The sequence below is a fragment of the Impatiens glandulifera genome, chromosome 7, assembly GCF_907164915.1.
Source record: "Impatiens glandulifera chromosome 7, dImpGla2.1, whole genome shotgun sequence".
In the NCBI taxonomy this organism is placed as follows: domain Eukaryota; kingdom Viridiplantae; phylum Streptophyta; class Magnoliopsida; order Ericales; family Balsaminaceae; genus Impatiens; species Impatiens glandulifera.
In genome coordinates, this window is record NC_061868.1 from 47,099,738 (window position 1) to 47,243,266 (window position 143,529).

The window sequence follows — 143,529 nt, forward strand, 5'->3', positions numbered from 1 at the left end:
TATGAAAACGTGTCAAAACGTGTTAAATATGTGAAAAACTTGTTAAACGTGCCAAAACGTGTTAAACATGTCAAAAATGTGGTAAACGTGTCAAAAACGTAAAAAAATGTGTTAAATGTGTCAAAAACGTAAAAAAAATATGTTAAATGTGTCAAAAACGTGAAAACGTGTTAAACGTGTCAAAAACGTGTTAAATATGTGAAAAAACTTGTTAAACGTGCCAAAACGTGAAAAACGTGTCAAAACGTGTCAAAAATGTGGTAAACGTGTCAAAAACGTAAAAAAAACGTGTTAAATGTGTCAAAAACGTGAAAACGTGTTAAACATGTCAAAAACGTAAAAAAACGTGTTAAATGTGTCAAAAACGTGAAAATGTGTTAAACGCGTCAAAAACGTGTTAAATATGTGAAAAACTTGTTAAACGTGCTAAAACGTGCAAAATGTGCCAAAATATAAAAAAAAAAAACGTGTTAAACGTGTCAAAAACGTGTTAAACGTGTTAAAAACGTGAAAATCATGTTAAACGTGTCAAAGACGTAAAAAACGTGTTAAATGTGTCAAAAACGTGTTATACATGTCAAGGACGTGAAAAACGTGTTAAATGTGTCAAAACGTGTTAAACGTGTTAAACGTGACAAAAACGTGTTAAACGTGCCAAAAACGTGTTAAACGTGTTAAAAACGTGAAAATCATGTTAAACGTATCAAAAATGTGTTAGACGTGTCAAGGACGTGAAAAACGTGTTAAACGTGTCAAGGACGTGAAAAACGTGTTAAATGTGTCAATGACGTGCCAAAAACGTGTTAAACGTGCCAAAAACGTGTTAAACGTGCCAAAATATGAAAATATGTTAAACGTGTAAAAAACGTGTTAAAAACGTGTAAAATGTATTTAATGTGTGAAAAACGTGTTAAAATGTCAAAAACATGAAAAACGTGTTAATTTGGAATTACAATTCCGACCTAAAAAGATAGGAATTGAGAACTATCAAATTACACTGTATTGAATTCCATTGGAATTCTAATTCTAATTCCAATTCTTAATATTAAAGTGTCTAACAAACATAAGAATTGGAATTGGACCCTCTAATTCCAATTCCAATGCCAATTCCAATGTTATCAAACGCACCCTTAACTTTAAACATTTTAGATATAGGAATCCAATTGTGATCCCTTAACGAGTTTATTCACTACTTATTTGTTCCTTATTATTAAGTAAATTCTTAGATAAAGATAAGTTTATACTATTCAACTCCCTTATATTTGATAGACTTAATTCATATAATTCTTATTTTTTTTACCTATTTATTTTATTAATTAAACTCATCTTATTTTAACATAACTTATTTATTAAAACTATAATAGCAAATTCGAGCTCGAATATTCATACAAGGACCATTTATCATAGCAATTTATTACGTAATTTCGACACATTAGTTTATAAGAATAAATTAAAGTAACAACAAAAGATGAATATATGAAACCTTCCTGAGATTCTAAGTTCGAATACTTCAGACAACAAATTCTGAGTTTTTAGTCTCAATAAGTGTGTTAAGTGTGTTTATAGGTTATATGTGGACACTCCATAGAGAAGTGAAACCTAGCATTTAAAAAGAAACATAAATCAAAGCAGCCCTAAGAGCATGTATTGAATCGATGCATCACTAAGTGCCTTTACATATTCTTTTGACCTTTTATTATTATCAGCTCCTCAGATCCGAGGAGTAAAAAAGGATTATGGTGTTGTTGATAAAGGCACACCACCCATCTTCATCTTCATCATCATCAAACTCTTCTTCCTCCTCTGCAACATCTTCTCTCTCTCTCTCCTGTTTACATGCATGCTGATGCAATAATGGCTCTAAAGACACCTAGGGTTCATCTATTCTTTCTTTTCATCATCTCCTTCTTCTTCATCAACCCAACTAACTCCACTCCAAATGAACTTCATCTTCTCTTATCCATCAAAAACTCTCTCCATCTCTCCAATTGGAACCAATCTCTCCCTTACTGTCAATGGAAAGGCGTTTCTTGTTCCAACACTACTACAACTCATGTCACCGCCATTCATCTCTCCGGCCAAAACCTCTCCGGCAATATCCCACAAACTATTTTCCATTTCCCACATATTCAAACCATTGATCTCTCAACCAACAAACTCTCCGGCGACATCCCAACCGACATTCTCTCTTCATGTCTTTCTCTCCGACAGCTCAATCTCAGCGACAACAACTTCACCGGTCAACTTCCCATGAACCCAAATCCTTATCTTCAAATATTGGATCTTTCCAATAATATGTTTTCAGGGAACATACCGGAAAATATCGGATCTTTTTCTGAGCTCAAGTATCTTGATCTTGGCGGAAATGCATTGGTGGGAGGAATTCCGATTTCATTATCGAATATTTCAAGCTTGGAGGTGTTAACATTAGCGTCAAATCAATTGGGTGGAGAAATTCCAAGGCAAATCGGAATCATGAAGAGCTTAAAATGGATCTACTTGGGCTACAACAACTTTTCCGGCGAGATTCCGCCGGAAATCGGACAACTTACTTCACTCTACCATCTTGATCTTGTTAATAACAATCTCACCGGAGAAATCCCACCGTCGATTGGAAATCTTACTGATCTTCAATATCTATTTCTTTATCTAAACAAGCTCACAGGAAAGATTCCTCTGTCTTTATTTGAGCTAAAGAAATTGTCATCGCTCGATTTGAGTGATAATTTCCTTTCCGGCGAAATCCCAGAAGTAATAATCCAATTGCAAAACTTGGAGATTCTTCATCTCTTTTCAAATAACTTTTCCGGCGAAATTCCTAATGCTCTGGTTCATTTACCTCGTCTTCAAGTTCTTCAATTATGGTCTAATCAATTTTCCGGTGAAGTACCGGAAAATCTTGGGAGACAAAATAACCTCACTATTCTCGATCTCTCTACTAATAAACTCACCGGAAGTATCCCGGAGAGTTTATGCAACTCAACCCATCTTTTCAAACTCATCCTCTTCTCCAATTTCTTTTCCGGTGAAATTCCAAAAGGCATTTGTCAATGTAAAAGTCTAAAGCGGATACGCCTACAAAACAATCAACTTTCCGGCGAAATAATGTCATCGGACATCACCAAGCTACCACTAGTCTACTTTCTTGATTTATCCGGCAACCATTTCACCGGCGGTCTAGATGGTAAGTGGGATATGCCAGAGCTTCAAATGCTGAATTTAGCAAAGAATAATTTCAATGGAAGATTACCCAATTCATTTGGGAGTAAGAAGCTTGAGAATCTAGACTTGTCCGGCAACAATCTCTCCGGCGAAATTCCGGCTAGTTTTGGAAATTTAACTGAACTAATGCAGTTGGTATTAAGTGAAAACCATCTCTCCGGCGAAATCCCAAATCAGCTTTCTTCATGTCAAAAGCTTGTAAATTTAGACCTCCGGCATAATCATATGACAGGACAAATCCCTGATTGGTTTACAAACATGCAAGTTCTCAGCCGAATTGACCTGTCGGAAAACGAGTTTTCCGGCGAAATCCCGCCGGATTTAGGGAAAATGGTTTCACTTGTTGAAATCAATATCTCCCATAATCATCTCCACGGCCGTCTTCCTTCAATCGGAGCTTTTCTTGCGATCAATGCAACATCTGTAAATGGAAACAATCTCTGTGGTGACATAACGAATCTTCTTCCGCCATGTAAAAGCGTAAAAAACCCTGTTTGGTGGCTTTTCTTAACATGCATATTGTCTTCTATAGTCTTGATTTTGATAGCCGCCATGCTTATTTCTATTTTAAGAAGAAGACAAAACACAGAGAAAGGAGTGAAAAATGATCATCAAATTGAAGAAGAAGATGATGATGGAGTTTGGGAAGTTCAATTCTTCAATCCCAATGCTTCAAAATCATGGATTACTCTGTCATCGATGAGGGATGAAAATGTAATTTCCACATCAACAACGGCTTCTTCGTTTAAGGTAACTTGTTCAACAAGTAAAGCTGAATTCTTGGTAGAGATTATCAACGAGAATAGTTTGTTCTCGTCGTCGTCGAGTTTTTGGTCGGAGATGAGTCGGCTCCGGCACCGGAATATTGTCAAACTGATCGGAACAAGTAAATCAAAGAAGGGTTCTTATGGGTTTCTTGTTTATGAAAACGTGGAAGGGAAGTTATTGCGTGAGTTAGTTCTTGGAGGGTTAAAATGGGTACATCGTCGTAAGATTGCTTTGGGTATTTCAAGAGCTCTCCTTTACTTGGATGGTTCTTGCCGGAGAGGGCTGGCGGTGATCGCTGATCTCTCGCCGGAGAAAATTATGGTTGACCGGAAAAATGAGGCTAGGCTGAGACTGACTCTTCCGATTGTGACGGCCGGTTGTAAGGATTACATGCGTTCTACGTTCGTTAACAAAGGTTAGTAAATGACTATTATACCCTCACAAAATTTTAGAGTTAATGAACATTTATCGTCGTTAATTATGGGTATAAAACTATTAGTAACAAAGGGTGGAGTTAGGATTTGAAATCTATTCGGACCATTTTTTTCTTACAAAATTTACCCGAACCTTATGAGTAGATAACTCGCCCATGTTAGCAACGGTATTAAAGGATTAAAGGCTATTACAAAAAGAAATGAAATGATTCATTTGAAATTATCTACAAAACAACCATAACTACAAAAACACAAATATTTTAGTTTTCTAGTTTTAGTAGTGATATACAATTTTGCTTTTCATTTTTGTATATGTTCAATCACTAGAGACGAGAGAAGCAAATGAAGAAACATACCGTTTTGGTTTGATTCTCATTGAGCTACTTACGGGGCGGACTCAGATAGCAAACTCTGAATTAGGTGTTTATGGGAGCATAGTCGAGTGGGCAAGATATTGCTATGCAGATTGCCATCTCGACACATGGATTGATCCGAGGATCAAAGACGAAGTGAAGACAATTGATCGTGAGAAGGAAATTGTGGAGACGATGAATTTGGCTCTTCGATGCACGGACAATGATCCTACGGTTAGGCCGTGTGCGGGAGAGTTGGTGAAAGTGTTTGAGTACTATAGTGGGAGGTCATTTTCTTGGCTTTTAGGTTTTAATAAATCTCCTTCCAATGTTCTTGCTTAATTTGGATTTACATTTTGATTTAGAAGCTTGAGGTGTGATTTGTCCAACTTAATTTTATTTTTATTTTTTTTTGGAAATATGTTTAAATAGTCATGATATATATTATTAGCTAGATAGGTACTACAAGAATTCTAGTGTGTGTAAAATGTAATTGGTCTTCAAGTTTGTCCTAGAGAAAGGAGAATTTTGATAGATTGGTTGTAATTGTATATTTGTATTGTTGATAATGTATACAATTGTAACCATTCTCATTTGGTTCTTTTCTTTTGGATTAGCTTGTTTTACCATGAAATATGAAATGTATTAGTATATTCATGTTAGAATGTATGTCATCGCTAGTGTAATATCTTCGTCGATTGTGATTTTTCAAACTTACATAATCATGTATATCTCACAAGTGTGTTCACATTGACATTTTTCCTTAAATTTAAGAACTAGTAGGATCCCAAATTACGACCTTACTTTATGGTGACTCATATTATTATTATTATTATTGTATATAAATATTTAATTTTCATGATAAAAAACAATGAATAAGCAAAAAATTGGAATATTAACTAAAAAAATGTAAACTTTATAAAAATAAATAGTTTAGTATTAATTATAACATTGATTCTATAGTATCAATTAGAATAGGATTATCAAATACAATTTTTTCTTATCTAGTTTTGTAAATTTGTGATCGATTTAACCTTGGTTAAGGAAGACATCTAAGTGCATCCGTGTTTTGATAAATAACACGATAGGTAACTTAATTGACAAAAGTCGATAAAAGAGATTAAAAGTTACGAGGTGGATTCTCGCTTAGAACGTTTTGAGTTTGAGTGAGTTTCATAATTTTAAGGTCATGCTAACTTCCATAAATAAATAAAAAAGTTAAAATCTCAAATGAGAAATATTAGAATTCGATCATAAAGTTTATATTTATGTTTTAGAAACAAAAATATATATATATATATATATATATATATATATATATATATATATATATATATATATATATATATATATAGTTTTATAATTATACAATATGTTAAAATTTGTTTTTTTTTGTTTGATTATTGGTGGACTATTTTATGTTGTGCTTTTCTTTTAAATGTTTTTCTTTCAATTTTGTAATGTTTTTGTCGTTAAGTTTAAACGTCTCTCATTTATATTATTTTGTATAAATTATTTTAAAAAAAATAGAATTTAAGTTAATATAATAGAATCAATTATTCGTGATACTAAGAAACACATAAAATTGAACTTAAAAAATATTACATGCATATATGAACCAATGAGCCTATTTTGAGATTATTCTAACACTTAATTTTATTTTTCTATTAACCACATGTAATGTACATATATAATATGTTATATTTTAGTTTTTTTTTCAAAGTTAACAAGACTTAATTTCTGTGTTGAGATCAACTCATTACTAATATTTTTGTTAAATAATAATAATATTAACAACATTTCATAAATAATATATATATATATGAAGAATTATTGATAGTGCCTATATATTGAGAAAAACAACAAATTAATCAACCTACTAGTAGCCTAGTAAGTGTGTTATGAGTTTAAATATTATGTGACTATGTATATAAAATAATGTTTATTTCAAATCACCAGATATTCACCACACTCTTCCTGATTAGGGATGACAATGGGGTGGTTTGGGGCGGGGAATGCATTTATCATTCCCGTACCGTTTTTATTTTGAAGATTTTTTTAATATCATTCCCGCCCCGTTCGATTTCTTTCGGTTTCGGGGAATCCCCGCGGAGCACCATTAATAAAATATTAATATATATATATATATAATTTTTTAATATAATATATATTGTAATATATTGAAATTTTATATTATTATAAAGAATAAACTTACTACTCTTATAAATTATAATGAATAAATAAATAAATATATTTGTGATTTAATATATTTAATTATATTTATAGTGTTCGAGGCATAATCGGGGTGAGATTGGGGTTTACATATACCATTTCATCCCTTTTCAATTCGATTTTGGGAAAAAATCGTCCCAAACCGAACAATTCAATTCAATTTTCTCGGGACGGTTTCAAATTTGCATAGTTACTTTTTATTTTGTTTTGGGAAATCAGTTAATGGATAAAATTATTAATTCGCACGTTTACCCGCCCATAAAAATGAGCTAGATTGTACTCTTAAAATAGAATAGATAATAATTTATAATTGGGTGCATCCTGCTTGTTGCAGTAAAAGTAAAGAGGCAGGTGCATGCAGGAATTGAGACCATTCATTCATTTCCTTCATTTCATAGCACACGAACTCATCATTATGATCATGAATATATATTCATTAGAGAATCTCAATATTTTCATCATCTATCTATCTATAAATAAATATAATCTTCTGTTTGTTTGTTTCTTATATAATATAAATATATTATATAAATAAGACATATATATGAGGACAATTAATGGGAGGATATATCAGTGGTCCTCGTCAGCAGCAGCCAGAGATGGATCAACTATATATATATATATATTGTCAACATGTTGTAATGCCCACTAACGCATGCTTCTGCAATATTATATATGACCTAACTAAAAATATAACATATAATATCCATTTTCTACTCTTTCTCTTTTAAGGCATGTCATTTTTTATTTTTTATTTTTAATGTTTTATCAAATATTAAACAATAAGAATATGTTAAGTACAACGAAACAAATTATGACATAAAAAGAATTTAAGATACGGAATGACAATAAGAGAAAAAAAAAATTATAGACTAAAGACAAAAAAATAAAAATATAGTTTACCGACACCACTCACTTTTCAGAACAAATCTTAAATAATAACATCACATTTTTTTTAACGTTTATGAATAATATGCATCGGTCAAGTATATTATAACTGGAAGTACTACGATTTCTTGCAAGTTAAATAGTACCTCGCTAAAAGATAATAGGTATACTAACTCAACGATTTAGATCTGTCATATTTGTTGCTTCGATTCAAACTTTCCAACAGCTACTGAGAGACTCATACATCACCCATTGAATTCTAGTCCAGCTTCAAAAAAGACTTCAAATACTTGTCATCTCACGACAATACAAAAGGTTATGAGATGATGATTTAACATTCATAAGTCACATACGACTAATCATAATACAACATTTTTTAACATCTTTAAGACGTTATTAATAATATCTTTAATTTGTTACCCAAGAAGATTATGTAATTAACCCATCCAATCAAGTTAAAACTCGACCTCTTTTATGTAAGATAAAACAACAAAGTCGTTCAGTCCACTACAAAACCAAAGTAGGTAGAGATTTCTCATATAAAACATTCTAGATTTTATAATTTTATGTTTTATAAATAATTATTGTATATATATTAATTGATAAAAGAGAAAGTTAGGGATGGAAGTATGATGGATGTTTGAAGGGGGACCATATTATTCTTTTTATTTATTTGGAGGGAATTAACTACACAGTGATTGGGACAAGAAAGAAAGACAGACAGACAGGACATGCTTTTTGGGCTCCAAAATCTGGTGTTTCATTCCTTACCTTACTTTCCCTTTTCTCTATTCATATAATATAACTATTGTGTCTGTCTTTTTCAACATTACTTACTTCTTCTTTTCTTTTCTTTTCTTTTTTTAATTAGGGTTCCGTTGATTAAGGTTGATGAGCTTGCCTCTCCACAAAGAAGAAGAAGTCCAAAATAACAAAACTCATTAATCTAAACTATAATAATAGAGTGTTGGATGGATCATCTGATCATATGATATATATTTAAGTAAGAATGGCAGAAATGATGAATAAGAGTAAAAAGGAAACTGTGTTTGACTGTAAAGTAACAACTTTCCATTATGATTGAGTTAAGAAATATCAATATCCCATCAGAAGTTACTTTCAATATCTTCTTGGTTAGCTATTCAGCCAGAGAATTACCTTCCACAAAAGAAGGTCAAATTAAGTGTCTTTTTATGACAACTTATCTTTTCCTTTTGTATGTTGTTATATGATCTCAATTAGATAATATCAAATGAAAACTCAAACATAGAAGAAAGATAAATTTAAATAAAAGGGCAATCATTATTATTATTTGGAGGAGAAGGAGGAGGAGGACCAGCTGAGTTTGTGTATCAAAAGGCTCGAGAAATTTGAATTATGAACATTGGAGACCATGCAGAAAATATGGGATATCTTTTTCCACACCAAAAAGCTTCTTTTTCCACACAAAAAGCTTCTTTTTCTCCCCCAATATTTGCCCACTTTAATTTCCTCATCAACATGCCAATTGTCTTACCACTTTTACCATTTCTTTTTTTACTTTCTTGTCTTTTTTGTTTCTTAGAAGAAAAGGTCATTTTCTTTATTGAATGTGCTAGTGTGCTACACAATTAGGTCATCACTACGAAAGCCCTCCCTTGTTTAACTTGAAGTTGGTCTTCCTGTTTACGAGTTTAACTTGAAGTTTGTTTTCCTGTTTACAAATCAAACCGTGACGTTTAATTTCTTAGAAATCACCTATGATAAGTTGAACTACTTAGTGGGTATTTTACAATACAATAAATATTTTTATTTTTACGAATTAAATATATGAGCATAACTATACTATAAATGGGAACTTCTTTTTAAGATTAGAGTGGCCAATGAATGAGATATAATAATAAAAAGTGGTGGTCACACACGTGCATTTTTCTATAATATTTTAAGACATTTGATCATATCTCTCTTGATGTCATAATGCACTCAACTAGTTAATTTAATTTACTAGGAGTGAGTGGAGGAGTGTCAAAAGATTCAACCAGGGGTCCACCTTAGCTAGGTTTGCTTCAATCTTCAAACCATCAAAATTGCAATAAGTGATACCAAGATCCCATGAATTGTCATTTTATGCCATTTCATCTCTTCTTTTTTCTTAATCCGGGTACAAATTCTTCATATTGTAATGATTCCAAATTCAACAAGTCCTTAAAAAGTTAATCGTGTTCAAAACTCTTACCATAAGTTTCCGATGACAAATCATTCAATTTCTAAACTTATGTCTCGGCCGTGAAAAGAGTCTTGCTTAATATACCAAAAGTCTCAAGTCTTTGGGTTACAACAGAAAAAATGCATGAAATTTCTACGGTTTTATATTCACTAAAGTTTGACAACATCATCAATCCCCGATCAACCGACACAAGAAAAATCCATACAATATGTGCTCTTTTACCTATTTACTGTTCACATAACGGATAAGGTGGAGATCAAGTTCAAAATGCCTACAAAGATTTCTCTGCAATTCAAGGCACGCGTTATCAGAAGAAAGAACGATATGAAGATTCATATGAATCAACTAACAGTCACATTATAACTGAAGATAGATTTAATTTTACCTTTGATATCTGAGCTTTAGAGCCTTTTGCTTCAAAGTCCACTTCTGGAAAGCGATTTACCTCTACTCCACTCGCAAACAGTATATATGTTGGCAGATGGTTACCACTTCCTATAAATAAATAAATAAATGCAAACCCACTTATGAGTAATATGAAATGTCTATTATACATGGCATGTCAAACAAGAAAGATTGCAAACCTAAAGAGATGTTAAATTTCTCTGCAGCATTTGGGAAGAGACCAAGATCAACTATCCCAAATGATAAGTTGTTGTTTGAGTATCTGTTAAACAAATCAGTAACATATTATAACTAAACAAAAGTTGGTCCAACATTAATAAAAACAAAAACTCAATATTTCAAACCTAAGCTATAAATAAATTAAGGTATACTCACGTGATTGATAATTCAGGAAAGATCCGGCTGTTATGAACACAAGCAGCTAAAGACATTGAGCGAAACTCCACCTGTTATATTCAAATGCTAGCAGATATGGGAAAAGGCCATATGAAACCAAAGTAATCCATAACTAATGTAAACATTGAGGAATTTGTAATGGATGCATAAGTCATACATTTTTGTTTATGAAATAGTCACAAAATGAAAGCTGGAATTAAAACTATTTGCATTACGTATTAGAATCGGAATTAAGAGATTGTTTGCATGACAGAAGAAAATCTAGAATCCAAAACAAGAGATAAATGGGATAGTATAAAGTGTCATGTTTTCCACAGAATAAACACATTTTGTTCTTCTGCCAGTGTTTATAGTTTATACAGTAAGTTATAAACACGATGCTGATAGAAAGATGTATCCTGCTTCTTATAGCATCTACGCCCATGACCAAGAATGGATTAAGCACGCAAACATATACAAATTAGATAAATTATGGGTCAGCTTATGGGTAAACCTAACCTATACTATCTAATTCATACTCAAACCAAACTCAATTTATCCAACCCATTCATTATGCTCATTAAATAGGTTGGGTTGGGTAAACTATTATAAAAAAAATTAATAATCTTTAACATGTGTCATCTTTACTAAGTAGTAACTAGAGAGTCTCTTGTTTATCATTCCATATGGTCCGAGTCTCTTATTCACCATTCCATCAGTCAGTCTCATTTTCTCATTTCTTTTATAAATCTGAAAGGTATGATTATTAATATAAAATGGTCATTGATCAAATGACAAAGACAATGTAGAAATGTTTGTTTCGTAGTCAACATTGCTCTAGAGTGAAGAGTACCGACTGGCGAACTAGACTTGATCAAATGACAAAGACAATGTAAATGTTTGCTTCGTAGTCAACATTATTCTAGAGTGAAGAGTCCCGACTGGCAAACTAGACTTTGTTCGTATAAGAAAAACTTTTTTCGGATAGTTTAGGTAAGCTAAAAGTAACTCAACCCAAAAATAAGGAAAACATTTTCTGGGTAAATCTTTTTGTTAGTACATGAACCGAACTGAACCCAATAAAAGAAATATTTGTTCGGATAACCCAAACTGAGACAACAAAAAAGGAATTTTGTTGGGGTAACTCGAAGTGGCCCAAACCAAAATGTCCTACCCAAACTACTCAATTTGGGTTTGAGTTGAGTTTTGGGTTGACCAAATATTAACTCACCCTAGATACAAAATTTTACATTTGGATCATTATCCGGAAAAATCATGTTGGTTATATTTGACACAAATTACAAATCATCAAGAAAAAAATTTAGATCAACAATTCATCATGCAAAAAATAATATGGATCATGATCCATTATTAAATCTCAATACCATGAAGCTGTGACAATTACAAATTTTATAGATCATCCAGAAAATAATCTGTATACCATCCAGAAAAGAAATCTTATACCAAGAAAAAATTCACTTTCAATTTGAACTTGGACATTTTTTCAATAAGATCGTGATTGTGAATGAGATTGTGACAGATAGGCTCAATGTAACATATATATTGTTGAACAAAGGAAAAAAAATATTGATAAGCAGAGTAGACTGACCAGCCAAAATCTTGAAGTATTCCCTTCAGTCAACAAGCATTCCAATTGCAAAGGTGTTAACTGATTTGCAAAACCTGATTGTCAATCAGAGACAAAAGTATAAAACACAAACAGTTTACTTCAATTACATGCACCTTAGCATGTAGAGAAGCATACTAGGAAAATGAAATTAGGGAAGAAAAGGGAGTAATATGATGCATGCCTGGTCCTTGGTAAGCGGGTTGTTCCGTTAAAATATATATGACTACAAGGAAGGAAACACACATCAAGAACTCAATAATATAGGACACTTAAAATCAAAATTATTTTTGTAACTTATGATTAATTCAACCTATATTTCTTAAGAACAAAAGTAAGATAGGACATACCTAGAAAAATCAGTACATACCACAAGGCAAAGCGGTAATCCAGTAACATAGAAAGCAGAACCAAGAGAATCTGACAAAGTAGTTTTCAGATCGACAATTAGCCAACTAAGCATGAAACACTCAAGGTAACTAAGCAGTAAGTGTTTTGCTTAAGCAAAACGGATCTAACACAAACAAATGCTTCTAAGCATCAATAAGGTCATGCAACAGTTCAAAGAAGATTCTATCTCTTCACAATATTATGCATGAAGCCTGAATTATACTATGAAATAAGTCTCATTTTCTCATCATGCTGAAATGTGTTCCACATGGATCTGTCATTTGACTTCAAATCTGACTTGTCTATAATCTGCTTCTCCTCAAGATCACTTGTACAAAATAAGGCTTCATTTGTTAGCTGAATCTCAATCTAAAATTTTGAACAAACAAATAAATAAATCAACAGCACCTAAACCTCAAGTGAAAATTGAAGCTCACATATGTGAATGTTAAGATTCAGCTTCAACACAATTTCACCCCCACCATACCAAATGCAGCCTAATACTTTTTTTAACCAGGGTACAATCACTGAAGGAGGCTAGAAAAACATCCCACCGGGCCACCACCATGAACCCCACTTCAATTAAGGGGATTCTAGTGAGATTCAAACTTGAGACCTAGCTCTCAAGTTCAAACCCTATCCACTTGAGCTACCATGGGTGGGCCCAAATGCAGCCAATGTTGTTTTGGCATTTAACTTGATTCATTGTGAAATAATAAAAACACCTATTGCCTGATTACTGATTTTATCTAATATGTCATAATCAAACAACCCCCCAGTTGTTAACTCTTGATTTTGAAACATTATCAATTATACAATCAAGACAATAAGTTAATTGATATGAACTTTACATGGTCCAGTCACTGGACACTTTATTGATATGAGAGCTAGACACTACACTTATCATTTATTGCAATTGTCTTTCAAATCCAAAAAAAATGGATTATATCCAAACATATACTTCTAGTGTGAAACTAAAAAGAGTTAACAACACAAATTTGAGGTTGAAAATAGTTGTTCTAGGATTGATGTAACAGTGGAGAAAACCAAACTCCATAAATTATTAAGATGTCAACTGAATTCCATAAATGAATAGTTTGTCAGCATTATTTCAAGTACACACAATAATCAGAAGATATAGTACGAAATCAAGAAGTACAAATGATGAATAATATTCTACCTTTCCAAAAAATAGAATATGTGAAATGAATCCTTCCCATGTTTCTTCTTTCACCATCTTCAAACACCAGAAACAGTTAGGAGTTTAAAAACAAGCAAACAAAAGAGTATCACATTTTCAAATCAAACAAATAATCTACAGTTAAATATTGTTTCTCAATAAAGATAAATCATGTGATCAAGGAATTGTAGAATATTCTACTTATATATCTTATCAATAATTCCCCTAAGATCAAGGGAAAATATAATAATACTTATGAAGAATTTTCGAATTAGAAACTTAAACTATTTAAACCAGCTATAAATACCTAAATTACTCTTCAGTGTACATGCATTTGCATAGTTTGCATCTCTGTATAGAAGAACAATCAGAAGCAGACATACCTTGATGGATCCCAAACAAAGGAGAGTGATAACGGCTTGCACCTCCTGATGAAGAAGGAATCGATCAGCTAAATATATTGCGAAACAAGAGTAGCAAATACTTATATTTAGTACCGATATATGTAAATTAGATCCGGTTACATAAATTGATGTTATGGAAAGAGAAGACTAACTCGTAGGACAAGGAAATCGGAAGTTTGTGATGAAACGGAAAAGCGAATCGGGATGTAAGAGAAGAATGCGAGGAAGTGGAAGAAGTAGGACGGTTCCGCCACAAACTGGTTCAGCATTGCGATCGGATTGTAGCCATCGCCATTCTTCTCTCTCTTCTCCGCCATTTCTTTTGCTGCGAGCTACTGAAGAAGAACTGCTTTGGAGGTCTCGTCTCAGACCCCGTCAGGCGAGGCCAGAGAAGGTAAATCATCATCAATATTTGTAAAAAAAAAATGTAATAAATGTATTATTAAGACTTAATTTATTATTGTACTAATATAGATAAATTTTATAAATAATTAAAATTAAGTTATTTAATTATAATTATATCACTTTTAAGTTTATATTTTATATAAAAATTATTTGAATAAGCATCAATATTACATTATAAATACAAATTTTAACATTAAAATTTTCAATTTGGGACTTTATATTGAAGGTCAATTAAAATTTATGACATTTTTTTTAGACCGCTCCTAACTTATTAAATTTATGTTTTATTTCTTTATGAACAACATATAAATAATAAGTTAACAATTACAACTATTACAAGCATCAATAATCTGAAATCTCAATTACTCCCTATAAGAATTAGCATTCCTTTATATCATTATACATAGACTATAAATAGCAAACTTTAATAAAACGAGATAAGACTACTAAGTTAATAATCAAGTTTAATTTAAAAATATATATCTATATATATATATATATATATATATATATATATATATATATATATATATATCAGCAACTATCATATTTGACACAGAAAATTGATGGATTTTGTATTAAGAAAATGTTAAAATTCTCTAAAGCATTATGAATAACAAAAAATTTCTTTAAATTCAACAAGACAAGGTGGTTCTTCTAGTAAACAATTTGAACCAAAAATGTATTCTTTAGCTTTAAATTATTGAACTAAAAGTAGGAATCTCAAATTGCATCCAACTTGAAAGTTGCAAAGAACCAAATGAACACAGAAATGGGGCCTGTGAATAATACTCAACTCGTCTTAAGTAATCGATCCATCTTACGCTGTTTTAACAAAACACATGGTATAAAAATAAAAATCCATCTGATTATGCCGATGAGATGACAATTTCCCTATCTTCTTGCTTCAAGACAGTCTTTTATCGTGGCACGCATTGGCCAAGCTCTGAAATCACATCCCCAATAAAAAGAATGTAAGAACCAAAATACTAACAAAAATTCAAACAATTCAAGGGTCAACGAAAGTCTATTCTATTCCACTCCAACGTATATCAACATCAAAAAAAAAAAAAAAATGACAATGTTTAAAGAAAAAGGGAACTTGATCATATATTCTATACAATAAAATGTGCATCTATTACTTGCATTCTTAGAAAGTAGAAACAAGGGCTTATAATCAAGTTCATTAATGAATAATGCTTTACTCATTTAGAAAAACTGATATGGAGCTAGATCATCTATTTGCAACCCTTACAAGATCCATGCCGCAAAACAAAATCAGCCTTATGTTTAAATAGATACTTCATTCCTTATGTATTGATAAAATGATAATACCCAGAATCCTCTTAAGAGTTTAAATAGAATCAATGCACTCTATGTTTTGTTACAAGAAATGTATATATTTCCCTAGCTGCTAAAAGATCATAATATTAACAGCCCAACTAAGTAGAACAATATTATATAAGATGCCCATAGAGTACTATAAATCCAATGAAAAAACTACAAAGAATCACCATCATAGTAAGAACAATCTTCTAATTGTCTCTCATAACATTTTATTATAAATCCAATGAAAAAACTATCTCATAAGTGAATAAATCACCACCATAATTGAAATTCTCCTCTTCCCCTATATAGTAGGAACAACAATCTTCTATACCCATATTAGAACTTCATGCATATGAAGATATTTAATATGAAATAGAACCCACTTCAAATAAAGAAACAATACATCTAGATATCATTAAATTTGTTCTTCCAACTATGATTAACTATCAAGAAATATCTGCCCACAATGAGATTGATGTGTCAATCTAATTTACACAAAGTAGTAGATTCGAATCCAATGTGAGAGATAATAACAACAACAAATAAAGATGCTTACAAAGACAGTAAAAAATATCAAACCCCTGGATTTGCACTGCAGAGCATACCCTGAGACAACGATCTCGAACCTTTGGAATCGATTCCAAGGCACGATGTAAGACGGGCGGATGAAACGGCGGAATAGAGTGGAAGCAGAGATTGAAGACAGCCTAACTGTGATTGAGGTCTGAAATTAACAGATCAATCAATTGTTAAACTTGAAGCTTTCTAATTATTAACTGAACAAGAGAAGGGGGATTGGTTTGCCTCATGGAATTCGGACATGCAAAGGTCGCCGTCCGAGAAGCCGTGGGTCTAATGTTGCTCCGAGCTGTCGTTGCCGCCGCAGATTTTAGAAGGTTCATCGCCGGCCTCGCCATCGAGCGGCATCTAGTAGCCATTTGAATGCAGCAGAGAGAAGAAAAATGAAACTACTTCTTTCTAGGGTTAGGGTTTTGTTGGGTTTTTTACATAGCTAAATTGGACAAATCTTGTTTTCTCAAATATTACAATAGTTTTGTATTAAACAAAGTTTAAAATCTCATTTTAATATAAAAAATTATATAATTAATTAAATAGACATAAAATGTTAAATTAATTAAAATATTAAACTCCAATTTTAAAATAAGATATTACAGTTCTATTTTTTTTTTAAATCATATTAATTCCATAACTTTATATAATAAATTCAAAAAAGTCTCAATTAAAATACAATCAATTTTGTAATGTATGTCTTAGACAAAAAAAAGAATACAAACATTCTGTAAAAGCTTAAGAATTTAGACAATTGTAAATCCATTTAGCATTTCAATAATCTTAAAGAATATACAATACTATCATTAACTGAAGAATGAAGATCGCTAGAAGAAGAACACAGATACAAGTCATGATTTCGCTAGAAGAAGAACACCGATACAAGTCATGATTCCCCGAGATAAAATTATGTCAGTTTGCATAAACTTAATCCGTTTAGCTCTAGCTCAGAGTAATCGCAGTTTTCCTGTCACCGAATCCAAAGATGTCTTACTACCTGTTCAATGAAAAACAACTGAATTTGAGAAACAAACTCCTTCAGTTTTAAAACTTGCAGTAAATAGACTGATAGTTCTTTCTTTATGGGCAATCATATTTCTTCCTCAAAACTAAAATAGTTACCAGGTCCTATAGCAAGAACTGTCTTAGATCCAGCTGAAACCTGCATTTCCTCCAATAATGGTTATGAATCAGAATATAGTCTATGGTGGATCATATATAATACGACAGACATCATACCTCTGTTCGACCTGCATCAGCAACAACGAATGTTGGAAGGCCAATGCTCTCAGCTGCTCCTTTCAATTTATTCCTGATTAAGAACAAAAGAAGAATATGTTTAACAATTATTAATATGCAACCATAACAATATTAGAAAGAAAGCAAGGATAAGACCGCATCCTTATCATACATTTCTTGTTGATTCTTGCATGTGACAACAATTTTGGCCTGTCCGCATATCTCCCATTGTCGAATAAGAGAACGATGACTGAACCAACATATACATATATGGTTAGCAGAATCAAATAGCATCACATCTATAAGAAGACAATTCTGAAAACTGATTTGTACCTGTGCATCAATTCTGAATAAATTCCAGTGGCAGCATCTGCAAAGTTGGAACAAAAATCATTTCTGAATCTTCAATATAAGCAATAGGAAATTATCAAATGAAACAAACCCTAAAAACCCTAGTAGATTATTGATTGATTGCTTACGAGCACACTGAGATGCAATTTTTCCTGCTCCCATCTTCAAATCTTGTCTTACAACCAAAACCTGTCAATTGAAGAAACTGTTTTCACTCAACAAATATAAAGCATGATGATGGATGGTTTCAATTTCTTTCCCCTTATGAAGAAAAGAATAATACCATCTTGAGCTCTTCATCAGGGTCAGAGGACAAATTCTGATATTGTTGATGTTTTCCTAATAAGGGACCCTTCTTTTTAGTTCCAGGTTTATATAAATCTAAGAACAATCCAAGAATGAAACCAATGACCAATCCAGGAACGAAATTCTCAGGCTTGAAACTCACTGTTAGCCATTCTCTCTCCGCTTTATGCTTCTTCCACAGAAATCAAACATATGCAATTTTAGATGTAATGGGAAATCCGATAAACAATAGAGTCGATTACAGAATTAGGAATGTATTGATGATTATGTTTTACCTTTGATGAAGGTTGGGACTGGTTCAGAAACGGACCCGCCATCGTAGATTGAGCTCTCCAAGGAGTGAGTGACAACGGACTAAATCCGATAAACTTGCTGATTGTTCTAGCTAGTCAGGATTTGCTTATATCATATAATCCCTTTTCATAATTTTTTTTAATATTAATTCAACCTTGCTTAATATTAATTTCATAAATGAAAACGTTTTTAGCCCTCATGTTTGAATGAAAATTTCATTTTAAAATTGACTTTTGAAACCATTAAAGATATAATTTAGATAGGGCGATAATTTCTACCCGACAAGAAAACACGATCGACACTTAACACGAAAAAAATTAGGTTATAGTCATGTATTTTTCTATTCGTGTTGAAATCAAATCGAATTTCAAATCGACCCGTTTAACCGGATTAATAAATAAGTCAAATTGGATTGACTCAAAGTTGACCAACCAACACGTTTAAATTTTGTGTTTACCCTTTCCTATTCATTCCATCATTTTTTTAGATAATATTAAATATAATAAGTCAAGATAATATTAATTATAGCATTTTTAAATAAGATTGGATTCAGATTAGTATCGCTCAACCCACTAACCACACCAACCCAAATCTGGATCCCTACTTTTAGGTATATAATGTGTATATAAAATCAAGAATGTCAAAAGAAATCAGATACAAGTCAACCAAAAATGCCCATTTACACAAACAATTTCTGCTTTCTCGAAAACCCGCAATTCAAATAAGAATTATGGAATTAAATTGAATAATTTGCAAAGTTACAGACAGATCTACACAAGTAACTAATTCAACTTCCCACCTAAAATAGTAGAATAGAATATCAATTCCACTCAAAATGCATAGCGATAAATGGCATCAGCAACTCCATCCTCGTCGTTGGTGAGACCAATAATGTTGGCAGCAGCTTTGGCTTTCTCTGATCCATTGTTGAGTGCAATCCCTAGAGAAGCAAGCTCGAGCATCTCCACATCATTTTCGCCATCCCCTATAGCCATTATCTCATTTGCTGTTACACCCAAATGATCGAGCAACAACTTGACTCCATCTCCTTTGGAAGTTCCAGGCGGGACTATTTCAAGCATATCTGGAACCGCCTGAACAACAGTCGCTCTATCTCTTGTTTCCACAGACCAATAAGGACGAAGAGTTTCAGTAACTCCCTCGGCAGTGTCCAAATATATTACTTTCTGTGAACCAAAACAATCAAATTTAAAAATTTAAATGGTTAAGTACTGATTTGAATCAAGTTTATTTGATAATTGTTATTTAAAAGCCCTTAATTATTTAGGTTAAACTCAAATTAAGCTAAAATATCGTCATAGTTGAGTTAACTCAATAATACTGTAAAAACGTTCAAAAGATAACTTTATCTTTTGAAAATTAATCACATTTCGTCAGGGTTAAATACAATGTTAAGTGTTTTTCTAACATTAGTTACCATTTTATCAAATTAATTACTTAAAATTTAGATATTTTCATTTTGTTAGATACTTCATAGTTTTTCAGTTTTATCAAAAGCATAAATCACACCAGGAGTGAAGCCTATAAAAATAAAATAAAAAAGTAACAAGCTTTCTTGTTTATTTATGTGCATTTATAATGAATTGTGAATTGGCTGACTAGTGGACAAAATAATTGTTTGAAAGTCTTCGACACATACCTGTATGTCATTACCAGTCAAAAGGTGATCAATTGATGACATAATTTCAGCCTGTTTCAACAGAAACAATGCATCATGAGAAGAATAAAAAAAATGTATTAATCTATATTGATAAAACAGAATTCTGCCAATGAACCATGCACCTTCGGCTCATGATAGACTGTATGAAGTGAATCAACGAGAGGGTGATCAAATAACGTTAAGCAGCGGTCTCCACTGAACGCAATAAGTGGGATCTTACGATCCAAAGAATAGAGGAATGTCTGCAACATGGTAATTGTTATTGGCAACACATGAAGTAAGGATATATTTCCTGATCAAAGCTGAAAAAACTATAAACTCGTATGAAAAGAATTTGACTGTTAAAAAGACTTGAGGCAATAACTGATAACACAACTTAAGCTTATTTGAATTATGTTCATTTGATAACCTTTTTTTATATAAAAAAGGAAGTTCATTTGATAACGGTTATTTAAAATTACTTAATTATTTAGATTCAACTCAAATTAAGCTATCAACTTTGGTTAATTTGATAAGCTACTTAACTTATTGTAATCTAAGAGCGTCCAAAAGACAACCTTAACTATTGAAGATTGATCAAATCATATCATTCTAAGTGTGAAATATAGTCTTTAAGACATTAGTTCTACATTTTATCAAATTAACATACTAACAGTACTTTTTAGATATTTTCATTTGGTTTATTTAGCATTTATTTTGAGTGACTTAACTCATTCGACACTTAAAATTTAATATTTAGCATTGATCACTTAATTTTCAGATTTTATCAATCACACCCTAAGTAAACGGGAAGCATGCAAACTGTGCATAATACAATCCATAATGCTCAAAAGATGCTGCTAAGATCTGGTTGAAGCAATATAACAGCTTAGTGCAATGCAGAAAGTAGTGGATAGACTTTCAATGGGAGTTATTTTGATGTGCACACAATAAAATGGAAGGATCAATAGATTTTATCTTTTTTCAATAATATGGAAATATATTCTCCAAAACATTCTACACAATACAAGATGACAACAGATGCAAGTTAAAGACACACCTCTCTGCAAATATCTGGATCTAAATTCTTTCTCGAGATTTCTCGACCTTGTCGACCATAAACAATCAATCCCTATACAAAAAGAAAACGGTGATAAAGTCACATCTTCCATGAACAAGCAATCCATATCCTAAAGGAATTTAATATAGGCAGGATTCAACTTTATTTACAGATTACAAAACATTATATGCAGCCTGATGAATCTCGAAGTATGTCGAAATTGTAAACACATTTAAAATAATAGTATGGTATAAAACCTAGTCTGATGACCACCTAGCTAATCATAGACTGTATTTTTAATCCGCTGACTTTTACCTTGTAAGGTGAGTTCAGTTTGTCGATTCTAGTGCATAACAAAATGCAGGAAAAATTGAAGTTTGTTTAGCTTTCTTTTAAATGGACAGGAAAGATAAAGGAAAAACAACCTGTATGAAGACGCCGGGAGAGAACTCTGAAATTATACCATTTTTTCCTGCTAAATCCACCATATCCAAAACACGTATCGCAGCTGGACGAGTCTGCTCCAGGTAAAGAATAAGAATCCGAGTTGTCAAGCAAGAAGTAACAACCATCAGTTAGAGAAAACAACCATCTCCAAATCAAAAAGAAGATAAAATCTCATATTCTTACCTTGCCAGTGGCTATAACAACTTTAACACCCCTAGATGAGGCTTCTCTTAAGGCTTCTGCATTTGCTGATGAAACTAGACTTCTGCTATTTAGCAATGTGCCTTGATTTTAAAAAGAAAAATTAGAAGTATTCAATGCTGGAAAAAATGATCAGCACATAAGATGTGAATATACCATCCATATCACAGAAGATATAGCTGAATTTTGGTTTGGAAAGCCGCGGGTTCCCTTCTTTCTTCCTGTCTTTTTAGCAAATTCACATGTATCATCTCTTTGAAACCTCAAAAAAAAAAGTTGACAGGTTTTGTAGCAACAAAACTAATGTGACTTCCATAGAAAGAAAAACATGTGTAAATATCTCAGAGCAGATAAAAGTGAAAATACCAGCTGACACATCCAAATGAGAACTTGTAGTCTCTTCAGCTATAATTGCACTTTGAATTAGTCCCTTCCCTTTCCATCCAAGATTTGTCAATAAAATTCCCTCCTCTTTCTCCATTTCTGCTTCAGCTTCAACGCTTATTTCATGGTCAAATCCCAATAAATGCAACAGCCCATGAACCTTCATGAATTAAACTAGTTAGAAAGTTCCATTCTGTTAATCGTTAACAGAAAACATTAGGCACAACTTAGATTAATCAGACACAAGACCTGCATAGAAATCTATTCTAATATTGTGATGGTCCAGCCTCTTTCTCTGCCATCAGATTGGCCAGCGAGGAAAAAGTGCTAGTAGAATTTGCTTTCACCATACCATTACAACAGATTAGCTACAACTACCCTAGAGAGATTGTTTGTTGTTTACATACAAAACCATATTTCATACTTGAGAAAATTGATATTGACTACTTTTATTTTGTCATTAACTTTAGAAGAACTACTAGTCTTCCTTTGTTGTGATTTTTACTATTTTGTTTTCAATGTTGAGAAGATGAGAGAAATCAAAATCATAAAACTGTGGAATAATAAATCACAAGGAGACATGTGTTAAGAGAATTAGCATATATCTTAATGGTTGATAGAACCAAATAACCATATTGTTGCACGAACCAATAGAACACGTATCTCATCCAGAAGTGTATGCCCTCTTTCCTCTGCTTGTCGTGCAGCTGTCTCAATGGAAATAACAATATCACCCAACATGAGCTGCAAAAGAAAAAAAGCATGTCATGTCTTTCTACTGCAAAAGGATTACATGAGGGCTGTTTTGGTATCAACTTTTCATATGGATCATTATCCGAATATTTTTACATTTGTTATGTTCACCAAAAATCACATTCATCTAAGAAATCATCCGGATCCTAACCCAAAAAAATATCTTGGATATGCCACATCATAATTTGAATAATGTGGTCCAGGAAACAATCTTATACCAAACGATAGAAAATCACTTTCAATTAGATCCTAAATGTGACAAAATACAAATTTCCAAATAGGCTCGTAGTAAGTTAGGTCTTACAATAGGAAGCTTAAGTTCTGGGATATGCTGGGACATGGAAAGCACATCAGTTGCTTTATCTTCATCTCTCCAGTCTTTATTCAGTTTGCGAATGAAACCATCATTGCAAAGAAGCACTGACAACTCCACAGTTTCGTAACTCCCAATATCATCTACACTAGGATCCCTTGTTTTATACTCTGAGTCATTTAGACCCTTAAGTGCCAACTTCATAGCCATTGGAACATTTACGCGAAGCAACTCTGCAATATCCTACAAAGCTTGCAAACAAACAATTAAAATGTTACACCAATAAGAAGTTACTATTATCTAAACCACAAACTCTAAATACAGCTCCAATTTTTCAATTGACTCCTGCCAAATTAGACCAAATTGATAAGAAAATTTAGAACACAGTAAACAAAAGCATAGGAACTAGAAAAAGTGATTTTAACTGCTTGAGAATCATGTTCACCAGTTATCTAGAACATATCTACTTCACTTCTTCCTAAGGTTGGATTAAGGATATTTGGAACTGGAATTGGTAGATTAAACACCATTTCTCTCTTTATATAGTATAATCAAAGTTTCTATGAGTAACAAAACAATGCTTTATATAAGTGTGAATCTAGTGAAAGTGTGAGTACCAGAATTTTAGGATCATCTGGCAATTCTTCCTCGATGCAAATATTAACACTGAATTCCAGTTCCTTGTCATTCTTCTTTACTGGACGCCGGCGAGTCTTCCTATAATCTCTCTGCGACGCGAAAACTTTACCAAACGACTTCTGTAAAGACAATTCCTCTCGCCGGCGAACATTGAACCTCTGTCCAAACACCGAAGAATCAACACGTGAAACGGGAAGGCGGAAACAAGCGGAGTGAAGGAGACGGCGACTGAAATGTGCAGGCCAAAAGGAGACGGCGGAGGGAATTCCACGGTAGATAACACGCTCGAGCATGACGTCGCCGGGGTATTGCACTGGATACTTTCTTCTGTTTTCAGAATCTGTTGGTTTCGATTCTCGACGACGCCCCTCCCCTAAGGTGTGGTTGATTCCTCGGCGATATCGCGGAATAAGGACGCGCGATTTGCGATTTGCGATTTGCGATGGCTGTTCCTCAATCGACCGCGTGAATTTTCAATCTGATATTTCTTTCTACAGTCTTCTCGATGAGCTAACCTAAATTTGCAATAAAGGTCCCAAGTTAAATTAAAGTTCAATTTGAGTCCTCAAAGTTTATAAAAATACCTCAAAACGAGTTCCTCTAAAAAAATTTCCATTAAATATGTTTTTTATGTTTGTTTTTATTTCATTTTGGAAAAATAAATAGTAATGTTGTGTTTGTTTTCTTATTTTATTGTCTTTCATAAATTTTAATTTGTTTGTTATTCTTGTTCGTTGTAATTTTTTTTGTTTATATATGTTTAGTGTTGTGCAAATAAATTGAGAAATTGAAAATCGAATTGAACTGATAGTTTACCAGTTAACCGAGTTCTATAAGTTCTGTGAACTGGGTCTATCAGTTTAAGTTAATCGATATAATTTACAATTAAACTATTTATTACCTTTTTAAGACGAATTAATTATATATTTGTAATCCATAATAGTTATTTTTGTACAGTTAATAATAATGAGATTATATATATATATATAGACTATATAGTCTCCATTATTCTTAAATTAAAAATAAAAATTTGTGTAAAATTATAATTAAATATATTTATAAAATAATTGCAATTCAACGTACCTTTTTACTTGATTTCAGTTCCCCGTTGATGGTTCGTCTATTAAGAAAAAGGTCGAACATTTCTGCCGACAAAGTCGACGGAATAAATTTCGACCTAATTTGTTGATGGAGTTAAATCTGAATTGTCGTTACCACCCATATATTTTGTCAGCAAATGTTTGAAAATGTTTTTATCAACAAATTAATTGATTTAATTTGAAAACTCTTGACTTACCGAATCTCGGTCATACATAATTCATCGATCGAAAAATATAAATTAATTAGAAACATCGCAAAAAGACTACCGCAAAAACTATACGAAGAACTTACATTCCACACTTATTACTCGACGAAGAGTGAATATTCCGCTAGTCAACTTTACCAACAATAACAATGCAATAAATGAAAAACAATTAAAAAGTAAATTAATTTTTGTTGACTAATTGATTTGGAATGAAAATATAATTTAGGAAAAGATAAAAATCAACTCAATTTATTGATATATATATAAAAGATATATATTTTAATTAAAATCAATTTATGCTAATCATTAATTAAATTTGGTCGACATGCAGTTACCCTCAATTGGCATGATCCGGTTTAGCTAAAAGCCTAAAACCTCTCTCGTCGATGAACTGGACCACCCCTGCACTACATAAAGGGAGGGTGCGTGAGTCTCTCTTTGTTTGTTAGTGTGTGTGTGTGAGAGAGAGAGATAGAGAGAAAGAGAGAGAAAGAGAAGAGATGCTTTGTTAGGTTAAGAAGAGAGTGGTGGGAGTGGATTCCCCGAGTCATTGGAAGTCTCATATCCTGTATCATCACGGTAAATGCTGTTTGATTGACCAAGATTTTCAGCCTTCTCAAGGTCTATATCCTTCGATAAACACTTGTTTTAACTGTATAAGTTCTTCAGATTTGATATATGTTGATACGTTTATTAAACATCTCATCTGTCTAATCGAGCTTTTTAGATTGGAAATGGCGAGTCTAAGAATCGCTCTCTTTGTTAACTTTCTTCGCTCTTGTCTGATTTGACTGAGCTGTGCTTATTTTGTTAATGCTTGTATTGAACTAAGGATCAGATGACAATTGTGTTGTGTATTTTTGTTGTATTAGCTCCTATTTCTGTATTACTCACTAATGCCTTTGTTTCGCGTTAATTTGGATAGTCGGTGCTATTCTTATGCTTTTTCTGATGTATCGATCAATTGGAAATTGTAATTAGTCCAACAATGCCAATCCAGTTCCATAGGAGACTGAGATTAGGTTATTTCTACATGGAAACTGTTAGGTCGAAGGGAAACAGCAAGAAGCAGAGTGTCACTAAGCGCAGTTAGTGAGAGTAATTCCTAGATAGTGGAAATCAATAGGTAGAGTGGATTGATTTTAGTTTAACATCAAAGCTTCTCGATGTTATAGTAATGATGTTATAGTAATGAACACTATACGAATAATGATCTTAGCCAGAAGTATAGCATCGACAATTGAGACACCAAAGTACTATGCCTAATCAGAGAACATTTGTTGGCTACTTAATAGACCTTCTTATTTAAGTGTCAGGCTGTACAATCATTCAATATACTGCTATGCTGATTTTCATATGACTTAGATTGTTTGTGAAAGCTGGACTTGTTGGTTTCTCTTTTATTTCTGATACATTTTCTGTGTTTTGCATTTAGTGTATAGCTTCTGAAAGTTACCACATCACCTAGATGGATCAGGTATAGAGATATGCAGCATTGATATTGTTTTCATCTTAAAGTTATCGTTATTTCACAGTGCTTAATGATGTTTAATTGGATTGCAGTACGAAAAGGTTGAAAAAATTGGTGAAGGAACATATGGCGTGGTTTACAAGGCTCGAGACCGGACAACTAATGAAACTATAGCTTTGAAGAAAATCCGTTTGGAGCAAGAAGATGAAGGTGTACCAAGCACAGCTATTAGAGAAATTTCATTATTGAAAGAGATGCAACATGGAAACATAGTGAGGTATATGTCTCCTGACATATTTTGTTTTTGCACCTATTTGTCTAAGGTTGAACCATGACTAACATTATGCCTTGATCTCTTTTTGTATTGTACTGCTTTATTTATTGTCATGATGAATCTATTTCTGCTTTGACTACATTGTTTTGGGATTAATTGCAAAACTTTTGGAGATCTTATGATGAACGGTTTTTTGGTGCAGGTTGCAGGATGTAGTACACAGTGAGAGGCGTTTGTATCTGGTCTTTGAGTATCTTGATTTGGATTTGAAGAAACACATGGATACATGCCCGGAGTTCTACAAGGATCCATCTCATGTGAAAGTGAGATATATTTTTTTGGAGTTTTTCTGCAAGAGTTTAATTCATAACTTGTGCTCACTTTTCAAAGTTGTAACCAAGTTGACAGGCATAAAGAAATTTATTTGGGATTTTGTAGACCATGTTTGTTGCAGGTTTTTGTATATAATTAATCTTTAACTTGTTTATTTGATATTCACTATCATCTTTAGGAAGTTTGTTATTTATGGTCCCCTTTGTCTTCCATTCTATTTTGAATATTATGATTGAAACACTAAATCCATCTTTCATTAGAAGATCTAACAATAATCATAAGGCCCTCATTTTTTGCATGTCAAGAACTATATCTTGATACAAGATGCCAATAATCTCAACTATTTGGCTTAGGATTAACCATTTTATGAGCATCTAATTTTATTTTGTTTTGATATGCAGAGGTTTCTCTATCAAATTCTCCGTGGAATAACTTATTGTCATTCGCATAGAGTCCTTCATCGAGATTTGAAACCTCAAAATCTGTTGATAGATCGTCGTACAAATGCACTAAAGCTTGCAGACTTTGGTCTTGCCAGAGCATTTGGTATTCCTGTGAAGACATTTACACATGAGGTACTGAATATGTTTCCAACAGATTAGGCTTTCAAGGGGTTTCATTCTTGTTTTTTTATGATATTATGTGTAAGTGTGGAATGGGGATAGCCAAAACATGTTTATATAGCATAACTCCTTGCCAATCCATTCATCTGAATATGGTCATTTCCTGTATACAAACAGGGTAACTTAAGTCTCAAACTAGAATGTGTGAGATGTCAAACAATGGAAATTTAAATATAGTTGATACAATGGCTTACTTTTGTGTCTTGCACAGTTCAATTTGTTTTATATCGTTAATGTTCATTTAGTTTTAGCTGACTAATTTTCTCACATTTGTCTTTCCTTCAGGTTGTGACTCTTTGGTATAGAGCACCAGAAATACTCCTAGGATCGCGTCATTACTCAACTCCAGTTGATGTGTGGTCAGTAGGTTGTATATTTGCTGAGATGGTGAATCGTCAGCCTTTGTTTCCTGGAGACTCTGAAATTGATGAACTGTTCAAAATTTTCAGGTTCAAGTCCTTGAAAACTATCATTAATAATTTCAGATGAAAATTTGTGGAGTATAGGATGGTTCTTCAAGGGAGTAAATGAATAAAAGTGTTAATAGTTTCTATTATTATTACTATTTGATTTTGTGTTTGTGGATGATGATATTAATAATGGTGCATTGGATTTTCATATAATGAAGAGTTATGGGAACTCCAAACGAGGATACCTGGCCTGGAGTGACGTCTTTGCCTGATTTTAAATCGGCCTTCCCCAAGTGGCCTGCCAAGGTAATTCATTATTCTCTAAATCTTCTTATGATGCTGTATTTGGAATTGGGATAGTTTTTACATACGTGTGTTTGTGTATGCAGGACTTGGTAACTGTGGTTCCGAATCTTAATGCACCTGGCATTGATCTACTTTATGTAAGTATTCTGTCTGTCTGTCTGTGTGTTTGGGTTAAGATGTATTTGTTAAATTTAGAAGTTTTTAAATTGCTAATTTGTTTGCTTATTGGGGCTGGTGGGGGGTGGCAGAAAATGCTGCGTTTGGATCCGACAAGAAGAATAACAGCTAGAGCTGCTCTGGAGCATGAATATTTCAAGGATATCGGGTTTGTTCCTTAAATGTGAAGTTGTTGAAGATATTTTCATGGTGGTGAAAGTATATATATATATATATAATATATATATATATTATATGGGTGGATGGATGGAAGGATGAATGGGGATGAATACGCGGGCTGTGCTTAATATGGGATGGTATTTTCTCGAAATGTGTGTTTTCTTATTTGTTTTACGTATTCTTGTTATTGGCAATTGTCATTATTGAAATGATGACCTTTGGAGTCATTGAATTTTCTTGTGGTGTATTGTCTTTATGGGGCAAACTAAACCTTGCAGCAGCAGCAGCAGCTTGCTGTGGTCTTTGTTTTAATGTTTGAGATAATAGAGAGAGTGTGTTTCTTCGTTTCTTTCTTTGTTTGATTTGACTTTGTTGTTGTGAACAGCTAGCTAGCTTCATATTGAGATTGCTCTTTTTATTATTGTGGCAGAAATTCTGTTTGTTTTGGTCTCTCTTTCTTTCTTTCTCTTTTTGAGCCTGGTTACAAACAAGCTCGCTTGCTGGTTTATAGCCAGAATCAAAAGCAAGATATTTAGTTTTGGATCATTTGAAAAGTGGAACATATACTTGGTATGCCCAGTGGGAGAGTGAGATTCTACCAATTTATGAAGAAGAAGAAGACTTCTTTCTAGATCCATCAAACAATATTGTTCCATTCTTCTCAACATCTTTATTCTCAAAGTCTATTATGGCAGAGTGGTCCACTCTAGATTCTATAACAATGGGTATCTTAATATTCAATTATGACTAATAGGAATTTATATTTAGGAAATTTATTACTATATAATAATTTTCAAATTAAATTAAACTATTCATCATCTAAATGTAAAATTATATGAACAATTTATAATAAAAAATAAATTCAGAGCAAGTTGAACAAAATACGGAGAAGGCTCTACATAAAAGAAATTTTATTAAAAATATGAAAATCAACTTTATATCGGATAATTTTGTCAAATTTACTGTTAAGAAATTCAACAAACTCAGAATCGTAACACAATTGGAGAGTAGGAACAACGAACAATCCGTCAACATTTGAAAGTTTATTCATTTGAAAGTTTATTCAAATGGTAAAATTCAGACGAAAATTTTGATTAGGTTAAATAGGATGTTGCATCGAACACAATACAATACCAACTCTTGAAAATAGAAACGAGACTTACTCGTTAAAAAAACCATCGCGACAATAAATAAATAATTTTTGAAATTTTCTATATTTCTTTTAGAGATAAAACTATTAGTAAATATTTTTCTTATACATTTTTTAATTTCAAAAAATATATACACAAGTCCACTAAGATTATAGTTCAACATTCAGTTTGATTATTATTTAAAATACTTTCAAGTTTAATTAAGAATGACTACGATGAATTGTGCCATCTTAAATTTGAAATAAAATAAATTTTATAAGTTTTTTTTTTTCAAATTAAAGGAGAATTAGTCAGACATCCCACATTTATGGCATCCCATATTTATGGCCTTCCGCTTAAATTCAAAGCGCTTTCAGATGACCCGTAATATTTTTATCTCTTAAACCGACTTTTAAAACGGGACGGAACTATCTTGGTGGGTTAAATTTTATAATTTTTTATTTGAGAGTGCAGTATAATAATATTTTTTATTCTTTTAATGATTTAAGAGTTTGAATTTCTTTTTTTATTTAATAAATTTATTTATTATTACATATTATTATTTCATCATAATTTAATATTCTAAATTATTATATTTTAATGATATATTGTAAAATAAATATTTATATTTATTGATTTATTTTATAAACTGATGGGTAATTATATATAAAATAATCAAAGTTCTTAATTAAAAAGTAAGAATTATAAAAAAAATATTATGCACACAGACTAGTTGCCAAATTATATAACTAGTTCAATAATTCAATTGATAAGTCAAAGTTGTCGGTTCAATTCAAGACTTTAAATTAAAGTAGAACCTTGTTACCTACAAATTCAAAATAATAATAATTATAAATTGATTACCTACAAACAAATAACAAAAAAACAAAATTACCATATAAAAGCTAGTAACATCCTTTATAAAATAAAAATAAAATATTGCTCAATATGGGAATATAATTTTAATGATTGATTATAGTAATCTGATTTCTGAAAACAAAACATTACAAAATACATACAAACAAAAGGTAAGTAAAAAGACAAAACAATCAGAAATTAAGCACTTAGGGTTCATATTGCTTCAAATAAAAATATCTATTGCCTTTTAACTCAAAATTAAAAGAAGATGACATCCTACAAATTTGAGCAGTTAAAAGTCAAAATATTATTGTATTGTTTTGATGAATCTCTTCTGACTATACAACTTTCTCTGTTGTCAAATAGCTAGCTTACATACAAATTCTTATCTATTTAGAGATCATCTGCATTCGTTCAATCGAGAACTATATATTATTATTCGAGTAATCCTCCTCCCTTATCCTCCGCATCATCAAAAACAGTTTCCGATTCGGTTCAGTCATGGGGCAGGCAAACCATCTCAAGATCATTCAACAAACAGTTCGTCCATAACAAACCGATGCAATGTACAGATTCTTCGCCCATTTCTCCTGGTAAAGACAACACAATATATTAACAATTAGATTCTCTTAGAATACCCAACAAGAAAAATACAATCATCAAACCTTGACATGCGTGCTGGGGAAAGCTGAAGTCCTTAGAGTCTCTTGAGTTTCATCAGTTGGTTTTCTTTTTGGCACACTAAGTACAAGAGCAGTTTGATCCAAAGTTGCTGCAGTTGATGTTATGCGATAACCTGCATCCCACCTTTTGTGAACTCCTTCACTCGGGTAAAGAAAATCAAGTTCCACAACCTGTTATCAAACCCCCAATCATATCTAATCAATGTCTATTATTATTTAAAGAATAAATCCAACCATCAAGAAAGAAGAAAGAATGACCTGATCAGCGAATCCAGCACCACGCGACATAACAATCGCCCATCTACTTCCGGCAGTGGCCATGGAGGATACATAGAACCCTTCCCTCCATTTCTTATTTATCCATTTAAATGGAAATGATTCACTTACTTTGTAAGACTGCTGCAAATATTGTGTACCTAAACTTACAAAAACATGATACATATTAAGTAACAAAAGAGAGATGATTGTATTTCCAATAAAGCCATTGAATTGTGAATCATACCTTTAGACATTACAACTAAAGAACTTCCATTGTTGGCACCTGCTACTGCAGTAATATAAAAATTCTTCTCCCATTGGTCCATAATCCATTCCTTTATAACAAACATGAAGAAACTAGTTAGTCCTGACCTGTCTTAAACTAAATTATCTTCATAATAATAATATACGCAACCTTGTGAAGAAAATTTGGGGAAAGCTCGTAGACTTGGTCCGTGAAGCCAGTTCCAGCATCCATTATCAATGCCCAAAGGTTTGAACTAGAAGCGACACAGCTTACATATAACCCATCTTCATTTCCTTTATCTATGTGCTGTGCGATTCTCATGTCAGCCACGTTATAGTGATATCTGCGAATTAGAAGAAAGGCAAAGGTATAAATAATTAGCTACAACTTTTTATTTATTTTAATTTAAGAAGCAAACTTCTGCTACTTTTACCTTTGCTTCATAGGTCGCCTACCATTGTACACACTAATCCATTGATTCGCTGGCATTCCCATTCTAACCTTCTTCTTAGGCTGTTCATCGTCATCTTCCTCGATGGTTAGCCGCCCCCTTTTATGACCAACCTGATAAATAAGCTATAATCATGGACAGTAACATGTTAGAGACCAATCTATATTATGAAACAAGACAGTTCGTATGAAAAACTATAGATGAGATTAGTAAATATTGATTTATTTGATTAAACATCCCAAGAGTTGAGGAGTAAAATGAATGTCATTGTAACATTTTGAGTTTCTGGATATGAAGTTTGTTAAAAAAATGGTAGTGTTACGCATCAAGTGTCAATTAAATGGCCCAAAAAGGAAGATTGTAAATGGAAATACCTTTTGAGCTCCATCTGTGTTGATAGGTCTGATATCAGGATTAGGTCCAACTATTCCATCAAAAAGGGATATATATTTTGCATAGTTAGGCTCCTCGTCGAACTTCAGATTAACTACATACTCAACAAACTGTTTAAAAGGAGCAGGGGAGAAGCAACATAAGGTCTCGGGAGAAATTCCCATCTTCTTCTTGCAAACAAGGAAACCTTTGTTGTCACCCTAGATAAATAAAGGGTTGTTAGGACAATACTGCAGGAACAAAATATCATCAAAGAATTCAAAACGCTTAAGAATAATCACCTGGTATCCTTGCCAAGGCAACCTGCCTCTAAGAAGAAATATAAGTGTGTAAGCAAGTGATTCTAGATCATCCCTTCTACTCTCGGTTCTTCCAAGATGTGCATGTGCACTTGCATATCTTACTGTTCCCCTGTACCATCAAAACAACGTACCTTTGTTATAAAAAAGAATGTGGTTAGCAAGATTATTATTGCTTATTATATTTCAGTTCCACATACCTAAAAACATCCGGCCTTTGATCATATTCGACATGTGATCCAGTTGAACTATCTCGCCATCTGGTGGCTGCAAGACAAAAATGACATAATTTGAAGACATCTTCTTAAGTATAATCATTCAACTAGAAAGATTTATGTTCCACATATTTACCTAACCCCAAGTCAACTAGAAATAGCTTCTTTTCATCAGAGGTCCCAGGTAGACCAAGCAAAAAGTTCTCAGGTTTTACATCCCCGTGCACAAACCTAAACAAATTTGCAGTATAGGAAATTTATATATATATATATATATATATATACTAAAATTTTCACAACATATAAAGAAAGTCAAATAACTTACCCTCGGGAATGCATCTTTTCTAGGATGGAGATTGCCTCAATGGCAATACATGCAACCATTTCAGTTGACATCCTGAATAAACAAAGAACATTTTACAAGAATGATCAGCATAAGTAGAAAAAATAGAATGGGGATTAGATCCAGATCAGATGTTATCCACGACACACTTAGTTAGAAATGTAGACGATTAGACTTTATTGACACTTTGTATTCAACTGGTGAATTATGATGTATAATTTTTCTTTTGAAAACGAGAACTGAGCATATTCAGCTTCTCATTTTGGTCCTGTAAATCTTCATTATGAATACAAGGTTTTTTCCTTTACATAAAAAAAGTCAATAAAAGTACAAATTCACAAGAAGCTTACGTGTGGCCGTTGTTATTCCACACATCCCATAAGCTAGGTCCTAGTATATCCATAACCTGCAAAAGTTTTGGGTCATCAGGTGGAACCAGTAGGTTTCTTTTAATTTTTGAAACCAAGATTTTTTCCTATGCATGTATGAAACGTTGCAGAAAAAGGCATACCATAATATAGTAGTCCCCTTGTCTTCCCTTGAAATGGACCCTGGGCACACCATGACTCCCACCAAGAGCACTGCAAAATCAGTAGAATGAAGTTAAATGTATTGAAGAATAGGGATGCACAAAATATGTAACCAAATAACCACATATCTTCTTCACCTGTAAACTTGCCACTCATAGGGCGGCCCATAATTACACCCTTTGCTAGTTCTATGCTCAAGTTTCAAAGCTACCTATTGATATCAAAACAGACAACATAGATGTTAGGCAGAAGAACCTAAGATTATGTGGCGATTAGGATACTACAAGTAATCATTTACCTCTAAAGGCCCTTGATTTTTTTCATTTGGATTTGGAATTGGAATAATTCGACGACCAGAATAAACTTGTCCAAAACCTCCTTTACCCAGTTTTCTTTCAACTCGATATGTAGGGGAATTACCGACCTGGACCTATCATAGAGAAAAATGAAAGTATAAATGTCTCCTTCGTATATAACACTTATACGAATTAAATCCAACACGTGTAAAAGATTTACCAAAATGGCAACCACATAAGTTTCCTACAATAAAAGGATTGCTTTTTAACAATATAAAACACAAATATAGTGAACAGGATGAGAACAGGGTATATTAGCCAAAAACAAAGCATCCTCACCCTGTCAAATTGTCTAAAAAATTCATATAAAATCTAGATTGGCGTGACTACGCTCTATAAACATGGCATATCGTGATGGGTTAGTTCTGAAAGCTTTTTCCAAAGCAAGAATATCCAAGTAATTACCTCCATGAAATCTGAATTTTCTAAGTCTTAATCAAACATTCAAAAGGGTGAAACCTGATGAAGTTGAAGAAAAGTGGAATCTTATACAAACCAAAGTACAAATCAAATAACATGGAAAATGTTCTTATCCCAAAAAAAAACATAAAAAAATATCAAACCTTATCAGGTAGAGGAGCTGTGCTTCCTTCATCTTCAGTAGCCAATCCCTTATCACCGTTACGTCCACCGCTGTTATGATCGCCCATATCTCTCTCACCAACCCCTTCCTTTGTTCCTACAACCTCAACACCCACAAATTTCCTATCTTCTTCTTGTTCACGAACTTCAATTGGTAGGACACCACCAGTTTCAAGCTTCACAACCCTTTTATCGTCGTCTTCACCACCCTCCTTCGCCTTCACCTGTGCTTTCCGTCTCTGGCTAGTCCTTACGGGTCTCGCCCTCGTCTTGTCTTCCGCTTTTCCCCTCGGTTCAGCCGCGACAACTTGTTGTTGCTTCTGTTGTTGCTGCTGCCTTGTGGGTCTCCCTCTCCGGACTCCGCTACGCAATTGAGGCATGTCGATCATCCATTAATTCTGCAACGATGACAAATTTTCAAGAACGACCGACATTACGAGTTGCGATCTTCACATTCACGGATCAATCCAATCAGTTGAGAATTGGTCTAAATGATCAAAATCAGAATCGAAAGGAAAAGGATCGTAAGGGATGTGCTGGTATATAGAGAGGAAAATAGGGTTTGCTTTCTCAGAATTTCAGAGATCTAGAGAGAGAGAGAGATTGATAGAGAGAGAGTCGGAGATGATACTTGAAAGAGAAGCAGTAGTATAAAATAGTTGGATTTTTTTTTTTATTATTTTAAATTATTTTTTTTTTATTTTTTTTGATAGGCCAGAAAAAGAAAATTAATTATATTTTTTCGAGGTTCTGACGGTTTATTCTCCATAGACCGTTAGATTTTAGAATTTGATGACGTGGATGTTTATTCCAAATGCAAAGCGCAGGAGATTATCGTGCACCTCCCTAGCACATGATCATATCGAATAATAATTATTTTTAAAATATAATATATATATTTTTAATGAAAATAAGTAATAACACCCCACGATTTATTTTTATTTAAAGCGTAAGTAAAAATTGAATGAAATATATATATTTTTTTAAAACAAATTGAGAAATTCTAATTAAAATTATGATTGATTTTAGTAAAAAATAAAATATTTTAAAAAGGAAATAAATATTGTTTTTAATTAGGTTGATTAGTATTAAAGTTAGTAATAATATAATTTGACAATCACCAAACAACATAAAGGGTAACAGATGGCATAAAATTTGATTAAAAAAGTATTTTATAATAGATCAATATTTAAAAAGTATACATTTTATATTTATGGCTATTTAAAAAGTTAAAGTGTTAAATATATTATTATGATATAATAAAAAAAATGATTAAAAAATTATTATTATTTTGAAAAAGGTTCTTATATATTAAAATAATGAAAATGTTTAAGTAAAAAAAAATGACATAAAGAGAAATAAATAAAAATAAATAAAATTTACTCAATAGGTTATCGAGCTCGTAAGTCATTGATAAGAATAATTCAATCCCCGACAGCCTCTACCGGTTTTCCATAATTAATCTTAGAAAACATCATAATAATAGCATTACGAATAATACATACCGAATGACTACGATTATTGAAAGTTCGACGATTTATCTTTAACCAATTAGTACACCAAAAAATAATTAGAATGGTAACCCAATTATGTAGGTTTGTTATATTACCCGCATCAATTCAAATTTTTCAACAACTACCAAAAGACTCGAGCATCACCCAATGAATCTCAATGATACTCCATAAAAGACTTCAGATACTAGTCACCCCTCGATAGTGCAAAAGTAAGTGAGTTGCCGATTCAACCTCCTCGTAACACATACGACTAACCATAATACAATTTATTTTCATGCACATATCATTCGTAAAAAATTCACCGTGAATAACGCTTCATCCAAAGAACGAGATCTTGGATGAAATTTTTGACTCCTAAAGTTTCTCCCAACAAAAATTATATGAACTCATTTTAGAGAATAACTTGTAGCAATGCATCACATAGAAATTATCCATATATTGTCAACGCATAACGTCTTGTTAATACGGATCACTTGTTTGTGTCCTATCAAAAGTAACTCTATTATGAGACGAATTCTCCATAATATTTAATTTTTTTCTATATATATAATTCGGCTAGCGAAACCACTAGACCGAAGATTAAACATGTCCTTACCAGTGACATTTCTACATATAATAATGGAAGCAAACTCATCATACGTCGTAGCTAGACTTTTGACACTACATCAACTATCGTCCCAAATATTGATCAAAGAACCATCTCCACAATGAATATAGATGACTCACGAAAACTTTTTCACATAAAATAAATTCTCCTCCAAATGATACACCTCGCTAAATAATTAGACATTTTTGTGAACCAACCTGACCAATCGTAACCATACTTACATTTGATCATTGATGCCCAAAGACTATTTGGTTCCGTTGCAAATCTACAACATCATTTTGATAGAAAAACCTTATTAAAGGAATAATAAATGACAAGACAAAACATGATATGTGTGGGCATAAATGACAACACTTTGAAGGAGGATTAATAGACATTTTTCAAAATTATTTTTCTATTTTTCCATCTAGATACATCTTAGTAATACTCGAGATACAAAATAAAAGGGGAAATTAGACTAAATGACCCTAAAGATAGGGTCATTTGCATCCGTGGTCACTAATAATTAAATTTGATCTGGTGACCACTTTATTTTTTTTTTTGACAAAATTACCCTTTTCGCGTAACGCGAAGTGAAACAGTATTGATATATACTTAAATTTTTCATTTCCTTCATTTTGTTTCTCTCTCTTCTCTTTCTTCTCTCTCTTCTCTCTTCTTTCTTTGTTTTGTTCGTCGACGGCGACTACGACTATTCTCCATTAATCTACAAAGATAAGAAAACCTTAACCTGAATCGATGTTTATAATACAGATTTATGTTCTTATTTCCATACCTTCATTTTAAACCCTAACTCTAACCCAAATTGATTTATGTTCATGTTTCCAGCATCTCCATCTGAAAACCCTAAATCAATTAAATCTGTTCATATTGGTTCATATTTGTTCATACTGGTTCATACTGGTTCATATTGATTCATATTGGTTCATTTTTTTGTTCATCTTATTATTCTTATGTCGATGATGATATTTGCAGATCATATGGGTTCTGTTTCGCGAAGGGCATCTCGTTACGCGAAGGGCTTCTCATTTCGCGAAGGGCTTCTCGTTACGCGAAGTGCTTCTCGTTACGCGAAGTGCTTCTCGTTACGCGAAGTGCTTCTCGTTACGCGAAGTGATTCTCATTACGCGAAGGGTTTCTCGTTACGCGAAGGGTTTCTCGTTACGCGAAGGGCTTCTCGTTTCGTCATATGGGGCTGGATTCAGTGAAGAAGTACTTACAGCAAGACGGAAACTGGCTAAGTGTCGACGTTATAGATGAAGGATTTTCTCAATAGTCAATACAATTGAGTTGTTTTTATTTAGGTGTTCTATAATTATATGTTAAAGGGTTTATTTATAGAATTGCATTTTGAAAGGGGGGGGAGACATAGAGAAATTGAGATTGGACTTGGATAAACTTCCCTTCATATTAAGGGACTTTAATCAAATTTGCATTATTAAACCTAATCCTAATGGACATTAAAATAAGCTTCATTTCCTCAAATTCTCTAATTAAAATGAAGATTCATTTTTCTTTTGTCTGTTTTATTTTTTTAATCAGATATATATAAAGTTTTTCTAATTATTAATGTAATATTGTACTTTCATCCTGTTACCTAAAGAAATCAAATGATAAACATATTTTTGTTATTTACAATTTGGGATAGAAATTTAAGACAAAACTCACCAAAATGTAATGTTTTTATCATTCATACTCACCAAGAAGTTTCAAAATAGACTAGAGAGTTATCATATATAAAGCTATAAAAAAACAAAAAATGGAGGACCAGTCTAGTTATTATTTGAACAAATAAGATATATCTTTTCTTTGGATATTGGTGGTAGTCTATTATGGAAATGAAGAATTGTTCTCATTCACCTAATCATTCACCTAATATTTTCTTTGTCCTCGTCAATTTGTTCTAGTTGTTCATATTGCGCACCATCACGCCCATTATTATGATTGTCTGAATTTCTTTGTCCTCGTCGACGACATTCATGTTCATACAATCCCTCCACTTCATCCTCCGGTTCATCACGATCCTTTGGCTTCTCATAAGATCGCTGACGAGATTTCTCCCTATCACCCTCTCTATCTCTTCCCTTTTCACGGGATTTTTCCCTACACATGATGGGGTGAACATTAGAATCATTCATATCAAAATGCACAAACTGAAATTCAGATTAAAAAAACACTAACTGTGTTTGGGAGAGGTACAATTCCAATTCTTTTGTTTGTTTAACAATTTAAAACTAAGAATTCAAATGAAAGCACCAAGGGTGTATGTAGTATTACCGGTCTGCATGATGATCAGCCCTTTAGTATTCGTAGTGCCTATGTAGTATGTCCTTCGCGAAACGAGAAGCCCTTCGCGTAACGAAAAGCCCTTCACGTAACGAGAAGCCCTTCGCGTAACGAGAAGCCCTTCGCGTAACGAGAAGCCCTTCGCGTAACGAGAAGCACTTTGCGAAACAGAACCCATATGATCTGCAAATATCATCATCGACATAAAAACAATAAGATGAACAAAAAAATGAACCAATATGAATCACTATGAACCAGTATGAACCAATATGAACAAATATGAACCAATATGAACCAATATAAACCAATATGAACAGATTTAATTGATTTAGAGTTAGAGTTTGATTAAGAACAATATAAATCGTTTGAAATGAAGATAATAGACAATATAAACATAAATTTATTTAGGATTTTCAGATGGAGATACTGGAAACATGAACATAAATCGATTTGAGTTAGGGTTAGGGTTTGAAATGAAAATATGGAAATAAGAATATAAATCTGTATTATAAACATCGATTCAGGTTAAGGTTTCTTATCTTTGTAGATTAATGGGGAATAGTCGTAGTCGCCGTCGCCGCCGCCGAACAAGAACAAAGAAAAAGAGAGAAGAGAGAGAAGAAAGAGAAGAGAGAGAAACAAAATGAAGAAAATGAAAATTTTAAGTATTTATATTAACCTAATTCACTTCGCGTTTCTCGAAGTCCCTTCGCGTTTCTCGAAGTCCCTTCGCGTTTCTCGAAGTCCCTTCGCGTTACGCGAAAAGGGTAATTTTGTCAAAAAAAAATAAAGTGATCATCAGATCAAATTTAATTATTAGTGACCACGGATGCAAATGACCCTATCTTTAAGGTTATTTAGTCCAATTTCCCAAATAAAAGACATACATTTGTTAATTAAAATTTTATTCAATTTGATTGATTATTATAGTTAATTATTTATTACTATTTTTATACTTAATATATAATATATTTTAATTTTTAATTTTAATTATGTTAATTAGTATAAAGGTTCTAATAATACTAGCATTTAGCCCGTGCATTTGCACGAGTAATAATATAAAAAACCGTGAAAAAATTACAGATTATATTTTTAATTTTATTTTTAACCGTTTTAAGTTTATGGGTGGGTCAACCCACAATCCGAACCAAGTATCTATTTACTCAACATTATTATATATTAGTTAGTTAAAAAGTTGAACTTATATTAATATTAAAACGTCACGCGTTTATCAAATTTGGTGTTGAATTTAAAATATAAAGTCTTTGTAGCCTAGTTGGTTAAAGAGTTGTATTTGTTTTGATAGGTTGCAAGTTCGAAACATACCTCTAGCATTTTTAATTTTATTTTTAACTGTTTTAAATTTAAAAACGGGTCAACCACAATCCAACCCAAGTATCCAAATTAATTATATATATATATATATATATATATATATATATATATATATATATATATATATATATATATATATATATATATATATATATATATATATATATATATATATATATATAGAGAGAGAGAGAGAGATAGATAATTTAACAATATCCAGATAACACAAAGTAAGACATAAAATTTGATTTAACGGGTCAATATTCATAAAACATATATTTAATATTTTTAACTATTTAAGAAAGTAAGTTTTTATTTATTTAGGTGGTTAGTATAATTTATCTATCCTTAGTATCTTAGGCTAAATCTTTTCATTTACTATCCTATACAAGATAAAAAGGAAAAATGTGTTAAAATATATAATGGCCCTATTTTAACCTAGTTTCCTGCACTACGATCTTTTTTTTAATTTACTTTAAAATAATACTTTTGTATATTTATTAGATTATTCATTTAAATGAAATAATGTTTTTTTAATTAGATATATCTTAACAAATTTAATAATTAAACTCCACCTCTCCTAACAACTCCTAACAACAGGCCAATATATTTTGAACTATTATTATAATTTATTTTTATGTTATTTGTTTTATATTTCAAATTTTATAAATCTAACCATTAATATATTTTATAAGTTTCAAATAATAATCTTTTTTATCTAATTAAATAAAGTCTTTATATTTATTTTTTCTCGACTATATGGACTGAAATCATTGAACTAGTAAATTGTGCTATGTAGTATTATACAAATTTTAAAATACTAAATATCCAAACTTTAAGGTCCTTTAAATTATAAGAAAGTTTGTGAGTTAACTTAATCAATAACTTTTAGGGAAAAAACAGACTTTAGAAAATAAAAATAAGAATTTCAGAAATATCCCAAGTATCAAGTGTCATGAATTAAATCCAAATAAATCTAACATCTCATAATTAATAATTTATTATTTATATTGTTAGAATACATTTGACCCAGTTAATCCAGTTTTATAAAAAACCCTCTTTACTTCCTAATTTTAATTAGTTGTTTTTTTAAAAACCATTATATTTTGATGATTGGAATTTACACCATTCTAATTTTCAATTAGATCTGAATAAACATTAAATTATAATTTAATTACTTAGAAAAATTATAAAATTATAATTTAATTTTAATATTTATATTTTAAAAAAATTATAATAAAAAAATTTAAATATATATTATAACTTAAGTATTCAAAGTTTGTTTAAATGTCTATTCTCATTAATAATAATAAATAAAAGAAAAAAGTTTACATTTAAATAAAAGAAAAAAGTTTACATTAGTATAAAATTACAATTCAATTTTAATATTTATATTTTAAAAAGTTAATAATAAAAATAAGTTGAATATATATTACTAGGAATAATAAAGAGATGGAATATAAGAGAATAATGTGTCACAAAGACGAAAAAAATAAAGTGAGAAAAAAAAATTTATTATTTTTTCAACAACTCATAAATTTTTTCAAATCTTTTGTTCAAATCTTTTCAAATTTTTATTCTCATTAATAATAATAAAATAATAATAATATCATTTTTGCTAAGTACATTTATTTTAAAATTTAACATTTATTTTATTTTTTTATTAAATTTTCAATCCATTAAATAAATAAATAAATGACAAATTATTCTTTCCAACTTTGTTATCTATATATTTTTCAACTTACTAAATTAATTATTTTATCACTTTTTATTTCTTAAGTCACTACTTTTAAATCTTAAAACAATTCTTACCATCACTTGGACTAAAGTTATATATATAAGATTTGTGAAAAGTTAATTTAGTAAATCTTAAAGTTCAACCCATTAGATGTATTATAACTGAAATTGATAATTTTATAAGAACAAAATTCTTAATCTTTATGAGAATAGAGACGACTTTAACAGTTGCCAACTTCTTCTTCTTTCTTCTCCAAATCCTAGAGAGAGAGAGGTGGTGAAAAACTGAAAATGGGTTTTGGGAAAATCTTCTTCACGATGATCATAGTTTGTTCAGTAGCTCTGATCACATACAACGTAATAATGTCGTCCAACGCTCCTCTCAAACAAGATTTCCCCGGTCCATCCAACTTCTCCAACGTTGACCCCATCATCATCAAGTTACCCGGCGCCGCCGTCAAAAACAACCGCCGACTCTTCCACACAGCCGTAACATCCTCAGATTCCGTCTACAACACCTGGCAATGTCAGATTATGTATTACTGGTTCCAAAAGTTCAAGAACCAACCCGGTTCTGACATGGGCGGATTCACCAGAATCCTTCATTCTGGTAAACCCGACAACTTAATGAACCAGATCCCAACTTTTGTTGCTCAACCTCTCCCAGAAGGGATGGATCAGGTCAAGAAAGTTACTCAATTTTCTTTTTCAACTTTTGTTTATGACGATGAAACTGACTGGGATTTCATTAAGACAGGGTTATGTAGTGTTGAACAGACCTTGGGCATTTGTTCAATGGCTTCGGGAGGCTCAGATTGAAGAGGATTATATATTGATGTCTGAGCCTGATCATATAATAGTGAAACCCATTCCAAATCTATGTAGAAATGCAAATGGAGGAGCTGCATTTCCTTTCTTTTACATTGAGCCTAAAAAGTATGAATCTGAACTTCGTAAATATTTTCCAGAGGAGAAAGGACCCATTACTAAAATTGATCCAATTGGAAACTCACCGGTTATTGTTGGAAAGGTATTCCATCTATACATATATGAAAATTCTCTGTTAGTTCTTCTCATAATAATCATATTATGGTCATAGGAACACCTTAAGAAAATCGCTCAAACTTGGATGAATGTCTCGTTAGCAATGAAAAAAGACCCTGAAACCGATAAGAAATTCGGTTGGGTTCTTGAGATGTAAGTTTGATTGATTACTATAATTTATTGAAAAAATTTGTAGCCTATGGTTTTGTAAATGAATATTATTATTGGGTTTCAGGTATGCATATGCTGTTGCATCTGCTTATCATGGTGTTAGCAACACCTTGTACAAAGATTTCATGATTCAGGTAAAATTTCTATCTTCTGAAATTCCTAAAATGAACAAGACATTTTTATTAGTTCTTTTTGTTACGCAGCCTCCGTGGGATACTAAAGTTGGGAACAAGTACATCATTCATTACACATATGGATGCGACTACGATATGAAGGGTAAGTTAACTTACGGAAAGATTGGAGAGTGGAGATTTGATAAGCGATCTTACGAACATGTTTATCCTCCAAGAAACCTTTCATTGCCACCGCCGGGTGTACCTGAAAGTGTGGTAAGTTTACTTAGACAGTGTAATTTTGGTTGATCATAAAATAAGAGAACCTGTTCTATGGCAGGTTACACTTGTGAAAATGGTTAACGAAGCAACAGAAAATATACCCAACTGGGGTGGGTAAAATAACTCGAAAAGGGCTGCTGAAGAAGTTTGTGTTTATACAGTTGTTTTAGTCTAAACAAATGAATACAGAGAGCAAAATGTGTTTCTATTTTCTATTACAAACGCAAATCAATGTAAGCAGAGATAAGATTGATAAAATTCCTCATGTAGCAGCATCTGCGCACTTCATCCTTTCTTCAACAAGTTCGATGCAACGGTACAGAACAAATTCAACTGGATTCAAACTACATAGAACTTCCATTGCCAATTTATTATCGGAATCTTCTCGATTTTCTTTCATACAGCCTGTCACAATCACTCTCAATGGTAAAAGCCATTCGTTATATGCCTTTTGTAACTTGTCTCGGGATAGAACTCCAGTGTAGTTAGTGTTACCTGTTCATTGCATTCACTCAAACTCATCACTATACAGGATAAAACCCTATTTTGGAAATACTCCACTATGCTGATTCACAACAGAAAATTACTTTATCTATCAAATCAACTAATTGTTACATAAACAAGTCTTTTTGAAATTTTATTTCATTTGGGTGTAAAAAACACAAGAACAAACATTTAGAATGAACAAAGAGAAGTAATATAGTTAGTCTTAGTGAAATAGAAGAAAGAGACTGTTCTTACTTGTTAACTCAGATAGCAGAATGAACCTGTACATATTAAGAGCAGCTAATACCTGTCAAAAAAACACATGGAAATTTATTTTTATTTTTTTAGCAGTTTACAGTTTCAAAACAAACAATCTGTCTTTCTTCTTATTATGAGATCAATTTATATTAAATCCTCATATCTATTTATAACACCATATTCAACCATGGGACACACATTTGAGTGAAAACTTGTAAAAAAAAAATTAGATTTTGCTACATATTTTTTTAGATCGCACATTTTAGCTAATGTGACAAATAAACTCGTACCGAAAAGGAAAATGAGATAAAACTAAATACTGGAAACCCAAGAAGAGAAATACCGAATCAACATTCTCAGGAAGGGGCGGAGGTCCTCCATGTGGAGGCCTTAAAACAAACTCCACTGCTTCAAGTACACCTGAATTCCAAAATGCGTTATTTTGTGGTCCCTTTGCTTTCTCCCCAGATGAATGGTTTCCATGCATCTCTTCTTTAAGGCAATCAAGAAGTATTGCAATCTGTTGGAAGAAGATGTTACCATAAATATAAGAGTTGGAAATGCACATTAAATTATCGAAGCTGTAAGTTAGATGAGAATCAAATTGGTATTATTATACCATAGAAGACGATTTGCTATTTCTAATCAAAGCCATGAAAATGTCAAATCTTAGAGAAGCTGGAAAATCTGCCAGAACCTGCAACAGAAATAAAATTGTTTCTACTTTTGGTAATAAATTAATAATAGCCAACACCACCTGATATAACTTTACCTTTTTCATTGCAGTAAAAGCATTCTTCCTTAACTCTCTATTCGGTGCAAAGATCAGAATAATCTTCACAGCCTGAATTGTTTCATTTCAATTATCAAATAAACAAACAAGGAAACGACATTGAAATCTAACCACTAAGGAAAATAGAAAGATCCTACCTGTAAAAAAGCAAACAGATTAGGCATTTGAAATGAACACTCTATGTTTGCATCACTGTACTGATAAGTTATATTTCCGTCAAAAATCCATAGAAGGAAATTCATGGTGTACTCCTTGAATATCCATGTCAAGTGGACACACGAAAATATGTGCCTCAACATGCCCAGCATTTGCCACCTTTTAGCCTGGTTATTGGACAATTCTTTCTTGAGAATAGCCAAGTCTTCATTCATAGACTGAGCAACCTCATTGAACTGATGGCCCCAAATAACTGTGCAGAAAACATACAAGAGCCAAGGAGAACTGAATAAAAAAATGAAACAGAAAAACAACCCATATATTCATCTCCAAAGTAATACAATTTAAAAGATTGAGACAGCGACATTGCATTAAACCTATAAACCTGCAAGTGATGCTCCAAGGTTGGTATGAGAAAAACAGCCCATATATTCATCTCCAAGCTCTGCACAATAAGAGAAATAAATCAATAAGCAAAGTCATCCACACATTAAGTGATTATTCTGAGGATAATTCAAACAAATTCAGTTCAATGACCATAAAGAATATGGTATATATTTTTTTTATTGTTGTTTCTACAAATGCAAATTGACCTCCATCATTTCACACCTAATGAATTTGATGACAATATTTTTTTGACCCAATGAATCTCAACATTTATGTCTAGACTCTAGATCATTCCTTTGTCATAACAGAATTACCAAAGTATATGTTTGACCTTTCAGGTACACTACCAAAAAATCAAAATACATGTACCATCTCATTCTTAATATTTTAAATAAGAAAATAGTCAAAATACTATAGTTTAGATATAAGTCACAACATGATTTGTCATGGGTTACGCAATTAAAAAAAGTCATCAAAGGAAACAGGAACCAAAAATAAAATTAAAAAAATACTAGAAAAACCCACATTTTCAAGAATAATGTAACACATGCATGTTAAAATGGATGAAAAATCAATAATCACCAAGAGAATGAAATGTGGGAGGTAACTAGGTAAGGCAGTTATATATTGCTGATTGATGACAATCCTGAAAATAAGGTTACCAATTTGTTGAAAACTTAAAGGAGTATTAATTTGTGATCTCTTAACTCAATCCACTGTTTAGTTTTTTTGTTTTTTTAGTACAGGAAGCTAGCACGACCTCCACTTCAACTTAAGACATTTTAAGTGAGAATTAATTCCGTGACTTTTGGTAGTTTCATAGATATTGGGATTAGAAAACTTCCAAGTATTAGCACTAAGATAGATTATGTTCTAAGCATTTTCAGTAAGAATTTTTAGAAAACTAATAAGGACTATCAAATTAACTACTTTGAATGTATGACATTTCGGTGAGAAGTGGAGAGGGTGATCAAGACATGTATTTCTGAATCCATATTTTTTATCATTATTAATGGCGAAGAGTGCGAGTCATGATTTGTTTTGTCAAGAACTCATTTCAAAACAACTTCATTTTAAAACAGAACTAATCTACAGTGAAGATACGGGCTGCATTCAATCCAAACCAGTATAGTTACCCGGTTTGTTAGACCAGGTAATGTGTCTATAAATGACAAAACAAATGCACCATGATCAAGAATACTTACCTTCAAACACATTTCTAGAAATTGCATCACTTTCCCCTGTAATCAAGCCAAAATATGACAAATTGCAGTACTTGAGTAGCTGGGATAGTTGCAATACCAAAGGCAGATGGCTTGAGACATTGTCCCTAACGCTAATAGAGACAAGAGCCTGCACATGTGAAGAATCTTTTGTCAGATAAAAGAGAAAATGCAGTGCAACTACCATGTAGACAGGGAAAGTCATTCAAACAAGATCAAAACAGAGACCTAAGCCTCTTAGTTACAGACTCTTACCAGTTACCACTTAAGCTATCCTTGGGAGGATTTAACAATTTAGCCTAAATAAATTTGTTAGGAAAGTAGAAACTTAAAATGAATAGTAGAAATTGGTGAGAAATGCCAACCATTATTTGCAAGACAAATAAACGAAGTAGGTCACGAAGTACATTTTCTTTGCCTCCTGTTACATAAAGTTGATATTACAATATCAGAATCCTATAGAATCATATTGCAAAATCCAAGCTAAAGCGAACAACTTACCACTTAATTTCTCACAAACTGCTACTATTGAATTAGAAATGCATATTGATTTGTTAAGAAGATCCTTAACATCCTTAACATCCTCGGTATCCTCGTCTAATTGTGCACATGTAGACTTTAGAACATTGAGCACAACAGGGATTGCTTCTTTTATTTGCTCAAACTGACGCCTCTGGATGGAAACAAAGACTGGAAAGAAAATAAGTCATTAATTGTGTGAGTCAACTGAAAGAAGTACTAGTAAAGATGAAATAGATTCCTATGTCCTAAGAGGCCATTCATATCAAACCCTAACATTTTGGAATATCTAGATATTATATATTCCTAGAATTATAGAATGATTGCTTCACATCATATCATAAAAAGTACTAAGATATGATGAATATGTTAATTCAATAAATCAATGGAAGGTAGCATAGTGGTAAGAGTCGGCTTATGAGACTAAAATGTCACGGGTTTGATTCCAACTGAAAGCGGGAGACATGGATGCTAGTTTTCCTTAATTAAAAAAAAAAGCAATGGAAGGTACTCTATTATGCAAGACAACACTGTCAACAACGCACCCCTTTCGTCTTCTACATGGGATTAGAAATTTGAATTACGAATTAAGGGTTTCATCCTTTGACATTCCACTGGTAGGAGGAATTTTCTATTATAAATATCTGTTCTTAATTTGACATAGAGAAAATTCTAGACATTGTATTTATATGGAATTGAGAGAAGCGAAAGAAAGGGAGAATACTAGTTAGAGAGAATCCAGGCAAGTAAAGGAATGCCAACAACATTTGACATTAGCCACATATGAAGAATTAGTGGAAAATAAAAGCCATTAACCAAGATACTGCCAATCCAGAAGCAAAGCATTTTCAAACTAAAAAGCACAAAACCTAGCAATAATACTAGAGTTCAAATATTAATCAATGATCGATACTCGTATAGTAATATATAGCATATGTGGTACCTCTTGAGATACCATTAAGAAGTGGGGCAAAATAACTAGGAACTGTGATCATTTTCCCTGGAGAATCTAATGCCTGCAAGAATGAAAAAATAAACTAATTGACTGTTGAAATATTAGAATATTCAAAACATGAAATGACTGAAATGCATTAACAACCATTTTTCTTGCTTGTAGTATCTACTTCCCAATGCCTTAAGAATTTTGCATTGTTCATTCTTTATTTAATTGAAGCAGGAGATAATATAGGCAGAAGAACATATCACCAATTATCTTGTCAACTGAAGTTTGGAAACTTCACTAACAGAGAATAATCAAATGTTGTGAATCTGAACAACACTAATAGTTTACACATAACCAAATATAAAACGGAATTGACCGCAAAGATCACAATCCTCTGTTAGAACTGGCGCAAACAAAAATAAACAAGACGAATTAGAACGCGGATATACCTCACAGAGAATAGAAAGCATGTCGCGTGGGGAACAAGTCTGAGTAAACAAATTGATAACATCTTCAACTATATCATAGCACCTCTGCGAGACACTTGCAAACCTTGCAACAGCCTTGGGCAACTCGAAGGCAAGCCTGTCAATAACATCCTGAAAATAGGACAACGCGTTAATGGAAATTGAAACGAATATTCAGAAAGTCGAACACAGTCAGACAGACCTGTTCCAGAGAAGGTGAAGCAAGGAAACGATGAGTCTCGGTGAGAATTTGAAACGCATCATCTTCAGAATAAGAGTTGTCATCATCTGTATCTGATGCGACAACGGCGTCGCTAAATGAATTGAGGAATCCAACAAGTTCGGATATGGATTCATCGGAAAGACGAAAATCTCCAGATGCGATTGTCTATAAATCATTATCAGCAATCAGTTTAAGCTAGAAAACAGTGGTCAAGTAAGGTTAATTCAGTGTTTAAAGAGAGATTTCTCACTTCGGAGCATGAAATTAATCTTTGCTGAAGACGCGTCGTAAGATCATTTGACTGGAAAAGGCTCTCGATCGCTGTTGACATCGTCGGAGTGTAACTGCGGCGAATCTCAAACTGCGGCAAAAAAGTTGAAAATAAAAAACTGCGGCAAATCTTAAATTGTCTTCTTTATATATAGATGACAATTTACGAGGTATATTATTAATTTTAATTTTCTATGAAGTCACACCTAAAATACTAATAAATAAATTAAATATATAATATCACAAATATATTTATTTAACTTTTATATTTTAAAGAAATTTTAATTTTATTCTTTTATAATAATATAAAATTTTAATACATTACAAATATATATATATATATATATATATAATATTAAGAAAATTGTTTATATCATTTTATTAAAGTTTTTTTTATAAAATATGGTATAAAGATGGTCCTTCTCACATGGAAGAGACAAAACAGTCTTTTTAAAAATATATATATATTTACACTTTTATCCCTCTGGGATGGTAGTAAAAATATCCTCAATTTTCGGGCATTAATCTCCACCCCATTGTCATCCAGATCATGCTGCTGACTTTTATAAAAAAATTGATTATTTCAAATAATCATATTCCTAAGAACACCCACAATGAATCTATCATATTCTTAAGAACACCCACAATGAATCTATCAGTCAATTAAAGAGACCATACATGTTTCTTCAAGCTTGAGCTTCTTGCTCAAATCATTCAAAACAGAGTAAATTTCATTACACCTAAAATGCAACATATCAGAAGCACCAAACTGATGAACACAATCACCAATTTCAATCAAACTACAACCAAGAGGTTTCTTCACTCCTCTTTCCATCATCATCATCCTAATCGATTCTTTACTTCCTGCAAATCTCTTATTCGCCCCATAAAGATTACCAAGCAAAACATAAGTCCCACCATCCATTCTATCCATCTCGAAAATCCTCTCAGCAGCCCATTCTCCCGTTTCAATATCACCATGAATCCTACTCGCACTAAGAAGAGCACCCAATACAATTACATTCGGTTTCATTTCCATTCTCTCGATTAGCTCTTTCGCTTCCTTCACTAGCCCCGCACGCCCAAGAAGATCAACCATGCAACCGTAATGCTCCACTCCTAGTTTCACACCTTTGTATTTCATCGATTCAAAGTATTGTTTTCCTTTATCGATCAAACCGGAATGAGCACAAGCATGTAGAATTGTCAGAAAGGTGATTGAATCAGGTTTCATACCAGATTCTTCCATTTTGATGAACAAGTCTAATGCAGGTTCAGCAAACCCGTGTGAAGCATATCCTGCGATTATACTGTTCCATGTTGCTAATGTCCTTTCACTATAAGACATCTGATCAAACACTTCTCTAGCCATTTGAACAAAACCACATTTTGCATACATGTCTAACAAAGAAGTTGCAATAAATTTGTCCCAGATCCCATTACTAATCGCGTAATCTCTAACCCATTTTCCTAAATTGAATGCTCCGTCTTGTGCGCATCCGGATAAGAGAAGTGAAATTGAAAATTGATCGGGTTTCGCCATTGAATTGATCATCTCTCTGAAAAGGTCAATAGCATGAGACAAACAGCCAGCTCTACAATACCCATTGATCAACGAGTTCCACACCACTGTGTTCTTTTCAGGCATTTCATCGAACAGTCTGCGTGCATATTCTAAATGCCCACTTTTCATGTATAAATCTATCAGTGAAGCTCCAATCTTCACTTGTTTGCTTAACGTCGATTCTTTTATAACATATCCATGGATTTCTCTCCCCAATTCGAACTTTTTTGACTCTATACACGCAGTTATAATACCCACAATTGTCCCCTCACTAGGCTTAATAATGATGGTCATCATCATTTCTCTCCAAACCTGCAGAACCTCATGAATCAACCCTACTTTAGCATAACCATTTATCATCGAATTCCAAAACACAACATCTTTCCCTTGAAAATCATCAAACACTTTACGCGCATTCTCAAATTCTCCACAAACCATATAAAAATTAAGTAAAGAATTCTGTGAAAAACGATCAAATACCAAACCTTGTCTCACTCCCACTGCGTGTATCTCTTTACCTTTATCTATAGCGATTAGATTAGCGCACGCCTTAAGAACGAAAGTGCAAGTATATCGATCCAACATAACTTTTTCCTTCTCTCGCATTCTGTTGTACGTATGAATAGCCATGACTGGATTAGGCGAAACAGAATACGCCTTAATAATAACATTCCAGATGAAGATATCTGCTTCCGGAGTTGTGCTAAGTAATCGTGAGGCGTAATCAAGGCTTTCGTTAGAAAGTAAAGTAGGAGATAGCTTTTTAAGGATGATGTTTGTATAGGAATGGCCAAGAATGGTGGATTTAGCGTGAAATTGCTTGAATTGTTGGAGAGTTTTACATGATTCTATTAAAACCAGGAGAGATTCGTAGATACCTGCTCTCATACCAATTGAATTCGTCGTCGGTCGGTCGATCGGAATTCAAACACCGCCGGAATTGAAATGTCAGCTAGATCTTCTTCTCTTTCATTTCTTCTTCACTCACTTCTTTAAATGGCAAAAGGAACATATTTATCCCCCTTAACTTTTTAAAATAAATCATATTTGTCCTTTAACTTCTTAAAGAGCACATATAGAATGCTCTCTCGAATCGAATAAGGATGAACACCAACTATTTTCAAATCATCATTTTTATGCTTTTACAACCAATATATATATATAATAAATAAATAATTGTTTGTAGTCTCTATTTCTAGTAAAAATATCAGGTGGGTATAAAAATAAAAATTCGGGGATAATTAGGATTTGATACAATTTATAATCTTTATTTATAGTATCTTTTTCTTGTATGTTTCATTACTACTAATCAGATTCTTTAAGATCGTTTGATTGTCATCTTCTAATCATAATTAAGATTTGTCTAGTTTTGATTCTTGACCCTTCCACTTTTAAAATTTTAATGAAATAATTTTAATCGTTTTAAAAAAAATAAAAATTGTTTGACAAAATATATTATCAAAAAAATCATAAAAAGTAATAACATTTATTTCGATAATAAATATCTTGCGTTGCAAGAATTAATTAAATATATTAGAAGAAAAAGTAAGGCAATAAGATATTAAAGTCATTATAATCGTCGTAATAAAATACAAATAAATATTTTAAACATCGATCATGGTTAAAGTTAAAAATTGATATTTTAGAATTAATAATGTAGATATTATGTTTTCAAAATTATTTGATAAATTTTAAATAAATTCAAATTAAATGTACAAACAAATTACTAATTAAATTGATCAGATTAGAAACACATCAAACTCGAATAGTGTTTAGAACCATTTTTTTTATTGAATTTGTTAATATATAATTAAAGTATATTTTAAACCATCATTTTATATAAATAAATTTTAAAATAAAATATTAAAAAAAGTTGTTCAAATTGAAATTATTTCTAAATAAAGATAGACTTTCAAAATAGGAAAAATTATTAGAAAGACATTTAAATATCGTGTAATTACAACCATAAGGAGATCTTCAAAAGAGCAAATAATAAAAATTTTGAACACCAAAACTAACATTTACGACTAATTTTTACCCCACATTGGGCATTTTGCTTCATCTAACTCATTATTATTGACCAAATACCTACCCTCACTTTGGACATTTTACTCCAATTGATTCGTCAGTATCTATTACATTATAACCTCATTTGTGCATTTTGATTCAATTCGAACCATCATGCCCTTAATCCCCCAAATTCACACTCTAATCCCTTCTAAAATCTGACTATTCCCTTCATTTCTTAAATTTGCAATCACATATACCATTATTATTTTAATTTTTATAATACCCCTCTAAAATTCGCACAAACTATAATCGAATCATAGTCTCAATTTTGAAATGTGTACAATCACTATACCATTTGTAATTATTTAATTCAATTTATAATTTTGTATAGGTATATCTATTTTGTATATATACTCATAAGTGAGAAAAATAATCAAATAAAATTTTTATTTTTATTTAAATATATCACGAATTATTTTTTAAATAGGTTGTTATATATATATATATATATATATATATATTTAATATATAATTATATAGATTATGAGGTCATATCACTAAAATATGGAAAAATTTTCACCATTCTCATTTTTACAGTGGTAATTGTAAGGAAATTACTTTATGGAATGATCGATGGCACTCCAACAAAAAATTGTCAGACTCTTATCGGGACATTTTTGAAATCTCTAGTAAAAAGAGGCTAAAGTGACATACTGTTTTTATCTCTCTTCTAATCAAGTTATTTGAAGAATCTTTTAAATAAATGATTTTCCATCGAAGATGAAGGGAGATGAGATCTCCTCATAGATGCTCTTACGCATGTTTTGATTGACTACAAGTTTTTTTTGACCGACTTTCCCGATTTTAAAATTATCTAAATTTATCATGCGTCTCTTCAAAGGACTCCATCCCGGTTTTCTTAAAAAGAGGCGTGAAAAAAAAATCCATCAAAAATATCATTTTCTGGTTGAGAATCTATCAATGAAGGAGTCTTTACATCTAAACATCTGAAAAAGGAGTTCATCTTGCTAGCAGATATAATATTTATTTGAAAATTGAAAAATTTATTGATTATATTCTTCTTCATTGTGACATTGCTAAGAGCATGTGGACTCTTTTACAGAACCTTCTTTATTTTCAATGGGATATATCAACAAAAGTTATTGACTTCTAGGTTAAATGGAATGAATGAAGTTTTAACAACAACATCGCGGACGACTAAAAACTAATTCCCCTCATCATGTAGTGGACAATCTGAAAAGAAAGAAATATAAGTGTTTTCGATGGGTCTCAAAGAATTCATGTTATACAGGTTCATTTCAATCCAAAAAAAGTGGTTTGTACGGGATGATAATTTTTCGATATATTTGCATTTAAAATTGTTACGTTATTTTCTTATTTATTATTTTGATTTTTCCTTCACTTTTGTAACGTTTAAACGCATGATGCGCTCTTTCTTTAAAAATAAAAATTGATTTTTTCATTAAAAATAATTAAATTCATTAATATGTACTAATTAAATTTTAAATACATATCTGTTAAATCACGGGTTAGAATTATATTTAAATGAATGAATTCAATTATTTTTTTATTTTTTTTTGGTCTAACACAAATATTCAAATCACTTACATTCACATTCGACCCACTAATCTAACCAGTCTAAAATTAAGCATTATTAATATTATATATATATTATTTGTGCATTAAAAAATTTAGTGAATGTGTTCTAATTATTGGTTCAATCAATTTCCCATTTATTGAGATGTTTAAATGTTAGGTTTGTTAACGTCGTTCAAGTGATTTCTTACGTATGTGCTAATGAGAGCATCTTCACATTAATTTCTTCGCAACAATATTGATTGGCCAGTAATGACACTAATTTGTTAAAAAAATAAATACTTTAAAGATAAAAATTAAAATAGCAACTACATAAATGAAAATATTCAAATAAAACATATTTATTCATTAATTGAATATTTCATAAGTATTTTTAAAATGATGCAACTTCAACTCATAATAACCTTATTATATATATATCCCACCATATATAGTACCATACATACCTAATTAATCACATTTACATATGCCCACATTGCATATTCCACACTTACAATCTTTTCCCGAATGACAAAAAGTATTTTTAACCAAACTTTCATTTTGTTCACAACCACATGAACATCCGAAACTTTCCATTCTACATTTCCATGTATAGGTAAAGTGACATGTTGGTGTAGGCTCATTATCTTTACATTCCTTCGAGTATGAGTATAGTACACCTAATAATCTAAAAATTATTAAATTATAGATTAATAAATCATACCAAACTTATTTATTTTTAATTATATTCTCCATTCTTAAAGATAATAAAGTCCTTTTTTAATTTAAATCTTATTAAAAAAAACAATATCTGCATCTTGTTACCTCTCAATACATGACAAGATTTTTAAAACATATTTTTGACAAAATTTTATCATCTACAAATTATGTAGTACAAACATAAATAATTTTTTAATTAAAAATACTAATAACAATTCTATATCAATTTCTAGTATATATAGTGAGAGATTATTTCTTATTAGAGAATGAAAAAAATAAATACCTAACAAAACCATCAAGGCAATAAGTTGAATAGAAAAAGTCCTTCCCATATCTTTCAATTGAAACAATTAAGCAATAACAAAAAAAATTATGAAAATGCTTCTTCTTTCAATTTAAATCTTCAAGTTATTCAGGTCTCTATATATAGAGATAGACAAGTAATACATATGGTTGTGAAAATGAAAAAAAAAATGAAATAAAATTAATGTCGTCATAAGTTAGTTCAACTTTATGAGTAATATTGTAAAATATATCCTTATTACTTTATTTACATATCTATTATATATATTACCCAAATCTTTTATATAGATTACAATAATCTATTATATATATTACACAAATCTTTTATATAGATTACAAAAAAAGTCTGTATAGAAATAACTTTAGAGCTGGAGTTTGAGTTGGTTATGAAACTAGTTGAAAAATCAAGAAATAATTTTTTAATGCATTTCTGATTACATTTAGTATTAACATTTTTTAATTTATAATTTATAAGTTTGGTTATATTTTTATTAATTTTATATTTTAAAATTATTTTATATTTAATTAATTAATTAATCAATCATATTTAATTAAAATTGAATGATACAATACAAATTAATTTATTTTTTAAAGATAATTTTTTGTTATATTTAAAATTTTTAATTTTAATGAATAATAATTAGAGAATCGCAATATTAGTAAATTGTTCTTTTTATAAGTCATCATAATTTAAATGCTAAAAAAATCTTTAAATACACTCATTTCCTGACCATAAATATTTTCTTATAAAATTTAGTTATCCTCATCACTATCATAATAATTGTAAGGGTTGTCCAAACCTTATAGCTATAGTTTTTGTCAAACAAGAATGCCAAGCGTTTAGATACCCCAAAGCCACAATCAGCCACTTAGTATTTTTTCTATCCCGGGTCTCGTGACCCTCTGCGGTCTCGTTACGACTCCCAGGAAGGGCTAAGTAAAAACCGGCAAGGATGATCCGGACAATACAGCGAAACTATATGGTTCGAATGAAGAGAAAAAGAAAGAATTTTATTTTTAGGCTGTACACCTTATTTTCCTGGGATTGTAGTTCAATCGGTCAGAGCACCGCCCTGTCAAGGCGGAAGCTGCGGGTTCGAGCCCCGTCAGTCCCGACCCGACGGATTTAATATAGGAAAAAAGCTCACTTAGACGTATGTACTTGTATAAGTAGCTCACTTAAACGTATGTACTAATAAAAGGTCATTTAAACCTACGTACTATCAAAAATTGGCTCATTTAGCCTCTTTTAGTAACCATGGTTAACTTTTATTTTTCAATTTATATATTTATTAATTAAATATTAATATATTTTCTCTCTCTTTCCTTTTCATTTATTATTTCATTTATTACTAATAAATGAACCCTCTATTTTTATCTTTCTTATAATTTTTTTATTATTTTTATATGAGTATTTATGATTGATTATTTTAATTTTATTTTATACCTATGAACATTCATCATTAATTATTTTAACTCTATATTTCTTCTTCTTTTTTATATATATTTTTTATATTCACATTAATTATTAATTATTTTAAAATTGTTTATCCCAAGAATTGAATATAACAATGAAAATTCTTTCAACAATAAAAATCCTGTAACACAAAAATAAATTAATTAAGAATTAAGAATTGAATAATAATAAAAACTCATTCATCAAACACTAAAAGAGTAATAATCAAATATTAGACAAAACAATTTCTTTACTACTAATATAAGTCGTGAATAAAAATTAAATAAAAAATTATTAATTTCATTTTTATTTATATTAAACTAAATAAGAAAAAACCCTTTTTCATTTATATTATATTAAATTAAATAAGAAAAACCCCTTCAAAAAAATATTACAGTAAAACATAAAATTCATAAAAAAGTTGTTAAATTAAAAAAAAATGAGAATTTAAAAAATATGAGAAATAAAAACTAATAAAAAAAGAATATGAAATATAAAAGAGAAATTAATATTAAAATAATAAAAAATTTAAAAATAAAATAAATTACTTAGTTTAATTAATGCAAAAGAAGGAGAGAGAAAATATATTAATATTTAATTAATAAATACATAAATTTAAAAATAAAAATTAACCATAGTTATTAAAAGAGGCTAAATGAGTCAATTTTTGATAGTACATATGTTTAAATGACCTTTTATTAGTATATACGTCTAAGTGAGCTAGTTGTACAAGTACATACGTCTAAGTGAGCTTTTTTCCTTTAATATATCATTAGTTTGAAAATATTAATTATAAATAATATATAGTTATCCTTGTATAATATATAAATATTCTAAATGATTTTTTACTTATAATTTATGATAATGATATTCTTTAATTTTTTTTAAACATATAATTTTTTAATAAATTAATATATATATATATATATAAATTTATTATTTAAAAATATTTAATTATAAAATTATATAAAATATGTCAAATTCTTTTCTAAATTGCCTAAAAACAAATAAAGATGAAAAGAAAATTGTAAAGTAAGCTTAAAATTTTTTGTTTGCAATTATATATATATATATATATATATATATATATATATATATATATATATATATATATATATATATATATATATATATATATATATATATATGAAAAACGATCATAATTATTTATTAACACGTCTCATTATTCTCTCTTCTTTCATTTGTTCTTCATTACTATCCTCTCCAAAAACTTACAAGTATATTTGGAGTCTTATTTATATTGGATACAATTTTTAAAAATTATTTTCAAACATGATCATAGCTCAACATGCAATTGGATTTAATTCGTTTAGAAAAACACATATTTAAATTATGATCAAAATAATATTTTTATATTAAATAATAAAAATTACTTTGACAATTAAATCTTATTTGTCCTTTAACTTCTTAAAGAGCACATATAGAATGTTCTTTCGAATAAGGATGACCAACTATTTTCAAATCATCATTTTTATGCTTTTACAACAAATATATAATATAATAAAGAAAAAATTGTTTGACAAAAATATTATAAGAAAATATAAAAAATAATAATATTTATTTCGATAATAATAATAGATCTCTTGCATTGCAAGAATTAATTAAATATATTAGAACAAAGAGTAAAACAATAAGAAATATTGTAAACACATCGATCATTGTTAAAGTAAAAAAAATACATTTTAGAATTAATAATGTATATATTATTTTTTCAAAATTATTTGATATTTCATATAAATTCAAATTAAATGTACAAATAAATTCTTAACTAAATTGATTAACCGATATAAACCTACACAGTCAGCATGTGGTGCTGTCACCGCAAGGCGAGAAGAAGGTCGAAGAAAGAGGTGTGCTGGTCACCCTAAAAGGACATGTAAGGAAGGTCGGAACGATCTGTGCATTTTCCAAGGTCTTTAGATCCGGACTCCCAACCCAACAAGGTGGATGGAGAGGGAAAGGCTGTAGAGGCGGCTTTTGACCGAATTATCCAATGATCTTTTTTTCTTTAAGTAAGCTGATTTGTTTTGAAGTTGCCTGATATGCTATGTGTAATTGACTCGATGTCGATGTTTAGTAAAAGGCTGGGTCTTTCTAATCACTTAACTCCTCCTCTTCTGTAAGATCGAGATCTTGAGTTCACCTGTCAGTCGCTGTAGTTTGCTCTTCCTTATCTGATATGCATGCTGCTTTCCGGAAGTCAACTTTCTTCATTCATTTTACCTCCATTTGCAATAGTGACAGCCAACGGAGATGTCTCTTGTATCGTGCAACCTAATTGAGCCGCAGTACCCTCGTCGACCAGAGGGTTCAGAACTCCGTAGCTCAACCAACGGGAGAGACGACCAGAGGGAGCGAAAGGATGGCTTTGGCCTTATTTGCTTTGGTCTTTCGCCAAGAGGATGACTAAGCTCCGTCTCCGACTTGATGACTGGCTAGGGAAGGCTTGCTAATCGATACCGCCGCTCGATCGCCCCTATTCTCCTTCTGATGGGAAAGCCCGTTAGAAATCTTGCCTTGAAAAATAACAGAAATATATATATAAATTGTGTTACAAATAGATGAAATAAATAAAATATATGAAAAACAATATCACCGAATAAATTGTTGATTCGAGGCATGTGTTTAGCACATTTCCCTTAAAACAGTTCCACCGTCTCCCCATGTGCTAGAGCTTATCACAGATGACTGTCTCCCAGGGTACAACGCATCTAGTAGTGATTCAGCACCGAAATCACTACACAACGAGCTTGATAAAGTACCTGAACTATCACCGGGTTTCAACGGAAAAATCGAACAAAGAACTTGAAGAACACTCACAAAACAAGAAGAAGACTTTTGGAATTCTAGAGTGAGAAAGAATGAAAAATGAAGAAGTCGTTTTTGATTAGAGATGAGAGGTCTTATATTGTTGAAAGTTAAACCATTAAATAAAATCATCATTTGATCCAACGGTTGGCATTGTCTGCCTCTTCATTACCTTAACGTTTTTCTCTTCATTATAGAGTAATTGTTTGCCAAAACAATTAAGGCATTTACAATTCAATACTAACATTATATGGTTTTCCAATTTGTTAATAATAATATAAATTATCATAACAAATAATAATAATAATAATAATAATAATAATAATAACAAACTCATGTAAGTTACACTACAAATTAACAACATTTTGTTAATTGGTCATCAAGGCATTTTAGATCAATTAATTTAAATTAATTAATTTAAATTATATATTTGGATCAAATTTTACCCTTTAATTCACGTTTGAATTTTATGTGAATTTGATTTGATTTTATTATCCATATTCTAATTTCCATTCATTAATGGAATTTATAGAACTAGTTTAAAAATTCCAACAAAGCCTTCGCTTAACAGAAAGAAGGTAGGTAGGGCAGTCGAATAGTTTCTTCATAACCTAACAACTTGACGTGAAGAGGGGGCTTTCCTTGTGTAACCTATGAATTTGCCTCTTGTATAGATTGGGTCAGTAATCAGTAATAAGAGAAGCAGTAAACCGATTAATGCTTCTGTAACAAGGTTTGTTCAAACAAAAGATCAGAGGAGATCAATGAACTATTGATTTGAAAGCGCAATCCGGGCTAATAAAGCGGTCATCAAATTGTGTATTGAATTTGTTAATATATAATTAAAGTATATTTTAAGACATTATTTTATTTAAATCAATTTTAAAATGAAATATTTTTAAAAAATTAATACTTTTATAAAAAAATTGTTGTTCAAATTGAGATTATTTCTAAACAAAGTCAGACTTTCAAAATAGGAGAAATTATTAAAAAGACATTTAAATATTGTGTAATTACAACCATAAGGAGATAGCAAATAAAAAAAACTTTGAACACCAAAAGCTAATTCCTGCGACTACTTTTTACCCTCACATTGGGCATTTTGCTTCATCTAACTCATTATTATCTACTAACACCTACCCTTACTTTGAACATTTTTCTCCAATTGATTCGTCAGTATCGATTACATTATAACCTCGTTTGTGCATTTTGATTCAATTTGAACCATCATTCCCTTAATCCCTCAAACTCACACTCATTACCTTTCTAAAATCCGACTATTCCCTTAATTTCTTAAATTTGCAATCACATATACCATTATCATTATAATTTTTATAATACCCCTCTAAAATCCGCACCAACTATGATCGAATTATAGTCTCAAGTTTGAAATGTGAATATTTTAATCACTATATCACTTGTAATTATTGAATTCAATTTATAATTTTATGTGTATATTTATTTTGTATATATATAAATTCATAAAAAAGAGACAAATAATCAAACAAATTAATTTATTTTTATTTAAATATATCACAAATTAGTTTTTAAATAGGTTGTTATATATATATTTAATATATAATTATATAGATTATGAGGTTGTATCACTAAAACATGGAAAAAAATTCACCCATTCTTATTTTTACAGTTGGTAATTGTAAGAAAATTGATTTATGGAAAGGCACTCTAACGAAAAATTATCACTCTTATCGGAACTTTTTTGAGATCTCTAGTAAAAAGGAGGCTAAAGTGACATACTGGTTTTGTCTCACTTCTAATCAAATTATTTGAAGAATCATTTAAATATACGATTTTACGTACATCGAAGATGAGGGGAGATGAGAACTCCTCATAGATGCTCTTATCCATGTTTTGATTGACGATAAGTTTTCTCTTACCGACTTTCCCGATTTTAAAATCACCTACATCTTCAAAGGACTCCATCCCGGTTTTCTTAGAAAGAAGTGTGAAAAATAAAAAATTCCATCAAAAATATCGTTTTTTGGTTGGGAATCTATTAATGGAGGAGTCTTGACATCTAAAAATTGAAAAAGGAGTTCATCTTGCTACCAGATGTAATATTTGTTTGAAAAGTGAAGAATTTATTGATCATATTTTCTTCATTGTGACATTGCTAAGAGCATGTGGACTCTTCTACAGAACCTTTATCATTTTCAATGGGATATACCAGCAAAAGTTATTGACTTCTAGGTTAAATGGATTGAATGAAGTTTTAACAACAACATCGCGAACGACTAGAAACTAATTCCCTTAATCATGTAGTGGACAATCTAGATAGAAAGAAATAGAAGTGTTTTCGATGGAAAGTTATGAATACAGACGTCTCAAAGAATTCATATTATACCCGTTCGCTTCAAACTAAAAAAAATGGTTTGTACGGGATAAGAGTTTTTCGATTTTATTGTCATTTAAAATTGTTACGTTATTTTCTTATTTTGTTTATTCCTTCATTTTTGTAACATTTCAACACAAGATGGCTTTCTTCTCTTTTTCTTTTTAAGTTGACATTTTCATTAAAATTTAATTTTAATTCATTAATATGTACTAATTAATTTTTTAAATATATATAATTAAAAAGAAGATTTATGGTATAACTTATAACTCACGGTTGAATTAATATTATATTAAATGAATCAACCAAATTCATTTTATCTAACCTAAACATTCAAATCACTCAATTATTATTAATATTATATATATATATATTCTAATTCAAAATAAAATATAAAATGTTTCAAATATTTGTTAGTTTTGTTCAAGTGATTTCTTACATATGTGCTATTAGGCATAGAGCATCTTCACATTAACTTCTTTGCACCTAAGGAGACCAAAAAGACTGATGGACCAATAATGACACTAATATATTAAATAATTAAATACTTAAAGATAAAATTTAAAATAGCAACCATATAAATTAAAATATTTGAATAAAACATATATTTATTTATTAATTAGATATTTCCTTAAAAATAATGTAACTTCAACTCATAATAACATTATTATATCTCATCACATTTACATAAGCCCACATTGCATATTCCGCATTTACAATCTTTTGCCGAATGACAAAAAGTATTTTTAACCAAACTTTCATCAGGTTCACAACCACATCCACATCCGAAACTTTCCATTTTACATTTCCATGAATAGCCAAAGTGACATGTTGGTGTAGGCTCATTATCTTTATATTCCTCCGAGTATGAGTATAGTACACCTAATAATCTAAAAATTATTAAATCATAAATTAAAGAAAACAAATAACAATAAATCTTACCAAACTTATTTATTTTTAATTATATTCTCCATTCTTAAAGATAATTATAAAGTCCTTTTTTAATTTAAATCTTATTAAAAAAAAAACAATATCTGCATCTTGTTACCTCTCAAAACATGACAAGATTGATTTTTAAAACATATTTTTGATAAAATTTTATCATCTACAAATTATGTAGTACAAACATAAATAATTTTTTAATTAAAAATACTAATAACAATTCTTATATCAATTTCTAGTATAGTGAGAGATTATTTCTTATTAGAGAATGAAAAAATAAATACCTAACAAAACCATCAAGGCAATAAGTTGAATAGAAAAAGTCTTTCCCATATCTTTCAATTGAAACAATTAAGCAATTAAAAAAAAAAAAACTATGAAAATGCTTATTCTTTCAATATAAATCTTCAAGTTGTTAGGTCTCTCTCTCTCTCTCTCTCTCTCTCTCTCTCTCTCTCTCTCTCTCTCTCTCTCTCTCTCTCTCTCTCTCTCTCTCTCTCTCTCTCTCTCTCTCTCTCTCTCTCTCTCTCTCTCTCTCTCTCTCTCTCTCTCTCTCTCTCTCTCTCTCTCTCTCTCTCTCTCTCTCTCTCTCTCTCTCTCTCTCTCTCTCTCTCTCTCTCTCTCTCTCTCTCTCTCTCTCTCTCTCTCTCTCTCTCTCTCTCTCTCTCTCTCTCTCTCTCTCTCTCTCTCTATATATATATATATATATATATATATATATATATATATATATAAAAAGACAAGTAATACATATGGTTGTGAAAATAAATAAATAAATAAATAAGTTGTCATAAGTTAGTTTAACTTTACGAGTATTTTAACAGATTTTATATAACACTTTTATTATTTTAAAAATATATCCTTATTATTTTATCCATAAATTTATTATATATATTACCCAAATCTTTTATATAGATTACAATAATCTATTATATATATTAAAAAAATATTTTATACAAATTACAAAAAGTGGTTTGAGTTTGAATTTGTTATGAAACTAAATAAAAAATTGAAAAATAATTTTTGAATGCATTTAAATTTGGCATTAACATTTTTTTATTTATAATTTGATAATGATATATTCTTTAATTTTTTTAAACATATAATTTTTTAATAAATTAATATATATATATATTAATTTATTATTTAAAAATATTTAATTATAAAATTATATGAAATATGTCAAATTCTTTTCTAGATTGCCTAAAAACAAATAAATATGAAAAGAAAATTGTGAAGAATGCTTTAAAAGTTTTGTTTGAAACAATAAATATATATAAATTTAGAGTTAATTAATAAATATGAAAAACAATCATAATTATTTATTAACACATCTCATTATTCTCTCTTCCTTCATTTATTTTTCATTACTATCCTCTCCATAAATTTACAAGCATATTTGGAGTTCTATTTATATTGGATACAATTTTTAAAAATTATTTTCAAACATGATCATAGCTCAACATGCAATTGGATTTAATTCGTTAACAAAAACAAATATTTAAATTATGATCAAAATAATATTTTTATATTAAATAATAAAAATTACTTTGACAATTAAATCTTAATTAAAAATTTATAATAATTTTTAAATAATTTATCAAATTAATTAGAAAAAATCTAACAATAAAAATATATTTAAAATTAAACAAAAACTAAAAAAAAAATATATATATATATATATATATTATTTAGAGAAATAGTAGTTGATTGAAATTTGAAACTAGAGATATGACCACCTGCCCCAACCACCATTTAATTGAAAGTGATTCCAAACCATTTAACCAATGTAAATAATTAATTCCCAAATTGTAAAAATTTTTAAATACAAGAATAAGATAAATTAAAAAAAAAACTTTAATGAGGAGGACATGAGATACAGTGAGATAATTTATTTTTTATTTATTATCTCTATATATTATTAAAAAATAATTAGGAAAGTAATTTAGAGGAGAAAATGATGATATGGCGCAATCTGATTTGTTGAAAAATAATAAAATTTATTTTTTTATTTTTCCGATTCTCTTTTTATATTTTTTCTTTTTATAATCAATAACAAAATATCACGTAATTACTCTTTTACCTTCTCATTTTCTCTTCTAATTTTTTTCCTGTAATAATTTAAATTTTATTGATTTATTGTAGAGTCTTCAAATGATTTGTTTTTTTAATTTATATAGATCAAATTTTATTAAAATATTATTCAGGAGGAGAATAAAACTTCATTTTAATTATTTTGAATTCTATTTTCCTTTACTTTACAAAAATTCATTTTTTAATTAAAATCTGATTACAACATAGTTACTAATATTTCAATCATTAAATTATTAAAAAAACAAATAAATTTTGATATATTATATATAATTAAAACAAGATAGTATTTGGAAATTATAATTTTGTCATTGACATTGTCACAATATTAATTATTTTTAAAATTATCAAATTGAAAGTGATATATTTTGTTTTAATTTATTAGAAAAGAATTTTGATTGAATTAGATGAAAATGGATGAATTTTTTTTATAATCTTTTAGATCAATCTAAATAATATTTAATCATTTAAAAAATGATTAATTTTAGTTTTTGACAAAATAAAATATTCTTGTTACAATATTAAACTGAGAATAATAAATGTTAATATATAATAAAAAAATCACAAACAAAAAGGAAAAAAACTCCTAAAACTAAAAAAACAATGAGATGAATATAATTATTTATCTTATCTTTTATTTGAAATAATTAAGTAAAAATAAACTATTAAAATGTTTATTTCTTCTTTTATTTATAAATAAATTTAATTTGCTGAGGTCTAAATATAATTATATAGACAGACAAGTAATACTCGTTGGGAAATAAATAAAAAATAAATATAACAATTAATTTTATTCATATAATTTATGATTTTTTTTGAAGTGTTTTTAAATATTCTTAATTAACATAATAATCCTCTATCCACAAATTTATTATTATATATTTTTAAAAGTAACTACATTTATTCTGTGACGTCTTTTCAAACAACTTTATCTCGTTTATTTTGGAAAAACATGCAGAAATAAAAATATTTATCAAAAATCTCGTTTTTTGTTTGGGAAGTTATTAATGAAATAGTCTTCCCATTTAACAAACTAAAAAAATAAAAGAGTTCATCTCGCTAGCAGATTCAACATTTGTTTAAAGAGTGGAAAATTCATTGATCATATTCTTTTTCATTATAACATTTTTAATAATATACACCAACAAAAGTCATCAACTTTTAGGTCAAATGGATTGAATGGAATTCTAGTAACAAAATTATGGATGATCTGAAAATAAAGAAATAAAACTGTTTTTAAGAAAAAAATGTATGAATACAAGCGTCTCAATGAATTAATGTTATACACGTTGGTTTTAAGGAATCTTATATTTGTTGATAATTTTTCTAGTTTATTGACATTTAAAATTTTACAATGTTTTCTTATTTATTAACATTTCTTTTTATAACGAACGCATCTTAAACTCATTCTAATAAAAGTTAAACTTTAAAAAAAATTACATTCATAAATAACACATAATTAATTTTATAAGTATATATATATATATAATTAAAAAAAGAGTTAGTATAAATTATACCCATATCCTTAACTGACCATTGAATTTATATTTAATTGTTTAAAAAAATATTCAAATAATTACTGACATTTCTCTCCCCCCGCTAATCTAAGTAAATAAAAAAAAATATTATTATTATATATATTCTCTATGCATTAGTTTGTATATAAAAAATATAATGAATGAGTTCTAATTAGTACTTGTTCATCATAAAATGTTTAATTTGTAAAATAATTACATGCTTAAAGATAAATAATAAAATAGCATTTTGTTTTAATTATATTCTCCATTCTTAAAGATAATAAAGTTTTTTTTTTAATTTAAATCTCTAGAAAACAATACATATTGTTACCTCTCAATACATGACAAGATTTTTAAAACATATTTTTGAAAAAAAAAATAACTAACAAAACCATCAAGGTAATAAGTAATTGAATAGATAAAGTCTTTCAATTAAAACAATTAAGCAATAACAAAAGAAATTAAGAGAATGCTTCTTCTTTCAATATATATAAATCTTCAAGGCATCGTTTGATCTTCGGGTTATCAGGATATTGTCTGGGTTTTTTTCTAAAAAACCCATGTTTGATTAGATTAGGTAAAAATCTAGGTTTTTAAATTTTGTTCCTATTTTACCCTCCATCTCTCCCCTCTCACACCTCCTCTCTCCCTCTCGCACACCTCCTCTCCCTTTATATATATATATATATATATATATATATTTTATGATTAATAATATTTTTTAAATGAAATAATTTAATTTATATTAAAAAAAAATTTAAAATATAAATAAATATTAAAAAATTATAAATATATTAATATTAACTTTTATTAATATATAAATAAAAATTTAAATAAATATTAATTTTATAAATAACTACTATTATAATTTAAATATTACATCAAACAAATAATATAGTATATTATAATCTTATTTATATTATGTATTTATTTTTATTTAATATAATTAATATAAAAATTTTACATGAAATTAATGTTATAAGATAATAATTAAAATTCAAACAAATTTATTAGAATATTTATTTAGAATAATAGTTTAAAGTTAGTTTATATTAAAAAAAAAATTATTTAGAAAAATTTAATTTAAATGAAATATATTTATAAATTCATTAATATTTTTATTTAAATATATTTCACTTTATTTTTTAATATAATTATTTATTTAAACTATTTAAAATTTAAATGGTATTTTAAATAATATAGTAGGTTATAATTTTATTTATATTTAATATAATTTTTTTAAATAAAATAATTTATTAATTTAATTTATATGTAAATAAATTTTATAATGTAATAAAATAATATAAGATATATATATATATATATTATTTTTTATTAATATAAAATAAAATATTTAAGTAAGGGTAATTTGGGTATTTTAATTAATAAAATAATTGATTTGATTTATGATGGGATTGTTGGGTTTTGGGATAAAACCTGGGTTTTATCCCAAAAACCCAAAGATCAAACGAGGCCCAAGTTGTTCAGGTATATATATATATATATATATATATATATATATATATATATATATATATATATATATATATATATATATATATAAAGAGAGATAGATAAGTAATACATATTGTTGTGAAAATGAAAATAAAAAATGAATGTTGTCATAAATTAGTTCAACTTTATATGTATTTTAAAACATTTGATCAACCCATTTATTTATTATTTTAAAAACTATATCCTTATTATTTTATTCACAAATTTATTGTATATATTACACAAATCTTTTAAATAGATCACATGATATAGTCTGTTTGGAAACCGCTATATATGGAGCTGGAGTTTGAGTAGATATATATGAAATCGAGAATACATATTGGTGTGAAAATGAAATACAATTAATGTTCAACTTTATGTGTATTTTAAAAGATTTTATATCAAACACATTTATTATTTTATTCACAAATCTATTATATATATATATATATATATATATATATATATATATATATATATTACACAAAACTTTTTATAGATTACTTGGTCTGTTTGAAAACCGCTCTAGCTGGAGTTTGAGTTGGTTCTGGTTAATCGATAAATATATATTGTTGTGAAAATGAAAAAAAAAATAATAATTAATGTTGTCATAAATTAGTTCAAGTTTATGTGTATTTGAAAAACAAATATATCACCACATTTATTATTTTAAAAAATATATCCTTATTATTTTATTCACAAATCTATTATATATATTACACAAATCTTTTATATATATTACATTGGTATGTTTGAAACGGCTTTGAGCTGGAGTTTGAGTCAGTTTGAAACTAGTTGAGAAATAATGTATTTCTGGTTACATTTTGAATATTTTTTAATTTATAAATTTAATTTTTAATTTATAAGTTTGGTTGATATGTATATTAATTTTATATTTATTATTATTTATATTTTAAAAATATTTTTATATTTAATTAGAATTGAATGATACAATACAAATTAATTTACCTTTTAAGATAATTTTTTTATTATATTTATTATTTTTAATTTTAATGAGTAATAGCTAGAGAATCACAATATTAATAAATTATTCTTTTCATAGATCACCCCAATTTAAATGCTAAAAAAATCTCTAAAAATACTCATATTCTCTTGTAAAATTTAGTTATCCTCCTCACTATCATAATAATCTTAAGTTCTCACTTTGAAAATATTTAATTATAAATAATAGTTATCCTCATATAATATGTAAATATTATAAATAATTTTTATTTATAATTTATGATAATGATATATTCTTGTTATAAATATAATATGATATATTTTTGTTATAAATATATATTTTTTTAATAAATTAATATATAAATAAAATAAATTTTCAAATATATCATAGTTCAACATGCAGGGACAGACACAATATTCGAAAGAGGTGTTGGATTGAAAAAGAATTAGGGGTGTTTAAATAAATAACGAGAAAATTTTAAATAAAACGAGTAAATAAAGATAAATTTTACCATTTTTTAAATAATTAAATAAATAAAATAGTGAATTATATTAATTTTTATAAAAGTATTAAGTAATGTCACATTCTAACCCCTAAATAATAATTGACTTTAATTCATTTAAAAAAAAAACACATTCAGATTCTGATCAAAATAATATTTTTATATTAAATAATAAAAAACACTTTGACAATTAAATCTTACAAAATTATAATAATTTATCAAATTAATTAGAAAACAATCTAACAATAAAAATATATTTAAAATTAAACAAAAAAACTAAAAATACAAAAATACAAAAAGAAAGAAAGAATTTTGTTTGGAGAGATAGATCACATATCTGGTTGAGTTACCTAGTTTCCAACCTGCAAATAATTAATTCTCAAATTTTAAAGTTTTTTCGATACAAAAATAAGATAAAAAAAATTAAAAAAAAACTTTAATTAGGAGAACATTAGATGTAGTGAGTTAAAAAAAATTCTCTATATATATTATAAAATGTTACTTTATAATAAACTGAGAATAATAAATGTTACTATATAATAAAACATCTAAAAAGAAAAAGAAAAAAAACTCCTAAAGCTAAAAACAATGAGATGAATATAATTATTTATCTCTTATCTTTTATTTGAAATAATTAAGTAAAAATAAATTATTAAAATGTTTAATTCTTCTTTTATTTATAAATAAATTTAATTTGTTGAGGTCTAACTATAATTATAATTATATAGACGGATAAGTAATTATATACGTCGGTTGGGAAATAAAATAAAAAATAAATATAATATAATTTATGATTTTTTTTTTGATTTTTTTTAGTGTTTTTAAACATTATTAATTAACACATTTATTGATTTGATAATTTACTATCCATAAATAAATATATATATATATATATAATAATAATGTTTAATTTGAATTTAATGGGTTGGTAAATATATAGGAGAGTAAATTAATACTCGGTAAAATCGTCGATTAACCACGCACCCATAAAATTGAAACGGTTAAAAAAAATAAAAATGTTATATGTATATTTCGAACTTATAACCTAACAAAACTAGAGCAACAAACGAGTTAAGACGAGTTCAAGTTAGCTTGAGCTCGAGCTCGACTCGATTAAGTATTTTTTAGCTTGACTCGAACTCGAGCTTGAACGAATTTATAAATTTGAACTCGAACTCGACTTGACTATTAACCTACAAGCTCGGCTCGACTCGAAAATTTGAACTAAAGTTAAATTTTTAAATATTTGTGAAGAAAAAATATTTATTTTAAATTTTAGGTTTTAAAATTAAAATAAATTATATATATTATTTATTATCAGGAACGAAAAATCTCGACAAGTCATCGAACAAGTATTATATGAGCTCGACTTGAATATTAAACGAGTCGTCTTGAGCTCAACTCGAACTTGGTCAAAGTCAAACTCAAGTTGAGCTTTGATCAAGCGGCTCAAGAGCAGCTTGACTCATTTGCAGACTTAAACAAAGTAAGTACAACCTTTTCACCAATTAAGTTAATAAGATTTTATATTTTAAATTCAACATTAAATTTGATGAACGTGCGACATTCCTAATAAATATAAGTTCAACTTTTTAACTAACTAATATATATATATATATATATATATATAATAATACTTAATTTAAATTTTATTGGTTTGTCGAGTCGAGAGCTATGATTAATTTAGATATATGTGTGAGGGTGAATGGATGCTTGGGTCAGATCGTAGATTGACCCGCTCATAAACTTAAAACAATTAAAAATGATATATGTATGTTTCGAACTTGCAACCTAACAAAACAAGTACAACCCTTTAACCAAAGTGTTAGGTAACGAGATTAAATGTCGGTTGAGATTGACGGTTTATTTTCCTAAGAATAAGAGACGTGTGGAAGTGTGATTGAGATGTTGTTTTCCTATGATGAGAGATGAATAACAAAGGATCGTGATATCACAAGATTAGAGGTCCATTGAGATTGGTAGTTGGTTTACTGAAAGATAAGAGGAATGTGAAACTGTGATTGAGATTAGTGGTTGGTTTTTAGAAGAACTAGCATTTATCCTGTGCATTTGCACGAATGATAATATAAAAATCCTTGAAAAAATATTACGGTAAAATTTTTATGGGCGGGTCAACCCACAATCCGACCAAAGTATCCATTTACTCTCACATATATCCAAATTAACCACATCTCTCGATCCGGAAATCCGGACACTTTAAAAAATAAGCATCATTATATATATATAGATTAGTTACTTAAAAAGTTGAACTTATATTGTTAAAATGTCACGCGTTTATGAAATTTTGGGTTGAATTTAAAATATAAAGTGTTATTAGCCTCGTTGGTTAAAATGTTGTACTTGTTTTGTTAGGTTTCAAGTTCAAACTATACCTATAGCATTTTTTATTTTATTTTTAACCATTTTAAGTTTATGGGCGGGTCAACCCACAATCTGACCCAAATATCCATTTACTCTCACATATATCCAAATTAACCACAGCTCTCGACCCGACATTCCGGACACTTTAAACATTAAGCATCATTATATATATATAGATTAGTTAGTTAAAAAGTTGAACTTATATTGTTAATATGTCACACGTTTATCAAATTTTGGGTTGAATTAAAAATATATAGTGTTATTAGCCTAGTTAGTTAAAATGTTGTACTTGTTTTGTTATGTTGCAAGTTCGAACCATACCTATAGCATTTTTAATTTTATTTTTAACCGTTTTAAGTTTATGGGCGGGTCAACCCACAATCCGACCCAAATATCCATTTACTCTCACATATATCCAAATTAACCACAGCTCTCGACCCGACATTCCAAACACTTTAAACATTAAGCATCATTATATATATATAGATTAGTTAGTTAAAAAGTTGAACTTATATTGTTAAAATGTCACGCGTTTATCAAATTTTGGGTTGAATTTAAAATATAAAGTGTTATTAGCCTAGTTAGTTAAAATGCTGTACTTGTTTTGTTAGGTTGCAAGTTCGAACCATGCCTATAGCATTTTTAATTTTATTTTTAACCGTTTTAAGTTTATGGGCGGGTCAACCCACAATCCGATCCAAGTTTCCATTTACTCTCACATATATCCAAATTAACCACAGCTCTCGACCCGACATTCCGGACACTTTAAAAATTAAGCATCATTATATATATATATATATATATATATTAGTTAGTTCAAAAATTGAACTTATATTGTTAAAATGTCACGCGTTTATCAAATTTTGGGTTGAATTTAAAATATAAAGTGTTATTAGCCTAGTTGGTTAAAATGTTGTACTTGTTTTGTTAGGTTGCAAGTTCGAATCATACCTATAGCATTTTTAATTTTATTTTTAACCGTTTTAAATTTATGGGCGGGTCAACCCACAATCCGACCCAAATATCTATTTACTCTCACATATATCCAAATTAACCACATCTCCTGACCCGGAAATCCGGGCACTTTAAAAATTAAGCATCATTATATATATAGATTAGTTAGTTAAAAAGTTGAACTTATATTGTTAAAATGTCACGGTTTTATCAAATTTTGGGTTGAATTTAAAATATAAAGTATTATTAGCCTAGTTGGTTAAAAGATTGTACTTGTTTTGTTATGTTGCAAGTTCGAACCATACCTATAGCATTTTTAATTTTATTTTTAACCGTTTTAAGTTTATGAGCGGGTCAACCCACAATCCGACCCAAGTATTCATTACTCTCACATATATCCAAATTAACCACAGCTCTCGACCCGGCAATTCGGACACTTTAAAAATTAAGCATCATTATATATATATAGATAACAGGCTTTTGTAAATGTGATTGAGATTAGTGGTTGGTTTACTGAAAGATACTAGACGTGTGAAAATATGATGAAGAAGCATATCAAAAAATGTGAGTCACGAGATGTCGACTAATATTTTGTTTATATTTTTACCCGTGCAAATGTGCAGAATTAATGCTAGTTTATTATTATTATATATATTTTTAGAACTAGCTAGCTACATTTATCATGCGTCTCTTCAAACAACTTTATCCCGATTTCTTAGAAATAGGTATGAAAATAAAGATAAAAATCATTAAAAAAAAAACCTCATTTTTTAGTTGAGAAGCTATCAATGAAGGAGTTTTTACATCTAACAAACTGGAAAATAAAGGAGTTCATCTCTCTAACCGATGCAACATTTGTTTAAGGAAAAAAGTTCACTTAGATGTATGTACTTGTACAACTAGCTCACTTAAACGTATGTACTAATAAAAGGTCATTTAAACGTGCGTACTATCAAAAATTGGCTCATTTAGCCTCTTTTAGTAACCATGGTTAACTTTTATTTTTAAATTTATATAATTATTAATTAAATATTAATATATTTTCTCTTTCTTTCCTTTTCATTTATTATTTCATTTATTACTAATAAATGAACCCTCTATTTTTATCTTTTTTATAATTTTTTATTATTTCTATACGAGTATTTATGATTGATTATTTTAATTTCATTTTATATATATATATATATATATAAAAGCATTTATCATTAATTATTTTAATTCTATATTTCTTCTTTTTTATATATTTTTTTTATATTCATATTAATTATTAATTATTTTAAAATTGTTTGATCCCAATAATTGAATATAAAAATGAAAATTCTTTCAACAATAAAAAATCTTTCAACACAAAAATAAATTAATTAAGAATTAAGAATTGAATAATAATAAAAACTCATTCATCAAACATTAAAAGAGTAATAATCAAATATTAGACAAAACAATTTCTTTACTACTAATATAAGTCGTGAATAAAAATTAAATAAAAAATTATTAATTTCATTTTTATTTATATTAAACTAAATAAGAAAAAACCTTTTTTCATTTTTATTATATTAAATTAAATAAGAAAAAACCTTTAAAAAAATATTACAGTAAAACATAAAATTCATAAATAAGTTGTTAAATTTTTTTTAAAAAAAATGAGAATTTAAGAAATATGAGAAATAAAAACTAATAAAAAAAAGAAAATAAAATATAAAAGAGAAATTAATATTAAAATAATAAAAAATTTAAGAATAAAATAAATTACCTAGTTTAATTAATGAAAAAGAAGGAGAGAAAAAATATATTAATATTTAATTAATAAATATATAAATTTAAAAATAAAAATTAACCATGATTATTAAAAGAGGCTAAATGAGCCAATTTTTGATAGTATATATGTTTAAATGACCTTTTATTAGTACATACGTCTAAGTGAGCTAGTTGAACAAATACATACGTCTAAATGAGCTTTTTTTCCTTTGTTTAAAGAGTGAATAATTCATTGATCATATTTTTTTTCATTGTGACGTCCTTTCTAAGAGTATATGGGCTCTTCTGCATAACTTCATTAATTTTTAACAAGATACATCAACAAAAGTCATTGACTTCTGTTAGAAAATAAACCGTTAAGTCATATCAAGTATATTAATTGGTTTAAATATAACAAGAAGGTGTTGTAGCGTAGTGGTAAACACCCGTGCCTGTCACACATGTGACCAGTGATCAAATCTCATTGACAGCAAATAATATTTAAAGTTTTGCTATTTCAGGGAAGCTGAGCAAAATCCGAAATTTACCTATAGGTCGCCGATTGAATATCAAACCGGCCAGAAGAAGCTATGAAAAACCTAAAGTCATCCGGAACCGGCTAAAGAAACCTAACCGGTCAAGCTACCAAACCGATCAAGAGTATTCGGTACGTGACCGCACAGAGAAAGGATCGGCCAAAGCTCAAAACCGGAATCATCAGGAACAAGGAACCGGACCGGATGAACAAGAGAACCGACTGAAGAAAACCTAACCGGTCAAGTTATCAAACCGATCAAGAATATTCGGAATGTGACCGCACAAAGGAAGGATCGGCCAAAGCTTAAAACCGGAACCATCAAACAGCCGATCAATCCACAAGGCAATCATAACCGGAAGAAGTCCAGTTACTTCACTACCAAAAGACATTCGGCCAAGTCAAGAGGCCGACTAGTACAAGAAGACACTTTGGGTATCTGTTGAGAATGATACCAAAGGAACAGACTGAATACTTCCATATCCATGCAAGTCTGAGGAAAGCCTGTAGGCTGCAGAAGACAGTACTACCAGATCTTTCTACTTCGGGATAAGCCAGAAAGGAAATCTTCAAAGTACAGACAACTGTCCAAGCAGACAGTGCCTACATTGAGTAAAAGACAAACCCGGCAGGTTTGCTTTACAGACCGACAGGACTGAAACATGATGCCAGGTCTCAGATTGACCGTCAGGTCTGAGGAGAAGACCGCAGGTCTGAAACACTGAATCACTGCATCTCTGATCAGCCAATCAGATTCAAGGCTTCGAAATATGACCGTTGGCATATTTCACCTATAAAAGGAGGCAGTTGCAGAAGAGTAAATGTGGGACAAAAAGGCAGTTACTAAGTGAGACAAACATTGAGATAACAAAAGCTAAGTGCATTTACTACAAGTGATAACAGTGTGGTATTCTAAGAAAGCCTAAGTGCTAAATTCTAAGTGTGTGTGCTACAATTTCAGTGTGAATTGTAAGAGTGTTATCGAGCAGGAAATAAGTCTCGATCGGATTGTATTTGTATTCCTTAGTGAATATCCTTCTCGCGGTTTCGAGAGGAAGGGGTGACGTAGGAGTTTTATCTCCGAACATCCATAAAATCTGTCTTGTGTTATTTACTTTCTGTTGGCTTCATTACATAACCGACTAATTTATCCATACCGTTCCAAACCGACTCCATACTGACCATACCGAATATCCAGATAACCGAAACCGACCCACCATTCTTCAAATCTCCATCATCCGAAACCGATTCCGCCTATCATACACGTGTACCGCTTCAACTTGAAAGCAAACCTCTTCCGCGCTTGAACCTAGTTCAAGGGTTTGTGACAGGTTGGGTAGTATTGAAACCCCCGTGTTAATCTCTAACCGGATTAACCACCACCCTACGAGTGAGAACCGCTAACCGGTCCAACCCCCGGTCCACCAGCGGCGACCTAGATCCTAACAATTGGTATCAGAGCAGTTAGTTTCAATACTCAAGCAAACATGTATCAAGATAGGCCTCCAATGCTAGAAGGTGATGACTTTGCCAACTGGAAGGCACGCATGCACCTACATCTAGTCACCTTGGATGATGAAATGGAATCCGTTCTAACCGAAGGACCGATAGTCATTGATAAAGACAGAAAAGAATGGACAGCTGATGATAGGAGAAGGAACAATCTGGACAACCATGCAAGAAACCGGATCTCCAACAGCGTAGACAGAAATACATACTGCAAGATCAGAGATTGCAAAACCGCGAAGGAGACATGGAACACAGTTATCCAGATCTTCGAGGGAAATGAAAGAACCAAGGAAAACAAGTGGGAATGCAGAAAACCGAGGAGAGATGACCGGAAACCGGACAATCAAAATAACCGAAATAACTATCAACAAACCGGTGAAGGAAGTGAGGTACCGAAAGCACTAATAGCCGACGATGGTGGAAGTTTGTGGGCTCGCAGTGACAGCGATGATGAGCTCACGTGCCTCATGGCAAATGAGGAACAGGTATTTGATTCCCCCTATGATGAATTTACTAAAGATGAGTTATATGAAGCATTGAATGACATGGTCGAAGAATATAAGAACCTACTGGCCATGCTACCTAAGCACCTCAACATTAGAACCGATCCCATAATACCCACTCCGACAGAACCAGAGGTACTTATCATAACCGAACCGGAAGCCATACAACCTGATGATACTCCTACTTTAGAAACCGAGTTAGATCCCAAGACCGAACAATCTAGTGAACCTACTAGGGAACTGACCAAGGAAGAAGAGGAGACCGCATACTATAGGGAAGAGAAGCTAAAATACGATTATGTTGGTCCAACCGACTCATGGCTTGACCCTGAGAAAAGAAAAGTCGAAATCCTCAGATATAAGAAAAACTTCCATGAACCGCGTAGGTCAAACCACAGATCACCGAATCAAAGACCACCATTTAGGACATTTGAAGGAAAACCGAAATACACGAGACCGAGCGCCAAAAGGACAGTTAAAACCCTAGCAAAGAAAGCTATCCGATTTATTAAAGTTTGGATACCCAAGGGACTAATCAACCGCGGACCCAAAGAAAAATGGGAACCAGATTTTCTATTGTCTATGAATGTAGGTAAATCAAGACAAAGGCTTGGAAAAGACAACATTGCATTCGGACAGCCGGCTGCTGACAGACACATCACATGAAGGGAACAAGCATGAAGTGGCTAACATCCTCACAAAGCCACTTCTCGAGTCTAAGTTTTCTTCCCTTAGAAATATTTTAGAATTATTAGATTAAACCGGCCAAACAAACATAAGATTTTTAAACCGGCCTACTTCTTACTTCTTGCATGGTTTTGAATATTTATTCTAAATAATCAAAAAGGGAGAAATTGTTAGATAAAAGATAAAGACTCTTCCAAAACCTTTCTCAAAATTTTCTCCCAAAATTTTTCGAAAAATTCTCTAAGTCTTTTTCAAAAAACCGGACAAACAAAAACAACCGGCCTACGGTTGCAAACTTACATGATTTTGATAATTTTAAATAAAATAATCAAAAAGGGAGAAATTGTTAGAAAATAAACCGTTAAGTCATATCAAGTATATTAATTGGTTTAAATATAACAAGAAGGTGTTGTAGCGTAGTGGTAAACACCCATGCCTGTCACACATGTGACCAGTGATCAAATCTCATCGACAGCAAATAATATTTAAAGTTTTGCTATTTCAGGGAAGCTGAGCAAAATTCGAAATTTACCTATAGGTCGCCGATTGAATATCAAACCGGCCAGAAGAAGCTATGAAAAACCTAAAGTCATCCGGAACCGGCTAAAGAAACCTAACCGGTCAAGCTACCAAACCGATCAAGAGTATTCGGTACGTGACCGCACAGAGAAAGGATCGGCCAAAGCTCAAAACCGGAATCATCAGGAACAAGGAACCGGACCGGATGAACAAGAGAACCGACTGAAGAAAACCTAACCGGTCAAGCTATCAAACCGATCAAGAGTATTCGGTACGTGACCGCACAGAGAAAGGATCGGCCAAAGCTCAAAACCGGAATCATCAGGAACAAGGAACCGGACCGGATGAACAAGAGAACCGACTGAAGAAAACCTAACCGGTCAAGCTATCAAACCGATCAAGAATATTCGGAATGTGACCGCACAAAGGAAGGATCGGCCAAAGCTTAAAACCGGAACCATCAAACAGCCGATCAATCCACAAGGCAATCATAACCGGAAGAAGTCCGGTTACTTCACTACCAAAAGACATTCGGCCAAGTCAAGAGGCCGACTAGTACAAGAAGACACTTTGGGTATCTGTTGAGAATGATACCAAAGGAACAGACTGAATACTTCCATATCCATGCAAGTCTGAGGAAAGACTGTAGGCTGCAGAAAACAGTACTACCGGATCCTTCTACTTCGGGATAAGCCAGAAAGGAAATCTTCAAAGTACAGACAACTGTCCAAGCAGACAGTGCCTACATTGAGTAAAAGACAAACCCAGCAGGTTTGCCTTACAGACCGGCAGGTCTGAAACAGGATACCAGGTCTGAGACGACCGGCAGGTCTGAAACAGGATACCAGGTCTGAGATTGACCGTCAGGTCTGAGGAGACGACCGGCAGGTCTGAGACACTGAATCACTGCACCGTTGACCAGCCAATCAGATTCAAGGAAGTGAAATATGACCGTTGGCATATTTCACCTATAAAAGGAGCAGCTGAAGAGGTGTAAATTGTGGACACAAGACAAGATAAATTAAGTGTGTTTATCTCTCTACAAGATTGAGAGCTTAAGTATGATTACAATTTCGGTGTAAATTGTACGGGTGTTATCGAGCAGGAAATAAGTCTCGATCGGATTGTATTTGTATTCCTTAGTGAATATCCTTCTCGCGGTTTCGAGAGGAAGGGGTGACGTAGGAGTTTTATCTCCGAACATCCATAAAATCTGTCTTGTGTTATTTACTTTCTGTTGGCTTCATTACATAACCGACTAATTTATCCATACCGTTCCAAACCGACTCCATACTGACCATACCGAATATCCAGATAACCGAAACCGACCCACCATTCTTCAAATCTCCATCATCCGAAACCGATTCCGCCTATCATACACGTGTACCGCTTCAACTTGAAAGCAAACCTCTTCCGCGCTTGAACCTAGTTCAAGGGTTTGTGACAGGTTGTGTAGTATTGAAACCCCGGTGTTAATCTCTAACTGGATTAACCACCACCCTACGAGTGAGAACCGCTAACCGGTCCAACCCCCGGTCCACCAGCGGCGACCTAGATCCTAACAACTTCTAAGTCAAATGGATTGAATAGAATTCTGGTAACAATATCGCGGACGACTAAAAACTAATTTCCCTCATCGTGTGGTGAACGATCTAAAAACAAAGAAATAAAAGTGTTTTCGAAGGGAAAAGTTATGGACATGAGCGTCTTAAAAAGATTAATGTTATACGCGTTCGCTTAATCCGAAAAAGGACGCTTGTACGAGATGATAATTTTTCTATTTTGACATTTAAAATTATTACAATGTTTTCTTATTTAATTTTTTTTCTTTTTATAACGTTTAAACGCATTTTGCGTTATTTCTAATAAAAATTAACATTAAAAACATACTTTGTAAGTTTATTCTATATATTCTCTAGGTTGATCTTAAATTTTATTATTATTTAAGATATAATAAAATTTGTATTTAAAAAATATAATGAATGAGTTCTAATTATTAGTTCATTATAAAATGTTTATTTTGTAACATAATTAAATAATTAAAGATAAAAATTAAAATAGCAACCATATATGAAAATATTCAAATAAAATATATTTATTCATTAATTAGATATATCTTAAATATTTTTAAAATGATGCAACTTCAACTCATAATAACATTATTATATCCCACCATATATAGTACCATACCTAATCACATTCACATATGCCCACCTTGCATATTCCACACTTACAATCTTTTCCCGAATGACAAAATCTAATAAGTGTACAAACACATTCTTGAGGTATTCCTGATGAACATTTCAATCTATAACCATATTTACATGGGGTGGGTTCATCAAACCTGTTACTTTCTGATAATGCCTCCGAGTATAGTACACCTATTAAATTATGGATTAGAGAAGAGAAATAACAATAAATTTTAATTATATTCTCCATTCTTAAAGATAATAAAGTCTTTTTTATTTATTTAAATCTTATTAAAAAAAAAAATAACACATCCTGTTACATGTCAATACAATATCACAAGATTTTTGAATCATATTTTGATAAATAATTTTATTATCTAAAAAATATGTAGTACAAAGATAAATAATTTTTGATATAACTACATCAATTTCTAGTATAGTGAGAGATTATTTCTAATTAAAGAATGAAAAAAAAAATACCTAGCAAAACCATCAAGGCAATAAGCTGAATAGAAAAAGTTTTTTCCATATCTTTCAATTAAACAATTAATGAAAATGCTTAATGTCTTCTTTCAATATAAATCTTCAAGTTGTTCGAGTCTATCTATATAGACTGAGAGATATACAAGTAATACATATTGGTGTGAAAATGAAGAAAAAAACAATTAATTTGGTCATAAATCAGTTCAACTTTATGTGTTTTAAAATATTTTATATCAACACTTTTATAATTTTGATAAACATATTCTTATTATTTTATTCACAAATCTATTATATATATTAAACAAATATTTTATATTAATTAATTCCCAAATTTTAAGGTTTTTTCAATACAAGAATAAGATAAGTTAAAAAAAAAACTTATGTTATGTTAAGTGTACTTTTTATATATATATATATATATATATATATATATATATATATATATATATATATATATATATATATATATATATATATATATATATATATATATATATAAAAGATAAGAGTTACATATATAATATTAATTTGCAAATAAAAAATAATAATATTTAAAAAACTAAATCTAGACATTACGAAAAAATAGATTTGTAAAGATTAAGATAATTTCTTTTAAGGTTAATGATAGATTATGAGAATAATCTTTATATAAAATTATTTTCATAATCTATTCACATATAAATTCAATTTTAAATTCATTGCGTAGTAGTAATTTCATTCAATGTCCTAAGGCTAAACATGTTTGTCATTCTTGTCCTTTGGGTAAATTAATAAAATCGCCTTTTCCCGATTTTATGTCTCATACTACTATGTCATTTGACATTATACACAGTGATTTGTGGACATCCCCTATTCCTAGTTCTCTCGGCCATAAGTATTATGTTCTCTTTCTTGATAATTACACGAATTTTTTATGGACTTTTCCGATCTCTTCTAAGTCTCAAGTCTATAAGTTATTTATTCATGTTCGAACATATATTCGTACTCAATTTGAGAGAGAAATTAAGGCATTCCAATGTGACAATGGTACTGAATTTAAAAATGTTCGTTTTGAAAAATTCGGTCACCAACATGGTATGACTTTCCGTCTTTCTTGTCCTTATACCTCTCCTCAAAATGGCAAGGCCGAAAGAAAAATAAAAACAATCAATAATATTGTTCGCACTATTCTCTGTCATGCATCCATGCCACCATCTTTTTGGCATCATGCTCTCGAAATGGCTACCTACCTTCACAACATCTTACCTACAAAGCTTCTTGGTTATAATTCTCCAACTCAGATTTTGTATCAAAAGCATCCTAACTACTCTCATCTTCGAGTTTTTGGGTGTTTATGTTATCCTCTTTTTCCACCATCCAAAATACACAAGCTTGAACCTCGGTCTTCTCCTTGTGTTTTTCTTGGCTATCCGCCCAATCATAGGGGGTATAAATGTTTTGATATGTCATCTCAAAAAATTATAATAGTCAAACATGTATGGTTCGATGAGTCAGCATTTCCTTTTTCCAAAATTCATACTCTGAAATCTCACACATACGATTTTTTGAGTCATGATTCAGGTGCCCTTAACACCCATCTCTTGCATCAAATTCTCACCACACCCGAGCACCAACACCAACCCACAACCACCCCCCACTATTCTCCTTCTCCCATAACATCCCACACTCACCCTGCGAACGAGTCTTCAAACTCTCCCACTCCTCCTTCTCCCGTAGCATCTCACCCTCACCCTATGGCCACTCGTAGTCGTCATGGAATTATCAAACCCAATAAAAAATACCAAGACCACTCTCTTCACACTTCTACCTTTGTATCACCCATTCCAAAAAATCCCGTACATGCTCTACGTGACCATAATTGGAAAATTGCTATGCAGGAAGAATATGATGCGCTTATTGACAATGGTACTTGGGCCTTAGTTCCGCGTCCTTCTAATGTAAATATTATTCGTTCGCTTTGGATTTTTCGGCATAAAACGAAATCTGATGGCTCTTTTGAGAGACATAAGGCTCGTCTTGTTGGTGATGGGAAAACTCAAAGAAAAGGGATTGACTGTGATGAAACTTTCAGTCCGGTTGTGAAACCGACAACTATACGGATGGTTCTTAGCATTGCTTTATCCAAGTCTTGGTCTATTCATCAATTGGATGTGAAGAATGCCTTCTTACATGGCAACTTGAATGAAACAGTATACATGTATCAACCTTTGGGGTTTAAAGATTCGGCTCGTCCTGATCATGTATGTCTTTTGAGAAAGTCTCTCTATGGTTTGAAACAGGCACCCCGCGCTTGGTATCAACGTTTTGCTGATTTTGCTGCATCAATTGGTTTTAATCACAGCAAATTGGATACTTCTTTATTCATTTATCGTCATGATCATGACACTGCTTACATTCTTCTTTATGTTGATGACATTGTGCTCACTGCTTCTTCAGAGTCCCTTCGGAAATATGTCATTTCTCAACTTAGCATTGAATTTGCAATGAAAGATTTGGGTCCTTTGAGTTATTTCTTAGGCATTGCTGTTACCCGACACAAGAATTGTTTATTCTTGTCTCAAACGAAATATGCTCATGACATTATTAAGAAAGCAGGTATGACAGATTGTAATCCAGCTTCCACTCCTGTTGATTCTAAAGGAAAGATGAGCACTCAATCCGGCATTTCTTATGGAGATCCTACCTCTTATCGTTCTTTATGTGGGGCGTTACAGTACTTGACATTCACTCGTCCGGACATTTCTTATGCTGTACAACAAGTTTGCTTGTTTATGCATGCTCCTCAAGTTGCTCACATGAATGCCTTAAAACGAATCATCCGTTATATTCAAGGCACTGCTGATTATGGTTTGCAGTTATACAAATCATCTATTACTTCCCTTATTTCTTATACGGATGCTGATTGGGGCGGGTGTCCTGATACTCGTCGATCTACATCAGGTTATTGTGTCTTTCTTGGAGATAATTTGATTTCTTGGTCTTCTAAAAGGCAACCTACTTTGTCAAAGTCTAGTGCTGAAGCAGAGTATAGAGGGGTTGCAAATGTCGTCTCGGAATCATGTTGGGTCCGGAACTTATTATTAGAACTCAGATGTTCGGTTACACAGGAAACCTTAGTTTATTGCGATAATGTTAGTGCTATTTACCTCTCTAGTAATCCGGTACAACATCAGCGCACTAAACATATTGAAATGGACATTCACTTCGTTCGTGAGAAAGTCCAACGGGGTGAAGTTCGTGTCTTGCATGTGCCATCCCGATACCAGATTGCAGATATTTTTACTAAAGGTCTGCCTAAGATTTTATTTGATGATTTTCGGGCCAGTCTCAGCGTTTGCAAAGCTCCTGTTTCGACTGCGGAGGTGTGATAGATTATGAGAATAATCTTTATATTAGGAATATAAAATAATATATGTGAATAGATTATGAAAATAATTTTATATTAGGCATATAAAATAATATCGTTATTATATTATTAGTTTCCTTATTAATCTTTTATAATGTATATATATTGGAGATTTCCCTGATGTAAAGGGCAAGAAGATTAAACAAGATTCTCCCTATTCTTTCAGTTAACTCTAAGGATAAACTTATTTGAATTCAATAAAAATGAGTGATAAATGAGAATAAATAAAAATGAGTGATAAATGAGAATAAATCGAACAAACTAATTTGTCTTTAAAGGTTGATAACTAACGCCGGAAAAAGTTCAGTCAATTATATAATTATTAGAAGATAACTGTAAAAATGCATTATATATATATATATATATATATATTCCCATTTTTTATATTCGATCCTAAAAATATGAAAAATATGGTATCAGAGCCAGAGGGTAGTTATGCAGAATGATCAACACACCTTACTAATCATGAATCTAATGAACATCATTTCAAGAAATAAAAACATTAAGAATACAAAAAAAGAGGAATATGATATTCCTAAGGATTTAGATCTCCTAAATAAGTGGACAATTCCAAAAGTTGAACCTAGATTGATATATCAATTAGGAACATTTGAAAAAATGGGTTTAAAACAAGTAGTAAAAACTACTGAAGAGTCAGTTTCACTAGATAATAGTGATATGGTCATAAAACTACTATCAGATATGGATATAGCATATTATAAACGATCCTATAAATTTCTACATATAGGACTAGTGCAGGTGGCATTTAAACCTTTAACCTTAGAAGGTTTACCAGAGAGCTTTATGGCAGCCCTAAGAGATGGAAGAAATCTAAATTGGAAACAATCCCTAATGGGAATAATACAGTCCAGTTTAGCTCAAGGACCAGTTTATTTTAACGTTTTTCCAAACTTACAATTATCTTTATCTGACGCTAATATAACTGACTCCTTAACATTAAATGTTAAAACACATGGATATAATTATGCTCCCGGATCGGAAGTAATGTGTGTTTGTTATAGAATATATTATAAACCATTATTCACTTTAAATCCCCTTTGTAGAATAATGGACAAACCAAATAATGAGACAATTTTAATACAAACAAATTGTGATAAATCAAACATAACTAGTAGGAGACCAATTAAATGGGAAGAAATATCGTTCCCAGACAACTGGAAAATAGAACAAGCTGTACCTGTAAAACCACAGGTCCAGAATCATAATAATATATTAGATATCTGTCAAAGTGAGGAAGGAAGTGTCGAAGTAAGATTTGACACAAACCTAAAGTTATGTCCAATACAAAGACATAGCTCTATCAAATCATATATCTCACCATTAGATTATAAGGTTGAGTATCCCTCTAGGGCATCCACCTCTCAAATAAGGGAATCAACGTTTTCAGAAGATTCAACCCCAATTACAGAAAGATTATATATCAACAGACAAAATATTGTTAGGGAAAATAACACTCAAACTCTAAATGAACCTGAACCGACAATGTCGGAAATGAACTTTTCTATTTAAATGATTATTACACCCAAAATAGATTTCAATACTGGCTCCACAGCCAGAAAAATAATTTCAAATGAATTCAAAAATCCGGGATATACCCAATTCAGAAAATGGTTTTTTGAAAGTTTTCACACCAACGAAATAAAACAATTCGAAAAAGAATTTTATGAGTTCTGTACTGCGAAAAATGCTTTAATTCCTTTTACCTCTTGGTTCATAAGCACCTATGTTAAAAGTTATATTTCGGTAATTGAAAGAACTTTCAAATTAGAATCAGGAAAAACCTATCTAGGGACATATCCACCCCAACAACCTTTCCATATTGAAAAGGGAGAAAAAATATTAAATTTCGCGCCATACAAAAATTTAATTGAAAATGATACGCTCCCAATAACATGCAAACATATCAATAATATGTTTGAACAACAAAACTACACAAGTCTGTTCCTAAATATTCTAGGAGAACAGTTACAATCCATGGAAAATAAGATTGAAAAATTAATAAAATCTTTAAATGAAATAAAACCAGGAACGTCAAAAATAATTCCAAAAGAAAAAGAAGCTTTACCAACTTTCCAACCACCTCCAATCATATCTGATTTCAAACTAAGGCCAATGCAAGAGTTTGAAAAAATTCTTGAAGAAAAATTTAGCAAGCTAAGCATTAAAACCTTAGACAAGGAAAATAGAGATCATATTAATAAAATAGATAAATGGGCTGATAAACCTATACAAAGTAAATTTTACTACAATAGACCAACACCAATGGATGTTTTACATGAAGAATACACAGATACAATTGATATTAGTTATTCAGGAAACAAAATCTATGAATGGAATATTGATGGATATTCAAACAAACAAATTTATAATACAGTACATAGGATGCTAATGTACTCAACAGTTTGTAAAAATAGTAAAAATAGTGATAAAACTATAGCAACAATGATTGTTGCCGGATTCACTGGACAATTAAAGGGCTGGTGGGATAATTATTTTTCCCAAGAAAATAGAGATTCTATTCTTAACACTGTAAAACAAGAAAACAATAGCCTAACTGAACATGCAGTTTATACATTAGCAATTAACATCATTGAACACTTCACGGGAAGGTTCAGTGATAATAGTGATACAATTAGAACATTATTACAAAACCTAAGGTGCAAGACACTCTCGGATTTTAGATGGTACAAAGATACCTTTCTAAGTAGAGTAATGGAACTACCAGAATGTAATAATGTACATTGGAAATCCAAATTTATAGATGGCCTCCCTAGCTTATTTGCTGAAAGGGTTAGAAGAAATCTCAAAAAGAGTCATTCAATGATACCATATGAAAATTATACATATGGTGTATTAATAGATACCTGTATACAGGAAGGACTAGCCTTATGTAATGAAATAAGGTTAAACCAACAAATTAAAAGACAGAGTCAAAATGAAAAACAACAATTAGGTCAATTTTGCCAACAATTTGGAATAGATAGTCCTACATCTAGAAAAGAGAAAAGGGTGAAATATAATAAATTTCACAAATATAGAAAACCATTCCGAAAGTACTCAGACATAAAAAATGAGAGGAGGGAAGAAAAGGTTAAAAACAAGTCAAAAAATTTCAAAAATAGTAAGAAATGCTACAACTGTGGAAAATTAGGACACACCTCAAAATTCTGTTGGGCAAAGAAAAAAATTAATAATCTTGAAATCCCAGAAGACACAAAAAGATTAATAATACAAACTTTACAAAACTCAGAATCTGAAGAATCTGGTTCAGATTCAATATCTGGTGATTCTGAAATAGATGACCTATATAATGAAAATACTTCGGAATCAAGCTCGGAAGACTCTGAATGTGAGCCTTGCCGATCAGGATTAAGTTGTCCTAAAAAGGAAACAAATAACCTAGATCAAAATATTGACAAATCAGAATTATATAGAATCATATCTCAATTTTCAGATATGAAAGTTAATGTTTTAACATCAAATCATGCTTTTGAATTACTAAAAGCCATCAAAGATCCAGAATTAAGAATGCAGATCATAGATCAGTTTAATTCTGAAGAAGGAACTTCATCCTCTAAAGATGAAGAGCCCGAAGAAAAGAGATTCAATTATAATAATCATAATAAATCTTACACTATGAGTGAAGTAATGAATCAACTCAGACACAAGCTTCAATGTAAAGAAGAGAATACAACACTCACAAATCTTTACAAAGAAATTAATAATTTAAAGGAAGAAATTAAGATATTAAAAAAGAAGAATATTATACAAGAGTCTAGAATAACTAAGCTTGAGGATAACCATAACGAAAAAAATCACTATAATGACAACAAAGTAGAAATTGAAGAAAATATCTTCTCAGAAAATTTTTTATCCACAATAGAAATGGTTAAATCCCAAAAATGGCACATAAAAATATCTCTCCTTATAGATAATCATTATACAAGATCATTTACTGCTCTTGTTGATAGCGGAGCAGATTTAAATGTTATTCAGGAAGGACTAATCCCTACTAGGTATTTTCATAAAACAAGTCATACCCTGTGGCATGCAGGGGGAGATAAACTCCAAATCCAATATAAACTTCCAAAAGCTTATATATGTACTGATAATAAATGCATTCCTCAGAGCTTTATACTTGCTAAAGATATATCAAATCAGGTCATACTTGGAACCCCATTTTTAAACACAATCTACCCTATTAAAATGATTAATAATAAAGGTATTACAGGAACCTTCCAGAAACATGATATTTTTCTAGAATTTATTGTGGAACCGCTTACTAAAATGTTACATAGTATATATGATAATATCAAAGCAAAACAAGATCAAATATATTTTCTAAAGCAAGAAATAAGTCTAATAACAATAGATGAACAACTAGAAAATCCTAAATTACAAGAAAAAATAGCTCTGCTAAAAGACCAACTTTCAATAGATATTTGTAATGAACATCCTAATGCATTTTGGGATAGAAAGAAACATATAGTTTCACTACCATATGAGGAAGCTTTTAATGAAAAGAATATTCCTACAAAGGCAAGACCTTGCCAAATGAATTCAGAATATCTAGAATTATGCAAAAAAGAGATAGATACACTTCTACAGAAGGGATTAATAAGTCCATCACGATCACCTTGGTCATGTACGGCTTTCTACGTAAATAAACATTCAGAAGTCGAAAGAGGCGTGCCAAGGTTAGTAATAAACTATAAACCCTTAAACAAAGTATTAAAATGGATTAGGCACCCAATTCCTAATAAGAAGGATCTGTTAGATAGACTGTATGATAGTTTAATATTTTCAAAGTTTGACTTAAAATCAGGATATTGGCAAATCCAGATTGAAAAATCTGACAGGTATAAAACAGCATTCAATGTCCCTATAGGACATTATGAATGGAATGTAATGCCATTTGGATTAAAAAATGCTCCATCCGAATTTCAAAAAATTATGAATAATATCTTTAATCCTTATAGCACATTTATAATTGTCTACATTGATGACATATTAGTTTATTCAAAATCAATTGAAACTCATTTCAAACATTTAAATATGTTCAAAACAATAATAACTCAAAATGGACTAGTAATTTCTAAACCAAAAATGGATCTTTTCAAAACAAAAATAAGGTTTTTAGGTCATATCATTGAAAAGGGAAATATTACTCCCATTAATAGAAACATAGAATTTGCGGAAAAGTTCCCTAATGTGATCACTGATAAAACACAATTACAAAGATTTTTAGGCAGCTTAAATTATGTGGCTCCATACTATAAAAATCTAACAGAAGATACATCGATCCTATATGAAAGACTGAAGAAGAACCCTAAACCATGGTCAAACCATCATACAGAGGCGAAAACGACCCCTGAAATCTGTATTGTACTCTCTCTCTCTATTGTACTCTATAGCACCATCATCCAGTTGTAATAAATCTGAAGCATCATCAATAATAGTTTGGAGGACAGTGTGTTTAACCTTCATTCCCGGGTACGTTCCAAATCTTACTACATATTTAATTATTTGCTTTAAATGTCAAGCCTAATAGGCTAATCAAATTAGGTGTTGATCATGACCGCTAACTACCCTTCAAAAAAAAAAAAAAAAAAAAAAAAAAAAAAAAAAAAAAAAAAAAGTAATTAATAAAAAATTAAAGCTTATCTTAGAAGTTTTGAATGGACATCTGGCATGGATTTGAAATGTCGATCCCTTTTATAAAATGGTACTTTAATTTTGTGTTCCTGTTTGGTCCTGTTGAGCCACTGTTTTAGGCATGTTGGACATTTTGGAACTTTTAATTGAAGTTAAGTATTATAATTGGTTGATAGGCATTTCTATTATCCTAAACCCAGAAGTTGTCCCTCTTCAGACTTTCTTTGTATGTTTTAATTTTTTAATTTTTATATGTATATTCCCATTTTTTATATTCGATCCTAAAAATATGAAAAATATGGATATATATATATATATATATATATATATATATATATATATATATATATATATATATATATATATATATATATATCGGAACATTTAGTTGAAATGGGATCATGAAAAACTTATATATATTTTTTAATTTGATTTAAGTTGAAATAGAAATTTATGTATAGAATATTATGTAACTTTATAAAATTAAATTTAAAAATAAATAAAATAGAAGATATGACTAAGGGGGTGTTTGGTTCAAATAAAGGAATGGAAATAGGATTGGGATTGATAGATGTGTGGAATGAGAATGGGTATAATTGATAGAAGTGTAGTGTTTGGTTAAGAGTTTTAATCATTCCCATTACCATTGATAACGTTTGGTTTTGTAAGAGAGAAGTTATAAATATAATTTTGTTATTAAAATTATGATTAATTTTAATTTTATTTTATTAAATTAAAAATATAAAATATTATTATTTTTATAACATAATTGTTTAAAATATATAAAATATTTAAGTGACATAATTTAATAAAATATAAACATCTCATATTTTTTTATATTAATTATATTTTTTCAAAATAAAAATACTTGTAACAAAAAAATATTGAATGTCTCAATTTTTTACTAATTTATTTATATTTATTAAATATAAATAATATAAGACAAAGTCTTTCAAATATTATATACTTTAAATTAAATATAATATTTTATTTAATAATATATTATAACATGGTATAATTTTTTTAATAATAATTTTTATTAAAATATTTTATATTTAATTTTTTAATATTTTTTATATAAAATTGTTATTTTATTTTTAGTTTTATATTTTAATTAATTTATTTTAAATTTATTATTAATATATGATATTTTAAATTAATTATATAAAATTAATTTATTATTATTTGTTATTTTAATTATTACTAAAATTTTATTTTAAACGACTCCTTAATATTATTTAAATAATTGAAATTATTTATTTATAAATAAATAAAATTTATTATTATGTTAATTATAAAATAACTTATAATATAATTATAAAATATATAAGATATTATAATTATAGTTATAATAAAAGAGAGAAAATAGGAGAGTGGAGATAGTGGGAGAGAAAATGTATGGCTCTGGGATTCATTCCTCCCAATTTAGAGAGGATTGGATGATTCATGAGTATCCGGGAATCAAATCAATATCCTAGAATCAAAACCACCAACCAAAAACCACGTACCAAGCATGCCCTAAATTTCTTAAATAAATAAAATACTAAATCTTGAAAAAAAAAAAAAAAAAAATAAAAAATAAAAATAAAAAATATTATGTTACCATAGGAATTTATTTAAAATTTTAAATCACAACTAAGAATCAACTATAATCCACATTGGATATTGATACATGTGAAATTTCAAAACTGTAACAAAAAATTAATCACTAGCAAAATTTAATTGTTAAAATAATTTCTGAAATATTAGACTTCAATTCCAATTCCAATTTAACCAAAAACATAGCCTTAAGCCTTCTATATTCTAAACATTGATAAGTAAATTTATATCACTTTATTAACATTTCTTAATTATAGTAAAAAAAAATCACAAGATTTACCATAAAAATCAAGAGAGGTTTTATTAGTAAGACCATTATTAGACAATAATATATATATATATATATAAAGTACAATTGTCAAATTCTGTTAAAAGGAGACCAAGTTCCTTCCATGGCAAAAAAAAATGCAGGTAAAATGTGCCTTATTAGAAGTTTTATAGCTCAAGCTTTAACCATTTTCAGTACACAAATAAACAGTACATTTCAATATATGAATTGGCTCATCAGACCAGAAAGATCACTTGACATTGTGATACGAATCGATGATTGCATCTGCAAGATATTCGCACTTTGCTGAAGATAAACCAGCCAAAGACAATCTGCCATCTTTTGTCATGTATATGTGCCACTTATCTGTCATGTTATCGCTTTGAGCTTTGTTTAGACCAGTAAAGGAGAACATACCAATCTGCTTAAGAATAAATGACCAATCTTTCCCACTCTTATCCTTAGCACAAAGACTGTCGTATAACTCTTTTCGCACGTTCTTGATTCTGCCTGCCATCAACTCCATCTCCTCTTTCCACTCATTGAACAGAGTTGGATCTCCCACCACATTCGCGACAATCCTAGCTCCGTGAACGGGAGGATTCGAATACATAGGTCTTGCAATTCTTTTCAATTGACTCTTCACCCTACACATACATAATGACTTATATAAATTGGGCTGTTTTGTTATGCGTTTCTTTTTTCAGTTTTAACATGGGGCTAATAAACTCATTACCTTACTGCTGCATCAGATGAGGAGCAGACAACATTGATTGCTCCAATCCTCTCAGCATAAAGACCGAGATTTTTGCTGTATGATTGAGCGACAAAGAGCTCCAAACCACGTGCAGCAAACGATCTCACGGATGATGCATCAGCGTCAAGACTTCCGCTTGCGAATCCCTACATGTTTATACAAACAAACATGACTAAAAAATTGTATACCCTAAATAGTGTGTCATTTTATTCACTGAAGAAAACTGCAATGTTTCCATGACTAAGCCAAGGAAGAAGTAACAAAGGAAGTAAATTGACTCCCATATATAGTGCAGTAATTAATACCTGGTAGGCGACATCAAAGAATGGAATGTGGCCCTTCTCTTCAATGACATCAGCAATTTTATTCCATTGTTCAGGAGTTGGATCAATGCCAGTTGGATTATGAGCACACCCATGAAGTAGTATGAAAGATCCTTCAGGAGCTGACTGAAAAAATATAGTACATTGAACAGGTTAGCAGACAGATAAAAAAAATTGATGTGATAAGAACAAATTGAAAGTTAAATAGAAGCGACGAGTGGATGACTTTCATAAAAGTGATATAACCTATGTGAAACTAAAAGGTAGAATTCTTAATAGTTTTTTTTAGACCAGGGTCTTTTGACTCTTTTCCTAGCACAGTATACAATTGTTATGACTCCCCCACTTCAAACAAGGTGCTTTCAGTGCAAAATTCTAGATAACAACCAATAAAAGCATTGATTCAGATAGAGATCTCATTTATAACATGTTATTGCACAAGTAACAGGAAGACATGTATGATAAAGTGAGTGAAAATAGTTCAAAACAGAAGAGGATGAAGGTCTTTAAAAGTTTGTGTATTACCTTTATGTCTGATACCATCCCATCAAAATCTAATCCAACTGTTTTGGGGTCATAATACCGATATTCCGACCAAGGAACTCTAGCATCATTGAAAATATTCTTGTGATTACCTGAAGAAGGGTTCATATTCCTAATCATCATTCCCGGCAGAAAAATAAAACCAAAATCAAAGGAATTACAAATGAAGTTACTTGCTCACCCCAGGTTGGTGATGATATCAGTACTTTTGCCCCAGGGAAATATCGTTCAATAAATGCAGCAGCAAGCCTCAGAGAACCAGTGCCTGAAAGACCTTGAACAGTAGCAACCTAAAGAAAGAAATACCCAAGTTGAACGATATAGGAGATTAATTAAGTAGTATAATATAATAGCATTAGGGTTTCTGAAATCATAGCATACTCTTTGTTGTTGAATAACTTCATTATCTGCTCCAAACAGTAGCTCTGCTGTAACCTTGTTGAATTCAGCTAAACCTTCAATTGGAAGATACTGAAGATGGGAAATATTGTAAGAACTCCTTCGAAGCAATAGCAGTAAGAGAAAATATCAGAATGTTCAATGAAATTCAATTAAGCACCTCTTTGTTAACCCCTTTTTCTAGCATAAGATGTTCAGCCTGCAAATGTAGAAGAATATGGTACAAGTTACATGGAAAATCTCATCACAGAATAATGCATAAATATTTGAATAATGAAAATATATATACCTTCTTAACAACATTAAGGACATAAGGTTGCAGATCCTCTGTTCTGTAGGCTCCAACGCCAAGGTTGAGCTTCTTAACATCTGTATCTGCTCTAAATGCATCAGAGACTCCAAGAATTGGATCAGGAGGTGCCATTGTAACTCCATCAAAACGAGAAACATTGACTGCAACACTCATAGATATTCTACCATTTGACTGTAGATGAAAGAACAAATTCATCAAATATTCGACTTAATCTAGGATTTTCCTCAGTGAATAAGTTTCAATCATTCATTTATGTGAAATGGAAGAGAAGCAGCACCTTAGTCCTCATAAATAAATTTCTATTATCCTTCTTAAGGTAACCGGTTTGATCAAAGGTAGAAAACATCAACTCGTTCTGCTCAAATAGAAAGAAAGTGAGAGATCATAGCATATCAGTGCCAAATTTCATCTTCCATAACCAGAACATATGTCAGATTCGTCTCACCTTGCGGTGCTGCAGCGAAGAAGCTGAAGCAGACACAGAAGAGGTGATATGTAGCAATGAAGAAGCCATCTGTATCAGATCACGTAATCGAACTAGTTAGTTAAGAACGGATAGCAAGCAGATAGAGGAATTCTAATCGAAGAACAGAAAACACAATTTTGCGATGGAAATCATATATTAAACAGTGATGATTCAGCAATCAAACAGCAAAATTAATGAAACTACTGAATTGAGTCCAGAAAAGGAGATTCAGACTTCAAAATATCAATGAGTCATACCTGTGAATACAAGGCGAATGAAGCTTTGCGTTAGAATAAATGAGAGAGAGTGAGAGAAGGAGAAATGGTTGATTCTGTGTAGAAGAGTGAACATACAAATAGAGAGGTGACGATCAAATCGAGGGAATATGATGAAAATGGGCAAAATAGATTTTTAGGTTATAAACAAATGGAAAAATATTAAATAAATATAATTATAAATAGAGAAATGATTAGTTGAGGGAATGACTTGCTATAATCTTATTCGTTAAAAAAAATTAAATAATATCTCTTTTTTCTCTCTTTTTCTCCCACTTTTACATTTTCTAATGAAGATGATGTCATATCATTTCCTCACCAAATTTTCTCTCTCTATCACTCCTCTTATAAATATATATATATATAAAAAACTAAATTAAATTAAAAGAACATAGAAAAAAGTTTTGTATTTAATGGTTTTAGTTATGTTGTATATATAAATAAATAAACAAAACTAAATAGTCAAACTTGCTCTTTAGTAAGAGGTTAATTGAGATTTGGAATATATTATTTCAAACATCACAATTTAAATTTAAATTGTAGTTAAAATTATATAAAACTATATTTTATCTTAACAATTTCAAACGTCTTCAATTTATTATCTAAATTATATTTATATATAAAATATTCATTTCACTAATTTAAATATCAAATTTAAGTGAATTTAGGGTTTTAACTATCAAATTTCAGATCATCAATAAATAAAACCTTTAATTTGATGAAATTTGATATTTAAATTAGTGTCATTAATCTTTTATTTATTTATTTATAAATACCATAAATAAACGCATTTGAAACTGTCAAGACAAAATCTGATTTGGTATAATTTTAACAATAAATAATTTTAAATTGTGAGGTTTAAGAAAAATATGTCTAAAATCTCAGTTGACCCTAATAAGAGTCAAATATGACAATTCAATTAATAAATAGATAAAAAATTAATGTCACTAATTTAACTATAAAATTTGAAAGAATTGAAAATTTTAACTATATTTTTTGAAATTTGATATTAAAACATCCATCCTCTCAAATATTGATAGTTAAATTAGTGACAATTTATCTTTTATTTAGTTATTATAAATGTCACGTAAATAATAAGTTAACGACGATTAAAATCGATAAGATAAAATCATGTTCTGTGGTGTGAAATTAAAATAAAAAAGTCTAAAATTTTAATTAACCAAACAATGAGTCTCAATTTAATAATTTGACCAATATACAATAATTGTTTTTTTATAATTGAAGAATGACACTCAAATATTTTTATTTTAAGAACACGATTCGAAAAATTGATTTAATTTGATAAACAAAAACATATTCATTTTAGGCTCGTTTGATAAGCAATATTATCAATTCAAATAATTATTATTATTTATTTCATACTCAAATAATTTCACTTTGTTTGTTTATAATAATAATTAAAATGGTTTCTAAATAAAAATAATCATCTTAATAATTCCATCACATGCATTTTGCTGAATAATGACTTATATATATGATAAGTGTAATACCGGAATATAAACAATAAATAATTATAAAACACTAGATAAGATACGCCCCAATTTTCAACCACGGTTAAATAACAAACATGTTTTCATTTTATAATAATGTTACATTTGGAGTGTATTAATGTAAAAACGAAAAAAATAAATAAATAAAGGGAGCAAATTTGCTGTCTCACAATCAGTATCTTATGTCTCTTGTATTTTAAAATTTAGTTTATTTTAGAGTTAATGTAGATTCCAAATCCATATTTAATATAAATATGTATTTTTTTTCAGTTTTGAAGTATGGACATATAAAAGACGGTTTGTGAGACAACAAATCTGACTCTAAATAAAATTATTTTCCATTGTAATATGTTTGCAAAATATGTTAGCTTCAAATGCCTATTGCTATAATATTCTATTGCCATAAAATATTGAAAAATGCATAAATCACTTCAAACTTAATATGCTATTTTTTTCATGTCAAAACAAGAAAGTATTATTTTAATTGCAAATTAACCCCTGATTTAAATCAAAAGGAACTGGAATTGGCCCTTCAGAAATAGTTTAGCTATTGACTAACAAAAACATTATGGAATAATATTTTTGGCAAAAGCAATGGTTGTGGTCTTATCTTGTTATTTTAAGTGATTGAAATTATAAATCAAATTAACATATTTTCTTATTTAGGGTGGCTCTATGTAGTTGACCAAACTAGCAAACTCTCCAAAACTCAATTATATTCATAATAATAATAATAATGAAATGAAGCTCAATTCAATGTAACAACTCTTTTATAAAATACATATAAGTATAAAATCACAATTAATAAAATTCACTAAGATAATTTAACTAACAAAATGGTTTCTAAAAGAACAAAAATATCACGGTTAGAAAAAATGGTTGTATAATCAAACTAACTTAAAACAATATATTAAATAATAATAAAAATTACATTATAATTTGAATTGTCTAGAAAATAATTTACATGAATCCATTAAGACAACTAAAACAAAAAAAGTTCTTCTAATTTTTATTTTATTTTTTTGGTAAAAGATAACACATATTTTTTAAATTCATTTTTCATTAAAAATGTTTTAATTTAAAATGAATAAAATAACTAAAGAAAATCAATTTGATTTTATATCATTTTCCAAAAAAATAAGATTGTGACAAAAATTAAAGTTTTTAATTAGGCTAATCATGTGTTAACCCAGTTTTAATTAACACCAAGTTATCCTAACAGCCCGATCCCATGAATATGAACCATGAAGCTCAAGCTAATCCGAAATTTTTTAGGCCCAAACTGTAGAAACTAGCCCAATTCAAACTGCCCATTTTGCTTGAACAATGGAACATATTTTCAATGATAAAGTAGTTGTTGAAAATATTACTAAAATCCAAATAACATCCAGCTAATAATATTTATTTATATATAATGTTCAGTTAAATCAGGTTTTCAATATTTGTGTATGAAAAAAAAAAAAAAAAAAAAAAAGCTGAAAATGAGTTAAGTTACTTGTGAGTCGTGAGTTACTCGTGAATCGCTCTTTAAGTTGAGCTTGACTTTGATTAAGTTCGAGTCAACTTCACATAATATTTGTTCGAAGACTTGTCAAGTTTTTCCGAATATGTTACTAAATAATATATCTTTTATTTATTTTAATGTTAAAACTTAAAATTTAAATTTTGTTTATTTTCACCTTGTTCTAAGTTTATATGTAAAACCACATTATTATTATTATTATTATTTTTATACACACAAAAATATCAAACTTATAAATCTTTTCAAAGTTTATATGTATTGTTACAATATAATATACTTTTATAAATATATTTCATAAATATATGGACGAAATATAATATTAATATATTCTAACAATCAAATTATATGAATATTGTATTTTTTTTTTAATTTCTCTAACTTATTCATAATCATTCTTTCATTTTCATAATTTTTCTTTTTATTTACAAATAATTTTCTTGTTTCAATCTTCACAATTTCTATCACTTATTTACAATATTTTTTTTTCTTTTATCACTTTATTTCTATATTATTTCATTCGAGAATTAGTAAATTCAAGTTACTCAATCATTTATTTGGTTGAATAGATAGGGAAGTTTGATATTTTTATTTTGAAAATAAATTTTGGTTTGAATTTAAGTTTGAAAATTTAATTTTAGTTCAAACTTTTTGAGCCGAATCAAGCTTATAGATAAATAGTCGATTTCGAGCTCAAATTTATAAACTCGTTCGAGTTCGAGCTCGAACCAAACTAATAAATATTTAATGGAATTGAGCTCGAACTCAAGCTGGTTTAAGCTCGACTGACTATTTACCACCCTAGATTAAACCTTTCCTATTCTATAGATATCAATATTTCATTATATAAAACATCACAATAATGCACTTTGATTATAGAAAAAAAAAATCTTATAAAGCTTTTGATGACGACACATTAATAATAATGGAATTTGATTAAAATAAATTAACATTAATGTCAGTCACATGTAAATTTTAATTAATTTGACTTGGTACATAAATATATAAATGGAAGAAAATGAAAAGTTTATTATTATAAGGAGAAATGTGCATGTGATGGCGGGAGAAAGATAGGTTTTCAATCACTTTCAAAACCCTAAATTTTATTTTCTTTGCTTACTTCCAAAAGAAACCGCGTCTTTCTCTTCTTTCATTTTTAGTACATGCCAGTTAACAAAAATCATTACGTTAACTAATTAATTATTTATATATATATATCTTCATCCAAATCTGCACAAAATTAAAGTGTCTCATTTTTAGAATAAATTTAACATTTTTTTTAACTATTAAAAAAATACAATTTTAAATATTATGATGTTGGGTTATTTAAATTATTATTTTTTCATATAAAAATAAATTATTTGAGTTTTTAATTTGTTAAATTTATTATCTATTTTTTAATTAAAATTTATAAAAAAAATAAGCATGTGTTAATATTTTGATTCATTTAAATATTTTATTATGCTTCTTCAATATTTATATATATATTTTTGACTTTATTTATTTATTTTCTCTTATGTAAAGTTTGAATAATTGTACTTAAGCAATTTTTATTATATATAAATCATTTAAAAAACATAATATATATACAACATTATTACATTATTTATAAGGCATCACTTGGGGCTTGTTTGAGAAAAGAATTTTTTGGGTTTTACTTTTGTTTTATCTTAAAAAATTATTGTTTGGTAAAAATTAGGAAAAAATTAGTTTTTAAAATTTAAAGACTAATTTATCCTTTAACTTTAGAATATACAATATAGGTGAGAGAATGATAGTTTAGAAAGAGAGGATAAATTATATTGTAATTTTGTTTTGGAATAAAAACTGTATTTTATCGGAAAAAAAAAAAAAAAACTATTTCATCAAACGAGCGCTTGATCACTTAAAACTGATCACTTAAAACGTTTTACGACGAATTAAAATTCAAAATGTGAGGTGTTATATTTTTTACTTTAAAATAAAAATTCTTATTTTAATATAAAGGATTTGTAAGTGAAGAAATAGACATTAAAAATTGTAAGTACAATTATATTAAAAATTTATTACTATAACTTATATGACACAAATTTGGTTCGATAAGTGAAAGGATATTTACTACTTTTAATTATTTAACCCTCCTTGTAATTATCTAAGAAGCAAATAGGGTAAATAAGCAAAGTTTCTTTTATTTTTATTTAATATTTTGTTACATTTTAACCCTTAACAGTCTGATTTAACAGTATCTGGTCACTAAGCTAAAAGTGGGACCCAACGCGTTAAGTGGGACCCTAAAGAGGAAAATTACTGTCTGTAAAGGTTTAATTATAATGTACCTGCCTTGGTAAATCATCCTAATGATATCATAGTTATTTCATAAATCAAAACATTTTAAATTATTATTATTTAATTTATTTTAATAATATTTAAAAATGTAATATAAAAATTAGTTATTTCATGTAAATAATCTCAAATAATTCCATTAACTTTTATAATTTTTTAAAAGGAAAATCTGATTATTAAAAAAAAAAAATGCCTACATCAAACAAATCAAACAAGGCCTTTCATTCCTCTCCGTTATCACGGCACCTTTTACGCAATTTAAGCGGGTTTTCTTTTTCAGTTTCCAGCCCATTAACAGTAGATATTAGATAACCTAAATGAAATAATTTAAAATAACTAATAAAAACATTTTACTTTTATAATTTCGCATAACTAAATTTAAATTCAAGATTTGAATATATTTAAATACTTTTTAGTACAAAAATTCAATATTTTAAAAATGAAATTAAGTAGTATAGTATAGTTTTATTACTATTTTAAGATATTATTCCTTTACTTACTATTTTTATTTGGAATTGAATCTTTATTGATAATTGTCACTTAATTTATTAAATTTAAATAAGAATTATGTATAGAAAATCAATTAGTAAATAATACAAGATAATTTGTAAAATTAAAATAAAAATTTAATAATTTAAATATTTAATTGCATAAATAATTTATAAAAATTAAACTCACAAAATAAAAATCCAATAACCATGTAATTTGTTAAAGAATTTTATAAAGATTTGAGTTAATTCCTAAATAATAAGTGTTGAAATAGAGTAAATTAAACGAACCAATTAAACCGTGTCAGAATATTCATAAAAGAATTATGAGCGACAATTAAAATTATATATATATGATCGAAATAGTAAAAAATTGTACCAATCATTAAATGTTATTGATAAGTGATCCTCCTCCGTATAAAATATCTCAGTTTTATTGAAAAAATACAAATGATCCACAACAATTGAAAGTATTATTAGGATTATAAAATTTTGAGACAAAAAAAATTAATTCGATTAAATAGAATACGATGAAACCAACAAAATATAACATTAATTTAACTAGCATGTATCCCGTGCATTTTCACGAGTAATAATATAAAAAATCGTAAATATTACGATAAAAATGTTTATGGGCGGGTCAACCTATCATCCGACCAAAATATCTATTTACTCTCACATATTGTTAGGTTGCAAATTCGAATCATACCTATAACATTTTTAATTTTATTTTTAACCGTTTTAAGTCTATAGACGGGTCAACTCACAATCCGACTTAAGTATCCATTTACTCTCACATATATATTCAAATTAACCACAACTCTCGACTCGACGATCCGAACACTTTAAAAATTAAGCATCATTATATATATATATAATATAGATAGATGTGAATTAACTTAAATATGATTGAAAAGAAAATTAATAGAAGTTATCTGTTTACATTAGTTTATTTAATGTTATTTTAAAATTAATCAGCAAGATATTTTTTTAATTGGTTGGAGTGATGTTTTTATATTGTATAAAAAAAAATTGTTTAATTGGATTAGAGTAATTAAATAAATATAAGTAATTATATATATATAATTAGATAGAGCCAAAAACTTTCTCTCTCTACAACATGGGGCTGTGTACTGAGCACGTGGATGAACATCATATTCAGGGGGCATTACACTATCTTATTTATTATACTTCTCATATTAAACTATCTAGAAACCTTAATTTTTTCCTCTTATTTTTTTCATTAAATAATGGTCAAATTATTTTATGATATATAGGTGTAACCAGTTATATGCTCATTTGCGAATCAAATATATTCTCACTTTACTCTATAACTTTGTTCTTAGTGGGTATACAAAAATCTTTATTCTTCTTTTTGTAATGATTTTAAACTTGAGAAATATTTGAAAAACAAATATGTATTGTTTTGATTATTTCCTGGAACATTTAAATATATGTTTTTTTTTCATTTTAATAATTCATTCTAGTCCCATGTCACACTAGATTCAGTGTCATATATAGGATGACCATATCAGGTTAAATTTGACTGAAAAGGAAAGCATATGGGCTATGGCAACTCAATCAATGGAGAATGCATGCATCTTCCCCCAAATTATATAATTTCTATCTAATTTACTTATTAAGTATAATAAATGGTTGAAAAGAAAAAGATTTGCCCCGAGCTTTGGGTTGTCCCGATAGAAAAATATCGATATATTTTTTTATTGTCCTAGGTCTAGTTTAAAAAGTTTAAAATAAAATTGTTTTTGGTGAGATTTTAATCCATAAACATACATACTTGAAATAAGATAGAACAATTTATGTTTAAAATTACAATAAATTTAACTTTAAATAGTTTGATATTTTTAACTAAATAATTCTGACATAATCATGTTCTTAATTGATTTGAAATTAAAACTTAATTGATAAAAAACAACCAACCTTCACATGTCTAATGATTCATTCCACAACAGTGAGTGATTGAAAATATAATTATGATTGGTTTAGTGTAATTATTAGGGTCTTAATTCTTTATTGATCCCAAAAGATTGACCTAATCATGTTAACACCCCTATATTGTAAACCCTCTCTAATTGTTCTGTCCTTTGTTACTCTTTCTTGTTTACTTTTTTAGAATATCTCCTTTTATTGTTATAATTATCAATGATTACCCACTATAATAACTCTTCAATTCTTTCTTTCTTTATTTATTTTGTTTTCTCACAAACCCATAACTTCACCTGGTTAGTTTCTATTCATACATTTTATATAACTTTTTGAATGTTCCTCAAGAGCTTAGAGCTTGTTTGGATTTCTTATTCAAATAATTTAGTTTGTTTAAAATTAATGAATGGTGATAATATTTTTGGAAAAAATATTTAAAATATATTAATATATAATGATAAAATTTTAATTTTTTAAATAAAGAATATTTTAAATTGAGTGATATTATAAATATATGATAATGAAATAATATTTAATGAATACCTTAATATATTATTTTATAATTCTTTTTTAACAAATTGAACACTTTTAATAACCCCTAATTAGATGTTGGGTTATTATTACATTTATTTTTTTAAATTGAATAATAAAAACATAGGTTATTTGAATTTTTGATAACATCTACGTTATAAACAAGATAGTTCAATCTTGATGTTGATTAAATTATTATAATGTTATTTTTTATATTTTATATTTAAAATTTTATAAAATTAATAAAAATTAAAATAAAAAAATTAACAATCAAGGGCTTCTTTTATATTGGTTATTTGAGGATTTTGTCAAAAAAAACCATTATCTTCAATAAAAAAATATTATTTGAGTTATTTATTTATTTAAATGATAAAGAACAATTTATGGATGATAATGAGTACTCGATGGTCGGGTTCAGGTAGAAGGAGGAAAGAAAGTATCCAATTGAATACAGGATCGAGGATAGGGAGGGTGCGAAACTCAAACTCGATATATATATATATATATATATATATATATATATATATATATATATATATATATATATATATATATATATATATATATATATATATATTTATTGTTAAGTATTATATATTTTTTGTTAAGGATTAATTTCACATATTATATCATCGACACTATTTTCTTCCTAATAATTACATAATTTATTTTGTTTTTATCCACACTTCACTCGTACCCACACTTTACTATTTCTTACATTTATTTTTATAATAAAAATCTTATTTCTTTTTAATCACTTTTTATTTTCATCTCTTTATCTTCAACTATAAAAAAAAATATTTCTATCATTTTTTCATTTTCATCTCTTAATTCTTTTCAACATTTTCTCTATAATATTTTCTTCAAGTAATATAACAAAGTTGTTATCTCTTTGAATCTATAACACACTTAAGGTAAATAATACTTCTATTATTTTTTTATATTACTACTTTAAATTTATTTATTATTTAGTTATTCTTCAATATTTTTGTTGTAAATTCATTTTAAGTAAAATATAAAATTTATATTTTAATCGGGTACTAGGGTACCCATTGGGGATCGACTACCCGACGAATCAGGGATATAGAAAAAATAGATATATCCATCTAGTTCGGAGTTGAATAGTAAAATGAAAATCGGGTACGGAATAAGTACTTCACTGATGGCTGGTAAGATATTCGTTGTCATCCTTAAAAAAATAACCATGCTTCTGCTTCTTAAGTCTACTATTTTTACTAAGACTCCCGGTTGGGACTATATTGTTTTAAGTTTTTAATTTATTTAATTAAAATAATATTTTTTTTATATTAAAATATATAGAGATAAAATAAGAATATATTTTTTACTAATTAAATCATAAGTACTTGTTTGATTTTTAAAAAACTGACAAAACATAAATAAATAAAACTCCAAATGAGAGTTATTAAAATCAATTTTTTTGTTAGCTTTTAAAAAAAGAATAGGTGGGTTCCACTTTCTTGCTTAAATTGGTTGCCAGGAGGCGAAGAAATTTGAGACCACTCTGAGTTTGTCAAACAAATCACCACTACAAAAATCAACACCTTTTTTTAAACATACTCTGTTTCCTTTCAGGCGTTTCCACAAACACCTACCTTGTGGGCAATCTTCACAATTCTGCATCCCCATCGCCATGGCCAGACCACAACAGAGATACAGAGGCGTCCGACAACGGCATTGGGGCTCTTGGGTCTCCGAAATCCGCCATCCAACCCTGTAAGTAATTGGGTCCCATCCCATCCCAAATCATCATCATCATCATCATCATCCCTACCAGATTTCTCAATTTTCCATTTTTTTTATTTTTGTTTTCTACAGTAAGACCAGAATTTGGCTGGGGACGTTCGAGACAGCAGAAGACGCTGCGGTGGCCTACGACGAAGCAGCAAGACTAATGTGCGGGTCCCGAGCAAGAACTAACTTCCCGTACAATCCCACGGCAGCTCAGTCGTCGGCTTCGAAGCTCTTATCGGCGACATTAACGGCTAAATTGCAGAAATGCTACATGGCGTCGCTTGCCCAAATTAAAAGAACGGTGGCGGCTCCTCCTCCCCGACCGGCGACGGCGGCGTATAATGACGTAAGCATTTGGTCATTGCCGGAGAAGAAGAAGAAAGTTGTTGAGAGCAGCGAGAGGTTGAAGATGCTTGAAGATGAAGACATTGAACAAATGATTGAAGAACTCATCCATTACGGCTCTATTGAGCTCTGCTCTTCTAATACTATCTAATACCCATATTACCCCCAGTAGATCTTTCTCTAATAATATATTTAACCCATTTTATAAAAAATCATTTCTAATTATAAAAACCTAATTGTATTATTATTATTATTATTGCTTTACCATCATATTCATTATTTATTCATAAACTAATTATTAACAGATAAAAATAACTACTCACTAGAGTTGCTAATGTTTATGATATTCTATATAACTTAAATCATTTTCTCATATTAAAAAGTAACATTATCTATCATACTATTTTTAATATTAAATTAAACACTCATATCAATATTTAACTTGATTAACTTTATTATTATTTTTTAGAGAAATGATAAATACAACGAATGACTAGCGAAAGCAAGGCCACGAATCCTACGTGGCCTTGCCAGCTAGGAGAGAGAAAGAAAAAAAAAAAAAAATTAAAACGTTTCTGCATATCCTCTTTCACCCAATAGGGTTTCATATTTCTGCATTCCTTTCTCTCTCTGAAACGCTTCATTTATTTCTCTTCTCCAGCTCCGGCAGCATTTATTTCTCTTCTCCGGCTGCATTTATTTCTTTTCCACGGCTGCATTTACTTCTCAATGGTATCCTTTTTAAGGATCTTTATTATTTTTTTAATAGATCCAGAGTTTAGATTTTATAGATCTAGGGTTTAGATTTTACAGATCTAGGGTTTTACATTTTACAGATGTATATATGGATTTAAACGGTTTGAATTTTCAGGATACAGAAGCACCAAACTTGAACAACCCAGTAGATGAAGAACTTAACCTGAACAGATCCACCCCCGTTGAACCCCAAAGGTACCCTGAACAGATCTAGTGGTTTCGGGACAAGAAAGGGTCCTTCCTTGTCCCGAAATGTGTGGTGTCTTGTAAGAAAATGTTGTGTTTCGGGTAAAAAAAATTTGTGTTTCGGGACCCGAAATGAGTCGTTTCGGGACAAGAAAGGGTCAAAACCAACCATTTCGGGACAAACATTGTTTTGTTTCGGGACCCGAAATAGGTCGTTTCGGGACAACAAAGGTGGTTTCGGGACCCGAAAGGTGGTTTCGGGACCCGAAACGGGTGGTTTCGGGACCCGAAACTGGTTGTTTCGGGACCCGAAACTGGTTGTTTCGGGACCCGAAAGGTTGTTTCAGGACCCGAAAGGTGGTTTCGGGACTCGAAACGGGTTGTTTCGGGACCCGAAATGGTTGGATTCGGGACCCGAAATGGGTGTTTTATGGACTTTTTCTTACGGTTTCACATAATTTTTGCAGTCACATTCCTAGTGTTGGAATGACATTTTCCTCCGAAGAACAACTTCTTGAATTCTACACATCATATGCCCACTTAACGGGATTCGGCATTACCAAATTAGGGAGCAAAAATGTAGGTGGTAAGAGGAAATATTTCAGCGTTGGTTGTGCCAAGAGTTTTATGAAAGAATCGAAGGCAAAAAATAAGTTTCATCAGCCTAGACCAATAACGAAGACAGATTGTAAAGCAAAGATTAATGTTGTTGTTCGAAATGAAGGGGAATATGTGATAACAAGTATTTCTCTTGAGCACAACCATACATTAAGCCCAAAGAGAATACGTCATGTTAGATCCTACAAAGTGATTGACGGAAATGTAAAAAGAAGATTGGATACAAACGATGAAGCTGGAATAACTGTGGCCAAAACATTTCAATCACTTGTAGTTGAAGCTGGAGGGTATGAAAACATGTCTTTCGATGAGAGGACATGTAGAAATTACGTTACAGAAGCACGACGGTTGAGGTTAGGGATTGGGGATGCTGAAGCACTCACTAATTATTTCTTAAGAATGCAAACCAGGAACTCAAACTTCTTCTACCTTATTGATTTGGACGAGGAATCCCGAATTAAAAACGTGTTTTGGGCAGATGGTAGGTGCAAGGCTGCCTTTGAAGATTTTCATGATGTTATCTCTTTCGATACAACCTATTTGACAAATCGCTATGACATGCATTTCGCTCCGTTTGTTGGTGTTAATCATCATGGTCAATCCATTTTGCTTGGATGTGGATTATTGTCAAGTGAGGATTCAAATTCTTTCACTTGGTTGTTTAGAACTTGGTTGGAATGTATGCATGATAGACCTCCAAATGCCATAATCACAGACCAATGTCGATCCATGTCGATTGCAATTGAGAAGGTATTTCCTAAAACTCATCATCGATTTTGTTTGTGGCATATAATGAAGAAACTTCCTATAAAACTTGGAAGCCATACTGAATATCATCTAATAAAGAAGAGGCTGAAAAACATAGTATACAATTCCATAAATATTCAACAATGTGAAGAGGATTGGAATAGATTAATTGAAGATTATCAGTTGGAAGATAATGTTTGGTTGAAATCTTTGTATTTGGAAAGATCTAAATGGATACCTGTTTATGTCAAAGGACAATTTTGGGCATTTTCAACTCATATTATACTTGTTTTATTGTCACGAAATGACATTTTCAACTCATATTATACTATTTTCTTGTTTTTTAACTCATACTATAATTGAAGACTATAATTAAAGACTAGAAAATAATTGAAGACAAAAAATTTATACTTGGCTTATAATTGGTTTAAACAACTTATATGTTTCAGGACAATCTTCTTTTAAAATTTCCAGATACTTAATGAAGAGGTTCCTCAGATTTCGGTTCAAACTTGAACGGATGATCATTGCGGTGTATTTGGCTCGCAAAGCTTCAATGATTCCCTTTGCCTAAGAAAATGATAATTCACCGGTTATTTATTAAAGATTTGTGAAACAAATAAAATGTGAAAATATTTAACTTACATTTTTTTGGCTTATAGCACATTCCCAATCTGCATTGCCACAGTAAGTATGAATATGTCTCATGCAGTATATTCCGCAATCCGTTTTATTTGAACTGTCTTGCCAATGTAAATTTAAAACATTGACCGGGAATTGGGCAATTTGGGTTGAGATCTCTTGGTCGATAGTATTGAAGTACTCCACAACGTTTTCAACCTGTTTTACAAAAGAAGTTAATAAACATAAACACTTTAACATACATTATGTGTAAAAAACACTTCAACAATACCAGTTTCCGAATTGTAACATATTTATGTTCCCATTCTATATCTGGGTCCTGTGGTAGATTGTCGAGGACTTCAATTACTTTCTTCGCAATGTTGATGACAACAACATAATAATGACTTTCGTATAAAATTGGTAAAAATATCTGCAAAATTATGACCATGAATCAGATGACATATATGAGCAAGAATAAGTATTTAATATAAGCATATTGAACTTACCAGATTAACAGTTTTCATGTCTTCGGGTGTTATTTGGAAAATTCTCATTTCTTCAATCAGTCTTTCAATAAAAAGCTCTTTCGTTCTCCAAAAGTCCTGCAAATTAAGTCAACATGACAATAAGACAATTGGTTTATACAATAATGAAAGATATAGAGACTTACCGTAAGGACTGTTGAAAAAACGATTTTCGCTTCGGAGCCCATTTTGCAGTGCAGTGTCATAACGTTTGCCCAAGCATCAATAATACCACTTTCAACATGGCATCTACTTTTCATCGATTGAAATTGCTCTATGTTGATATTGGTATGCTCGGATACATACACTACTTCCTTCCTGAAACCACATAAAGAAGAAATGAAGTTAAAAAAAAACCAATTTAGGTCCCGTAACCACCCGTTTCGGGTCCCGAAACCACCCGTTTCGGGTCCCGAAACCACCTTTCGGGTCCCGAAACCACCCGAAACCACCTGTTTCGGGTCCCGTAACCACCCGTTTCGGGTCCCGAAACCACCCGAAACCACCCGTTTCGGGTCCCGAAACCACCTTTCGGGTCCCGAAACCACCCGTTTCGGGTCCCGAAACACATTTTCGGGACCCTAAACCACCATTTCGGGACAAGAAACACCCCTTTCATGTCCCGAAACCACACTTTCAGGTCCCGAAACCACACTTTCGGGACCCGAATCAGCCAAACACATAAGAATACACATAAGAATTCAACTTTCATGTCAAAAACAAATGAACTAGGAAAGATTGATTTACCTCGCATCCTCATCAGCTTTATTGTCAAAAACCATTGCCAAAACGATCTCATCCTTGTCACCTAAATGGACAAAATTGAAGAAATTTTTATATCTTTTTTTGTTCTCTGTCAAATATTGACATTGAAGGCGTGGTGGAATTTTCATGACTTCCAGGGGATTTTTTTTAGGTTTTTTGATGACAAATTTGTTTCCTTTGAACACCGATAGAGGAACTGCTTCACCACCCTCTTTTTGAACCTGCAATTCATATCCTGCGTCACGATGAATTTGGGCAGACTCGAAGTTCTTCGGCTTGTCCTGCGTCATATATGGAGATTTAAGGTTTGCTGGAACTTTCATTTGTCGCACGGGATTTTTCCTTCTTTTTCTTGGAGGCACCTCTTTTCCATCGTCATCTGTGTGATTCCCCTCAACATTTTGAGCAGCAGGCTCCTTGTCACCGGCCTCATCAAGACCCACCTCCTTGTCAGCGGCCTCATCAAGACCACCGTCATTTTGAGCAGGCTCCTTGTCACCGGCCTCATCAAGACCCACCTCCTTGTCAGCAGCATCTTTGTCACATTGTGTTTCAGAAGGTGCTTGATCCTTGAAGTATTTATGCATGGCATCCCTGAAAAGTTTATTCTTGTCCATTGCTCTGTAAATGATGTGCATGGCGTTGTCATACAATGGTGTTGCATCCCAGCCTGAACTTAAAGATTCCATTTTTCTCATCGCTTTTTCAAGCATCACTGTACATTTCGTAACGCACACCAAATTCTCTGTAAATGTTATTCCGACCTCATCCGGAGCTGTGTTCAGAGGTGGTGACCTATTCCTAGGTTCTGTTGCTGCTGCCGCCGCCGCCTTTGGGGTCTGAGACACCCCATCAATATCACCCTCCTCGTTCTCCTCCTCGTCGTTCTCTCTGAAATCATTATCCTCGTCGTCGCTCTCATCCCACATCCCGGGTAGTGGAATGCGTCCCAGAACGCTTCCACGTCCGAATCCTCCATTATCCAACTCTGTATCCAGCCTAAACTTCAACGTTGTGTCATTCCAACATGACAGTATAGGAAATCGTCGCTCAGTAACTCCTCCCAGTTCAGGGTTGCTCACCCTATACACGTAGCATAGCTGAAAACATACATATGTTAAAACTAAATATTTTTGAAAGCATGAAAATGAATGAGTGATAACTTACGATAAAGAACGTATGTGGTCCTTGGAAATGTCGTTTTTCATTCTGCTTCACTTTTGCGCATGATTGAACTAATCCTTCAAGTACAAATTTGCACCAATTGAACTTCTTGATATTGTCAACATCTGAAATAGATTTCAGAATTCTATACCTGCAAATGAAAAAAACATATTTGAGGATTATTTAACAATACAAATTTGTTGTCATGCAATTGAAAATAATAGAAATGAGATATACCTGGATAGGTTACCTATGTGATCACACCAGAGAAAGCAACTGACAACAAATAATACGAAGTCTATCTTGAAATTGTTGTCAGCAGCTTTGTTCTCAATGATTTTGATCGGCATAGCAGTCGCTAAAGGAGCGCCATTATCGGGGTTACCCCATCGAGTCCTAAATGCCCTCAACTTGTCATCAATCTCGTTATTCTGATATTCTAAAATATCCAGCTCCCCTCTGGGGAGACCCAATACCATATGAACGTCCTCTTCTTCGATTTTCACTTCCTCGCCATTCTCTAGGGTGAATGAACATTTATTGCAGTCAAACTTTCTGACTAGATAACGAGAGATCTCCCCGGGGCATTTAGAAAGCGATAATGAAAGTAGAGCGCCAAAGCCTATTGACTTCACAGCATCTTTTTGTTCCTTAGACAGCATTTGAAGAAGATTGAAAAGGTCACTAGACGATGTCCTAGTTAAAAATAAGTTGTGGGGGGCTGCTTTGGGAGCTGTTGCTCTAGGGGATTTTGGAACTGATTTGGGAGCTGCATTGGGAGCTGTTGCTCTAGGGGATTTGGGAACTGGTTTGGAAGCTGCTTTGGGAGCTGGATTGGGAGCTGATTCTTGGACAATACTTTTACGTTTATTTGCCCTACAACAACAAATGATAAACATTTAAAAGCCATGAAGCAAATAATCACTTAAATGAAGCAATTCGGGTCCCGAAACCACCCGTTTCAGGTCCCGAAACCATCCATTTCGGGTCCCGAAACCACCTTTCGGGTCCCGAAACTACCCGTTTCGGGTCCCGAAACCACCCGTTTCGGGTCCCGAAACCATCCATTTCGGGTCCCGAAACACACTTTCGGGACCCTAAATTCAGCCAAACATTAAGTAATCCTACTTTCGGGTCCCGAAACCATCCATTTCGGGTCCCGAAACACACTTTCGGGACCCTAAATTCAGCCAAACATTAAGTAATCCTACTTTCGGGTCCCGAAACCATCCATTTCGGGTCCCGAAACACACTTTCGGGACCCTAAATTCAGCCAAACATTAAGTAATCCAACTTTCAGGTCCCGAAACAGCCTATTTCGGGTCCCGAAACCACACTTTCGGGACCCTAAATTCAGCCAAACATGAAGTTATCCCACTTTCGGGACCCATAACAGCCTATTTCGGGTCCCTAAATTCAGCAAATACCCAATAAATTTAGTTTTGGCTAACCATAATACAACCATACACAATTAAATCAGACTTTCGGGTAACGAAAACTTTGTTTCGAGAACCATAATGCAGCAATACCCTAACCCTAAACTCTGAAACCCTAACCCTAACTGCAAAACCCTGACCCTAACCGCAAAACGCTAACCCTACGATTCTAAAATAGAAGATGTCTTATTTACCTTGTCCTTGGAGATCTTGGGGCCTTGCATGGAGATTTACCTGAAACACCAGCCTGAAAAGAAAATATTACGAAATGAACACGAAGGCGGACGATTCTGAAACTGAAATATTAAAGAATGAGAAGTGTCTTACCATTTTCGAGCGAAAGAAGAAAGTAGAAGTCGGGATGCCGGAGTGATAAATCGCCAGAGAAGACGCCAGTTCGTTCGCCGGATGTGATAAATTAAAAGAAGAAAGAGAGGGAAGAAGAAAGAAGAAAGAGGATATGCAGAAACGTTTTAATTTTTTTTTTTTCTTTCTCTCTCCTAGCTGGCAAGGCCACGTAGGATTCGTGGCCTTGCTTTCGCTAGTCATTCGTTGTATTTATCATTTCTTTATTTTTTAATATATGAACTCAGCTCTAGCTTCCCATATTTGGTCATTTAAGTAGGAATAATATCTATAGTCTATTCTTAGATTTTCGATGTGAATTGTCCAGTTATGGGTGTTTTTTTTTATTTGATCGAGAATGAGTAGAAATGGTAGGTGTGTTTTTCTCTCTAATTTCACCTATAATATTTATGTATTTTTCTTATTTTATAAAAAGTTTTAAATCATTATATATATATATATATATATATATTTGTTTATATAGTTTTATAATTGTTTTTTTAAAATAGAAGGAATTAAATGAAATTTAGGGCGGCAAATGAGTCCAGATGAGCTCGACTCGAACTCGAGGAACGAGTTTATAAATTAGAGTTTGGGCTCGACTCGATTATTTATCTAAACACTCAGCTCAACTCGAAAAACTTAAACTAAAATTAAATTTTTAAATATTTGTAAAAAAATAATAATTACTTTAAATTTTAGATTTTAATATTAAAAAAAACAAAAATAAATAAATTATTTGTTATCCGACTCGAAAAAAGCACGACAAGTCATTGAACAAATATTAAACAGGTAGGCTCGAGCTCGAATATTAAACGAGTCGGCTCGAGCTCGACTCGAGCTTAGTCAAAGTCAAACTCAAGTTGAGTTTTGATCGAGCGGTTCGCAAGCGACTCACAAGCAGCTTGACTCATTTGTAACTCTACATGAAACAAAACGGAATAGGATGTGAATATAATAGGACGAGAATGGTAAATGAATTTTATGCCTAAGTCCACATCAATGTCATCTTAGGCCTTGTTCGGTTTGGGTTATTTAAATAACTCAACCCATTTAAACATCTTTTCACTCCCATTCTCATCAATCACATCACTCAATTCATTATTCAAAATACTAAAATACCCTCTATTTTAAATTATTATTTATTATTTTATTATTATATATCAATACTCTTTAAGTGATTTTACCAAAAATATTCTAATCTCTTCAAAATCATCACCAATTATTATTTATTTTCCCCTTCTAGATTATTACAATAACTTCAATTCGAACTCAATCCGAACTCAATCCGAACAAGGCCTTAGTTTTAAGAAATATTCTTGTCACCTGAGAGCTAGCCTAATGAGTTTATTATTATTAACTCTCATTTTTTATAATATCGTATGGATATTTTATATTATTTTAGATATGAAGATATGGTAGAAAAAGACTTTCAAATCCTCCATTGAACCGGTTTTAAACGCTATTACTACTCCCGACAAGGGCAAAATTTCTCTCTTAATCTGTCTTCCCCTGTTCGTCAGTCAATGGAAAAAGAGGTTACACAGATATGAGAAATTTTCAAACATATAATCTGTAACCAACTCAAATTTCTTTCTTAATCATTAGATTCTATTTTCTCTACAGTTAACAAATTTTGAAATTTAAGATATATTTTATCTATTTATTACAATCATATTATATTATGATTTAATAAAAAACACTATTAAATGATCTTATTTATAAAATGAAAACTATTACAACTCCATACATAATAATTTAGTGATCTATAGTCCTTTTGCATATAATAATTTTGCCTGCTTCCCAATTCCCATAAACTCATTCCTTTTCTACATAATTTCAGCAGTTTGTAAAATAATTTCTTATAAGTTAAAATAATAATGTTTTTATCCAAATAAAATATCAAATTTAAGAATCAGGTCCATCAACTCAATTTTCCTGTAGCCCATCAATAAGAGCTTAGATATTGGGCCTATTGGATATGAGTTTCATGGCATAGCCCAAATGTGACTTTTAATAATTTTAAATAAACAATAATAAAGGGTGCATGAGATGTTTGTGTAATAGGAGTGGGCATTGTTTGGCTGGCAAGAAAACATGTAAATGATTAAATAAATATAATATGAAATGATGACAAATTAAAGTAATGAATAATATTACATTATAATTTATTTATTTTGTTTTTTTGTTCAGGTTCAAATGACGACGAAGGTGCCTTGGCACATGGTGGGGGCATTCACGGGGTCCCGTTAAGAATACATATTTAATTTATCAGCAGGTAATTAAAGGGGTATCCAATAATCTTATTTGTTTAATTAACTACATCACTTATATATATTTGATATTGGGTCATGCTTTAAAAATATGTTTTTTTATAAAATAAATTAAGTCTCTCTTTTCATTATCAATATTTGTTTTATTTTATTAATTCACTAATTTAGCTTAAATGATAAAAGTGGTGGTTTTTAAGAGACAAAAATCACAAGTTCGGTTCTTAATTAAAAAGTTTTTAAGTTGAAATAGGTAGTGTATGAAGTCGAAATCGTTATAGCATTTTACCATTAAAAATAAATAATATATATATATATATATCATATTATTTATATTCAAAGCAAAGGAAAAATAGGCGAATGATTTTAAAATAATAACATTATTTTTACAAGTTTTATATTTTGTAGTAGGAGAAAAATTATAGTATATACTCAATAAAAAGAGCTTAAATAAATTGTAAATTTTGGATAATCCATTAAAATAACTCAATTCTGAAAACTCTTGTCTAAGTGGAAAAATAATAATATTGATTTTGATTCTAGTTAAAACACTTTGCATAAAAATAAGTTACTTAATAATTAATCATAAGTTAATATTATCATAAATAAATAAAACTCAAAATAAGTACATGAAAAATTCATATATTGAACAAGCTAATAATCTAGATTCTATTTCATTTTCTCAAACTTGACTAATTAATAAAATTTAATTAAAAGTGAACAACTGTTATGATATTCACTATTAAGAAGTTTTAAATTATCTTCAAATAGACCCTTGAAGGAGAAAGAAGTTGAAATACCATTACAATTTTTTATTTATTTATTTATTTATTTATTTATTTTTTTTTGTCAATCTCATTAAGACCAATATGGTTCATGCATCGGGTCAAACCATGAAAACGAATCAAATTAAATGAGATTTAATAAGGAAAAATAATATATACTAGAAGATAATAATATCGATTGAGACACGTTAGAGGGTTCCTCTCATATTTTAGTTAATGTGTTATTTTTTGTCAATATATTTTATTAAGGATTCGGTCTATCCGACATTCCTTTGTACCAAAAATATTTTCAACATCAAAAGTGTTGCTAGATCTTTACGAGTTAACATTTTCAAAATGTGTCGAGCTAACATCTTTCGAAATTGATACATGGTAAGACTTCGATGCAATATACCAACATTTTATTTTTAAAATCAGTGTAACTTGTTATTGAGATATTATATATTTAAGAAATACTTTATTTGAAGTATGGAATATTATGATAGATATTGAGATTATATATTTAGGAAATAATTTATTTAAAGTGTAGAATTTTAAGATAGTTTTATATTTATGTTAATTAAGGGTATTTCCTAAATTTATGTATATATACATTAATTGAGTCATTATTTTTTATCAACAAACATAAATTATTCTTGCTTTCTAATATCTCTCCTTAAGTCTTAATTCCATCTTTATATTCGTTTGTTATCTATCTTCAATAAGGTACGTTTAATCTTTCCCATAAATTTAACTTCGGTTATTAATTAATTCTATAAATAAAAAGATTAAGCAAGTTTGGCAAGTTAGAATAACTATTTGAAACACTCTAAATTAAGTAAATGTAGAAATTTTCTAAAGATAGTAGAAGCTGCCAATTTAGTTTTCAAGGTCAATTATTATACTATAGACTTAATTTGCTAATATGCAAAGGTTGAATAAGAAAAAAATGAACGTATATTAGCCGTAATGATAAATCATATAATCTTTGTTTTTAATTCACTATAATTACTTGAACATTGAATTTTTCTTTTCTTAATTCTTTATTTGATCTCGTTGAATTTATAACATATTAATATTAATAAAATAGCTGAATCATCACATTAAGGCTCTTATTTAGAAAGTTAATTAAATTTTTGAAATTTTTTATAATTAAATTTATACAAAAAAATAAGATTTGTCATAAAAGTTTTAAATGTATTAATTTATTATCTACTTGATTATTATCACTAATTTCGTTTGATATAAATTTAACTATATACTTCATTAAATAGTCCAATTTGACCGTTTAGCAAACCAAAAAAAAATAAAAAAAAGTTTGAAACTTTCTTGAAAAAAATAAAAAATTTAGCACACCCTGTAAACTAAAAGATCATTAATAATTAATAATTAATAATGAATAGATTTAATTAATAAAAACGTTTCAGTGTTTTATAAAGATAATTAATTAATAGATTGACTAATAAACCCACCCGATCCTTTCAACTATGCACACCCTGTGAACCGTCCCACCATCTCTCTCTTCATCTCTTTCTCTCTCTTTTGTTGCATATAAAACCGCTTCCGGTTTTCCGGCCATATCTGACAATCCAAAATCAACAGATCTCAACTAAAACAAAAACCAGTCTCCGGCGAGTAAAACCAGAGTTATGTCATCTCACGCCAAGTCCTCCACCTTACCTTCCTGTTTCCGTCCATACGCCAAACACCGTTCAACGACGTCGGAGTTACCATCTTTGCCGGCGACAGATTCCGGTAGCCCAAATCTCACAACTTCCGTCTATAAAACCTCAAATGGCCTCTTCGCCCTCACTTGGTTCCGTAACGTCCTCGGCCGTTCCTTACATCTCCACGTCCTTCTCGACGCCGTCGACGGCGTCGGCGGCGGTGGCGATCTGTCGTCCACACCATCTTTCTCCCTAAACCTGAAACCACTAATTTTCTGGAACAGAACTGGGTTCAGAAAGTTGAATCTACCCAATAACAAATCGAAATGTATTCACATCTTTTGGGATTTCTCTCGTGCGAAATTTGCTTCACAGGCGGAACCAGTATCTGGGTATTACGTCGCCGCCGTAATAGACGGATCAATCGCTTTTCTCGCCGGTGATTCCCCGGCGGAAGCATATTCGAAAACAAAATCAATCAAATCCAGTAAGACTCAGTCGTTTATCCTCAGAAGAGAACATGTTTATGGCAACAAAGTGTACACTACAAAAGCTCAATTCGGAGGCAGAACACGAGAAATCACCATAGATTGTAGAACTGGAGATGATTCGAGATTGTATTTTAGTGTTGATCGGAAAAGGGTTCTGCAAATAAAGCATTTGAAATGGAAGTTCAGGGGAAACGATAGAATTGAAATCGATGGTATTAATGTTCAGATCTCATGGGATGTTTACAATTGGTTGTTTGATGATGAGAATGAAGATGGGTATGCTTTATTCATGTTTAGATTTGAAAAAAATGGATTTGAGGAAATTGAAGAAGAAGACAAGAACAAGAGTAGCTTGTTCTGGTCACAGCAATCCTGTGGATTTGGATTTGAGAAGATGAAGATGAGAAAGGGTTTATTGAGATCGTCGGCGGCGGCGAGGAGTTCGTCGTCTTCTTCATTGTCATCGGCGTCTTCAAGTTGCAGTTCGGTGATGGAATGGGCAAGTATGGAAGAAAACGAGCTTAAAGGACCTTCTTCTGGTTTCTCCCTTCTTGTTTATGCCTGGAAAAGTTGAACGGGCCATTTTTTTTTTTTTATTTTGCTAGAATTATTTTATTGATTTGATTGTATAAATATTACTACAATTCATTTGTTTGAGTTTAACCCTTTTTTTTGTTATCTGAATTTTGAACAAAATAATATATTTGTACAAACAGTGAGTTTGTTACGTCTGTTTTTAACCTTAAAAAAGTATTTTCATCTAGGTATAACAATTTAATAAAAATAATTTGTTATTATGAGCTCAAACTATTTATGGCCAATGGAATGTTAAACATCTATCATTTTATTTACATTTATGTTAAATTGTACATGAAATTTGCTTCCAATTCACCATTCAATTTAAACAAAAATGGCCAAATTTGTACCTCCTTTCTAAGGATGGATATGAATGTCATTTTGTTAACTAATTGAACCGAATTGTATTGTAATATATGTTATCGGGATAATTGTCCAGTTTAAGGTGGTAGAGCTGCAAATGAGTATGTTCGCGAGCTGATTAAAGCTCGACTTGAGTTTGACTATGACCAAATTCGAGTCGAGCTCGAACTGACTCGTTTAATATTTAATATTTGAATCGAGCTTGAACTCATATAATATAATATTTGTTCAAAAGTTTGTCAAACTTTTCCGAACTTGATAATATAAATAATATATATTTTTATTTATTTTAATATTAAAATTTAAGATTTAAAATAAATATTTTTTCTTCATAAATAATTGAAAATTTTAGTTTAGTTTAAAATTTCGAGTTAAGCCAAATAGTAGGTAAATAGTCGAGTCGAGCTCGAGCTCAAACTGACTTGAACTTGAACTCGACTTGACTCATTTGCCGTCTTAGTCGAATATACCGATTTCTATAGTGTGTCCCAAAGTGTCTTTATTCGCATTGGGTTTTTTCAATAATTATGATAAGGGTCATATGAGAAATAAAAGTTTCATATTTTATTTAAAATAAAACGCTTTAATTTAAAAGGGTTTGAGAACATATTTCAGCCAAGGGCTCCCTCAGGCCTTATATTTAGTAAGCATACTAATTTAGCCCATGTGGTGTGCCAACATGAGCACATTTACATGTCTTTTAAGAGAAAAAACAAAATTTATGTGAAATAAAAACATATTTACGAAATAGTTCAACTGATATTTTACAAATTTATAAGTTAGTTTGTAATTTACTAGTACTAATAAATAATCAATTGTAATATCACCACCTACCACAAGAGTCCTTTAGTATTTAACACATGTCTCAATAATTATATAATATAAAAAACTTGCCCCTAATTTCTTATAATTAATATTACCTGCTCCAAAACCCTATTATATTTAACACCTACCCACTAAAAATCTATAGTATTTTAGAAAACATTGTATGCAATTTACAGACGGTTGTTATTAAAGTGTGATGGAGTTGAATATAAGATCCCTTATATATATATTCAATGATAAAACACTTGAAAATTGAGGAGGAAAATATGATATTCCATTTGAATGTTCTATTTGATTGCTGAGGTGATAAAAATTGTATAATTTTCTAGTCATTTACTTTATTTAAAAATGTATCGAATGGTCAAGTTAGGGCTCCTAATTGGGCATTAAAAATTTTGAATAACACAATTTGGTTAGTATTAAAATATAAAAAAACGAGATTATGTCTTATCGGTTTCAAACATCGATAACTTATTATATACGTGATATTTATAAATTATAAACAATAGTGAAAATTCTCACTTTGTTGAAATTTGGTAATCAAAATACTTAATTCGATAAATTATGTAGTTAAATGAGTAAAATGAATCATTTATGAGTGATAAAAAGAGGGAAGGAGAGAAAGATCGACATAACATTGCCTTATTGGCCGAAAAAGTAAAAAAGTGTGAGTAAAAATAGAAGATAGAGAAATTGTTTTATATTTTGAGCTAGCCAATCAGATTATAACAAGTCCGTTCACATTTTGTTACTCAAATTCTTTCCCAATCATTTTTTTTATTTAAAAATATCACTTTAGATAATAATTTGACAATATTCAATGATATGTAACTGTAAATATGAATGAACATTTTTTATTCTTAGATCCATATTTGGTGGATCAATCAAATATCTGCTAGGTGAGTCGACATTTATAATATATATTGGGCTGAAATTTTCAAAATGGGCCCATAAAATTAAGAGACCTAGCAGAAGCGGGCCGGGTCAGACTAAATGGTCCGTCTGACTTTCATTTGTTTCCTCTACAGCGCTGAATCGAGCAGACCTCTCTTTTTCCGGCGACGCCTTTTCTCAGACGGACGGTGAGGAGACTTCCTTCTTGTGAAAGGAAACCTTCATCGGCGGCGAAAGAATTTATCTTCCTTCCGTCGATCAACTTCCGATTCTCTCTGTAGTACCTATTCCGGCGGCGGCAAGGAAGGAACTGAGCACTTCATTATAGAATACATTCTGTCCGGTAAACACTCTTCTGAAACTATGAAATCATATAATTGAATTTTCAATGCAATTTCAGGTCATCTAGTTTGATTTTGCAATACGAATTTCAGTTGATTCTTACTTTAATTTGCATTTCAGTTAGGAATGGCATCGCGATTTCTCCAAGCTTATAGGAAACTCTTCGCTAATCCAACGTTAATCAGAAGTCATCGTTTTGGCCAACCAAAGTATGATCCATTTTCATCTATTAGTAGAAATCTTTCGACAGAAGTTTCCTACAAGTCTCCATTTGAATCGAACATTCTAAGGATCCTCCGCAATGAAATCCAATACCAGTCGGAATTCGCTCCTCCTCGCCAGGTAATAATAGCTTTTGATTCAATTGAACTGGATAAGAAAGAACAGTCATCTGGATTTAGGAAACCCTAGAATGCCTATAATTTGAATGAACAGTCGCAATTTGCTTCAACTGAACAAATGCTTTTCACAATTTAATTTGGAGCAGAATGCATGATTCTTAAGAGTAATGATCTATCTTTTGTCATCATTTCTTCAGCCTGCTGTGCAATTTAATGCATATACAGTAGAAGATCGACCTGGAGAGCAATCGGTTATACTGAGGAGTAAGTTTGGAGAAGACGAGAGAGTTAAGATCGAGGCTACAATGTTTGATGGTTCTAGACCAGTTCCAAAGTATGGTAAATACGAAACTGGACAAGATGTGCATCTTCACATAAGTCTTCTAGTCGACATATCGAAGGGAAATAAAGAAGATGGAAGTGAGGATTTGGAATTCGTTTGCTCGGCTTGGCCAACACAAATAGAAATCGAGAGAGTCTATATTTTCAACCGTGATGCAAATAAGCCAAAGCCATACATTGGACCTCATTTTAGGTTAAACAACAATCCATTCATTCTATATAGCTCATTCATTTGAATTATCTCGTTTGTTTTGAATTTTCTGTTGCTGTTTTTTCAGGGATATGGATTACAATCTTCAAAAGGAACTAGTGGAATTCCTCAAGGTAAGAGGAATAAACAATGATCTTTCTGTGTTCTTGCATGATTTTATTGCAAATAAACATAGGATTGAGCTTATTCAATGGTTGAGCAATGTCAAATCTTGTCTAGACAAGTAGTGTTATTCTTATTTGAAATTGTGTATCATCTGGTTCCACATTTGGACGAGAAATCTTACAGAAACCCGCAAATAAACGTAGGATTGAGATTATTCAATGGTCTAGACAAGTAAGTAGTCACACACAGGCTGCTGTTATTCTTATTTTGAAACTCTGTATTTTTGGGGGCATAGTCAAATAGAAATTATTGATGATAATAGATTAGAAATAAAGTGTGACAAAATCCCCCTGTAAATCAGGGTGAGGTATGCTTAAATGATTTGTTTTTATTTAATTAATAGTTTGGATATGATTATTAGACAGTCTCTTGAATATGACAATTAGATTAGAAGAAGAGGATTTAACGAATCTGGGAAAGATTTAGTTTGGCTAATTATTATGCTCCGTACGTTAACTGCCAATTAATATTAATAGATATTGTTTGGAATCCATATTTCCAAAAATAACTAATTATTTATGTCGCTTTCTCAAGTGTCTTACAACTCATCACATTGTTGTTGTTTCTTCCACTGTTTTCAGTTGACAGTTTCCTTATGCTGATATCATTTTTTTAATTACCGCCGACACTTTCATCTCCCACTAATTTCTTTTTCTTATTTTTTTTTGAAAAAAAAAATTATAGTTTCTTCTGTTGGGGTTTATTGAAATAATCTCGCTTTATCTTAAAATGTTGAGTGGTGGTTATTTTGAAAGTCTTTTTGTTTTTTTTAACTAAAGGACATATTTTCTGTTTAAATTCAAAAATTTAAGTGTATTTTTTTTGTTAAAGGGTATTTTAGTACTTTTATTAATAAATTGAATAATTTGATAGATGTGCAATATAAGAATATGAAATGATGTTATCTAAGTTTTAAATGAACAAGCTAGAATTTACTTTCAAATTAGGATGTTCTTTTTTTGTATATAATTTTTCATGTTAAAATTGGAATTAATAATAAACAAAAAATATATTTAAGACTTTGATACACTTGGATAAGAGCTACTAAAACCGTTATACATTACAAAAGGAATTTCATAGCTCGGCACTCAAAAGTTGAATCCAAAAATTACAAATTTAGAGAATATATATGTAATATAGGACTGAATGAAAGTTAAAGGACTGAAAAGTTTAAAATATTAAAGCTTGAGGGATAAATCAAGTTTATTTATATCATCTTTCTTTGCATTGATACGACCGGTGGTATTATCGCCACCTGAACACCAATAACCACCTCCTCCCTCGACGGCGGTTCCAAATCTGGCGGCGCCGCCTCGACTTGTGTTATGACCCGACCCGGATACTGGGTAATGACCGGGTGCTAGTTTAGGGAACATGGTCCTGAATCCCCCTGATGATGATGATGAAGATGAGACGAAATTGGAAGGTTTATGGATCATCATAGAATGGGCTTGAATTCCAAGAAATCTGTTGTTATTATTATTATTGTTATAATAAGAAGCTCCATGAAGAGGAAGAGAAGACAAGCTCGAGAAATAAGGTTGACCCGGAAACAGAGATGTTGGTCCTAATCTGAGTCCTCTTTTGGCTAGGGTTCTTTCTCTTTTGTGTGCGTTTTGATGCCCACCGAGAGCTTGTGAACTGTAAAACTTTCTCTGGCAATAATTACATGAGAAGACTCTTGGTTCAGCACCGGGCAAATCATCGGCCGGAATCTCTATAATCTCGCCGGCGGCGCCGGTGTTTAGAGAGTCGATGAGGTTGAGTTCCTGATTGGAGACATCGATGTCTGATTCTAGAGAGAGAGGGACTTGGTTCCTTAAAGATTCCATTTTTGGGAGATGGAGATGGTCTAATTATTTGTTCAGGTAATGGGTATATGATGAACAAATCTCTTTAATTTAATGCTGTGATTATTTTGGTGGAGAATAAATGCTTTATGCTGCTTAGAGAGAAGACACTGTGCTAAAAATATAGATATATTTTTCTAGAGTGAGAAAATCTTATTCATTTGATTGTAACTAACTTTAACATTTGATGTGTTTTCAAAATTGATATTTTTATAAAAAGGACCTATGGAAGGAAATACTTAGTTAATTGTGACCATTTATTAATGGATATAATATGAATAAATAATGATGGTGATAAATAAGAATATAAGTTAAGCATTATAAAGCACCTAAGAAAATTTATTAGTTCAATTTAAGTGGTACACATTATATGAGAATCTAACTCTTTATAGATTATTGTCACTTTAACTAATCTAATAGGTAATCTAATAGGTAAGACGAATCATGATTTGAAATCTACTCGGACTAAAAAAAATTTATATCTAGTTCTATAAAAAAAGAACTTATAATAAGAATAAGATGACTGTTTCTTTATGAATCCGTACAAGTTCTAAGGAACATGAAAATTCACGTAGAATCGATTTTCTGTACACGAGAAATAACTGAATGTGAGAATTGAGAGCTTTAGATGATTTGAGTGTGTTAAAGTTGACGAAAGAAGAGATCCTGAGACTGTTATTGTTAGAGGGTCAGGGTCACCCGGGTTACAACCTAGAGAGTCTAATACTTAGTTCCGTGCTTGATAATATGTATAAAGGTACGCTTAGACGAGAAAGAACTGAACGAGAGAATCAAGAGTTTTAGATGATTTGAGTAATATTATAGATGACGAGGGAAGAGATCATAGGACTGTTATAGGTTGTAGATAGTCTAATACTTAGATTCGGCCTTGATAATATGTATAATTGGTTAAAAAATAGTAAAATGTATGCTCCCATTATTATTAGTTTATTAGTTTATTAGTGAATATTTACTTATTGATTGAACTGGCTTCATTTTACATGATCTTGAGTAACATGTATTGTATAAGAAATGATGAACTATATAAAATATCTGAAATCAAACACACCTGGTTGAGTAAATATATAATTGTACTTGGAACTCTTTCAACTTGTTCCTCACCAAAAACTAGTGGGGGCCAATTACTTGCCTCTTCAACCTTTTCCTAGGATTGGACCCTCACACTTTTTTGTCAATTTTTTTTATTGTATAATAGCATAATGCATTATTATAAATAATTAGTTTTAAAAGAAACTTAAAAAAAATCTGAATTGTGGGGCTTGAGCCTTTGAAGAATTTATTCCTAATTCAGTCTAATAATAATGTCTTATCATGTTTTCTTCATAACTATAGCTTGTGCCATTTGTGGGTGTCATTCTGGCAGTCATATCATATGTACTTCTTTATGACATCTACCATTAATTATGTGTTTTATAAATAAATTCTCAAACTTTTATTTTGATATTATCCTCAATTTGTGTAAGATTGGATTCATATTTAAAACACCAGATTGGAGATAATTTTTTGAGAGTTTGTTAGGTAGATTAGATAATCCTAGCTCATTATAACCAATATTGACTATTGAGGCAAAAAGAATGTTGAGAAAGATTAAAAAGACACATGACTATATAGATATCACTCTATAGCTATCTCTTTTTTATCTTGAATAGTGGTTGCCTAAAACAATTTGGTTCATATTATTAGAGATACTATTGTTTTGACAAGGAAAAAAGTTCTCATCAAGGGAGATGTATCCACTCAAAAACTTTGTCTTCTTTATACCATTATCCATCAATTTTGTGGTAAGACACGTGGTAAGAAGAAATCGCTTTCAAATGCTAATCCAAAAGGAAAACCAAGATGACAACGTATCCACCAAATCTTGTTCATTTTTTAAGAACATTCTCATTAGACTTCAATTGTGACAATCTAACGAACACCCATATCAAAAAAATGAAATACAAAACTAACTAAGCGAAGATCGAAACATCAACCATTGACTTCTATTTTAACTAAGGACAATTGTATATATAAAGACGTTAAAGTCTCAATAATCAATTCTCGAAAGAAAACCAACACAACCCATTATAGCGTTTACCACTTATTTAAACAAGGACATTCTTCTTTTATATTATTCTAGTTGGTTTCAAGTCGACCATTGATCATTGATATACAACTTAAAGAAAGAAAAAATGGGGTTGATGAGACATTAAGTGAAGTGGAGATGAAATGAATATGTTTTGTATTTGGCATCATATATAAGATGAGTTTGATTGATCTATGTGTATTTTTATTTTAGAACACTCCATATGATATTATATGATTCCATGTTGTTTCAAGTCCACTATCAATTTGTCTGTCTAATCAAATGAAACAAATCTCTTTTCAAAGATCTGTTTGTCTGCTCAAATATGGCCCTTCATTCTTGTTTCAAATAAGAAGTGGGGTCAAATAATTGTCCATTCACTTCTTTTCCTTCCACTTCCAAGCAAGGTCATCCAAATAACAATTGGGTTAATTGCTTTTTTTAAAGGAACTAGGGTCTCTCCAATACACAAAGGTTGATTGAATTGGTGTTTTTTTGTTTTAGGGAATAAACTATATTTGCCCCCCTCCAACTATCCTAACTTGCGTATTCTTGAGACTCAACTTTGTTTTCGGACAAAGTATTCAATTATTATCAAAATCACAATAATCTACTAAATAATTTCTATACCAAATAATATAAAGAGTATATTTTCATCATAATTATAATGTAAACAATCATATATTTAAAGAATAAAAGTTATTTTCATTTTTAACTTTAATAATTTTTGTTTTTTAAAAGTTGAGATTGTTAAAAAAAGGTTTAGTTTGAATAGGCTCATTAATGCAAATATTTCTATTTAAGAATTTGGAAGTTGAAAATGGAAGCATGGATTTACATTCAATGTATGTATTAAATTTGTTAATTAAGTTATAAAATTGGAAAAAAATGTATAGTTTGGACATGAATTTGATAATTTTGAATATTTCAATATGACAGCAAGTACGGCCAAATAAACCGTTGTAAAATCGTTTATTTTATTTATTTAATATTTTACTTAATTAATTATTTAATTTTAAAATAAAATAGAATAAAATAATTTGAAATTCAATTCAATTTAAATTTGTATATATATATTATTTATAATTTTTAAAATTAAGAATAATTTCAAATAAATTATTTTTTTAATTAAGCTGATAAATATAACATATTTTTTAATATTTGTATACCTAACCAAAATTTTACAATTAAAATAATAAATTTAATATCTTCCTCTAACTTTATACATAGACTCCATTAATAATTAAATCGTTAGTTTCATATATTAAAAGTTAAAATATATAATTATGTATCTTAAATTTTTGTTTTCGTATAAATTTAATTGAAATATCACAATAGAATTTCAATAAAAAAATGATAAAAATTATAAAATAATAAAAGCCCATTCATTATTGGGCTCGGTTTTACTGAAAGAGGGGTTTTGGGCCCAGGTGATATGCTGGTCTTTGTCACAGCGGAAAATAGAGAAGAGGAAGAAGAAGAAACAATCTCTACGCTTCTTCAGTCAGAGAACAGGAAAACCATTTCGGCGCCTCCATTTCTTCTCCATATTGCCGGCGGCTTTGATTCAAAATCACCGGAGCAAGCGGACCGGTTCGAAGGTCGGAGACGGACGGTTGGCTTCCAGCTGCATATTCATCTTCTCCATTTATCATCTACTTGATCTAAGGTATACATACAGCTACGATAATGTTGATAGAATGAGTCTATTCCATTTTGAATGTAAATGTAGTTGAACTTTGGATATTGATGAAATGAAAGAGTTGCATACTTGTGTTCAAGACAATTGATCATTATTTTGAATTGTATATATATCTCGTTATCTCAATGAATTTTAAGCAAAAACGTCTTATGTTTTCAGTTGCAAGTGAGAGTAGTCCGCGTTTATGAGACAGTTATTGGATATCTCTAATGGCGGTTGTTTATCGCCGGCAGAGAAGCTTATTTTCTGATTCCTTCAAATCTCAATTCTCTTGCTGGAACATATCGCCCTTCCTAAGAAAATCCAAGACGGTGAATTCTCCAACTCCGAATTGATTTTCAAATTTCTGTTTCTTTACTCATTTATTTATATTCTTGTCGAAAATTTGTATTGCAGTTGCCGAACAGAGATTTGCAGAATGCTTCTTTAAAAAGTTTAGCATTGAACACTGGTGATAGGTTTGGGTCGTTATGTTACTTTGGACTTGGAAAAGTTAGATTCTATTCCACTGGAAGGAACCGAATACAAGATCTCTCTATTCTTGCTGAACGAACTTCTCGTGCTGCTAGTTTCCATATTCAATTCCCTCACTTCAGGTTTCCAAGCCTGGTGATTCCTGTAAATGTATTCAATTATGGTTCTCCGTCAGGCAGAATCAGATTGAGCTCGAATTACCCTGCTGCTTCAGTTTACAGGCCGTTTTCCACGAATGCCACTACAAATAGCAATAGGAATCCTTCAGCTTTGGCAACTAAGGATTCCGATGCATCACGACCAACTAATCAGGGGAAGATGGATTTGCTTGTGGAATCCGCTTCCTCAAGTTCATTGTTGGGCAATGCTAACATTGTCCAAAAATCTTCTAGGAAAAAGTCTACGAGAAGGAAAAACAAAGATAAGTCAACTGATTCTAGTACTTTTGCCAAAGATGAAAATGGAGCTTCTTCACCAAAGGAACTGAATAACAATAAAAAGAACCTAGATACTGTTACATCAGAGGTTAGAAAATGATTTCATTATGTGGTTTGTGATTAGTATTTGTTTTCTTACAATAATGTTAACCCTCCAGCTGTCCAGGAAAACACCAGAACTAAGCATGACGGAAAGCTTAACGGTCCTTGTTTAGTGAAGCACCGCCGGTCCAAAACAAAAACTGCCAGGTCCGCCAGAAAGGTAAAATCTGAAAAAGTGAGTAAAGTTGATGCTGCACCTCCTCCAGTTGTTGTTGAAATTTGCTCAGAACTTAAACAAGAAAGCCAAATCGTTAGCAAATCCAGCCCTCAGAAGCTAAAGCCACTGTACCCTCCAACTGGAAAATCAGTTCTTATCGTGGAGTCAGTTACAAAAGCAAAAGTTATCCAAGGCTATCTAGGTGAAATGTTTGAAGTTTTACCAAGCTATGGTCATGTCAGAGATCTAGCTTCAAGATCTGGATCTGTACGTCCAGATGATGATTTCAGTATGGTATGGGAAGTTCCTTCTGTTGCCTGGACGCATCTGAATAGTATCAAGGTTGCACTAGATTGGTACAATTTTATATCTTCCTTCATATTCTTCATTTTGTGGCTTTGGCATCTTTGTTTGTATGACTAATTATTATTTTTTGTTTCTTTCAGTGCTGAAAATCTTATAATTGCTTCAGATCCAGACAGGGAAGGAGAAGCTATTGCATGGCATATAATCGAGATGTTGCAACAACAAGAAGCATTGCGCGACGAAATAACTATTGCAAGGGTTGTCTTTAATGAAATAACCGAGGCATCAATCAAAACCGCTTTGCAAGCTCCAAGAAGTATCGATTTGAACATGGTTCATGCCTATTTGGCAAGGAGAGCTCTTGACTATTTGATTGGGTTCAATATTTCACCTTTGTTGTGGAGGAAATTACCAGGTTGCCATTCAGCTGGACGTGTCCAATCTGCAGCCTTGTCTCTAATTTGCGACAGAGAAGTGGAAATCGAATCATTTAAACCTCACGAATACTGGACTATCGAGGTTCAGTTCAAGAATAAGAAAGAACTTTCCTCCCTGAAATCTTTATCATCTTATTTGACTATTAGTTCTGAAGATGAAGCAAAAGGAATTGAACAGAATATCAATTCATCAGAATTTGAAGTGATTGGTTCTAAAATAAACAAAGTGAAGAGAAACCCTCCGGCGCCATACATAACATCATCACTTCAGCAAGATGCGGCTAACAAGCTACATTTCACAGCTACACACACAATGAAACTCGCTCAGAAATTGTATGAAGGGATTCAACTATCAGACTCCAGTGCGACGGGATTGATAACATACATGAAAACAGATGGATTACACATTTCTGACGAATCTGCTAACGATATTCGTTCCTTGGTCATTGAAAGGTATGGTATGGAATACACACCCGATAATACTTCCTGCAGATATTTTAATAAAGAAAAAAATGTTCGAGAGGTTCAGGAGGCTATTAGACCCACAAATATTCGGAGATTACCTTCTACACTGGTTGGAATCCTTGATAATGATTCATTGAAGTTATATACTCTTATATGGGCTCGCACAATGGCATGTCAAATGGAACCCGTAACAATAAATCAGTTAGAACTAGATATTGGAAACATAGACAGGTCCGTTGCATTAGGATCCGACTGTTCGACAGTTGAGTTTCCAGGTTACCAAGTTGTTTATGAGGACATTCAAGCCAAAATGCTAAACTATTTCGATAACGAAGGCGATAAAGAGGTTTTCAAGTTTCTTTGTGACCTAAAATCTGGAGATAAATTATGTCCTACGAAAGTGGAACTTTGTCAGCACAATACGCAGCCTCCATCACGATATTGTGAAGCATCATTAGTGAAGAAGCTGGAAGAGCTTCGTATAGGAAGGCCTTCGACGTATGCTTCTACACTGAGAGTTTTACAGGACAGGAACTATGTTCATGTAAAGAATAAAGTATTATATCCCGAATTTCGTGCACGTATGGTGTCAGCATTCCTTTCTCACTATTTTTCTGAGGTTACTGAATATTCTTTTACGGCTGATATGGAAGCCGAGCTTGACAATGTTTCTGCTGGACTCACTGAGTGGAAACACCTACTTAGAGATTATTGGACAAGATTCAACAAGTATTGTGAACGCACTGCTAATGTTAATATCCATCAAGTGGAAAAAATGCTGGAGAGAACATTCGGGGATTTCCTAGCTTCTTCGTTGTCTGGGCAAAGTCGAACATGTCCCATTTGTCTTGATGGCACTCTGGTTTTTAAAGTTAGTAGGTTTGGAGCTGGCTATTTTATTGGATGTGATCAAAACCCTAAGTGCAAGTAAGTGTGATGTTACTTAACTTCAACTTTGATTTGTATTGTGGTAGGTTTTCAATGATTTAGGTAGGGTTTTGTAATATAAATTGGGTAGATTCAAAGAAAGTCACGAGAAAGGAACAACTTAAGCCCTTAGATGAGAGAACCATGGAGAACATTGGTCGAAGTTCTTTTGTTTTGGTGACCTTCCTGAATTCCGATTGATCTCCACAATTTAATGCATGATTTGACCTATTTTGAATAATTCGCCTCTTCCGAGTCCGAGTAAACTTAGGAGTGGGGGAGATGAGCGCTTCTACAATATGTTCTGACTTCTGATTAATGTTTTTGAGGAGACTTTATATTATTTGAATTTGTTATACAGGTATGTTGCCAAGACACTTTACGGTGATGAAGAAGAAGAAGACGAAGATAATGTTGATAAAGAGTTCGTGGGGGAGATCAAGTTGCTTGGTCTTCATCCAGTTTCTGGTGAAAAGGTATTAGTTTTTCTTCATAGTGAAAATTCTATGTTTTTCTTCATCAGCTTTGAAAATAATATATATATTTTTTTCAGATCCTATTGAAGGGTGGCCCATACGGTTCCTATGTTCAGCTTGGCGAGGATAGAAAAGGATCGTTGCCAAAACGAGCATCTGTTTCCCCAGTAAGTACTTCCTTCATATCTTTTTGTGTAGATTTACAAGAGAAGAGGGGATTTTGACCAAAATAACCTTCGAATCTCCGGTTTCAGGCAAGCAATGTGAACTCTGTTACACTTGAAGATGCTTTGGACTTTCTGCGATATCCTATTACACTGGTAAAAACTTTGATCCAACTTCAGTTAAGTTGTTTTCTGTATATGCATGCAGTAATAATAATATTTGTATCATACTTTAGGGAAATCATCCTTCTGATGGCCATCCCATTGTATTAAAGCTTGGTAGGAGTGGATTTTCTCTTCGACATAGAAGGTCAATTTTGATCGTGCCTAAGGTTCGTTTCTTTCACCTTAAATTTGTTTCAAGATAGCCGTTTCGTGTTATTTTTTCTGATCAAATACGTAAATTTTATGTCAAACAGAAAATAAATGCGACCAATATAACCCTAGAGAAGGCAGTAAAGCTTTTACGGGGAAGATATGTAAAAGAATGGGGACGCAAGAGCCCGCCCACCACGAGAAGAAGCCAAGCGTAGATTCTCGATAACATTGAGTTTTACACATTAAAGTTATATTTATTATTTATAATTTCAATTAAGTTGATAAAATGCATCATTTAAATAAGGGGTATAAATGAATGAATCTGTGGTATTTAGTGAAAATTTGTAACTGTTGCAACTATAGAACAATTTTGTAGGGAAACCAAATTGATATTTAAATGTAGGAAATCATTGGATGTTTTGTTCTTCTTCTTGTAATGAATTGTATATATAATTATATATGACCTTTTATTTTATTTGTAGATAATCCCAACAATTACTATGAATTTTTATTCAATTTGATTTAAAATAAAAATATAATTCTACCAAAGTGAAAATTAAAGTTATTTGATCAGATTAGCACTAAGTCTCTATCAAGTGCTAATAAAAAAAAGTAGCTTTAATTAGTGCATAATAATTAATAATAATAATGATTGAGTACATCACAAGATTACATGAAATCTTCTACATGACATCAATTTATTAAAATATTTTATGTCATTGTCTTTAAGATTTTTATTTATTTATAAAAAGATTAAAATATAATATAATATATTAAAACGTGTATGAATTGCATTTTATAATTTAACCAAAAGATTCTGACCCGAAAGATAAGATACGGATTCTGATGTTACTTTTTATACCGGCTGTAAATATTCGTCGGAACTACGCGCCGGCGTGCTTTATTCACTCTGAAAAGAGGAGTTTCTTCTTCCAATGTCTTTTTTTTCAGATTTTATTTATTAATTTAATTATTTACTGAAATAATATATATATTATATATTTTTAAGATAGCTTTAAGATTAAAAAAATAAAAGTCGTACTTAAGATGACATATGCCTTTATTCACTTTTCATTACATTCAAGAGGCGTGACCATGTACCGGCCATAACAGATAAATCAATTTTATATGTTTGGATTTATACTATTTATTTTTTAAATAAAAAAATTAATTTAACACTATATATATATAAGGACAAAAGAGTAACCTACATATTATTAAGATTTTTATTTTTGCTTGTTGAATTATTTAAAAATATCTTATTTAAAGTATTTGAATGTGACAATGTTTAATTGGATATGGAGTGATATTATTGCAATTAATTAATTAATTAATTAATTAATGATAATTCTTATCATTTCATCATCATTATTATCATCATCAAATCAATGGAATTCCGATGCGCGTAGATTATGGTTTTCAACCCTAAACCCTAACTCCATTTTCAATATATAACTGATAAGCTTTCTTTCTCTGGTTCTTGAAATTCAAAGGATAAACTATGATTGTTGATCAGTTCCCCGTCGGAATGCGAGTATTGGCGGTGGATGATGATCCGATTTGTCTCAAAGTACTCGATACTCTTCTTCGCAAGTGCCAGTACCATGGTTTGTCTTCATCTTCTTCATTTTTTCCATGATCTACTCTTTTGAACTTTCATCTGTGAATCCTTGTAACCGCTTGTAAGATACTGCTAGTTTAGATTTTCTATATACGAAGGAGATCTGATTATGGACGAATTGTATCGATAGACTAAGTTCTGTTGTTTGAATTTTGTAGTGACGACAACTAATCAAGCAATAACTGCAGTGAATCTACTAAGAGAAAATAAGAATCAGTTTGATTTAGTTATCAGTGATGTTCATATGCCTGACATGGATGGTTTTAAGCTGCTTGAGATTGTTGGACTTGAGATGGATCTACCAGTTATAAGTAAGAACTTTTCAATTTTAGTTTTCAATTCAAGTTAAGATTCATGGATTTTGACTTTAAGAAACTGGTTTATCAGTGTTATCTGGGTATGGTGATACCAAATTGGTGATGAAAGGGATTACACATGGAGCTTGTGATTACTTGCTTAAACCGGTGAGAATCGAAGAATTGAAGAACATATGGCAACATGTTATCAGGAGGAAGAAGAATGATCAAAAGAATCAACAAGAATGTGGACCGACAGCAACTAGAGATGATCATAACAACAGTAAGTTCAATAGGAAAAGAAAAGACCAGGAGGATGGTGATGAAGATGATGAAAATTTAGATAATGGTTATGCTGACGAAACATTAGTGAACCAAAAGAAGCCTCGGATTGTTTGGACAGTTGATTTGCATCGTAAATTTGTTTCTGCTGTTAATCATCTCGGTATTGATAGTAAGTTCATGATATCTCGTTTTTTCTTATTGAAAGTTTCATGTTTCTAATTCATTCATTCATTCATTCATTCTACCTAATTGAAAATTTCAGAAGCTGTACCAAAGAAGGTACTGGATTTGATGAATGTGGAGAAGCTGACTAGAGAAAATGTGGCTAGCCATTTGCAGAAATATAGGCTTTATTTGAGGAGGATAAGCCATCATCATCATCCTCATCAAGCCAACATGTCTATGGATTTGGGCGGTTTTGACTCTCCTTTTCCAGGAATGACTTCTAGTTGGCTTCAAAATCCTACTTTTAATGCACTCAGCCTTCCTTTATCTTCTGAACTTGTTCAATTTGGTCATACCCAATCCATAATGGTTCCTATGGGACAACAACCTCCGAATATTCAGAAGGGTATTTCAGATTTTTCTGGATGTGTAGAGAATCATTGGCAAACTCAAATTCAGCCTTCAATGGTTATGACTGGATCCGTGTCTAATCTTGATCAGAATATGAATAGTTCACTTATGCAAGGGGCGGGAACAAAAAGTTTAGTTTTTGATAGTGGTAACGATTTGTTCAGATGTTTTGGCGACGAACCGTTCAATGGCATTATTCAACCATCGTCTGATAAACACGGTTTTGTCATGGACCAAAATAGGAAGAAGGCATTGCAGAATGAGTTTTCTAGTACTTATGCTAACAATGTTGGATCGTTGGAAGATCTAATTCGTCCAATCATGAATCAGGTATCTAATAAATTATAATTCTATTATGTGTTGTCAAATGATATCCCAAATGCTTTTAGGAATTGAGTTAGATTATGTTATATATGTAGCTGTGTAACATTGTTATTTAATTATATGCATTATCTTTGAATTTGATAAAATTATAAGCATTGAATTCATCACGACTAGGGATGGCAACAGGTCAAACCAATTCCTCAACCCGATAATAAAAAACATGTCCGACCCGGATACCTACTCCAAATTCGATACCCGTATATAGTATATTTAATTTTTTACTTGTTTTTTAAATCAAAATTGTACTGAATTACAATTAAATTATCAAAATTTAAATCAATTGTATAACTACACCGTTACAAAATAAATCAATAATAATGAACAAATTTACTATCATCCCCAATTTGGACTATCTAACCCCTTCCAATAATGTATAATTGGTTTATTATCATTTCTAAAATAGTGTAGGTATAATAAGAGATTAGAAAAAAAAGTCACAAAAATGGAAACATGAATAAAAACACGTCAATAGGTTGTTGTAGATGTTTGAAAATATCGATAAAGTTTTCGTTCACTGACTTCTACAAGTTTGAAAATATCGATTAAATTTTCGTTTACCAACTTTTACAATTTTGAAAATATCATTTAAATTTATGTTCACCAACTTTAACATGTTTGAACGTAACTTGTAACTTGTGACTAATGAATGAATTCATATTCTCTTTTACATTATGTTGAGAGTCTACAAAGAGATATTTGACACATCAATGACTAAGTTTTGTGGCAACCATTTCAAAATTAAATTTTAGTCAAAGATAGAATAAAATTATAATAATTTTTACTTTCTAAGTAGGTTGAAGTTTGGTAGACGATTGAAAAGTAAAAATAGCAAATTATGATAATTTGATACAATAAAAAATAAAATTAGTCTTTATTTCAATTTCTTAATCAAATCTGAACAAGACCTAGATCTTAGTCCTTCTGAATGGGCCGTTTCTTGGGCTGGGCCCACTGTAATATGAACATCAATAAAGGTTGTTTGTAATTATTTTTTTTCTTGATTTTTTTTTAAAGAAAAGAGAAAAAAAAAAATACTTTATTCAGATTATATAGAATTCAAATAAAGTAATACCAAAACAGCACAATCAAGCACCTCATTAGAATCAATCGACTATGGTACATGAAAATGGTGTATTCTTATAACCGTTAGTTTCAATTCAACTATCAAATTCAAACATTTAAAAATGATTAATTTGAATATATATTTTTTTAAAAACGATTAAAATCAATTCATTAAATTTCCAAAAGTAGGAGGGTCAAGAATCAAAGTTAGACAAATTTTAGATATGATGATTAAATGATTACAATCAAACTGTTGGGAATTTTGATGTGAAGATTACTTTTATACTGTAATCTAGCAATGTGAGATGGGTAAATGCACAGGTTATCCAAGTCTAAAACAGAAGATCAAACACAGAACAAAACAACACTAGATTTACGTGGAAAACCCTCTCAACCTAGAGGGTAAAAAACCACGGGGCCAACCAGCAAATTTCACTATAAACAAAAACAGATACAAATGTTCTTCTCAACTTTAAACCCAAAGTTGAGGCATACAAACAGAGAAAACCAGATTCATTCAGACTTAAGCTAGTCTAGATATAAGATAACAAGAGATTGAAACCTGAAGGTGAAAATGTAAGAGATCCACTGCCTCCTTCTCTTCTTCTTCCTCTGTTTCTTCTTCTCTGTTTCTTCTCTTCTTTGCAGAATAGCTTCTCTCTCTAGAAGTGATAGAATGAGCAGCATTCTTAGGGTTTTGCTTGTTTTATTAAATGCCTAATTTGGCTGGACCCAAAGGCCCAACAATCTCCCCCTCCAGCCCACGGAGAGAGGTACACCGATCTTCAAGTCATCACTTGGTATTCATGCCGACAAGCCGACAACAGAGCTCGAGCTTGTCTTTGGGAACAATCTTCGTAAACATGTCTGACGGGTTCTTATCCGTGTGGATTTTCTTCAACTTCATCTGCTGGTTTTCTATTACATCTCTTAACCAATGAAACCTCACATCAATATGCTTAGTTCTGGAATGATATGTAGCATTCTTGCTCAAATCTATGGCACTCTGCCTATCACAGAAAACAATTGCATCTTCTTGTTGCATACCAAGCTCTAGGAGAAATCTAATCATCCACAATAACTCCTTACCAGCTTCAGTTGCTGCAATGTATTCTGCTTCTGTTGTTGATAAAGCCACACATTTCTGCAATTTGGATTGCCATGACACGGCTCCCCCTGCAAAAGTAAACACATAACCCGAAGTGGATTTTCTGTGATCTAGATCTCCAGCCATATCAGCATCAGTGTAACCTTCTAGCACATGTTCACCATTTCCAAAACTCAAACACAAATTGGAAGTGCCTCTTAGATATCTAAGAATCCATTTCACTGCTTCCCAATGTTGTTTTCCTGGATTAGAAAGGAATCTGCTTACCACACCGACTGCATAAGCTATATCTGGCCTAGTGCAAACCATTGCATACATCAAACTCCCTACAGCTGAGGAGTATGGCACACTTGACATTTCATCCTTTTCTTTTTCTGTTGATGGACACAACTTCTTGCTCAATTTCAAATGGCTAGGAAGTGGACAACTTACTTTCTTTGCTCCTTGCATGTTGAATCTTTCAAGCACCCTTTCAATGTACTTCTCTTGTGACAACCAAAGTCTCTTAGCCTTTCTGTCACGAGTAATCTTCATGCCCAATATCTGGCGTGCTTGACCCATGTCTTTCATTTCAAATGTCTTGGACATCTCTTTCTTCAACATAGCTATAAACAGAGCATCCTGTCCTGCAATCAACATAAAGTAAAAGGATTATAAATTTTCCATTAGGAAATCTTTTGAAGAAAACACATGGATCTGCCTTGGTTTTCTGGTACCCATGACTCATCATAAAGGAGTCAAATTTCTTGTACCACTGTCTCGGGGCTTGTTTCAAACCATATAGACTCTTCTTCAATTTGCAAACCATGTTCTCTTTTTCTTTCACTTCAAATCCCTCTGGTTGCACCATATAGATCTCTTCTTCAAGGTTACCATGAAGGAATGCCGTTTTTACATCAAGTTGTTCAAGTTCAAGATCTAGGCCAGATACTAGACCTAACACTGCACGAATGGAAGTCATCTTTACCACTGGTGAGAAAATTTCCTCAAAGTCGATGCCCTGTTTCTGTCCAAAACCCTTGACAACCAGTCGGGCTTTGTACTTCATAAGTTCTCCATTTTCATCTCTCTTTAGCTTGAACACCCATTTATTTCTCAAGGCCTTTCTGCCCTTAGGAAGCTCCACAAGCTCATATGTGTCATTTTCTTGCAATGACTTCATCTCGTCTTTCATTGCATCCTGCCACTTAACTTTGTCTTTATGAGCTTGTGCCTCCTGAAAACTTTCTGGCTCTCCTTCTTCTGTCAACAGGATATACTCTGAAGAAGGGTATCTTTTAGAAGGTTTGTGCTCTCTTTCTGATCTTTTTACTTGGGGCTCTTCTGGCTCCACTTGATGATGTTGCTCCCCCTGCATAGAAGCATCATTAACAATATCATCATCAGTACTACCATTAATGTCAGAGGTTTCTTCAGCAACTTCTTCATCATGTTCATCTTCATTTGTTACTGCTGACTGTACATATGAAGGAACTGGTATGAGTTCTATGAACTCATCAACCCTCTCTGAATTCTCGTTGATTTCTGGACTTATCCCTGTCTGACCTTCAAAGAACACAACATCTCTGCACCTGACAATTCTCTTCTTTTCTGAGTCCCATAACCTGTACCCAAATTCTTCATTTCCATATCCAAGGAAAATACATGGAGTTGTTTTACCATCCAACTTGGATCTTTGTTCCTTTGGAATATGCACATATGCTTTGCATCCAAACACCCTTAGATGTGAGTATGAAACATTCTTCTTAGACCATACTGTTTCTGGTATCTCGAATTTCAAAGGAACAGATGGCGACCTGTTTATGAGATAGCAGGCTGTGCGAACTGCTTCTCCCCAAAACTGTTTTGGCAACTTTACCATCTTCAGCATGCATCTCACCTTTTCTACAATGGTGCGATTCATTCTCTCAGCCACACCATTGTGCTGCGGAGTTCCAGGCACTATCTTCTCATGTCGAATACCATATTTGGTACAGTATGCTTTAAATTCCTTGGAGGTATACTCTCCCCCGTTATCAGAGCGAAGACATTTCAGCTTACTGTCTGTCTCTCTTTCTACCATGACATGGAACTCTTGAAAGTAATTGAATACCTGGTCTTTTGTTCTCATAAAATAAACCCACACCTTTCTAGACGCATCATCAATAAATGTTAAAAAATATCGATTGCCACCCAATGACTCCACTTCAAAAGGACCACACACATCAGAATAAATCAAGTCTAACACATTATGTTTTCTTTCTGATGTCTGACTAAAAGAGACTCGATGTTGCTTACCAAATGGGCAGTAGTCGCATAGATCCAGAACCTCATCTTTGGTTGAGGGGATGTGCAGCTTCCTCACCAGAATTCGCAGCCCTTTCTCACTCATGTGGCCAAGGCATTGATGCCACAGATTTAGAGAGCTTTCAGTTTGTACTGCATTCAGATCATCTTTGAGTACCTTCACATGTGTTCTGTACAATGAGTGCCACGACTTTCCTTTTGCTACAATCATTGATCCTTTGTTGAGTTTCCATTCACCACCACCAAGATAATGCTTGAATCCATCTTTGTCCAATGCATCACCTGATATCAAATTTAGACACAAATCAGGAATATGCCGCACATCTTTCAGTGTTAACCGATGCCCCTATTCTGTCTGCAAATAAATGTCACCAATACCCACAATGCTTGAGTGACTAGTATTACCCATCTTCACTGTACCAAGATCTCCAGCCTTGTACGTGGTGAAAAACTCTTTATTCGGTGTAGCATGATAGCAAGAACCTGTATCAACTATCCACTCAACTCCTTGGTGATCTTCTACATGTAGATATTGTTCATTTTCACAAGAAAGAATAACTACATCCTCTGCAGTTACTGTGGCTGTGGTATTTCTGTTTTCATCATCTTTCTTCTGATTTTTGCCTTCATTCTGTAGTCTTTTCCAGGCTCTACAATTTTTCTTCATGTGACCTTCTTTACCACAGTGATAACATTCTCTTCCCTTAGATTTTGATCTGCCTCTTGACTTGCTATGCCTCTTGATTGTTGTCGGTGTTCAGCTCTTCCCCTGTTCTCTGTGACTAGGGCCTGTGCACTATTTGTATTAGTTGACTTCCTTCTTGTCTCCTCATTGAACAAGCTGCTAGTAATTATACTCATAGTAAGCACACCATTCAGAGCTGCATTACTAACTGCCACAACCAATGTCTCCCAATTGTCAGGCAATGATCCCAATAGCAATAAGGCTTGTAGCTCATCTTCTAAGGTCATCTCCATCACTGATAATTGATTAATCAAGCTCTGGAACTCGTTTAAATGCTCAGCAACACCTGTGCCTTCTCTGAATTTCAGATTTACCAACTTTCGGATCAGAAACGCTTTGTTACCTGCGGTTTTCTGCTCATACAATGACTCTAGCTTCTTCCATAGCTCATGAGCACTTTTCTCACTTGCTACATGGTGATAAACACTATCATCAAGCCATTGTCTGATTGTGCCGACTGCTTTCCGGTTCAGTTTTATCCAATCAGCTTCAACCATCTCTTTTGGCTTTGCACTATCTCCTTCAACTGGCTCATACAGATCCTTACAATAAAGGATGTCCTCCATTTTGGATTTCCAAATCTGCCAGTTATTGTTTGTCAACCTGATCATTGTGCTATTGCCTTCCATCTCAACCTACAAAAGCACTCTTCAAAATAAACCTAACAACTCTGATACCACTTGTTGGGAATTTTGATGTGAATATTACTTTTATACTGTAATCTAGCAATGTGAGATGGGTAAATGCACAGGTTATCCAAGTCTAAAACAGAAGATCAAACACAGAACAAAACAACACCAGATTTACGTGGAAAACCCTCTCAACCTGGAGGGTAAAAAACTACGGGGCCAACCAACAAATTTCACTATAAGCAAAAACAGATACAAATGTTCTTCTCAACTTTAAACCCAAAGTTGAGGCATACAAACAGAGAAAACCAGATTCATTCAGACTTAAGCTAGTCTAGATATAAGATAACAAGAGATTGAAACCTGAAGGTGAAAATGTAAGAGATCCACTGCCTCCTTCTCTTCTTCTTCCTCTGTTTCTTCTTCTCTGTTTCTTCTCTTCTTTGCAAAATAGCTTCTCTCTCTAGAAGTGATAGAATGAGCAGCATTCTTAGGGTTTTGCTTGTTTTATTAAATGCCTAATTGGGCTGGACCCAAAGGCCCAACACAAACGACCCTACAGAATCTAATTAGTAGCAATCAAACATACCAGAAACAGAGATTACAAACAAATTACAAACTGTATCAAATCCTAATTATTCAAATCAGAATTTTTATTTCCATACCAACTTGATATTTCAACATGTTGTCTTCCTCTTTCCCTCCCCCCTACTCTTGCAATGAAAGAAGGATGAATTGAAGAGGTTGATGAATACTGACTATTCTCATTTTGATTTTTTTTTATATGAATCCGTTATGATTTGATAGAAAAAATTATTATTCAGGATTTCCTGGCTCTTCACCTTGTTGTTCTCAACTTGAATTTCAAGATCATTGTCTTTATTTATTTCAACTTTGGAATTTTCAGCAACTTTGGATTCCTTTATATCAACATTTGAATTCTCTTCTTCCTCTTGATTAACCTGAGTATCTTTCTCTCTATTTTCATCAGCAACCACTTCAACTTAACTTGTACGAAATTTTCTTTATTTAACCACATGTTCTCTTTGAAAATAGACACATTTGTTTTATTTTTTTGTATCTTTACTTTTTGGCTTTTATGAATTTTCTGATATTCTTTCTTACCCAAATCACATTTTGGGCTTGCATGTTGGAAGATATTGCAGAAAGAACATCTGTCTAGCCTCCACTCATAAGTGATTTCCATGACAGTAGGTTTTTCTTTTCTGTCTACTACGATCATACTTTCCGGTAGCGTGGTTCTAGGATGCACCTCAATGCTAATCTAGCAAAT

The 143,529-nt window shown here is 31.0% G+C and overlaps 17 protein-coding genes and 1 non-coding gene across 24 annotated transcripts; 9 read left to right on the plus strand and 9 right to left on the minus strand.

Annotated features, from left to right (window-relative positions):
• Nucleotides 1-1,723: 1,723 nt before the first annotated feature.
• On the plus strand, nt 1,724-5,311 carry LOC124945801 (leucine-rich repeat receptor-like serine/threonine-protein kinase SKM1). The gene is made up of 2 exons (XM_047486299.1): nt 1,724-4,405; nt 4,752-5,311. Exons 1-2 carry the CDS (start codon nt 1,837-1,839, stop codon nt 5,117-5,119), a joined length of 2,937 nt encoding a protein of 978 aa, XP_047342255.1. The 5' UTR covers nt 1,724-1,836; the 3' UTR covers nt 5,120-5,311.
• A 4,891-nt stretch (nt 5,312-10,202) lies between these two features.
• Nucleotides 10,203-14,872, minus strand: LOC124945587 (thioredoxin-related transmembrane protein 2 homolog). Its single transcript, XM_047486050.1, has 10 exons — nt 14,637-14,872; nt 14,464-14,508; nt 14,081-14,137; nt 12,861-12,930; nt 12,695-12,736; nt 12,493-12,566; nt 10,884-10,954; nt 10,688-10,770; nt 10,489-10,598; nt 10,203-10,388 (listed from the first exon to the last, which is right to left on the minus strand). Exons 1-10 carry the CDS (start codon nt 14,799-14,801, stop codon nt 10,326-10,328), a joined length of 780 nt encoding a protein of 259 aa, XP_047342006.1. The 5' UTR covers nt 14,802-14,872; the 3' UTR covers nt 10,203-10,325.
• Nucleotides 14,873-15,547: 675 nt separating this feature from the next.
• Nucleotides 15,548-17,214, minus strand: LOC124910278 (protein NONRESPONDING TO OXYLIPINS 2, mitochondrial). 2 transcript variants are annotated; one of them, XM_047450905.1, is made up of 3 exons: nt 17,023-17,214; nt 16,824-16,942; nt 15,548-15,835 (listed from the first exon to the last, which is right to left on the minus strand). In XM_047450905.1, exons 1-3 carry the CDS (start codon nt 17,154-17,156, stop codon nt 15,810-15,812), a joined length of 279 nt encoding a protein of 92 aa, XP_047306861.1. In that variant the 5' UTR covers nt 17,157-17,214; the 3' UTR covers nt 15,548-15,809. The 2 variants fall into 2 exon arrangements, with proteins under 2 accessions (XP_047306861.1, XP_047306860.1); XM_047450904.1 differs by having other exon boundaries at nt 16,775-16,942.
• Nucleotides 17,215-17,438: 224 nt separating this feature from the next.
• LOC124944727 (peptidyl-tRNA hydrolase 2, mitochondrial) lies at nt 17,439-19,094 on the minus strand. Of its 2 annotated transcripts, none has more exons than XM_047485067.1 (8): nt 18,960-19,094; nt 18,662-18,856; nt 18,507-18,567; nt 18,361-18,397; nt 18,200-18,277; nt 18,028-18,100; nt 17,911-17,950; nt 17,439-17,785 (listed from the first exon to the last, which is right to left on the minus strand). In XM_047485067.1, the coding sequence occupies exons 1-8, from the start codon at nt 18,999-19,001 to the stop codon at nt 17,736-17,738; spliced, it is 576 nt and encodes a 191-aa protein (XP_047341023.1). In that variant the 5' UTR covers nt 19,002-19,094; the 3' UTR covers nt 17,439-17,735. The 2 variants fall into 2 exon arrangements, with proteins under 2 accessions (XP_047341023.1, XP_047341024.1); XM_047485068.1 differs by having other exon boundaries at nt 18,662-18,853; nt 18,960-19,084.
• Nucleotides 19,095-19,633: 539 nt separating this feature from the next.
• Nucleotides 19,634-24,901, minus strand: LOC124944726 (endoribonuclease YBEY, chloroplastic). Its single transcript, XM_047485066.1, has 11 exons — nt 24,414-24,901; nt 23,788-24,039; nt 23,379-23,474; nt 22,713-22,890; nt 22,503-22,571; nt 22,329-22,429; nt 22,124-22,216; nt 21,699-21,770; nt 20,782-20,901; nt 20,639-20,689; nt 19,634-20,165 (listed from the first exon to the last, which is right to left on the minus strand). Exons 1-11 carry the CDS (start codon nt 24,726-24,728, stop codon nt 19,809-19,811), a joined length of 1,704 nt encoding a protein of 567 aa, XP_047341022.1. The 5' UTR covers nt 24,729-24,901; the 3' UTR covers nt 19,634-19,808.
• Nucleotides 24,902-26,170: 1,269 nt separating this feature from the next.
• On the plus strand, nt 26,171-29,935 carry LOC124945298 (cell division control protein 2 homolog A). Of its 5 annotated transcripts, none has more exons than XM_047485699.1 (9): nt 26,171-26,362; nt 27,177-27,218; nt 27,305-27,489; nt 27,689-27,809; nt 28,221-28,394; nt 28,728-28,891; nt 29,071-29,158; nt 29,242-29,295; nt 29,407-29,935. In XM_047485699.1, the coding sequence occupies exons 2-9, from the start codon at nt 27,210-27,212 to the stop codon at nt 29,494-29,496; spliced, it is 885 nt and encodes a 294-aa protein (XP_047341655.1). In that variant the 5' UTR covers nt 26,171-26,362; nt 27,177-27,209; the 3' UTR covers nt 29,497-29,935. The 5 variants fall into 5 exon arrangements, with proteins under 5 accessions (XP_047341655.1, XP_047341657.1, XP_047341659.1 ...); XM_047485701.1 differs by having other exon boundaries at nt 27,184-27,218; XM_047485703.1 differs by having other exon boundaries at nt 27,210-27,218.
• Nucleotides 29,936-31,765: 1,830 nt separating this feature from the next.
• Nucleotides 31,766-36,462, minus strand: LOC124944668 (casein kinase 1-like protein HD16). The gene is made up of 16 exons (XM_047484983.1): nt 35,821-36,462; nt 35,200-35,331; nt 35,039-35,112; nt 34,883-34,952; nt 34,722-34,777; nt 34,354-34,425; nt 34,165-34,259; nt 34,014-34,080; nt 33,796-33,925; nt 33,496-33,714; nt 33,104-33,246; nt 32,839-33,013; nt 32,668-32,758; nt 32,424-32,581; nt 32,148-32,336; nt 31,766-32,072 (listed from the first exon to the last, which is right to left on the minus strand). The coding sequence occupies exons 1-16, from the start codon at nt 36,226-36,228 to the stop codon at nt 32,013-32,015; spliced, it is 2,139 nt and encodes a 712-aa protein (XP_047340939.1). The 5' UTR covers nt 36,229-36,462; the 3' UTR covers nt 31,766-32,012.
• A 7,076-nt stretch (nt 36,463-43,538) lies between these two features.
• On the plus strand, nt 43,539-45,197 carry LOC124944385 (hydroxyproline O-arabinosyltransferase 1-like). Its single transcript, XM_047484632.1, has 6 exons — nt 43,539-43,999; nt 44,076-44,348; nt 44,418-44,515; nt 44,598-44,667; nt 44,737-44,922; nt 44,987-45,197. Exons 1-6 carry the CDS (start codon nt 43,610-43,612, stop codon nt 45,044-45,046), a joined length of 1,077 nt encoding a protein of 358 aa, XP_047340588.1. The 5' UTR covers nt 43,539-43,609; the 3' UTR covers nt 45,047-45,197.
• On the minus strand, nt 45,049-50,766 carry LOC124944386 (aberrant root formation protein 4). The gene is made up of 14 exons (XM_047484633.1): nt 50,634-50,766; nt 50,363-50,548; nt 50,143-50,292; nt 49,694-49,766; nt 48,733-48,921; nt 48,597-48,652; nt 48,214-48,361; nt 47,007-47,066; nt 46,603-46,874; nt 46,445-46,516; nt 46,292-46,369; nt 46,016-46,192; nt 45,670-45,721; nt 45,049-45,423 (listed from the first exon to the last, which is right to left on the minus strand). Exons 1-14 carry the CDS (start codon nt 50,712-50,714, stop codon nt 45,191-45,193), a joined length of 1,827 nt encoding a protein of 608 aa, XP_047340589.1. The 5' UTR covers nt 50,715-50,766; the 3' UTR covers nt 45,049-45,190.
• A 542-nt stretch (nt 50,767-51,308) lies between these two features.
• Nucleotides 51,309-53,105, minus strand: LOC124910075 (pentatricopeptide repeat-containing protein At1g08070, chloroplastic-like). Its single transcript, XM_047450697.1, has one exon. It carries the CDS (start codon nt 53,103-53,105, stop codon nt 51,309-51,311), a length of 1,797 nt encoding a protein of 598 aa, XP_047306653.1.
• A 4,782-nt stretch (nt 53,106-57,887) lies between these two features.
• Nucleotides 57,888-57,961, plus strand: TRNAD-GUC. Its single transcript has one exon. It is a non-coding gene; the product is annotated as a tRNA-Asp (tRNA).
• Nucleotides 57,962-93,445: 35,484 nt separating this feature from the next.
• On the minus strand, nt 93,446-96,635 carry LOC124945707 (aspartate aminotransferase, chloroplastic). Its single transcript, XM_047486187.1, has 11 exons — nt 96,497-96,635; nt 96,219-96,287; nt 96,051-96,128; nt 95,750-95,944; nt 95,621-95,659; nt 95,443-95,532; nt 95,243-95,351; nt 95,044-95,153; nt 94,501-94,644; nt 94,175-94,341; nt 93,446-94,085 (listed from the first exon to the last, which is right to left on the minus strand). The coding sequence occupies exons 2-11, from the start codon at nt 96,285-96,287 to the stop codon at nt 93,689-93,691; spliced, it is 1,398 nt and encodes a 465-aa protein (XP_047342143.1). The 5' UTR covers nt 96,497-96,635; the 3' UTR covers nt 93,446-93,688.
• Nucleotides 96,636-106,386: 9,751 nt separating this feature from the next.
• LOC124910550 (ethylene-responsive transcription factor ERF003-like) lies at nt 106,387-107,087 on the plus strand. The gene is made up of 2 exons (XM_047451216.1): nt 106,387-106,563; nt 106,666-107,087. The coding sequence occupies exons 1-2, from the start codon at nt 106,481-106,483 to the stop codon at nt 107,075-107,077; spliced, it is 495 nt and encodes a 164-aa protein (XP_047307172.1). The 5' UTR covers nt 106,387-106,480; the 3' UTR covers nt 107,078-107,087.
• An 11,687-nt stretch (nt 107,088-118,774) lies between these two features.
• LOC124910076 lies at nt 118,775-119,857 on the plus strand. The gene has a single exon (XM_047450699.1). It carries the CDS (start codon nt 118,775-118,777, stop codon nt 119,855-119,857), a length of 1,083 nt encoding a protein of 360 aa, XP_047306655.1.
• Nucleotides 119,858-122,080: 2,223 nt separating this feature from the next.
• LOC124945632 (uncharacterized protein At2g39795, mitochondrial) lies at nt 122,081-123,910 on the plus strand. The gene is made up of 4 exons (XM_047486096.1): nt 122,081-122,284; nt 122,404-122,625; nt 122,822-123,159; nt 123,245-123,910. Exons 2-4 carry the CDS (start codon nt 122,410-122,412, stop codon nt 123,402-123,404), a joined length of 714 nt encoding a protein of 237 aa, XP_047342052.1. The 5' UTR covers nt 122,081-122,284; nt 122,404-122,409; the 3' UTR covers nt 123,405-123,910.
• Nucleotides 123,911-124,336: 426 nt separating this feature from the next.
• Nucleotides 124,337-125,320, minus strand: LOC124945633 (zinc finger protein 1-like). Its single transcript, XM_047486097.1, has one exon. It carries the CDS (start codon nt 125,172-125,174, stop codon nt 124,521-124,523), a length of 654 nt encoding a protein of 217 aa, XP_047342053.1. The 5' UTR covers nt 125,175-125,320; the 3' UTR covers nt 124,337-124,520.
• Nucleotides 125,321-128,774: 3,454 nt separating this feature from the next.
• Nucleotides 128,775-133,673, plus strand: LOC124945631 (DNA topoisomerase 1-like). Its single transcript, XM_047486095.1, has 10 exons — nt 128,775-128,947; nt 129,140-129,291; nt 129,377-129,979; nt 130,058-130,506; nt 130,597-132,285; nt 132,647-132,761; nt 132,839-132,928; nt 133,016-133,081; nt 133,162-133,257; nt 133,345-133,673. Exons 2-10 carry the CDS (start codon nt 129,190-129,192, stop codon nt 133,456-133,458), a joined length of 3,324 nt encoding a protein of 1,107 aa, XP_047342051.1. The 5' UTR covers nt 128,775-128,947; nt 129,140-129,189; the 3' UTR covers nt 133,459-133,673.
• Nucleotides 133,674-134,636: 963 nt separating this feature from the next.
• On the plus strand, nt 134,637-136,493 carry LOC124945808 (two-component response regulator ORR24-like). Its single transcript, XM_047486306.1, has 4 exons — nt 134,637-134,850; nt 135,023-135,175; nt 135,252-135,614; nt 135,708-136,493. The coding sequence occupies exons 1-4, from the start codon at nt 134,745-134,747 to the stop codon at nt 136,367-136,369; spliced, it is 1,284 nt and encodes a 427-aa protein (XP_047342262.1). The 5' UTR covers nt 134,637-134,744; the 3' UTR covers nt 136,370-136,493.
• The last annotated feature ends 7,036 nt before the right edge of the window (nt 136,494-143,529 follow it).

Bases quoted from the DNA above. Each gene is read 5' to 3' on its own strand.
- LOC124945707 (XM_047486187.1), bottom strand. From the start codon at position 96,287: ATGGCTTCTTCATTGCTACATATCACCTCTTCTGTGTCTGCTTCAGCT. The intron at 95,945-96,050 runs GTGCTGCTTCTC...TTTCATCTACAG, and splicing joins ATTTATTTATGAGGACTAAG to TCAAATGGTAGAATATCTAT. The intron at 94,645-95,043 runs GTAATACACAAA...ATATTTTTTCAG, and splicing joins GGATGGTATCAGACATAAAG to TCAGCTCCTGAAGGATCTTT.
- LOC124945633 (XM_047486097.1), bottom strand. From the start codon at position 125,174: ATGGAATCTTTAAGGAACCAAGTCCCTCTCTCTCTAGAATCAGACATC.
- LOC124944386 (XM_047484633.1), bottom strand. From the start codon at position 50,714: ATGTCAACAGCGATCGAGAGCCTTTTCCAGTCAAATGATCTTACGACG. The intron at 49,767-50,142 runs GTATATCCGCGT...TCATTCTTGCAG, and splicing joins TGCTTTCTATTCTCTGTGAG to GCATTAGATTCTCCAGGGAA. The intron at 48,922-49,693 runs GTACCACATATG...TTTTCTTTCCAG, and splicing joins TCTTAATGGTATCTCAAGAG to TCTTTGTTTCCATCCAGAGG.
- LOC124944726 (XM_047485066.1), bottom strand. From the start codon at position 24,728: ATGCTCGAGCGTGTTATCTACCGTGGAATTCCCTCCGCCGTCTCCTTT. The intron at 21,771-22,123 runs GTTGTTTTTCCT...CTTTTTGTATAG, and splicing joins CTCCCGGCGTCTTCATACAG to GGATTGATTGTTTATGGTCG. The intron at 20,166-20,638 runs GTATGTGTCGAA...TTTGGTTCACAG, and splicing joins TGACTGGTAATGACATACAG to AAAGTAATATATTTGGACAC.
- LOC124910550 (XM_047451216.1), top strand. From the start codon at position 106,481: ATGGCCAGACCACAACAGAGATACAGAGGCGTCCGACAACGGCATTGG. The intron at 106,564-106,665 runs GTAAGTAATTGG...TGTTTTCTACAG, and splicing joins GAAATCCGCCATCCAACCCT to TAAGACCAGAATTTGGCTGG.
- LOC124945298 (XM_047485699.1), top strand. The intron at 27,810-28,220 runs GTGAGATATATT...TTTGATATGCAG, and splicing joins AGGATCCATCTCATGTGAAA to AGGTTTCTCTATCAAATTCT. The intron at 28,892-29,070 runs GTTCAAGTCCTT...CATATAATGAAG, and splicing joins GAACTGTTCAAAATTTTCAG to AGTTATGGGAACTCCAAACG.
- LOC124945631 (XM_047486095.1), top strand. From the start codon at position 129,190: ATGGCGGTTGTTTATCGCCGGCAGAGAAGCTTATTTTCTGATTCCTTC. The intron at 132,929-133,015 runs GTAAGTACTTCC...CTCCGGTTTCAG, and splicing joins AACGAGCATCTGTTTCCCCA to GCAAGCAATGTGAACTCTGT. The intron at 133,082-133,161 runs GTAAAAACTTTG...ATCATACTTTAG, and splicing joins TGCGATATCCTATTACACTG to GGAAATCATCCTTCTGATGG.
- LOC124910278 (XM_047450904.1), bottom strand. From the start codon at position 17,156: ATGGCTACTAGATGCCGCTCGATGGCGAGGCCGGCGATGAACCTTCTA. The intron at 16,943-17,022 runs GCAAACCAATCC...TGTTAATTTCAG, and splicing joins GCATGTCCGAATTCCATGAG to ACCTCAATCACAGTTAGGCT.
- LOC124945808 (XM_047486306.1), top strand. From the start codon at position 134,745: ATGATTGTTGATCAGTTCCCCGTCGGAATGCGAGTATTGGCGGTGGAT. The intron at 134,851-135,022 runs GTTTGTCTTCAT...TGAATTTTGTAG, and splicing joins TCGCAAGTGCCAGTACCATG to TGACGACAACTAATCAAGCA. The intron at 135,615-135,707 runs GTAAGTTCATGA...TGAAAATTTCAG, and splicing joins TAATCATCTCGGTATTGATA to AAGCTGTACCAAAGAAGGTA.
- LOC124944668 (XM_047484983.1), bottom strand. From the start codon at position 36,228: ATGATCGACATGCCTCAATTGCGTAGCGGAGTCCGGAGAGGGAGACCC. The intron at 35,332-35,820 runs GTTTGATATTTT...TCTCTATGATAG, and splicing joins CAGCTCCTCTACCTGATAAG to GTCCAGGTCGGTAATTCCCC. The intron at 34,778-34,882 runs GTATGCCTTTTT...AAACTTTTGCAG, and splicing joins AAGGGGACTACTATATTATG to GTTATGGATATACTAGGACC.
- LOC124910075 (XM_047450697.1), bottom strand. From the start codon at position 53,105: ATGAGAGCAGGTATCTACGAATCTCTCCTGGTTTTAATAGAATCATGT.
- LOC124945632 (XM_047486096.1), top strand. From the start codon at position 122,410: ATGGCATCGCGATTTCTCCAAGCTTATAGGAAACTCTTCGCTAATCCA. The intron at 122,626-122,821 runs GTAATAATAGCT...TCATTTCTTCAG, and splicing joins AATTCGCTCCTCCTCGCCAG to CCTGCTGTGCAATTTAATGC. The intron at 123,160-123,244 runs GTTAAACAACAA...CTGTTTTTTCAG, and splicing joins TACATTGGACCTCATTTTAG to GGATATGGATTACAATCTTC.
- LOC124944727 (XM_047485067.1), bottom strand. From the start codon at position 19,001: ATGGCGGGTCCGTTTCTGAACCAGTCCCAACCTTCATCAAAG. The intron at 18,568-18,661 runs GTATTATTCTTT...TTCAATTGACAG, and splicing joins CTGATGAAGAGCTCAAGATG to GTTTTGGTTGTAAGACAAGA. The intron at 17,951-18,027 runs GTATGATGTCTG...GAGGAAATGCAG, and splicing joins CTGATGCAGGTCGAACAGAG to GTTTCAGCTGGATCTAAGAC.
- LOC124945587 (XM_047486050.1), bottom strand. From the start codon at position 14,801: ATGGCGGAGAAGAGAGAGAAGAATGGCGATGGCTACAATCCGATCGCA. The intron at 14,138-14,463 runs GTATGTCTGCTT...TGGTGTTTGAAG, and splicing joins TTTGTTTGGGATCCATCAAG to ATGGTGAAAGAAGAAACATG. The intron at 12,567-12,694 runs GCATGCATCATA...ATTGACAATCAG, and splicing joins ACCCGCTTACCAAGGACCAG to GTTTTGCAAATCAGTTAACA.
- LOC124910076 (XM_047450699.1), top strand. From the start codon at position 118,775: ATGTCATCTCACGCCAAGTCCTCCACCTTACCTTCCTGTTTCCGTCCA.
- LOC124945801 (XM_047486299.1), top strand. From the start codon at position 1,837: ATGCATGCTGATGCAATAATGGCTCTAAAGACACCTAGGGTTCATCTA. The intron at 4,406-4,751 runs GTTAGTAAATGA...TTCAATCACTAG, and splicing joins TTCTACGTTCGTTAACAAAG to AGACGAGAGAAGCAAATGAA.
- LOC124944385 (XM_047484632.1), top strand. From the start codon at position 43,610: ATGGGTTTTGGGAAAATCTTCTTCACGATGATCATAGTTTGTTCAGTA. The intron at 44,000-44,075 runs GTCAAGAAAGTT...TCATTAAGACAG, and splicing joins TCCCAGAAGGGATGGATCAG to GGTTATGTAGTGTTGAACAG. The intron at 44,923-44,986 runs GTAAGTTTACTT...GTTCTATGGCAG, and splicing joins CGGGTGTACCTGAAAGTGTG to GTTACACTTGTGAAAATGGT.